Source organism: Electrona antarctica (assembly GCF_951216825.1).
Source record: "Electrona antarctica genome assembly, chromosome: 24".
Lineage (NCBI taxonomy): Eukaryota > Metazoa > Chordata > Actinopteri > Myctophiformes > Myctophidae > Electrona > Electrona antarctica.
This window is the reverse complement of record NC_136803.1, coordinates 8338195-8482373: the sequence shown is the minus strand read 5'-3', so window position 1 is coordinate 8482373 and position 144179 is coordinate 8338195. Positions and strand designations below refer to the sequence as shown.

Genomic DNA, 144179 nt, shown 5'->3' with positions numbered 1-144179 from the left:
TTACTCTGAGGTAACAGAACATCTCTGAGGTATCTAAAGAACTATTGTCCTTCCTTAGAGCATAATTATAGTATAACCACTTAACTCCAAAATGTTCATTTGTCAGGAAATTAGATTTTGAAAACAAAGCAATAACTGCCTCATCAGAGTTGGTCTTATATGTTGTCAATTACTTCCATGAGAGGGGGAGAGGTGGTGGAGTTAGCTGCTTTATAGCAGACAGTTTGAGAGGGGGAGAGGTGGTGGAGTTAGCTGCTTTATAGCAGACAGTTTGAGAGGGGGAGAGGTGGTGGAGTTAGCTGCTTTATAGCAGACAGTTTGAGAGGGGGAGAGGTGGTGGAGTTAGCTGCTTTATAGCAGACAGTTTGAGAGGGGGAGAGTTGGTGGAGTTAGCTGCTTTATAGCAGACAGTTTGAGAGGGGGAGAGGTGGTGGAGTTAGCTGCTTTATAGCAGACAGTTTGAGAGGGGAGAGGTGGTGGAGTTAGCTGCTTTATAGCAGACAGTTTGAGAGGGGGAGAGGTGGTGGAGTTAGCTGCTTTATAGCAGACAGTTTGAGAGGGGGAGAGGTGGTGGAGTTAGCTGCTTTATAGCAGACAGTTTGAGAGGGGGAGAGGTGGTGGAGTTAGCTGCTTTATAGCAGACAGTTTGAGAGGGGGAGAGGTGGTGGAGTTAGCTGCTTTAGCAGACAGTTTGAGAGGGGAGAGGTGGTGGAGTTAGCTGCTTTATAGCAGACAGTTTGAGAGGGGGAGAGGTGGTGGAGTTAGCTGCTTTATAGCAGACAGTTTGAGAGGGGGAGAGGTGGTGGAGTTAGCTGCTTTATAGCAGACAGTTTGAGAGGGGGAGAGGTGGTGGAGTTAGCTGCTTTATAGCAGACAGTTTGAGAGGGGGAGAGGTGGTGGAGTTAGCTGCTTTAGCAGACAGTTTGAGGGTCCAATGGAGTTAAGAGGTTTTGTCGAAAGCACGTTTTACTACTTTTCATTGGTTCAATATTGTTTTAACACACAGACATAACGGGTGTTCAATAGCACTGATTTATGTAACAAAAAATAACAAATATCAAAGACCTAAACAATGGAGTTAGGTGGTTTTATACAGAGCATAATGCTCTGGAAACATTGTTGTCTCATTCCTTTCTCATTTTGATTAAAGTAAAACTAAATCAATCTAGAGAAGTCTATGTTAACACACATACAGTTTAGAACTTATGACATGTTTTACAATAAAGAATGAGGTATGTTTAGCATTGATGAAGCTTGTGTTAGTGCCTAACGTACAGCTACACTTATTTTCTTCTCAAAGGCAACATGTAGAATCTTTTTTTTAAAATGTAATTTGATTGGATTTGATCAAAACAGGCCCTGACTACGATCCTGTTCATGGAGCCTGACAGCTTCCACTGGAGCCTCCTGACTTTATAGATAAAATATAATAGTCTGCATTTGATTTACTATACAATTATAGTGACTCCTTCTAAATGAATGGCTAACAGGCATGTAGGATTTAACAACGAATGGCTAACAGGCATGTAGGATTTAACAACGAATGGCTAACAGGCATGTAGGATTTAACAACGAATGGCTAACAGGCATGTAGGATTTAACAACGAATGGCTGACAGGCATGTAGGATTTAACAACGAATGGTAGGATTTAACAGCTGCAAAGATGTGCAAATTCTTTCTGATAAGATGCGATCAACTTGGTGTCCTCTCTCTCTCTGTCTTTCTGTCTCTCTCTTTCTCTCTCTCTGTCTCTCCCTCTCTCTGTCTCTCTATCTCTCGCTCTCTCTCTGTCTTTCTCTCTCTCTTTGTCTCTCTCTCTCTCCCCCTCTCTCTGTCTCTCTCTCTCTCTCTCTGTCTTTCTCTCTCTCTTTGTCTCTCTCTCTCTCTGTCTCTCTCTCTCCCTCTCTCTGTCTCTCTCCCTCTCTCTGTCTCTCTATGTCTCTCGACCAGGTGCGGTCCGACAGGGAGAAGTTCACAGTCTATCTGGATGTGAAGCATTTCTCTCCAGATGAGCTGAACGTGAAGATCACCGACGACTCAGTGGAGATCAGTGGCAAGCATGGAGAGAGACAGGTACCTGTCTCACACACACACACACACACACACACACAGCATGGAGAGAGACAGGTACCTGTCTCACTCTCTCTCACACACACACACACACACACAACATGGAGAGAGACAGGTACCTGTCTCACTCTCTCTCTCTCACACACATACACACACATCATGGAGAGAGACAGGTACCTGTCTCACACTCACACACACAGCATGGAGAGAGACAGGTACCTGTCTCACACTCACACACACAGCATGTAGAGAGACAGGTACCTGTCTCACACACACACACACACACACACACACACACACACACACACACACACAGCATGGAGAGAGACAGGTACCTGTCTCACACTCACACACACAGCATGGAGAGAGACAGGTACCTGTCTCACACACACACACACACACACACACACACACACACACAGCATGGAGAGAGACAGGTACCTGTCTCACACTCACACACACAGCATGGAGAGAGACAGGTACCTGTCTCACGCTCACATACACACACACACAGCATGGAGAGAGACAGGTACCTGTCTCACTCTCACATACACATACACACAGCATGGAGAGAGACAGGTACCTGTCTCACTCTCACGTACACACACAGCATGGAGAGAGACAGGTACCTGTCTCACTCTCACATACACATACACACGACGACATGATTCCATGTGTGGTGATTCTCTCGTCTCCCTATTCTAACTTTTTGGTGAATTTGTGTAAATTAACGAACGCTCTACTTGAGCTACAACTCGCTCTACTTGATCTACAACTCGCTCTACTTGATCTACAACTCGCTCTACTTGATCTACAACTCGCTCGACTTGATCTACAACTCGCTCTACTTGATCTACAACTCGCTCTACTTGATCTACAACTCGCTCTACTTGATCTACAACTCGCTCTACTTGATCTATAACTCGCTCTACTTGATCTACAACTCGCTCTACTTGATCTACAACTCGCTCTACTTGATCTACAACTCGCTCTACTTGATCTACAACTCGCTCTACTTGATCGTACTACAGTGTCACACCAGAGTAGCAGATCTACAACTCGCTCTACTTGATCGTACTACAGTGTCACACCAGAGTAGCAGATCTACAACTCGCTCTACTTGATCGTACTACAGTGTCACACCAGAGTAGCAGATCTACAACTCGCTCTACTCTACTACTTGTAGATCTGCTCCTTTATGTAACCACCGTTTAGGTCAATAAATAGACCTTCAGGCATTCTGATGTTTTCATACATATAAACATTATGTAAACATTCTGATGTTTTCATACATATAAACATTATGTAAACATTCTGATGTTTTCATACATATAAGCATTATGTAAACATTCTGGTGTTTTCATACATATAAACATTATGTAAACATTCTGATGTTTTCATACATATAAACATTATGTAAACATTCTGATGTTTTCATACATATAAACATTAAATGGTAAATGGTGCATTTATATAGCGCCTTTTATCCAAGGCGCTTTGTGATAATAGAACATATTCACATTAGAATCAGATGAACTCTATCTGTGCGTTGTGATAATAGAACATATTCACATTAGAATCAGATGAACTCTATCCGTGCGTTGTGATAATAGAACATATTCACATTAGAATCAGATGAACTCTATCTGTGCGTTGTGATAATAGAACATATTCACATTAGAATCAGATTAACTCTATCCGTGCGTTGTGATAATAGAACATATTCACATTAGAATCAGATGAACTATCCGTGCGTTGTGATAATAGAACATATTCACATTAGAATCAGATGAACTCTATCTGTGCGTTGTGATAATAGAACATATTCACATTAGAATCAGATGAACTCTATCTGTGCGTTGTGATAATAAAACATATTCACATTAGAATCAGATTAACTATCTGTGCGTTGTGATAATAGAACATATTCACATTAGAATCAGATGAACTCTATCCGTGCGTTGTGATAATAGAACATATTCACATTAGAATCAGATGAACTCTATCTGTGCGTTGTGATAATAAAACATATTCACATTAGAATCAGATTAAAGTTAAATAAGTCCTTGGCACCCATTGAGTTACTCAATGGGTGCCAAGGACTTATTTAACGCACAGATAGTTAACTATCTGTGCGTTGTGATAATAGAACATATTCACATTAGAATCAGATTAACTATCTGTGCGTTGTGATAATAGAACATATTCACATTAGAATCAGATTAACTCTATCTGTGCGTTGTGACTGAGCTGACATTAGTTCCACATTCCAGGTCAGAGATTGTTTTCCTGGAGCACTGACTGACTGACTGACTGACTGACTGACTGACTGACTGACTGACTGACCACAGATCAGTTCCCAATTACCAAATAGTTTTTTTGGGGAAAAAAATAGGATATATATAATTTATTGGGAGAAGCCAAGCAGGTACCTGTATAATATAATATGCAGGTCTTATCTCACATTAAGCACCACCACAGCCCAAATGGAACGATTCTCTATTGCATAAATGTTTTTATGTTATGCAGTCGCCATGAGTCTACACTAGAGAGTAGACTCATAGCGACTGCATATAGAGTGCTATTGTCTACATGTCTAAAATGAGTCTACACTAGAGAGTGCTATTGTCTACATGTCTAAAATGAGTCTACACTAGAGAGTGCTATTGTCTACATGTCTAAAATGAGTCTACACTAGAGAGTGCTATTGTCTACATGTCTAAATGAGTCTACACTAGAGAGTGCTATTGTCTACATGTCTAAAATGCTATCTAAGTTACATAAGTTGAGTCTTTGCACACGCCTGTAAGGTCGTCGAGGCTAGGGGAGGAGCTACGGGCTAGGGGAGGAGCTACGGGCTAGGGGAGGAGCTACGGTTTTCAGTGGTGGTGGAAAGTAACTAACTTAACTTTACTTAAGTACAATTTTGAGGTAGGCTATTTGTACTTTACTTGAGTATTTCCAATTTCCAGTACTTTTACTTCTACATCTCAGAGCCAAAATGTGTACTTTTACTTTTAGTACTTTAAGTCATCATCACCTTTATTTATACTCGGAAATACAGTTGAGGGCAAGCCCTCATTTTCCATGTAGCTTTGAGAGTCTGCAGTTCATCACCAACACCTCTCTCTCTCTCTGTGTCTGTCTCTGTCTCTCTCTCTCTCTCTCTCTCTCTGTCTCTCTCTCTCTCTCTCTCTCTGTCTCTGTCTCTCTCTCTCTCTCTCTCTCTGTCTCTGTCTCTGTCTCTCTCTCTGTCTCTGTCTCTCTCTCTCTCTCTCTCTCTCTCTGACTCTCTTTCTCTCTCTGTCTCTGTCTCTCTCTCTCTCTCTCTCTCTCTCTCTGTCTCTCTCTCTCTCTCTCTCTCTCTCTCTCTCTCTCTCTCTCTCCCCCATGTTCCGTGGGTGTAGGACGACCACGGCTACATCTCACGTGAGTTCCACCGCCGCTACCGCCTGCCGTCCAACGTGGACCAATCGGCCGTCACCGTCACGCTGTCCACCGACGGCCTGCTGACCCTGTGCGGCCCCAAGGTGACCACCGGGGGCAGTGGAGAGTCCTCTGGAGGCCGCGGGGACCGCAGCATCCCCGTGACGCGCGACAACAAGACCAACGCTGACTCTTCCTAAAGGGGGAGGGGCCAGGGTGGGGAGGGGCCACTGGGGGAGGGGCCAGGTTGGGGAGGGGCCGCTGGGGGAGGGGCCAAGGTGGGGGGAGGTGCTGGGGGAGGGGCCAGGGTGGGGGAGGAGAGGGCAGAGCCACAGAGTAAGACAGAGTTACGACATCGAGGGGTCAGAAAACGCTGTCCATGCAGCCTGGATGGAGAGGGACAAGCTGGAGTTGGAAATACATTGTTTTCAACGAGGGCGGCGAAAATATCAGCAATTTGTAGGCAATGTGTGCAACATGACGACTGTTTTAAAGTATTGTACAGTGACAACTAATGTCTCTGTAATGTTTGTTGTACTATTACTAAAAAACCCAATCTAAAATAAAGGGATTTAAGATCATTAAAGCTGGGCTGTTGCCTGAGTCCAGTGCATTTCTGCCTACTTCCGGTCCAGGACTTTGTCACTCTTCACCAATAGAAGTCTATGTAGGAGAGCCTCCATTGGACTGAAGCCAATAGAAGTCTATGTAGGAGAGCCTCCATTGGACTGAAGCCAATAGAATTATATGTAGAAGAGCCTCCATTGGACTGAAGCCAATATAAGTCTATGTAGGAGAGCCTTCATTGGACTGAAGCCAATATAAGTCTATGTAGAAGAGCCTCCATTGGACTGAAGCCCCATGAAGTGAACAGAATTGTCAGAACTCTGTCTTACTTTTCTGTGGCCAATGTGGAAGTCCCTCTCTGCCTCTCTGCCTCTCTGCGTCTCGCCTCCAACATCTGCGGACTAGACCTAAATATATTAGTCTATGGACTAGACCTAAATATATTAGTCTATGGACTAGACTGCCGTCTCGTGAGAGAGAGACCCGTCTCTCTGGCCTCCCCTCCCTCGCTGCTTCTCTCCTCCCCCCCCCCCCCCCCCTCTCTCTCTGTCCTCCTCTCCCCTAGAGGGCGCCAGTGTTCTCCTAGCTTCGTAGCTATAAGTCCTCTCTAGGCAGTTCTCGGCGCTTTATTACTTTTATTACTTTTAACGATTATTTACTTTTCTCGTTATAATTCTGAAGATGAAAGGATGGATAAGTGAGGGGGGGTGGGGGGGAGAGGACTGGGGCAGACATGTGACCCTAACCATTTAGATGCTTCACTTCCTGACTGAAACCCAAAGCGCATTATGGGTACACACCACTAGTACCATGAGAGTGACGACACTAGCGTTGACTCCCATTGTAACAATGGAATGAGGAAGTGCTCATTCTATCTCAATGGGATAGTTCCAATGTGTGGAACTATAGCCCATAGCACCCCCCTTTGTCTCAATGGAATAGTTCCAATGTTTGGAACTATAGCCCATAGGCACCCCGCTTTGTCTCAATGGAATAGTTCAATATTTGGAACTATAGCCCGTAGCACCCCGCTTTGTCTCAATGGGATAGTTCCAATGTTTGGAACTATAGCCCATAGCACCCCGCTCTGTCTCAATGGGATAGTTCCAATGTGTGGAACCCATAGCACCCCCCTCTGTCTCAATGGGATAGTTCCAATGTTTGGAACTATAGCACCCCCCTTTGTCTCAATGGGATAGTTCCAATGTGTGGAACTATAGCACTGCGCTTTGCAGCGAGATCAAAGCGTGTCGCCACTCTCTTCTTCTACGGCTCTGGTTACAACAGACAGGGCCGTTTCCTTTACTTAAGGTTTCAACACAATGACCCCTGTGACCTTTGACCCCTACAGAGGTCGCCGGGAGTCATGTTGGGGTGGTTTGTGTCTTCTTATGTCTCGACCCAGTTTCTTTGTCTATTTCTAAAGGGCGTTTCCAGACGGGCAGCGAGTAGTAATTCATCTTCCAACGAGAGGCCTGCGATTATTATTTCTGTACACGCGGAGAAGTCGAGGGACGACAACGCAGGCGTATTCGCGTGGCCGTAACGGTCCCGTGAGGTTGACGCGCCCGTTGCTCGTTTCGTGCACGTGCGCCCGCCGCGGCTGACTATAGACACGGATTCGGTCGAGCTTCTTTTTTTGTTTTCCGCAGCAGCGCGAGTCGAGTCGCGACCCTCGTAGAGCAGACAGACCTCTGACAAGTCCTTATAAGGGCGAGTCTCGTAGAGCAGACAGACCTCTGACAAGTCCTTATAAGGGCGAAAAGCTTCCATGATGTGACCAAATGACCTTCCCTGGCGATGAAGCCCCTCTGATGTTTCCATTACTGTGTCGACTCTTTGATTCTCTCTTGTCCTTGAATATCTTCTGTTCTGTAGCGTTAAGTTAGTTAGTGTTGGTTAGTTAGCGCTCTGTTCAACTGATCTCTACTAGACTACCTGACCAGTCTACTAAAAATACACAATAAATAAAGCTGTATAATTAACAAAGCAACCTCGTTCTGTCGTCACTTCATTCTCTAGTCTCTACTCACTCTCTGGGTTCACAATGAAAATAAAACATGTGACATCATCACTGCATTATCATTTATCACTGCCTGCTACAATTTACAATTTACAATGTAGGCATTTATCAGACGCTCTTAATCCAGAGCAATTTACATTAAGCAAGAACAAAAACATGGGAATACATCACATATGTAAAATGCATTTATCAAGAAACATGCGTAAGCTAAGAACGTAACTAGAACATATCTATATAATGACACTATACATATAAACTAAACATATTTACTATACTATGCTGTACATATATACTATGAAGTGCTATGACTACATACAATGCAATTATTGTGCTGTCTACATGACATGCTATAAGTCTGTTTCAAATGCTATCTAAGTCTAAAAAGTGCTGTCTAAGGGGGTAGGGGTTTTCAGACCACGGCAGAAGATCGGGAGTGATGCTGCAGTTCTGATTGCAACGGGAAGTGCATTCCACAGTTTTGGGGCCAGAAGGGAGAAGAGTTTGGGACCTGCTGCTGTGCGTGCGTGCGTGCATGTGTGAAGGTTCACTGAGCTAGACTTAAATGTTTCAAACCAACAGACCAAATCATGCACTCTTCTCTCAGTTGACTGACTTAGTGATCCGTTAGGGTCTCAGATCATTTCCCTACAGTGATCCGTTAGGGTCTCAGATCATTTCCCTACAGTGATCCGTTAGGGTCTCAGATCATTTCCCTACAGTGATCCTGTATCGTATGTCGGGAGTCTGCAACCTTTTTTAAACAAAGTGCCATGTTTGTATTTTCTACATCATACATGGGCAACTGGCGGCCCGGGGGCCACATGCGGCCCCCACCATCACTTAATGTGGCCCTCAGGTTAATATCAGAATAGTGATATAGTATTGATTTCAGCTGTTACAATTCCAAACATGCAAACATGACCCGCTTTTGTATGTCCAATGTGTTTGGATTTAGTTCATAACGTTAACATAACTATAACTAAATTAATTTGAAATTCAATAAAAAGGTTATTTTTCAGGATTTCGATAAAAAGAAATGGCCACATTTTTTTCAGGATTTCAATTCAAATATAGCAAAAATAGCCAAGATCAGCTATTTTTGCTACTCTACATAGTGAGTGTAGATAGGGTGAGAAGTTCATCTCCCTTAGAGATAGGGTGAGAAGTGCATCTCCCTTAGAGATAGGGTGAGAAGTTCATCTCCCTTAGAGATAGGGTGAGAAGTTCATCTCCCTTAGAGATAGGGTGAGAAGTTCAGTCACACGAGAGAGACTCGGAGTAGAGTCGCTGCTCCTTCGCCTGGTGATGTTGGAGGAAACACATCAACTCACTGGCCTTGGAACGTCTCGGGATCCCCCAGGAGGAAGTTACTACAGTTTGCTGTGGAGAGGGAAGTCTGGAGCTCTCTGGTGGAGCTGTTGCCCCCGTGACCCGACTACGGATAAGCAGTTGAAGATGGATGGATGGTGAAACGACTTGGGTCAGTAACGTCTCTTCAGTAAACATGGTTTATTAGAAGAGGTTACTACAGGTCAAAGGTGAAAGGTTACTTGAGTAAAAGTACAAAAGTATTGGTATCAAAATGTACTTAAAGTACCAAAAGTAGAAAGTACACTCAGTATTCAGAAAGTCCCATTTCACAAGTTTTCAAATGTTTAAAATATTTATAGGTGTTGTTGCATGTTGTTCCCACCAGAGGGCGCCCTACACTATATATATTGAGAAACTGCTTCCTGTTCTGTAAACTTCACTTCCTTCCAGGTCATTGATGGTTGCTGAGAGAACAAGCTGTTAACTAACTGGTATGAAAAAACACATTTCCATCATTCATAACAGCTAATGAGCCATTATATTATTATTACATCATTCATAACAGCTAATGAGCCATTATATTATTATTACATCATTCATAACAGCTAATGAGCCATTATATTATTATTACATCATTCATAACAGCTAATGAGCCATTATATTATTAGTATTGCATCATTCATAACAGCTAATGAGCCATTATATTATTATTATTACATAATTCATAACAGCTAATGAGCCATTATATTATTATTATTATCTTATATTGGAGTCCAGACTGTGACCATGAAGCAAAGAGAATTCAGTCAAGTTTAGTGTTGTTGTGAAACCACACTGGGCCCAAAGCCTGTTGCTAATGCCAACCATGTGTTGCTAATGCTAACCATGTCGTAACATCTTACTTTATTTGCTTGTTTGAGTCCAGGGGCCCGTTTCACGAAACTTGGATTAGAGATTAAACCGGGATTTAACAGATATCCTGTTTTAATATATCCTGGATCAGCGATTAACCGGTTTCATGAAAGATGGTTAATCTTGCCAGATTAAGTTTGCCAGTTTACCTGGATATGTTGAGGCTTGATTCAGTTTCATGAAAGCAATGCCACATTAGTTACCATGGAAACTAATGCTGTGGATTTAGCCTGCTCCGGACCAGGCTAACAGCAGGTTTAACCTAATGCTGTGGACTTAGCCTGCTCTGGACCAGGCTAACAGCAGGTTTAACCTAATGATGTGGACTTAGCCTGCTCTGGACCAGGCTAACAGCCAGGTTTATCCTGATGTCTTTACTGTTCATTAACCAGTCAATCTGATCACAAACCAATGATGTTTGCTACACTTATTCAATTATTATGGGTTTATGTTGCCTTGTTTTAATCAGTCTGCATTAAAGGACTAATTTAAGCACTATATACAAAATAAAAGAACCAAAATATATAGGCTGCACAACCTCATCATGACAGCTTGTGAGCTTGTAGATCAGCTGCTTTTGGTGAATGTTCCCACAGAATAGGATTGCTGTGGTGCAAGTGGTAAAGAAGAATTATTATATTATATTATATAAAAAAAATTGTATTAATTAGTGTTCCACTAGTGTGTTCCAATGCTTAATAATATAAATCCATAACTGTCTTTGTTGATGGGGGCGGGGCTGAATCATGACATTTGCCATTTTATTTATCTGATATGTTCACATCTCTCTCTCCTTTCTCTTGCTGTGCTGCCAGTTTTACAAGAGAAACAAGTGCAAAGAAAATAGCTGATCTACAAGCTCACAGCAACACATTGTGAGGTTGTACATCTGTTATTTAAAAACACATTGAGAATAAATCAAAATATTTTGAATATTTTTTAAACATTTTAATAAAAAAGGCACAATCTTTTCCGATAGATGTCTGTGGACAATCACATATTAATCTGGGGTTCCTTGACGTGAAGAAATGTGGGAACCACTGGTTTAAACAACATTAGGAAGCAAGCCCAAATTAGCAACTACTGTACACTTTAGAATCAAGCCCAAAAAACATCAACCAGCAACTATCAATGATTTATTTACAAGCTACTTTACAGAAAAAACAAGTCAAAGGTTGCTTATAATAAGCAGACATGGCAACACTGCCTGAAGGAAGCAAAGAAGGAGCACCAGTACCTTGGCTGGGAAAAAAGGTGGATATAATCGGAAACTGCTTCCTGTTCTGTAAACTGCACTTCCTTCCAGGTGATTTGATGCCTGGTGGCTGTCAGAACAAGCTGTGAACAACTAAGTGGTATGAAAAAAAGGCACAGACATGTCATTTATTGTTGATTGTTTCCATAATACATAAGAGCTGATGATCTCTTATTGGAGTCCAGACTGTGATCCTGAAGCAAAGATAATTCAGTCAAGTTTAATGTTGTGAATCCACACTAGGCCCAAAGCCTGTTGCTAATGCTAACCATGTCATAACATACTTCATTTGCTTGTTTGAGTCCAGATACAAAAACCACGCCAGAGAATATTGTCTTGGTGTTTTAATCATACTTTGGTGCAACACTGTAACATTGTAGTGATGTTTATGAAGAAGTTTGATGCTAACCAAGATGCTAACTACTTAAGCATTTACATACTTTGTTTTTGTGATTCTGCCTCTATTTTACTATCTTACATGCCTATGTTTTGAGATTTTGCCTTGTTTATTGCTTTATTGTTGATTGCTTGTTCTGTGTTCTGTTCAGCACCTTGTGACTTTGCTTTACAAATAAAATTTACTTACTTACTTAAGCTAGCTAGCCTTGGTTACTGAGGCAACAGCATGGCAAAACATTAAAGGGTCATTCTGCTTATTTTGTTGACATGAACAACACTTGTTTGAGTGTCTTAAAAGGATCCCTGGCTAATAAGACAAATATGCCTTAAAACATTATTCTTGCCCTGCTCTACAACTAAAATAAAAACACTTTCTTAAATAGAGAATCTTTCACTCAATAGGAACTGCTCCTATCGCAAGTTGATGATGTCATATGTCCATAATGGTCTAGTCCTATGGAATGTATGGAATGCATATGCTAATAAAAACAATGTAATACTTCCTAAGGTTAATATGAGCAAAGCAATATTTTATATACTTTTTATTAGCATGTGCATTCCATACATTCCATAGGCATATGACATCATTCCATATATACATATATATACATCTTATATATGACATCAACTTCCGACAGGAGTAGTTCCTATTGAGTGAAACATTTTCTTTTTATGAAAGTGTTTTTATTTTGTAATTTTAGTTATACTGTAGAGGGGCAAGTATAATGTTTTAAGGCATATTTGTCTTTAGCCAGGGATCCTTTTAAGACACTAATGGTGTGTTGTAGTCAGTGGTGTAAAGCAGGGGTATTTATTCAGTGGTCCTTCAGGGGGTTCCAGGTGGTCCCCGCCAAATGGACATTAAAGAAAATGAACCCTTGTGGGTCCATTTGGTTTCATTTCACACTCTCCTCTCCTGCATCAGTTAATTTATACTAAGTCTACACATTAGAGAATGTAGAAGAATTGTTATTTTGATCAACGTTTGCCTTACTCTCTGTATCTCTCCTGTGGTACCAACATTAATACATAATACTCTCTGTATCTCTCCTGTGGTACCAACATTAATACATAATACATAATACTCTCTGTATCTCTCCTGTGGTACCAACATTAATACATAATACAGCCTTACTCTCTGTATCTCTCCTGTGGTACCAACATTAATACATAATACAGCCTTACTCTCTGTATCTCTCCTGTGGTACCAACATTAATACATAATACTCTCTGTATCTCTCCTGTGGTACCAACATTAATACATAATACAGCCTTACTCTCTGTATCTCTCCTGTGGTACCAACATTAATACATAATACAGCATGGAATTGTGGACAAAATCTTATCCAACAATGACACCAGAAATATTCTACATTTTGGGAGAGGCTACATTTCATCAGATCCATTTGGGCTCAAATGTAGAATAAATAATGGGCCTTGAAACCACTGGTGCAAAGTAACTAAGTACATTTACGTACTGTAGGCCTACTTAAGTACAATAATGTTGAGGTATTTGTACTTTACTTGAGTATTTCCCATTTCCAATACTTACTCCACTAGAAGAGGCAAATATTGTACTTTTACTCCACTACATTTATTTAAAAACTTCTGTTAACTTTACCTCACTTCTTTTAGTATTTAGTTAATTATCTTAACTAAGATACGAGTTTGGTTGTTAAAAAAGGTTGGCATTGTTTAATAATAACTGATCTAAATAAGGACCTATAAATATTTTTCAGCCCTGTGTTCCCTCAATGTTCCCTACATATATATATGTTATCCAAAGCTCTATGTTCACTCAGTCCCTCAACCTGATAAGTGCAATAAGTGTAATAGTGTAATAACGAATAAGTGTAATAGTGTATTAAGTGTAATAGTGTAATAGTGTAATGGTGTAATAGTGTAATGGTGTAATAGTGTAAGTGCAATACATGTAATAGTGTTAATTGTGTAATAGTATAATAAGTGTAATAGTGTAATAAGTGCAATAGTGTAATAAGTGCAACAGTGTGATAGTGTAATAAGTGTAATAGTGTAATAAGTGTAATAGTGTAATAAGTGCAATAGTGTAATAGTGTAATAAGTGCAACAGTGTAATCGTGCAACAGTGTAATAGTGTAATAAGTGTAATAGTGTAATAAGTGTAATAAGTGTAATATAAGACATAAATATACGTTTTTCAGAAAGCTTAGGTCAGGATTTAGAGGGCTTTTTAGAATCGGCCTCAGTCCAAAATGGGTTAACATTGTTTTCATTTTTGTTTGTATTTGTATTTGTATTCTTTTTTTGGCGTGGCGCTAGTTTATTTAATTATGTTTCTCACTTCAGTCAGGGAAAGTTGATGGAGTGACAGTCATGAATCATGGCATAAATAGTACAGTACACAGTACATGTATACTGTACAATAAATGCATGTATAATTTAATATATGACACAAGATGTACGCGGTTATAGATTTACTCTCTCGATGTTGAATTCCGTTTCGCCGCATTCAAAGGTGTGTGTGTGTGTGTGTGTGTCTTGTCTTGTTTGTGTCCAGACTTCAAGGAGGCATTCGGTCTCTTTGGCAGAGCTGGTGAGAACCTGGTGGCCAATATCTGTAGTGCTCTGGGCACCTGGGCCAGAACCCCACCAACAAGGAGGTCACCACCATCCTGGGAAACCCAACCTCAGACGGTAAGAGGCCACACTCACACACACACACACACACACACACACACACACACACCCCTACGTACAAACTAAAACATGCTAATACATAAATACATCAAGTCGTCAAGAATCATACGTAAGCTAAGAACCTAACAGTGGAATATCTATATAATGAAACTATGCGTAAACATACACTATAGAGTGCTACAAAAGGAACAACTGTCAGTTAGAAACCTTGTATATTCTTTTTTTTATGTCATCTTTTGATGCTTATTTTATACTTTGTCGCAGTGGTCCCCAAAGTGGGGTCCGGGGACCCCCAGGGGGTACTTGTGGGAGTTCCAGCTAAATGATGATTTGGAACTAGGGTTAGGGTTAAGGGTTAGGGTTAGGGTTAAATTGTGACTGGGGGTGCTATGGAGGAGCTGGCTATAGAGTGTCGCAGTCCCGCCCCCTTTCATGACGACGCCAGGCCCAGGAAATGAATCACAATGCATTTTTCCCATAGACATTTCAAAAAGTATTTATTTAAAGACCTAACCCTAACCCAAATCATAACCCAAATCATACACAATATTTTGGACCAAACTGAGACAATACTACTACTACTATTTTTTTCAACCGGGCCACACAGCCACACAGCTCATTATTCTACTGTTGAAATGAATGGATTATAAATATAACTGTGTGCTTCGCTTTGTGTTTGACCTCAGTGGAAAACACCAGACCCTGCCTGAGGGTAATAATTTAACCATATATATATACTGTAAATTACCAAAGTCCTGAAGGTGCCATACAGCTGAGTTCTAACCACATAGCAGTGGACAGAGTCTACAGCTGGCATAATGTAATTGTGAACCACATAGCAGTGGACAGAGTCTATAGCTGGCATAATGTAGTTGTGAACCACATAGCAGTGGACAGAGTCTACAGCTGGCATAATGTAGTTGTGTCGAGGCCGGGCACAGGACTCCTCCAATAGTTATGGAATAATCACTAAGAAAATGAGCTATTGCAGACCTAGTTTTGCTCCAATGTTCTGTCCGTGTCACTGACAGAGTCACTGTGCCGTGTAGTACCAAGGTACCGCACCAAGTTGTCATACAGTGGAAGTTTTACTCATAGTGCTGGCGGCGCCACGGTCATCGACTTATCGTGTCATACAGTGGAAGTTCTACTCATAGTGCTGGCGGCAGCTGGAAGAAGGTGTCATACAGCTGAGTTCTACTCAAAGTTCTGGAGGTCCTGAAGGACTTCACGACATAGTGACTCTGTCAGTGACACGGGAGAGAACATTAAGCCAAACTATGGCTGCAATAGCTCATTTTCTTAGTGATTATTTCATAACTATTGGATTAGTCGACAGGGAGACCTAGACACAACTGCATTATGCCTAAGTCCACTGCTATGTTTTTTTTCACAATTACAGTATTCCAGCTAGGGATGTTAATTGTTATGTCTATGTACTAAATCTTTTGCTTTTATTTTATTTTTTCTGGGTTGCCTGATGCATCATGAGGACACCTCTACACCAGCAGTGGATCGAGAAGAGTACCTGAAGGGCTTTACCCAAATTATGTTTATTTACCCAAATTATGTACAGTGTCTCGCTGTTGCAAACATAGTGGATTTATACCAAAAAGCATGTTTTTGCAATAGGCGCCCCCCTAGGGATGGAATTTCTTAAACCACCATGTGAATGAAATTTGGGGTGGACTTTGAACGATATACGGACTATTCTGCCTGTGGTGTGTTTTAATCGGATAGGTCATACGGAATGCAGGGAAAGTTAATTTTTGATTCAAGGATTTAAAAAATCATGAAGGATACTACACTGATGGTAGATCTTGTGATATGCTAGCTTATCCCTGGAATAAAAGTTATGTGTTGAGATAAGCTATTCATACAAAAATGTAAAAACATGTCACCCAGGTATAAGGATACACTTTAAGTACTATTTAACTGTTTTTGCTGAACTGTAAATCTGTATAAAAAATACAAAAACCCTGTCTACTTGACTGTGACACACATATTTCTAACTTACTATGAAACTCACTTCCTATGAAACACACATATTTATAACTTACTATGAAACTCACTTTCTAAGAGAAACTTCCTATGAAACACCTTACTATGAAACTCACTTTCTATGAGAGAAACTCCTATGAAACATATTTCTAACTTACTATGAAAAAATATTAGTGTCTTTCTTCTCTCGTTTCTTCCTTCTCCAGTTTATCTCTACTCTAGTGTCTTCTCTCTAGTTTCTTTCTTCTCTCTAGTTTCTTCCTTCTCTCTCTAGTGTCTTCTCTAGTTTCTTTCTTCTCTCTCTAGTTTCTTCTCTCTCTAGTTTCTTCCTTCTCTCTCTAGTTTCTTCTCTCTCTAGTGTGTCTTCTCTCTAGTGTGTCTTCTCTCTAGTTTCTTCCTTCTCTCTCTAGTGTCTTCTCTCTCTAGTGTCTTCTCTCTAGTTTCTTCCTTCTCTCTCTAGTTTCTTCTTTCTCTAGTGTCTTCTCTCTCTAGTTTCTTTCTTCTCTCTCTAGTTTCTTCCTTCTCTATCTAGTTTCTTCTCTAGTTTCTTCTCTCTAGTTTCTTTCGTCTCACTTATTTTCTCTCTCTCGCCACACCCCTTCTCTCTCACACTTCCTTTCTCTAGCCACACCCCCTTCCTCTCTGCCACACCCCTTCCTCTCGCTCACTTCCTCTCTCTCGCCACACCCCTCTCTCTCTCGCCACACCCCCTTCCTCTCTCTCACTTCCTCTCTGTAGTCACACCCCTTCCTCTCTATCCTCTCTCACTTCCTCTCTCTCGCTCACTTCCTTTCTCTAGCCACACCCCCTTCCTCTCTCTCGCCACACCCCTTCCTCTCTCTCTCTCTCGCCACACACCCCTCTCCCCCTCTCTCTCCCCCTCTCTCCCTCTCTCTAGCCACACCCCCTTCCTCTCTCTCACTTCCTCTCTGTAGTCACACCCCTTCCTCTCTATCCTCTCTCACTTCCTCTCTCTCACCACTTCCTTTCTCTAGTCACACCACTTCCTGTCTCTAGCCACACCCCCTTCCTCTCTGCCACACCCCTTCCTCTCTCACTTCCTTTCTCTAGCCACACCCCCTTCCTCTCTCACCACACCCCTTCCTCTCTCTCTCTCTCTCTCGCCACACCCCTTTCTCTCTCTCTCGCCACACCCCTTTCTCTCTCTCTCTCTCTCTCGCCACACCCCCCTCTCTCTCTCGCCACACCCCTTTCTCTCTCTCTCTCGCCACACCCCCCTCTCTCTCTCGCCACACCCCCCTCTCTCTCTCTCGCCACACCCCCCCCCTCTCTCTCTCTCTCTCTCTCTCTCTCATTTCCTTTCTCTAGCCACACCCCCTTCCTCTCTCTCTCTCTCTCGCCACACCCCTTTCTCTCTCTCTCGCCACACCCCTTTCTCTCTCTCTCTCTCTCTCTCTCGCCACACCCCCCTCTCTCTCTCGCCACACCCCTTTCTCTCTCTCTCGCCACACCCCTTTCTCTCTCTCTCTCGCCACACCCCCCTCTCTCTCTCGCCACACCCCCCTCTCTCTCTCTCTCTCTCTCTCTCTCTCTCTCTCTCTCTCTCTCTCTCTCTCTCTCTCTCTCTCTCTCTCTCTCTCTCTCTCTCTCTCTCTCTCTCTCTCTCTCTCTCTCTCTCTCTCTCTCTCTCTCTCTCTCACTTCCTTTCTCTCTCACTTCCTTTCTCTAGCCACACCCCCTTCCTCTCTCTCTCTCTCTCGCCACACCCCTTTCTCTCTCTCTCGCCACACCCCTTTCTCTCTCTCTCTCGCCACACCCCCCTCTCTCTCTCGCCACACCCCCCTCTCTCTCTCTCGCCACACCCCCCCCCCTCTCTCTCTCTCTCTCTCATTTCCTTTCTCTAGCCACACCCCCTTCCTCTCTCTCACTTCCTCTCTGTAGTCACACCCCTTCCTCTCTATCCACACCCACTTCCTCTCTCTCACTTCCTCTCTCACTTCCTTTCTCTAGTCACACCACTTCCTGTCTCTAGCCACACCCCCTTCCTCTCTGCCACAACCCTTTCTCTCTCTCACTTCCTTTCTCTAGCCACACCCCTTCCTCTCTCTAGTCACACCCCCTTCCTCTCTCTCACTTCCTCTCTCTCATTTCCTTTCTCTAGCCACACCCCCTTCCTCTCTCTCATTTCCTTTCTCTAGCCACACCCCCTTCCTCTCTCTCACTTCCTCTCTGTAGTCACACCCCTTCCTCTCTATCCACACCCCCTTCCTCTCTCTCTCTCTCCTTGTATTAAGATTTCAGCCAGATCTGGATTTTATTTTCATAACCACCTCGTTTTATTGTCCTAGACCACCAGGGGGCAACACCGCCCACTCCCATACATGGTCCCGGGCCCATACATGGTCCATGACTTATCAACCGGTAGGAGAACTCGCAGCCAGCTCGCAGGTAGAGTCTTTCCGCATCGCTGGTAGGGTCTCTATCCATTGCGCCACCACAGCCTTCTCCTGACTGAGTGAGATTTCCGGGCGCTTATATCTTCTTCTTTCTTCAAAGTAAAGTTTCAGAGTAAAGAACAGAGCGGGATTCGAACCCACAACGTCTGGATCATGTGTTCAGCCATGTAACACACTGAGCTACCGGGCTCTCTGTGTTTTGTCATGGTTTCTCCTCTGTATTATCTGACTAACATCCATGATAACACTTAGAGGCACTAAAGACACATGTGATGGAACAGCAAACGCTGTTAAGATGCTCTGTATATGATCCCAAGGCCCCATTTGAAGTGACAACCAGAAGAACCTAAAACAGAAGCCAAACTATGAGGAATCTCAGAGAGCTGAATCAAAGTGAGCTCTGTGGCTCCCGTGTTAAGGCAATGTCTATGTGAGCCAGAGGTTGTGAGTTCAAACCCAGCTGAGCTCATTCTATTTTCACTCTGGAGCATGTTTCGGAGAAGAACACTGGAAAGAGATGGAAAGCTGAGGAGGAGCCGGAGCATGGTGGCTCTCTGGGTTAAACTGCTGTCTATGTGAGCCACAGGTTGTGGGTTCAAGTCCAGCTCATGTCCTTCTGCTCAACACATGTTTTAAAGAGTGACGTCCAGAAGAACACCCTACAACTGTGGAAGTTTACAGAGAACATGGTGGCTCTCACTGTTAAGACACTGTGTATATGATCCTCAGGTTGTGGGTTCAAATCCAGACAAGGCTCTTCTATCTGAATCATAGATGGGCGGTCTGTGGTATACCTATTATTCATTTGGGTGTCCTTGACATGAAGATGTTTGAGAATCATTGTGTTGATAAGAAGAGGCAGCTGAATGGGTAGAGAGGCTGCCTGGAAAGCAGAAGGTCCTGGGTTCGAATCCCGGTCCTGACAATGTGTCAAGGCCTTAACTACTCTTCTGTGGGAATCAAATAGATTAATGGAAGGATGCTTGTTTGCTTAAACATGTGTAGTAACTGGTACCAATAGACTTGTTTGCACTCATTTCCCCTAAATGAGTGCAATTTAGGCTAATCCTGCCATATATAAACATCTATTCCATACACTCGTGCAAAACCAATCATGCACCGTAACAAGAGAAGAAAATTATTTTAGCAGAAAGTTCAGTTATTAATATCATTAGTAATGACATCATTAGTCATTAATATTATAATGCCATCATTCCGACCCCACGAGGACAGGGGTTGAGAACCCCTGTCCTAACCCACTAACCCATTAAATGGATTTTAAGGGGTTTTTTTAGCTAACAAAAATAAAAAAAAATAACAAATTGAGACCCTGTCTGTCCCACATTGTGACTGACAGGCATCAGGGTTCAAATTGAGACCCTGTCTGTCCCACATTGTGACCGACAGGCATCAGTGTTCACATTGAGACCCTGTCTGTCCCACATTGTGACCGACAGGCATCAGGGTTCAAATTGAGACCCTGTCTGTCCCACATTGTGACCGACAGGCATCAGGGTTAATTCAAATTGAGACCCTGTCTGTCCCACATTGTGACTGACAGGCATCAGGGTTCAAATTGAGACCCTGTCTGTCCCACATTGTGACCGACAGGCATCAGGGTTCAAATTGAGACCCTGTCTGTCCCACATTGTGACTGACAGGCATCAGGGTTCAAATTGAGACCCTGTCTGTCCCACATTGTGACCGACAGGCATCAGGGTTCAAATTGAGACCCTGTCTGTCCCACATTGTGACCGACAGGCATCAGGGTTAATTCAAATTGAGACCCTGTCTGTCCCACATTGTGACTGACAGGCATCAGGGTTCAAATTGAGACCCTGTCTGTCCCACATTGTGACCGACAGGCATCAGGGTTCAAATTGAGACCCTGTCTGTCCCACATTGTGACTGACAGGCATCAGGGTTCAAATTGACACCCTGTCTGTCCCACATTGTGACTGACAGGCATCAGTGTTCATTGAGACCCTGTCTGTCCCACATTGTGACTGACAGGCATCAGGGTTCAAATGTCCTTATAGTTTAGTCCCCTAATAGTTGGCCTTCTGTTGTAAAGCTCTCTCATTGTCACTTTTTCTGAAAGATGTGTTTTTAAGCCTGTTAAAATAACATGAAAATGATTTCCCAAAAAAAAGTGAGACACCAGAGGAGTTTATAGTACCACAGACGAAAAACAGTCTTAAGTCCAAATTTCAGACTGACCCCTCCACGAAAAGGCCTCGTTGTCCTGAACCCTTATCTATCATTTATATATTATGGATCAATAGTGTGGACTTAGACTGTTATTCGTCTGTGGTAGATAGCCAATAGGCCTATATGGTCAAATATGACATCAAGGCATTTGACTCATTCAGGGCGGGAACCCTGTTTGGTGTTTTAAGCATCATGTTATACTTTAGCTATTGAAAAATAGCAGATCTACAAGCTCATAGCGCGGCACCGAGAGCTTGTACATCTGCTTTTTTTTTTTAAGTCGTGAAAATGTGTCACAAATCTTTGAATATATATTCTTTCAGAGTGAACGTTTTTAACTCAAATATTTGCTTCTGGAACAACATATTTTCAGATGGGGGTTGGCGGCCAATTACATATATTTTTGGGGGTCCTTGACATGAACATGTTTGAGAAAGACTGACATAAACATGAGGTTTTTCAGAAAACGGTCAGGATTTTAGAAGGCATTTGTAGAATCGACCTCAGGTCTAATAAATGGGTTAATAGCAACTCAAGAAGTAAATTGCTAACCCCGTACTTCAGTGTCGCTTGTGTGGGACAAGTGGAAAGGGGGTGGGGGGGGGGGGGGGCAAACTGTGGAATGCACAAGCGATACTTCTGTTCCTCAAATGAACAGTGTGGATCTGGTCACCCTAAAACACTTAAACCAAGAACAAATATTATTCTCAAATCTTCTATTATCTGTAGAGCTGTATTGACCATTTGCAGACCGCGGCCATGTTTCCATCAGAGTTTGGTGAAAATCACGGATAAGCGACAGGCTATAGTCCATGGTCTCGGACCGCATGCTATAGGGTGCCATTTCTTCACGATTTCGGAGGATTTGAAAAAAAGGTGAAAATCACGGAAAAGCGACAGGCTATAGTCCATGGTCTCGGACCGCATGCTATAGGGTACAATTTTTTCACGATTTCGGAGGATTTGAAAAAAAGGTGAAAATCACGGAAAAGCGACAGGCTATAGTCCATGGTCTCGGACCGCATGCTATAGGGTGCCATTTTTAACGATTTCGGAGGATTTGAAAAAAAGGTGAAAATCACGGAAAAGCGACAGGCTATAGTCCATGGTCTTGGAACGCATGCTATAGGGTGCCATTTTTAACGATTTCGGAGGATTTGAAAAAAAGGTGAAAATCACGGAAAAACGAAAGGCTATAGTCCATGGTCTTGGACCGCATGCTATAGGGTGACAATTGTTCACGATTTCAGAGGATTTAAAAAAAAAGGTGAAAATCACGGAAAAGCGACAGGCTATAGTCCATGGTCTTGGACCGCATGCTATAGTGTGCCTTTTTTCACGATTTCGGATGATTTGAAAGAAAGGTGAAAATCACGGATAAGCGACAGGCTATAGTCCATGGTCTCGGACCGCATGCTATAGGGTGCCATTTTTTACGATTTCGGAGGATTTGAAAAAAAGGTGAAAATCACGGAAAAACGAAAGGCTATAGTCCATGGTCTTGGACCGGATGCTATAGGGTGACAATTTTTCACGATTTCAGAGGATTTAAAAAAAAGGTGAAAATCACGGAAAAGCGACAGACTATATATAGTCCATGGTCTCGGACCACATGCTATAGTGTGCCTTTCTTCACGATTTCGGAGGATTTGAAAAAAAGGTGAGAATCACGGAAAATCGACAGGCTATAGTCCATGGTCTCGGATCACATGCTATAGGGTGCCAATTTTTCACGATTTCGGAGGATTCGAAAAAAAGATGAAAATCACGGAGAAGCGACAGGCTATAGTCCATGGTCTCGGACTGCATGCTATAGTGTGCCTTTTTTCACGATTTCTGAGGATTTGAAAAAAAGGTGAAAATCACGGAAAAGCGACAGACTATATATAGTCCATGGTCTCGGACCACATGCTATAGTGTGCCTTTTTTCACGATTTCGGAGGTTTGAAAAAAGGTGAAAATCAAGGAAAAGCGACAGGCTATAGTCCATGGTCTCGGACTGCATGCTATAGAGCGTCGCAGTCCCACCCCCTTTCATGACGACGCCAGGCCCAGGAAATGATTCCCAATGTATTTTTCCCATAGACATTTCAAAAGGTATTTATTTAAAGACGGTTACGCCGCGGACAAAGCCAACTCGAGTCGTGACAACTCATGACAACAAACACAATATTTTGGACCAAACAAATAATTACAAAGAAGAAAAACAACAAAAAAAGTGTTTTTTTCTTCTTTCTAATTATTTGTTCGGCCCATGATTTGTTGTCATGATTTGTCACGACAAGAGTTGGCTTTGTCCGCGGCGTAAACATCTTTATATAAATACTTTCTGAAATGTCCATGAGGAAAATGAACGGAGAATCATTTCCTGGGCCCTGGTAGGGGGCGGGACTGCGACGCTCTATAGGGTGCAATTTTTCATGATTCTGGAGGATTTGAATAAAAGGTGAAAATCACGGAAAAGCGACAGGCTATAGTCCATGGTCTCGGACCACATGCTATAGCATGCCAATTTTTCACCATTTCGGAGGATTTCAAAAAAAGGTGAAAATCACGGAAAAGTGCGGAAAAGCTATAGTCCATGGTCTCGGACCGTATTACGGACCACTCTTGGTCTAGGGGCAAACTTGGCCCATAATAGTTGGAAGGACGAAACTGATGTCACTTATGTAAAATTATTTAATAAATAGCTATTTACAGACTTGCTCATGACAGAATAAATAGATATATATGTAATGGCTCAGAATGAATGAAATATATATCTACAAAGGCTCAGAATATTGGGTATCAGGATATTTACAAAGGCTTTGCATATGTAAATATAGTTACTTACAAAAGACCAGAGTTCGGACATCTGACCCTAACAAGCATACAGGGACAAAAACTACAACTTACACCTACCAAACAGACGTCCTCTCTCACAGGCACAAACAAAGCAGAACAGAAACACAAACTAATGACAAGTGGCTTAACAGAGCATGGCATCGGCTGCAGGGAGAGCTGCGTTGCTACTCGAAGAGCTGTTGCCACAGACTGTGGTTATAAAGCCCACACTCCAGGAAGACAGCAAAGTCACGTGACCGCCTGGCCAATGGGGAGAGTCGGATGATCAGGCCTACGTCACACCCACAGGACAGTGGCCCACGACGGACATCTTCTGTGGAGGACAATTGCCAAACAGTAACATGTCCAAGGAAACTCATAATAAGCAGCCTATACTGATAAATATATATGGATACACTAGCATTAGCTCCATACATATTTATCACTACTAATCAAACATAATACCAAAAACAGCCAACGGCTGTTACAGACCGCATGCTATAGGATGCCATTTTTCACGATTACGGAGGATTTGAAAAAAAGGTGAAAATCACGGAAAAGTGACAGGCTATAGTCCATGGTCTCGGACCACATGCTTATAGGGTGCAGTAGAGGTATGTGTTTGGCCTCTGTCGGTAATTTAACTCGGAGTGTGTGCAAATGGAACCAAATGGATCCGTTGGTTCTATTTGTACACTCTCAGAGTTACATACCCATAAGGGTCCATTTGGTTCCTAACTATAATTTAGCTGGGGACCCCCTGGAACTCCCTCAAGGACCGCTGGGGGTCCCCGGACCCCACTTTGGGAACCCATGTGCTAGAGCACCCCTGTGGATGGTAGCGCCTGAGGGTGGGGTGTATTAAAGGCCGATATGCATGCAGGTTTTATTGTTACCATGTATGTTATGGGCAATGACATTTACGGACCCACCTTTGGGGTTTGATGTATCTTCTGCCTCTGCCTCCTCACTTCTGGTCGTGACCGCTCAAAGTATATATAGGGCTTAAGTGTTTAACACAATCAGCTCCGGGATTTCTTTCAAAACAGCTGCTTGGTAAGCACACTTTTGTATAACTAAAATGAGAGTAAATTAAATTAGTAAAGTGTGCTTACCAAGCAGCTAACAGAATGCATAAGAATCAATTATCACTCATGTTTGTACGTTAATATTACTTTAACCTCAAAAGGTAGAAAAGTGCTTATCAAGAAAGAAAATGCATAAAGAACGTATTATAGTGGTGCCTATTATCCTGTAGCGTCATTCAAAGTCAATCAAGTTATCTAAGAACAAAGACAATGAATATAAAGCTAAATAGGGCGATTGGTAAGGCAAAGGGCCTTGTTCAAATTGAACTATGCACAAAGATTTATAGATTGGTCGGGGTGTGAAGAAGCTCCCGCCAGCGTGCTGGTGAGGGAGGACTAGCGATGGAGCTCGTTATTTTTTATTCATAACTAGCACCTTATCGAACTGTCTTATCGAGCCCCTTTTGAGCTTTTTCTATTATTTTGTGGAAAGACATGACGCGACAAATTCTGAACAGAACCAATATCTTTACTGTAATAATTACGATAAACATATTTAACCAAAAACTATCACTTGCACTACTATTTACTACTAGGGGCTTCAAATACAGTACTTTTATTTAAATGTTTAGAATATACACACTTTGTAGTGTCCCTTTGTTGTTTAAGACAGCCTGTTTCGTATTGGCTTTGTTGTTGATGTATTGAATGTGGGTGATATATATTATTGATGTATTGAATGTGGGTTATAATATGTGTCTAACAAAAACAGACAATAGACACAGGAGTTAAAAGAAAAAGAAAAAAGATCATTTGTTATTTTTGCATTAGTTCATCAGAACAATTAATCCGCTATACCGAGACACATCCAACATTCCCTTGCATTGGTTCAAAACAATTAAACATCTTTACAGAGAGACGCATCCAACATTCCCTTGCATTGGTTCAAAACAATTAAACATATTTACAGAGACACGTCAAGCATTCCCTTGCATTGGTTTAAAACACAATTAAACAGCTTTATACGTACAAATACTTTAAGTACAAATATAGTTTTATAGTACAATTTTACTGCACAATTATATTCACCCACCTGTCAGAACACATGCATATATGCCTGATACACAATTCAATTCCATTTTATTAAACTGTCAAATCACAACAAGTTGTCTCAAGACACTTTACATGTAGAGCAAAGGACAGCCGCCAGAGCAAGCAATATTGCGACAGTGGTAACGGGAAAAAACTCCCTCCCTTAGGAAGAAACGTCAAGCAGAACCCAACTCTAGGGTAATAGTTATAGAATTTGATTGAAATATTGATTGAAATATTTATTAACAGTTTGCAGAATTACATTACACTTCAAGCACAAACTCAATACAACGACTGTAGAACAAAGAGGAGATCCGGGCACACTTAATGTTAAAAGGAGGAAACTTTATTGAACCGACATGTTTCAACCTATACGGTCTTCATCAGGGTCCTGAATTTCAATACAAAGACTGTGAGTGGACGACCCAATTAAGCATTACACTTGTTTACAAGAGGGTCCACCTTGTTCAATTCATGGATTCGTTGTTAAAATATAGGACTGTTAGTTTAAGGCAGTAATTAAAGAACCATTTTAGAAAACCTTAGTAGTTGTCAAATATAGTGCGCTGTCAGTTTAAGATAGCACAATGGATAAACCTTTCAGAGAACTTTGAATGGAACCAAATGAATCTGAATCTGCTATTTTTCAATAGCTAAAGTATAACATCATGCTTTAAAACACCAAAAGGGGTTCCCACCCAAAATGGGTTAAAATCCTTTAGTAACCTTTGCCAATCCTAGAAAAACCCTTGAACCCTGAACACAATCCAGGCAATGGATAAAACACCTTGGTAAAAGACCCTTAAAAACGAATTAGGAAGATGCAGGAATTCAGACCATGCCGAATTATAAAGTTTAGTGGAATTTATACAAATTGATTCTCAGTGAAAAGATGTTACAGATCCAGGCTTGACATAGCGTTATTCCATAGTTACAAAGTCCGTTCCTGAGTCCTGGATAAAGTTTCTATTCCGTGAATAACACAATTATAGCAAACATGGCGGAATGTTGTTGTTCTATCGTGATTGGCTGAGATTAATCCATGTTGCTGTCAGCTGACGATGACCCACGTGGAGGAGATGGTTGGCATCCCCTCGTTGGTTCAGCAGTGATGGTGGTGGTGGCAGCGTAGTGACGTCGTAGTCACAAGATGGGAAGTCTGATGTCTCATGCATGGAGACGCTGTGGTCATGGTGACCTGTAGATATGAACCCTGACTTCACCTACACTGACTGTGCTGCTTAGCTGGGTGATATGCACATACATACATCTGCACGTACATCTGACAAGCCCCTTTCATCAGGTATCATATGTGACTCTTCACTTTGCATCAGGTGTCATCTACTTGACTCGTCCCGACACCCACAAGCTCTGTGGCACTGAATCGTCCATAATCATAAGGTCTCCTATTGCCAGGTTCATCTTAATCTGAGTCCAATGTTGTGGCACTTGAAGCAGAGATCTCTTCCAAAACAGTCAACAAGATACTGCACTATTTCACCCTTCAGTGTGTATACAAGTCTTTTGTGAACAGTTCAAGTGGCATGACTGAGGTACTGACGCATTTCCATTGCTGACACACGACAAAGGCCAGGTCTGGGTTGGTATGGGTGTTCCATTGTGCAGCGAAGAAGCTTCTTTGGGGTCAAACAAGCCCCCTTGGCTCTGTGTCTCTCCATTTGAGGATGTTTGGCTGTAACTCCAATCCTTGTATTGGGAATTGAAGACCCCTGCATAGAAGGCAGGTGCTGGTACCAGTGGGAGTGAGTGAATTCACATCATCATATGTCTTCTGCAGATCAGTTTTCACCAACATGGAAAAAGGTGGTGTTAGGACGTGTTAGAAGGTCGTGGTTTTAGAAGGACGTGTTAGAAGGAGGTGGTGTTAGAAGGACGTGTTTAGAAAAGGTGGTATTAGAAGTTGTTATTAGAAGAAGTTGGTGGAAGCTGATCTGCAGATAATGTTTGGGTTATAGCCAAACATCATCAAATGGAGAGACACAGAGCCAATGGGCCTCTAGCACCAACACACTACTGTTGTTTGACCCAAAAGTGCCCCCAAGCCTCTTCTCTGCACACTGGAACACCCATACCAACCCAGCCCTGGCCTTTGCTTTGGGTCAGCAATGGAAATATGTCAGCACCTCAGTCATGCCACTTGAGCTGTTCACAAAAGAAGACTCATATACATGCTGAAAGCTTAAAAAGTGCAGTATCTTGTTGACTTGTTTTGTAAGAGATGAGAGTATTTCCTGAAAAGTAGTCTTGAACATCCAAGGTTTCCACCGACAGAAAACAAAATGGAGGTAAATGCAAGGTGCTTATAGAGAGGAGAGATGGTCTGTATGTACCTGTATGGGGACAAAGATCCCTTGCCATCTGCACAGAGTGGCCAGGGTGTGAGCTGATCCAACAGGGGGCGTTCTGTCCAGTCTCATAGCCAGGGAGGAGGCTCCGTCGTCGGGGATGGAGCACCAGGCCGACGCCCAGCACTGGGACACTGCCCTCTGCTGAAGGTCTGGTACACGCCCAGCACTGGGACGCTGCCCTCTGCTGAAGGTCTGGTACACGCCCAGCACTGGGACGCTGCCCTCTGGAAGGTCTGGTACACGCCCAGCACTGGGACGCTGCCCTCTGGAAGGTCTGGTACACGCCCAGCACTGGGATGCTGCCCTCTGCAAGAAACACACACACACCATCATCATGAATCCATTTTACAATCCATTTACCCCAGTAGTCAGGGAATATCGTCAGTATAGTGTCAAATCTGGGAATACATTTCTTACCAAGAACTTTCTTCACCAATGTGTTTGTAAAGGTGTCTACTAACATATCCCACATTGGTTTCTAGTCAACCACCCTAGGGGAAGTTTTGACAGCTGCTGAAAGTTGGTGTGCCATACAACCATTATAAGGCATAATGTTTTAAATTTCATTATGCTTGTCAAACTAGGGTGTTTTCATGATTCTAAATCCATTCCAAGCATTAGTTTTGCACTAAAAACACTCCTAAAAATGGTTGATGAGGTCAAAACATTTGGGTATATTTGGGCAAGTGGCTATGGCCAAACTAGGGGGTCTATGGTCAAACTAGGGGTTTTTCATGATTCTGAACCCATTCCAAGCATTCGTTTTGCATGAAAAACACTCCTTGTGCTAAATTCAGCCATAGCCACTTGCCCAAATGTGCACTGACCTCATCACATTTGTGATGACGGATATGGCCATTTTTGGCCCAAGGATTGTTTTTGGTGAAAAACTAATGCTTGGAATGGATTCAGAATCATGCTACTTAAAACATAATGAAATTTAGAACATTTTACGTTATAGGCTAATGGTTTCAGCAGCTGTCAGAAATTCCCCTAGGGTGGTTGAATAGAAACCAATGTGGGATATGTTAGTAGACACCTTTACAAACACATTGGTGAAGAAAATTCTTGGTAAGAAATGTATTCCCAGATTTTATTAATATCCCCCGACTACAGTGAAAGAGAGGAGAAACGGAGGCGAAGATTGAAGGAAGGTGAAATGAGAAAGGAATCCAAATAAACAATCTGACAACAAATACTGGATTGTTATAAAGCTACAAAGGTATGGTGAAGGTGCATCAACAGTAGTTAACGTGGCATCACAATCATTTTAACCACTTTATCCATTGATATGTTGGATGTTCAAAAGTAGCAGATGTACAAGCTCACAGCGCAGGAGTTTGTGCCACGCTTGCGAGTTTGTGCAATTGCAATTCTTTTCTGGATTGGTATTTTTTTGTTGCTGTAATAAATCTTCTCTTCTGGGCACCACTGGGGAGGCACACTTTGGTTAGACATAGCATTGGTTAGACATTGGTGCATTAAAACGACCGGATTAAGGTTGGTGAGGGGTGCGTTAACGCGACCGGATTAAGGTTGGTGAGGTGTGTTTGGGAGAGGGTTAAGGTTAGGTTTTGGTGTGCTGCCCCGTGGGAGGTTAGGGTTAGGGTGAGGGTTTGAGATAGGTTGTAGCAACTTGTAGGACTAATGACTGGTCAAGCACAACATATTTTCAGATGGGGGTCCGTGGCCAAATACGCATCAGTTGGAGAACCAGTCAATTAAATTACACCATGAAGTCATCTCGTCATCTCACCTGCGGCCGCGGCGCTCTCAGACTGCGTCTCCCATTCCACACCGACGGCAGAGTCCAGACCGTTGCTACGGGAAGCGGTCAGGAAGACCACGCCCCCTTCAGGAAGACCACGCTCCCTTCCGTGGCCACCACCTCTGTGTTAGTTCTGAACAGCAAATACACAGGTAGAGATATTAAACCTACAGTGTGTGTGCGTGCGCGTGCGTGCCTAAATAAATATATTTTTTTGTGGATGCGGTGTGTGGTGTGATGCTCAGCGCTGACCTGTTCAGCGTGGGTCCGATGCGGAACAGGCCGGACAGAGCCAGGTTCTCCAGGACGGTGATGTAGGTGTGCAGCCTCTCCCCCAAGACGGGCTCCTCCGCTGGGGCTGGACGGTGGAGCTGCTCCCCCCAGACGGGCTCCTCCGCTGGGGCTGGACGGTGGAGCTGCTCCCCCCAGACGGGCTCCTCCGCTGGGGCTGGACGGTGGAGCCGCTCCCCCCAGACGGGCTCCTCCGCTGGGGCTGGACGGTGGAGCCGCTCCCCCCAGACGGGCTCCTCCGCTGGGGCTGGACAGCAGCACCGTGAAGGTCTCGTTAGCTTCGGGCTCCGCGCCCAACACCGCCCAGATCTCCAAGGTCTGCCAAGGAAAAACAAACACTGACACTTACATTATTAAAATACAATATGATAATTGAGTCTGCCTTTATGAAATATGTGTCCCTTAGATCTGGTGCGACATGAATATGGTAAAAGTTTTTCCAAAATAGCATACAAATTTCACACAATTTCCAACTCTGAATTTGAACCGATTCGGTAGAATGGCCCATATACAGGAGACTTCAATTCCCAACACAAGGTTTGGGGTTACAGCCAAACATCATCAAATGGAGACACACAGCCAATGGGCCTCTAGCACCAACTCACTACTGTTGTTTGACCCAAAAGTGCCCCCAAGCTTCTTCTCTGCACGATGGAACACCCATACCAACCCAGACCTGGCCTTTGCCGTGGGTCAGCAATGGAAATATGTCAGCACAATCAGTCATGACACGTGAGCTGTTCACAAAAGAAGACTCCTATACATGCTGAAGGGTGAAAAAAATGACTTGTTTTGGAAGAGATGGGCAAGTACCTCTCTGATTCAAGAGCCACAAAAATGCACTTGGATTAAGAGGAAGATAAAATACAGTGTGGTGGTGTACTATGATATGGTAGCAGTCCTTGGCCGTGCTCTGGGAGAAGGCCGGGTCCACAGTCACACTCTTGATAGGCAGCTGGGGGTCCATAATACAAGTCCATGGAACTGCAGAGTGGGAGACAAAAAGAGACTCCGGGGAGAAGCTCCCCGGATGACGAGTTAGTTGCAGGTCTTACTGGACCGTGAGTCTGTACAGTGTTAATAACAATCGCACTGATGGGAAACGAACCCACACAACCAAGGGGGGAGAGGGGAGGAGAAAAGGGAGGATGAGGGGGGGGTGGGAGAGGGGGAGACGTAGCGTTCTCAACGGGTCCGAAAATTAAGGCCCAGCCCTACCCTACCCGGGTCGGCCCGAGGCTCGGCCTGACCCAAACAATTACCATAATGTTAGGCCACTAGATGGTTCAATATACAGAGAACAGTGTGAGAGAACAGACTTATCGCCGAAATAAAGGATTTATGCAACTCGTTGGCTGTTAATGTTCCATTTCCACCATTGTAATTCCAGGGGTGAGTAAACATCTCTGAAGTAGCAGCTCCCTTTATTTTAGTTTTAGAAGTGACGGTTATGTCTAAGTTATGGAACTTCTCCATCAAGGTTCAAGGTTCAAGGTGTTTATTGTCACACAGATGTACAGGTACAGCATTGTGAAAAACTTACGTTGGGTGATGCTCCACAATACACATAAGTAAAAAAGTAGTAAATAATTAAATAACGATACTAAGTATAAAAGTTTTAAAAGTTTAAAGAACTCAGGTCAGTATACAAGGCCGTAATACCATGGCATGTTCAGTGTTCATTCATTTAGGCTTGTTAAGCAGCCTTACAGCCTGGGGGAGGAAACTGTTCTTTAGTCTGCTTGTGTTGGCTTTGATACTTTGGTACCTCTTCCCCGAGGGCAGCAGCCTGAAAAAAACTGTATGGGGGTGTGTGGGGTCCTTAATGATCCTCAGGGACTTCCTGAGGCATCGCTGAGTGTACAGCTCCTCCATGCTGGGCAGCCGACACCCAGTGATGCGCTCGGCTGAGCGCACCACCCTTCTGAGGGCCTTGTGGTCCCCGTCTGTGCAGCTCCCATACCAGCTGGTGAAGCTGCTTGTCAGAAGGCTCTCAATCGTCCCTCGGTAGAAGTTCCTAATGATTGTAGGACTCAGGCCGAACTTTTTTAGGCGTCTGAGACCATATAAGCGTTGTTGCGCTTTTGCAACCACCACAGTTGTGTGTGCCTCCCATTTAAGTTTTTCGTGGATGTTCACCCCCAAGTACTTGAAGGTTTCCACCCTCTCCACCACAGCGCCGTTGATCGTGACAGGAGGATGTGGGTCCCTCCCCCGCCTGTAGTCCACGATGACCTCCTTGGTCTTGGAGACATTCATCAGGAGATGATTCTCCTCACACCACCGCTCTAGGTTGGTCACTTCCTCCCTGTACGCTGCCTCGTCGTCTCCGGTGATCAGCCCCACCACCACCGTGTCGTCAGCAAACTTCACGATGGTGTTTGTAGGGTGTGAGGCCACACAGTCATGTGTGTAGAGGGAGTACAGGAGTGGACTGAGAACACAGCCCTGTGGTGCTCCTGTACTGAGAGTCAATGGGGAGGAGGTGCAGTCGCCCACTCTCACCACCTGGGGGCGGCCCGTCAGAAAGTCCAGGATCCAGTCGCACAGAGCTGCGTGCAGACCCAGATCCTGGAGCTTAATGACGAGCCTAGATGGTATTATAGTGTTGAACGCCGAGCTGTAATCCACGAAGAGCAGTCTCACGTAGGTGTTCTTCCCCTCCAGGTGGGAGAGGGCAGTGTGGAGGACATGCGAAATGGCGTCCTCCGTACTCCTGTTGGCACGGTAAGCGAACTGCAAGGGGTCCAGGGTGGGGGGGAGCATAGGACATATTTGTGCCTTAACCAGTTCCTCAAGACACTTACTGGCTATGGGTGTGAGGGCTATGGGGCGCCAGTCATTAAGACTGGTCACTTTCTGCTGTTTGGGGATGGGAATGATGGTGCTGGACTTGAAGCAGGTGGGAACAGTTCTGAGGGAGAGAGACTCGTTGAATATCCCCGTAAACACCCCTGCCAGCTGGTGGGCACAGGCTTTCAGGACACGTCCCGGGATGCCGTCTGGACCGGCTGCCTTGCGTGGATTAATCCGACTGAAGGAGCGGCGGACGTCAGCCTCACTGATGGTAAAGGGACAGTCAGAGGGGGGTTGCGGGGGGGTCTGTTCTCCCACAGAGGTGGAGGTGAGGGAGGGGGCAGTCGTGTTGACAGAGGGTTCAAACCTGGCGTAGAATGAGTTAAGTTCATCTGGGAGGGTAGGTGTTATTTGTGGGGTTTGGTTTGTTTTCCCCCTATAATCACTTATAGCCTGGAGTCCACACCATAGGTGCCTCGGGTTGTTAGTAACGAGCTTGGACTCCATTTTCTGGCTATATTCCCTCTTTGCCAGTTTGATGGTTGCCCTGAGTGAATAGTTTGCCTTTTTATACTCCTCCTGAGAACCAGACCGATGAGCTATGAGCCGAGTATGGAGAGCTGTCCTTACTTCAGCATTCAGCCATGGTTTCTGGTTGGGCATGATTTTTATTTTCCTCATAGGGACAACATCCTCTGTGCACTTTCTGATGTAGCTGGTGACAGTGTCTGTGTAGTCGTTCAGATTTCCCGCAGCCTTGAACGCATCCCAGTCAGTGTTGTCAAAACAATCTTGAAGGATGCCTTCTGATTGGTCTGACCAACGATGTACCGTCCTATAGACCGGGGCTTCCCGTTTCAGCCTCTGCCTATAGGCGGGGAGGAGCAGGATGGAGCAGTGATCGGATTTGCCAAATGCCGGACGGGGGAGGGCTCTGTAACCATTGCGGAAGGGAGAGTAGCAGTGGTCCAGCGTGTTTGCACCTCGGGTTCCGAAGTGGATATGCTGCTGGAGTTTGGGCATAATCTTTTTAAGATTTGCCTGGTTGAAATCTCCAGCCACGACAAGCGCTGTATCTGGCTGATGTGTCTCCTGCCTGCTGATCGCGTCGTGGAGTTCCTCAAGCGCTGTGTTTGTGTTGGCGTGTGGCGGGATGTAAACAGCGGCGATGGTGACCGAAGTAAATTCCCTTGGGAGCCAAACAGGACGACACTGCAGCATGATGTACTCGAGGTCGCGGGTACAGGCTTTTCCAACTGTTACGATGTTGCCCTGGTCACACCAGGCCCGGTTGACCAAGAGACAAACACCTCCTCCCGTCTTCTTCCCGGAGAGAACCGGGTCTCGATCCGCCCGGTGGACAGAGAAGCCCGGGACATCAATGGCATGCTCCGGTACTTCAGCTGACAGCCAGGTTTCCGTAAGGCAAATTACATTACAGTTCTTGATGTCAGGCTGGAAGTATATCCGCGCGCGTAAGTCATGCAGTTTATTTTCCAAAGACTGCACGTTAGCCAGTAACATGCTGGGAAGTGGAGCACGGTGTGCACGCCGTCTCAACCGAACCAGGACGCCGGCTCTCCTGCCTCTTTTCCTCCGCTGTAGTTCGGGGAACAAGGCGATGGGATCCGCGTATCTCCTGCGGTGAGTGTGGCTCTCTACTTTGATGTTTAGTAGCATCTTCCTGCTGTAGGTGATTCTCGTCATTGTATAGCTGTCAGGTCCCCTAAACTACGTTAAACTGATGTTGTAAGATATCAGTTTGTAATAAGGGTCCTATCATCAAAACTAGATATTGATAAATATCAGTTTTGTCGCTAGTTTGCTAAGTTTGTGGAGCTCCCAACACGTCGCCCTCACCCTCCTCACGGCGCCACAGCACAGCAGATCTAACCAGTAGACATCATTCACCGTTGTGCAACATTCCTGAACAGAGATAGACTACATTATTTTTATCAACTGCCAATTTGGCTATAATTAGCCAAAATTGAGTAACGTAATGAGAGTACCACAATTTCAAAAGTAAGGGGTTACTTTCACTTACTTTTGGATTACTTTCATGCAAAACTATTTAATTAGATAAAACAAGTTTTATCATTGATAACCAGACAAGAATGTTTTTCAATAATGAAAAAACTACAGAAATAGTTAAATCAGTGGTTCTCAACGATACCACCTCAGAAAATATTTGGCTCTTAAGTAGACCTACCAACATTATGATTCATTTTAAAATACAGTCTTATTCAGGCACAGTTTGTACAAAAGGTAACTTTATTCCTAATCATTATAATAATAATTCCTAATCATTATAATAAAATATGTATACAGCCAAAAGCAATTGGTATAGGCCTATTGGAAAAACAAATGGTACTTTAACAAATACGTTCTCACATGGCAGACACACACACACACACACACACACACACACACACACACACACACACACACACACACACACACACACACACACACACACACACACACACACACACACACACACACACACACACACACACACACACACACACACACACACATTATAGCGCGATTGAGCTGACAAGTTTAACTTTGCAATGAGAGACCAACAGCTGTAATTAATCACAGACTGATTCAGTTTGCATTTAGAAATCAACTATTGTTGTAGGCTATGTCGTTTTGAAATGATCTTGATACGACCACCACACTGGTCAACACAGAAGCTGTTGAGAGCTGCATGTTAATGATATGATCCATAGAGTTATGGTTATGTCTGCATCATAGCGAGCAATGCATAGCCTACTGGAGTGCCATTTGAACGGAATGTATCATTTTCCACCCGTGACCCCGCAGCTACAGAGCGCTCCACACACACACCCCGCCTCCTGTTTTCCCCTATACAGTTCACTGACCAGAGTGTCCGCTGGCTATAGATCATCACGCGATATAATGGAATATAATATAATATATATAATATAGGGACTGGAGAGTTGGATTCTGACGTGGTGCTGCTGGGACCGCCGCTGCTTGTGTGCCCACTGTGCAGTGCATTATGGGTAGCGGCAGCGACACACACAGTGAACCCCTAATTGCTCCCGATGAGCAGGTTGGTGCCTTGCATGGTTTCCTCTGCCATCAGTGTATGAATGTGTGTGTGTGAATGTAATGCAAAATTACTGCCTAATCAAGCCTGTAATAAATTGATGAGGGGAGAATGTAATCAAGGGGAGAATGTAATCAAGCCTGTAATAAATTGATGAGGGGAGAATGTAATCAAGGGGAGAATGTAATCAAGCCTGTAATAAATTGATGAGGGGAGAATGTAATCAAGCCTGTAATAAATTGATGAGGGGAGAATGTAATCAAGGGGAGAATGTAATCAAGCCTGTAATAAATTGATGAGGGGAGAATGTAATCAAGCCTGTAATAAATTGATGAGGGGAGAATGTAATCAAGCCTGTAATAAATTGATGAAGGGAAGGGGAAGGGGAGAATGATGAGGGGAGAATGTAATCAAGCCTGTAATCCCCGTTACTGTAATCCAGTTAGTTAGTAAGACGCCATTTACCTTTTTTTTACTCCGATTACATAACAGCGTTACCTGTAATCCGTTGCTTCCCAACCCTGCACACCGCTCATGGTGTTTTCAACAGCTTACAGATCTGTTATTTTGGGCACATACCAATGAGGCGCGCCACGTGACGACTGCTACAATACTAAGCATTTTGGAAACCAAATGGCCTGTACAGTGGACTGTAACACAACTGTGATCATGTAGCTTACGTGTAGCGTTTACACATGTAGTTAGAATGCAATCAGTTGCAACTGCAATTTTGTATGTAGGCCTATTTAGAATGCAGTAACAGTTGCACCTGGAGGCAGACATCAAGACCATGAAGATGACCTGGAACCAGCTGGAGAGAACAGCTCAAGACAGAGATGCCTGGAGATCGCTTGTTGACGGCCGATGCCCCAGAAGGGGCAGTAGGCGTAAGTAAGTAAGTAACAGTTGCACCTTACATAAATGTTGTTGCATGGTGAATCATGATATTGACTGTTTCTCACCTTATAGTCTCCTTCACGGCGCATGATGATGCCTTGATCAAATGGGTTTAGTACGGTTCAAGGAATCCAGGAACCTGGAGAAAGGACCTCCTGTCAATACTTGCCTGATGCCAGGAAGAACAGTCATGTGAGAAATACTCGCCTGATTTCAGGAATTAAACTGTTACGTGATAAATACTCGCCTGATTTCAGGAAGAAAACTGTTACATGAGAAATACTCGCCTGATTTCAGGAAGAAAACTGTTACATGAGAAATACTTGCCTGATTTCAGGAACAACCGTTATGTGAGAAATACTTGCCTGATTTTAGGAAGAAAACTGTTACATGAGAAATACTTGCCTGATTTCAGGAACAACCGTTATGTGAGAAATACTTGCCTGATTTCAGGAAGAAAACTGTTACATGAGAAATACTTGCCTGATTTCAGGAACAACCATTATGTGAGAAATACTTGCTTGATTTCAGGAACAACCGTTATGTGAGAAATACTTGCCTGATTTCAGGAAGAAAACTGTTACATGAGAAATACTTGCCTGATTTCAGGAACAACCGTTATGTGAGAAATACTTGCCTGATTGCAGGAAGAAAACTGTTACATGAGAAATACTTGCCTGATTTCAGGAACAACCATTATGTGAGAAATACTTGCCTGATTTCAGGAACAACCGTTACATGAGAAATACTTGCCTGATTTCAGGAACAACCGTTATGTGAGAAATACTTGCCTGATTTCAGGAAGAAAACTGTTACATGAGAAATACTTGCCTGATTTCAGGAAGAAAACTGTTACATGAGAAATACTTGCCTGATTTCAGGAACAACCATTATGTGAGAAATACTTGCCTGATTTCAGGAACAACCGTTACATGAGAAATACTTGCCTGATTTCAGGAACAACCGTTATGTGAGAAATACTTGCCTGATTTCAGGAAGAAAACTGTTACATGAGAAATACTTGCCTGATTTCAGGAACAACCGTTATGTGAGAAATACTTGCCTGATTTCAGGAAGAAAACTGTTACATGAGAAATACTTGCCTGATTTCAGGAACAACCATTATGTGAGAAATACTTGCCTGATTTCAGGAACAACCGTTACATGAGAAATACTTGCCTGATTTCAGGAAGAAAACTGTTACATGAGAAATACTTGCCTGATTTCAGGAACAACCGTTATGTGAGAAATACTCGCCTGATTTCAGGAAGAAAACTGTTAAGTGAGAAATATTCGTTTGATTTCAGGAACAAAACTGTTACGTGAGAAATACTTGCTTGATTTTTAGCAAGAACCGTTACGTGATAAATACGTAATAGTTATTGGGGCGGCAGTGGCTCAGGGGTAGAGTTGCCAGTTGGGAACCGAAAGGTTCCCAGATCGGGCTCCCCCAGAGTTTGTGTCAAAGTGTCCTTGAGCAAGACTCTGAACCCCTAGTTGCTCCCGATGAGCAGGTTGGTGCCTTGCATGGTTTCCTCTGCCATCAGTGTATGAATGTGTGTGTGTGAATGGGTGAATGTAATGCAAAATTACAGCGCCTTGGATAAAGACTGTTAAATAAGATGTCGGTATTGATTTCACACTGGTCTTTGCTTATTTTGACATGATGGTACTAATTTTGTGGTGCTGTTCTTATTTTTAATATTACACTGCTTATGTATTATGCCTTTTGTAATCTTGGCATCATTGAAAATGACGGCTCTTTTTGAAAAGAAATAAACGTTAAAAATAAAAAATAAAAATAAAATAAAATAAAAGATGAAAGTATTCGCAGTTTGTACTTAAGTAAAAGTATCAGTACCAAATCGTATACATTGTCTGGTTCGGTGTTCAAGATTTACTTGAGTAAAAGTACAAAAGTATTGGCACCAAAATATACAGTTAAAGTACTGATTAGGCAGAAGGTCACGTTTAAGAAGTTTTCAAATGTATAAAACAAATGTATGTATATTTAAAAAAATCCTTTGAAGATAACAGATCTACAAACTCACAAGGTGACGCAAGGTACTTCTTCCACCACTGAATATAAAACATGATGCTGGGTGTTTGTGCACGGTTAGAGAGAGAGCAGGGGGTGCAGAGTTGTACTCAGTAGGTGCGTTTACATGGACACCTTTCTTCCAATCTGATTAAAATAAACCCGATTGAAGGTTTTGGATCAAGTGTTTACATGGGGCAAGTTCAATCCGATCAGGTGTTTACATGTGCCCACTTTTAATCAGATTAGCTACTGTTTGTATAATGAAATCAGACCCATGTAAGTGGTGATGTACTCAGGGGCGGCCTTAGAGACCGGGAGGCCCCGTTCATGACGTCATTTTTTCCCACTTTTTTTGTCAGTGTCTCAGCGCTGCTAGTGCAGTGAGTGCCCCGTTCATGACGTCATAATTTTAATAATTAATAATTATTATCAAAAAGAAAAAAAAATATTTTTTCCCCCCTCTTTTTTTGTCAGTGTCTCAGCGCTGCTAGTGCAGTGAGTGCACACAGGAGGCCCCGTTCATGACATACTGTACTGATACCGTATTTGTACTGTAGCCTACTACATTGTACTGTACTGTACTGATACCGTACTTGTACTGTAGCCTACTACATTGTACTGTACTGTACTCGTACTGTAATGCACTTGTACTGTAGTCGTACTGTACTTACTTGTACTATACTGTACTCATACTGTACTACATTGTACTGGGTGACAATGTTATCACACGTAAAGATGAAATTACCTACCTAGGTTCCATCCTGGAGGCTAATCTTTCCGGTGATAAAATGGCCACCAACGTAATCAAAAAGGTCAACCATAGAACAAGATTCCTTTACAGGATCTCCTCACTGGTCAACAAAAACACCTTGAAGACCTTAACAGGAGCCCTTGTACAGGGTTTCTTTGACTATGCATGCACCTCCTGGTACCACAGCACCTCAAAGGCCCTTAAAACCAGGCTCCAGACTTCCCAAAACAAACTGGTCAGGCTCCTACTTGACCTAGCCCCCCGAACCCACCTCACCCCTGCCCACTTCGACAGGCTGGAATGGCTTAGGGTCGACGACAGAGTACAGCATCTTGCAATGGGTCTGGTCCACAAGATTCGATACACCACCAAGATACCCATGTACCTGTCTAGATACTTCCTTAATGTTAACGAAGTCCACACCCACAACACCAGAGGGAGTGCAACGAACCATGTACAACCCAGATTCGGCACAAACAAGGGACTAAATTCTTTTCGCTCCTATGCCACCAAAATGTGGAACGCCCTACAAACTGTCATTAAGACATGCGAATCCCTTGACTCTTTCAAAACCGCTCTCAAAGGGCACCTACGGACGGCTGCAATTCGAAACTGGCCCCTGTAAAATCGGAATCCCTCAAACACGAACGCATGGACAACACAAGAGACGGTCGCGGCCACACAGCCAACTCAAGGTATGGCCACTGAGCCAACTTGGGGACCCAACGCAGCTCCTCCAAGGAAAACAAACAAATTAACGGAGCTGAACGTGAATCCCCCCCCACCGCCCACCCCTTTTTTTCCCCCTCACTGTATATGTTTCTTTTCCCTTTTTACCTCCTTTATGATGAATTCCTGTTCTGTCTATAGAAGTGTCTATTTGTACGTCTCTAAATGTTTTGATGATTTGAACATGGTGGACCCTATTGGAAACAAGTGTAATGCTTAATTGGGTCGTCCACTCACAGTTAACAGCCTTTGTATAGAGTTTGTGCTTGAAATGTACTGTAATTCTGCAAACTGTTAATAAATTCTTCAATCAATCAATCAATACTGTAGGGCATTCACTTCTAGTCATTTTTACTAGTTGACTAGTTGCCTAGTTTTCTAGTCGACTAGTTGATTAACTACCTATTATGTAAAAGTATAGTACAGTACAGTACAGTACAGTAGGCTACGAGTACACTCCACTAAAAAAATCTCAACTTCCCATCATGCACCTGTGCACGGTGTGAAGCTCGACAGCGCCACTTTGTCACCTGTTGGTACCCTAAACGGACGGACAGACATACATACAGACAGACAGACATAGGGACACACATTGCCGTTCCTTAAGTGGCTGCACCACTCAATAATACATTATTATTATTATACACACAGCTAACCCTATTATTATTAATAGGCCTATTATTACTATAAAATGGGTCACCACATGTGTTTTCCCACTTTTACCCATTCTTCCCTCCCGCCTTTACACACACTGAACTGTTTTTTTGGGGGGGGGGTTTAATCGGGAGGCCCCCGATGCTCGAGGCCCGTTTCAATTGAAACGATTGAAACATATATAAGGCCGCCACTGGATGTATTTGGATTTGTTTCGTTAATGAAGCAGCAGAGCAGTTTGACTTCAACTTTTCTGATGGGGGAAATGAGTGGAGAAGATGAGCATAAGAACAAAGGGATTGTAATGGTAGGCCTACCTAATACCTATAGGCTATAGAGCGTCGCAGTCCCGCCCCCTACCATGGCCCAGGAAATGAATCCCAATGCATTTTTCCCATAGACATTTCAAAAAGTATTTATTTAAAGACGGTTACGCCGCGGACAAAGCCAACTCGAGTCGTGACAACTCATGACAACACAAACAATATGGACCAAACAAATAATTACAAAGAAGAAAAACAACAAAAAAAGTGTTGTAACCTGCCGTTTTTTTCTTCTTTCTAATTATTTGTTCGGCCCAAAACATTGTGTTTGTTGTCATGATTTGTCACGACTCGAGTTGGCTTTGTCCGCGGCGTAAACGTCTTTAAATAAATACTTTCTGAAATGTCTATGAGGAAAATGAACGGAGAATCGTTTCCTGGGCCATGGTAGGGGGCGGGACTGCGACGCTCTATAGGCCTACTGTTACAACGCTGCTGTTTGTGTAGGCCTACAGGCTACAGCCCTACTTGTAGATGGGCTTGCCCACTTCCAACCCATGCCAGTTAGCCCACATGTAGACCATGTTGGAACTACATGGGCTTGCCCACTTCCAACCCATGCAAGTTAGCCCACATGTAGACCATGTTGGAACTACATGTTCCCAGTTCAAGCCCATTCCCACTTGTACCCATGTATCCCGCATTGAAACCACATGGGACCCAAGTGGACGTGCTGGCTGGGTTCCATCTCTCCTCTCTCATCTCTGTCGAGAATGCAACTAGCCTACTTGGACTGTGTCTGTTTAGCAATGGTAGGCTACTGAATGGTAGAGCCTTCAGACGTCGGAGTTGATTGATTTCCAGATTATTTTGTGGCTAGTAATTAATAACCCTTATGGTCTGAGTCGTCTCGTCTTTATACTATTTATTATTAATTCAGCTTTCACATTTTACCCTACCCTATAGTTGCAATGGAAAGAATATTATATAAAATATCTATATATACAATGAAAAATATTAAGAGTACATGGCATGCACGCCATTTAAAATGTCAAATAGGCTAATGTGGAATTTTACGCAGGTGGTTCCAAATGATGAATTGATTACATCACTAGCAAAAGACGTGAAACTAGGTCAAATCAATTACTGTAGCTGCAGCGGAGCTGTTCCAACTCTGACTTGAAGCAGCGGAGCTGGTCCGACTGACTTGAAGCACACTAAACTGACCAGCACGGCTTCAAGTTTAAACCATAATGGCATGTAGGCATATTGGATATCAACTTTCTTCAGCCAAACAGAAACAGATCTGCGATCACAGAGGCAGGGGGGGGGGGGGGGGGGGGGGGCAGCGCATGCAACTTCAGGTAGCATACGAGTGATTCTCATCATCCATTATCTCAGTGGCTGCAACACTTTTATTTATTTATACTTTTTATTTGCATGGGAGATTTTCGGCTATAGTGCCGTGTGTGTGTGTGTGTGTGTGTGTGTGTGTGCACATGCGCTTGCAGAGAGAGAGGGGGGAGAGGGAACGAGAGAGAGGTATACCGCCTCATCGCACTGCCAAAAACAAGGAGGTTAAGCAACAGAAATTGCCGACGATTTGATGTGCAGAAAGAACATATCAGATTCTAATCGGTTTAAGGTGTATACATGGAAGAAATGTCCTCTTGATCGGGTTTAAAAAAAGTCTAGACCACCCCTCTGCACCCGATTAGAATTTAAATCGGGTCGGACTTGATCGGGTTTATTTAGGTGTATACATGGATATTTTAAATCGGGTGTATTTAAAACCTTGTTTTAACCCGATTAGAACGTGACATGTAAACGTGCCTACTGTGATGTCTCTCGTCCATCCTGGGTCGTCAATCCTGCGCAGTGGGTCGTTGGTCTGTCTGTCTGCGCAGTGGGTCATTGGTCTGTCTGCGCAGTGGGTCGTTGCTATGTCTGTCTGCGTAGGAGTAGCGAAGACATTGAGCGAGGTCTATAAACTGTTCCCTAAACACGTACAAAATAAATAAACACGTACAAAATAAATACAAAAATGTTAAAAGATACTGATAACGGATTCACCTTGAACTCTTGTTGAATAATCATAATAACCTTTTTGATTGTCAAGTTAGAATTGATGAGGTGAAACGTTGGCATGTTTTCTAAAATAAATGACACATGGAAGAGTTACTGTCAATGAGGGCTAGGTGTACTACAATAGACAAAGTAAAAGATTGCAATTATGCAGATGTATTAAGTAATTATGTATGTAAGGAACCTGTTACGGTGAGTAGGGATGAGGACTCAAATGCAGGAGACACCACTGAGGCAGAACAATTAAACTTAGAAGGATTCATTAATCAAACTCAGGATCTTCCACAACTGGGCAAAAGGCAGATAAAACTCAGAATGCATAACAGGAACTCACCCAACAGGGAACTAACGAACCAACAAGAACAATGCAAACACAGGACTTAAATAGACCCAGGATAACAGGGCACAGGTGAACTCAACTGACAATCAACACTGGGATAGGCTGGGGGACTAACAGGACACAGGTGGAAACACTGACCAATTACAAGGTTAGACAAGGCAGGAAAACAGTAGGCTAACTAGGAAGACAGGAAACACTAAAAACAATACTACAAAATAAGACGAACAAAACCAAGGTAACAAACAGTGTAACCAAAACAAACAAACAGAACAGTCAGGAACAAATGACAAATCTTATCTTAAGTCCAAAAGCAAAATAAGGACAGTCCACGGTGCGAGGAGCGGACCGTGACAGAATCTCAATGTTCGAAAACATAGCCTAATGTTTATGTAGCAGGGATAATATATTATGGGAGATAATGACTACACCACCCTCACAGATAGGAGTGAGGGATCCTACAAACACATTAACCATATATTGTATTTATATTGGACAAGGTAAGTGAACAAAGGTAAGGTAACCCAAATTGGTTAAGTGTTCAGAATGAACAGAACCAGAGGCTGATGTACCAAAAAGGTTTATTCAACATCAAGTTTATTGAATCTTAAAAAGGAAGTTGTGTTAAAATACGAAGGGAAGGAGGGGTTATTATGATCATAAAAAATCACACCCATGTGAACTGAGTCGTGCAGTGACGTCACACACTAACCAAAGCAACCGTGCTCATCTGTACGTGGCCCCACGTACAGGTACACACATACAGATACAGACAAAGCTGGTTGTTGGAGTGGTTTGCACCACTCAAAAATGGGACTATAAGCCCACAAGTGGCAAATTGGTGATGAACGGTGAAGGCTAACTAATTGCACACAACAAATAAACAAATCAAATTAAGTATATGCCAATAAATATATAAATAAATATGCCATCCAAATTCACATAAAGTAAAAATATTGCGACCCTGGTTCGCAGATGACTATGAAAACCTGTAAAACCTGTCTGTCGTGCCGTCAGTCCCTGTACACTCAAGACACTGCCCCCGCTGCCACCCTTAGATCTCCATATATGGAGCTGACCTGTTCAGACATTCCATATGTTGATCTGACCTCATCAAACCCTGTACGCTCAAGACACACTCCATATATGGCCAGTACATAATTCATTCCATATGTTGATCTGACGCCCCATGCCAAAGCGCCAGCGCTCGCCCAGCAGTCTGCTGTCACCCAGGCGGATGCGTGCACGCAACCTCAGAAGCCCTCAGGGCGCCATACTGGTTAAAGGGAAACTTTTTGCAAAAAAATATATGTTTAATGACATTTAGAAGATTTAGAACACTTTCCTGGTGGTCTTTGTGTGTAATGTGTGGTTTTTAGATATTTTAGATTTTAGCAGTGAGCCCAGTGTGTTCATGTCAATCATGTCAATTAGTTTTTTTCTACTTAAAGGACCACTTCGCCACTTTTCAACCTATCTTCATATAATTGGTCCTCACTAATGATCAAGATAAAATAGCACAATTTGTTCCTACTCAGTCTGTGTCTCATTGGAGGGCTGTGGGCAGTTCAGACACCCGTCCACCAGTGACATCTTCGTTAATATATATATATATATATTCAGATTTTAATTATCTTGAGAACTATGTTTTCCATTTTTGCATTGCAACTTTACTCGAGTAAAAGTACAAAAGTATTGACATCAAAATTAACATCTGTTATATTGTTTTGTTTTGTTTTGTTATGTTATGTGTTTGTTGTCTGATACACTACAATGTGATAACCCAGGAAGGCTCTGGGAGATAAGAGTATAAAGTAGGCTAACAGCAGGCCTAGCCGCAATTTGCAACTCTAGATTTTTTTATAATGGGATGAATCTAGAGTTGCAATACCCTCCATTGACTCCCCACTCATCATTTTGCGTTTGCGATCTGCTTGTCTTAAACGACGTTAAACTCACCAACATTGCAGCTGTAGTCCAAGCTTGAATTATTCTCTTTCAATCTGCAAAGCTTGTTTTTCATAAAAATCCCCCGTAGACATGTTATGAGCTACTTTCTGTCAAGAAGAAGAAATGTTGGAGTTTGGAAGCGCTCGTTTGTATTAAGGGGTCGCGCTGCTGCCTCCTGCATTATGTGCAAATGCGAAACAGATGCATGCAGGGACGTTCAGTGACTTACGACGAGCGCTTCCAAACTCCAGCACTTAGAAAAATAATCACTTGCACAGAATTTCTTGACAGAAAGTAGCTCATAACATGTCTACGGGGGATTTTTATGAAAAACAAGCTTTGCAGATTGAAAGAGAATAATTCAAGCTTGGACTACAGCTGCAATGTTGGTGAGTTTAACGTCGTTTAAGACAAGCAGATCGCAAACGCAAAATGATGAGTGGGGAGTCAATGGAGGGTATTGCAACTCTAGATTCATCCCATTATAAAAAAAATCTAGAGTTGCAAATTGCGGCTACAGCAGGCCTAGCATTTTGAACATTATCAAAAATCCTCTTAAAACCCATCCTCCCTACCCTGTATTGATGGCAGTGTCCCAGCTCTGCAAAATACAACTCTATAAAAGGGAATATAGTATATGCCACCGATTCCAAACATATCCCCATATTGCCAAAATGATTGATGAAAGCATCAACATTATTTGCTCCAGGTTTTCTCTCTTCCAAACAAACACCGAACTCAGGCTTCTGGCAAACAGAAGGCCACAATCCTAGCCACCCCTTTTATGCACTCCCCTTAAAGGGGCAGCAGGTCTTAATGGGTTATGTATCATTTTAGATTTGAGCTAACAGTCCCTCACACCTTGTGACACGTCACACCACCATATGGCCATCAGTGAAGATCATGACACTGTCGTCATCAAACCCTGGATAACCATACATAGAGAAGACTGGATTATCACCTAGATCTGCATATATGGAGCCGGCCAGCAACTCTACATCTGACCTCAAACCCATTGATCTCCATATATGGAGCTGACCTGTTTTGACCTTGATCCATCCTTCCTCTTCGATGTCTCCCTTTTGACTGATACCTGTCCATTCAAACTCTAGACAGGCCTGCCCCAAAATGTTATGAATGACATTTTAAACATGAAGACAGTCTGTTGCGCGCTGGTGTCTAGTCGTGTGGTTCAAACGATTGTCGTGCTGCATTGGGGACCCCCTGGAACCCACCCAAGGACCCCAGGGGGTCCCCGGACCCCACTTTGAGAAGCACTGGTGCAAAACAATAATTTCCATGAATAAATCAATGAAAACGTTTAAGAAGTAGTGGAAATAGCAGCTCCACCAGACTTCCCTCTCCAGAGCAACATTAGTGACTTCCTCCTGGGAAGAAACATGTATGCCTGAATTACACTGTTTCATGCACGGTGCACATACCATAAACGGCCACTAGGGGGAGGCATGGTACAGTGTAACACAGTGGAATAGCTATACTGTGATCTCAGCAAAGTCTAACTCCACTGGTAAGCCTGCCTGGTAAGCAGAAGGTCCTGGGTTCGAATCCAGGTCCCAGCAGTGTGTCAAGGCCTTAACTGCTCTTCTGTGGGGAGCAAAGTGAAGCTGAAAATCTGTGACATTAAAGCGGCGCCACTGTATATAGTTTGGTGCATCAGTGGCCACTTTGGATACAAACCAAATGTCAGCCGACTTCATTACCCAAGAGTCTCTGCAATACATTCATGGAAGGAACATAGTGCTTCTATGAATACATCTAATTATTATTAGAAAGGCGGGGCATTATAATGGTACTTTTTATTCAGCAGTTTTATGCCCACGTGCCTCCCTGTAGTTATGATTTTATCTTCAGTGGTGGATGTAATGTACAGACTTTAATTATATTCTCATTCTGCTTTAGAACGCATTACACCTGTGGTGTGGCCACCAGGTGGCAGTGCAGTAGAGCAAATACCACCTGTGCAGCTGTGACCGGTGCCCAAAAGAGTCACGTTAAACTTGTGTACCATTTCAACAGAATTTACTACACCATGAGCAACACAAAAATCATATAGGCCTATTTATGAGTGCACTGTTCTAAAGTGTGGTTTGCAATAATTATTGTGAAACCCAAATGTAGCCCCCGGGCAAGACCGAGCCTGCAATAGCCTTGTGTTGGCACGGTAGGTTGTGCGTTGGTCAGGAGCCCCGGGTTCAATCCCTGCTTCTGCCTAATGCTACACAAAGAAAGTTGTTCTCTATACGTAAGACTACCAACTTAATTTATTTTCTTCTGGAGATAAAGAACTCCATTCAACACTCTAAACTTTACACATAGGCTACAGGACTGTTTTTAGACAGATCAGGTAAGAGCAATGTGTAAATTGAAACACCAGGAAAGGACTGAGACAGATACGTTTGTTAAAGGGGGTTACAAAGAGGTATAGCCTACATGTTTTATTAACTAAATACAGCGGGCACTCTAATTGGCCAAATATAAAATACAACTTCAATTGAAAAATACTATAGGCCTAAAGCCCTATATACTTCCTAAGAATACATCCTACATGAACTAAACTAAATCATAAAATGAAATCACTTAAAGGAGCATTCAGTGATTTGGGTGATTTGGAAAACCACCCAGTCCGCCCCGGTAACAAAATGTGCACATGCACGCTCTACAGTGGGGGGAAGTGCAACAGGCCAACAGCATGTGCACCAAGGCCCGCCCCCACTCGATCATGATTGGAGGAAGGCCCCTCTCATCCTGATTGGATGAAGGCTTTGCCACCCGCCACCAAAACTAGGGTTTTTTGACCCCAGGGGCTCACTGGGGACAGGGAGGAACTCCTTATATGGTCAGCACACTCTATAGTAGGGAGGATTATCCAGAAAAAAAGAAAAAACAAGTGATATTTGAATTAAGTCAAATCACTGAATATACCTGAAAATAACAACAAAAAAATCAATAACTTCTTTAAAATTATCTCTTATATGAAATGAAATGAAATGAAATGAAATGAAATTAAATGATTACTATATTTACCCAGGGTATCTGGGCTAAGCTCAATAACTTGTTTCCAGCCAGGCCCTGCTCATAGAACATTTCATCGTAGTGGTTCAATGCCTTGTTCAAGGGCACTTCAGCGGTGGTAATTTTAACGTGTCGGACTGCTGATTCGAACTGGCGACCTTCCGGTATCAAGACCGCTCGGCAATCCGTCCGGCCACCGCTGCCACTTATACACTTACATATCAAATGTGCAATATGCAATGAAGGGGAATAAAGCTCAGAGCTAGGGGGGTATCGGCCTGGTTTTGATTGATTTATTAACAGTTTGCAGAATTACAGTACATTTCAAGTACAACTCAATACAAAAACTGTATGTGGACGACACCATAAAGCATTTCACTTGTTTACAATAGGGCCCACCATTTTCAATTCATCAAAACATTTAGAGACGTACGAATATACACAACTATATAATCAAAAGGAAATCATCATAGGAGGTAAAAAGGGAAAAGAAACATCATTTAGAACCACCCCCCCGTTTCCCCTCACTGTATATTATACAGTGAGGGGAAACGGGGGGGTGGGGGGATTCAGATTTTACGGGGGCCAGTTTCGCATTGCAGCCGTCCGTAGGTGCCCTTTGAGAGCAGTTTTGAAATCAAGGGATTTGCATGTCTTAATGACTGTTGGTAGGGTGTTCCACATTTTGGTGGCATAGGAGCGAAATTAATTTAGTCCCTTGTTTGTGCCGAATCTGGGTTGCACATGGTTTGTTGAACTCCCTCTGGTGTTGTGGGTGAGGACTTCGTTGACATTAAGGAAGTATTTAGACAGGTACATGGGTATCTTGGTGGTGTAGCGAATCTTGTGGACCAGACCCATTGCAAGGTGCTGTACTCTGTCGTCAACCCTAAGCCATTCCAGCCTGTCAAAGTGGGCAGGGGTGAGGTGGGTTCGGGGAGTGAGGCCAAGTAGTAGCCTGGTACTTCTCTTCTCTTCTACAACAGCCACTGTGAACACACAAGTATAGGTGGTCTATAGACCAGTTCATCTGTTACGACAATGTCTAATTTAACAACGGATCTGGTAGAGAGGATGAATACCAAACGACTCGCCCCTTTACCAACTCGCCCCCCGCGATTGTTTTTAATTTAGTATTTCCCTCCCTCTCTGAAATCTGAAATTATCTTGTATACAGATTTATTTGATTGTATAGTAGTCGATCTCTATACTCTGTAAAATTTAGAAAGAACATGTCACAGAGACAATTATCACCAACATGAATTATGTTTGTTATTTACAGCTAGGTAGAGTAGTGGGGCGAGATGGAAAAGGGGCGACCGTACCTGTTATTTACAGCTAGGTAGAGTAGTGGGGCGAGGTGGAAAAGGGGCGACCGTACCTGTTATTTACAGCTAGGTAGAGTAGTGGGGCGAGGTGGAAAAGGGGCGACCGTACCTGTTATTTACAGCTAGGTAGAGTAGTGGGGCGAGGTGGAAAAGGGGCGACCGTACCTGTTATTTACAGCTATAGGTAGAGTAGTGGGGCGAGATGGAAAAGGGGCGACCGTACCTGTTATTTACAGCTAGGTAGAGTAGTGGGGCGAGGTGGAAAAGGGGCGACCGTACCTGTTATTTACAGCTAGGTAGAGTAGTGGGGCGAGATGGAAAAGGGGCGACCGTACCTGTTATTTACAGCTAGGTAGAGTAGTGGGGCGAGGTGGAAAAGGGGCGACCGTACCTGTTATTTACAGCTAGGTAGAGTAGTGGGGCGAGATGGAAAAGGGGCGACCGTACCTGTTATTTACAGCTAGGTAGAGTAGTGGGGCGAGATGGAAAAGGGGCGACCGTATCTGTTATTTACAGCTAGGTAGAGTAGTGGGGCGAGGTGGAAAAGGGGCGGCCGTACCTGTTATTTACAGCTAGGTAGAGTAGTGGGGGGAGGTGGAAAAGGGGCGACCGTACCTGTTATTTACAGCTAGGTAGAGTAGTGGGGCGAGGTGGAAAAGGGGCGACCGTACCTGTTATTTACAGCTAGGTAGAGTAGTGGGGCGAGGTGGAAAAGGGGCGACCGTACCTGTTATTTACAGCTAGGTAGAGTAGTGGGGCGAGGTGGAAAAGGGGCGGCCGTACCTGTTATTTACAGCTAGGTAGAGTAGTGGGGCGAGGTGGAAAAGGGGCGACCGTACCTAAAAAGAAAAAATGAGAGAAATCTGACGGAGACACTGAAGTCACACTCGGATCAGATTACACACACAACCCCTCCCTCCATTGAAAGTCACATGAGAGAGCCCTCCCCTCCCTGAAACAAAGATATTATAAGATAAACAAGAAGACTGCAGCCAGCTTGGTTATGAAGACGAAGCCATTATTTTGCCCCGAGATGCATGGGAGTCTCCAGCCTTTACGTGAGTGACAATACAGGGGCTGGGCTGCCTCGTGCTGTTTTCAGGAAGGGAGGGGGTGAGGCATTTCTTTCTTTTTTTTTTGCGATCACGTGATCGGAGTGTTGTGCTATCATCCGATGCTAGTTGATAAAGTGCCCGGGTGTGTAGAAGGACGATTGAAAGTAATCAATAAAAACATGCGGTAAACGTATAGAAATCCTCTTCCCGCACGAGACGTTTGAGATTTGAACCACGTAGAAATCCCTCTTCCCGCATCCACTGTGTTAAGGAAGTGATTGCACCACTTAAGACATTCTGCATTCATATCTCCGAGTTCTGCTTCCCAGAAATAAAACTACATCACTGGATACACTGTAAATACATACTGGATACACTGTAAATACATACTGGATACACTGTAAATACATACTGGATACACTGTAAATACATACTGGATACACTGTAAATACATGATCACAAATAGATTATAGGGCAGTGGTTCCCAAAGTGAGGTCTGGGGGTCAACATTCAGCCACAATGCCTCCCTCTGAGCTTGTAAATCAGCTATAGGTTCAGCCAACAGGTTCCACGTAGAGGGGAGAAAAGGAGAGGGGGCCTGCCACAGGGCCCTGAGGGACTCCGCAGGTCAACTAAGTATCATTGTGGTTTAATGGCAGTGAATTTCATGCTACAAATCATAGGCAGTTATTACTTAACACAAAGTGTTAAGGTTCTTTCAAACGGGGAGTGAGGAACGCGTGGACCAACCACAGCTCTGCTCCAGAGCCAAATGGACCCTAATAGGTCCATTTGTACACTAAGACTTAAATAAACATTGATTTTACAATATAAATTGGGGGTCCCAGAGATAGAAATGTCATTAAATGGGGGTCCGTAGACTAATGCATGTCAAACTGGGGGTCCGTAGACTAATGCATGTCAAACTGTGGGTCCGTAGACTAATGCATGTCAAACTGGGGGTCCTTAGACTAATGCATGTCAAACTGGGGGTCCGTAGACTAACGCATGTCAAACTGGGGGTCCGTAGACTAACGCATGTCAAACTGGGGGTCCGTAGACGAATGCATGTCAAACTGGGGGTCCGTAGACTAATGCATGTCAAACTGGGGGTCCGTAGACTAATGCATGTCAAACTGGGGGTCCGTAGACTAACGCATGTCAAACTGGGGGTCCGTAGACTAACGCATGTCAAACTGGGGGTCCGTAGACTAACGCATGTCAAACTGGGGGTCCGTAGACTAACGCATGTCAAACTGGGGGTCCGTAGACTAACGCATGTCAAACTGGGGGTCCGTAGACTAACGCATGACAAACTGGTGGTCCGTAGACTAACGCATGTCAAACTGGGGGTCCGTAGACTAACGCATGACAAACTGGGGGTCCTTAGACTAACGCATGTCAAACTGGGGGTCCGTAGACTAACGCATGTCAAACTGGGGGTCCTTAGACTAATGCATGTCAAACTGGGGGTCTGTAGACTAATGCATGTCAAACTGGGGGTCCGTAGACTAATGCATGTCAAACTGGGGGTCCGTAGACTAATGCATGTCAAACTGGGGGTCCGTAGACTAATGCATGTCAAACTGGGGGTCCGTAGACTAATGCATGTCAAACTGGGGGTCCGTAGACTAACGCATGTCAAACTGGGGGTCCGTAGACTAATGCATGTCAAACTGGGGGTCCTTGAAATTAAACGGGTTGAGCCGTAAAAACCTTCTCTTATGGGGGTCCCTGGCATGTCTTTATGGGGGTCCCTGGCATGTCTTTATGGGGGTCCCTGGCATGTCTTTTCAAATGGGGGTCCCTGGCATGTCTTTTCAAATGGGGGTCCCTGGCATGTCTTTATGGGGGTCCCTGGCATGTCTTTTCAAATGGGGGTCCCTGGCATGTCTTTTCAAATGGGGGTCCCTGGCATGTCTTTTCAAATGGGGGTCCGCGGGCTGATTAGTGTCAATTTGACATGAAAAAGACTGTGAACCACTGGCCTACTGTCCTTCTCATCATCAGCACAAGCCTGCATGTCATCATTTGACACAGTAGGCAGCCAGTGCCATCTAGTGGCCAAAACTCTCATTCGTTTATGCACAAGCAATGCAAATTCAAAAGCCCAGCCACACTCAGCAAATAACCATAGGGTTGATTTTATTATCACAATGTTTGCGTGTGTAATACTTATATTATCACAATGTGTGCGTGTGTAATAATTATATTATCACAATGTGTGTGTGTGTAATAATTATATTATCACAATGTGTGCGTGTGTAATAATTACACCGTCTAAGATCCTTCGGTGCTAGTAGACGGATTCGTCTTTTGTTTTTCACTTCTGTTATTATGAGTGTTCTTCAGTACTGTAGTACCACCTGGTATGGATGTTTGTCTGCAGCCCTAAAGTCACAAATGCTGCAACAACTGAACATTTGTTCAAAGATTGTTGGACAACTTCAGAAACTTTATACATCCACGTATGATAACAGCATCCTAAGGTTAGCAAGGAATATCACCTCTAATACTAAGCATGTGTTGTATGGAGAATATAGGTTGCTACCTTCAGGAAGGAGATATGGTGTACCAGCATACAATAAGGTCAGACTAAAGAGGTCCTCAGTTGACCTTGAGGCTTAATCAGGAGTCGTAGTAGCCACAGGATAATCTAAGCGGTGGATATTGCTCTTGTCTTCATGTCTTTATGTATGTAAATTGTCTTGTTCTTTGTGTTATGTCAAATGTGTGTACGTATATGTGTTCTGCATACTTGGCTGCTGTGTCGCAAGACAAATTTCAGTGTGAACTGACAATAAAGTACTATATCATATCATATCATTAATGCATGCGGTTTCATCCGAGCTATCACAATAAGAGTCTACTCCGCTCACACAACGCCATTAATGGATAGCTTCATTGGATTTAATACACTTTAATACAATGCAAGCATTCATGACAAAAACAAAAGCACAACTCTATTCATATAACAGGAATGTGTGATTCATTTGTATAGTTTTAAGGCAGTGAGTGGAAGTGGTGAAGTTTCATGCTTTACGATAATAGTCATTTTTTACAAACATGGTTCTTTCTATGAAATCAACCCCTTGAAGCCCAGCACGTCCCTATTCTGGGGGTCAACATTCAGCCACAATGCCTCACTCTGAGCTTGTAGATCAGCTATAGGTTCAGCGAACAGGTTCCGCGTAGAGGGGAGAAAAGGAGAGGGGGCCTGCCACAGGGCCCTGAGGGACTCCGCAGGTCAACTATCATTGTGGTTTAATGGCAGTGAATTTCATGCTACAAATCATAGGCAGTTATTACTTAACACAAAGTGTTAAGGTTCTTTCAAACGGGGAGCGAGGAACGCATGGACCAACCACAGCTCTGCTCCAGAGCGGCACCACAACGCGTGGACCAACCACAGCTCTGCTCCAGAGCGGCACCACAACACGTGGACCAACCACAGCTCTGCTCCAGAGCGGCACCACAACGCGTGGACCAACCACAGCTATGCTCCAGAGCGGCGCCGCAACGCAAGCGTAGAAAAAAAGAAAAAGAAAAGCCAAACAGAATCCGTGCAGGTCTGGTGAGTTCGTCGCGGGCATGTCCACGAAACGAGCACGCACTGCGCTTGGCGTCGTTGACTTCTCCGCTCGCACAGGAAAAACGCAGGTATAGGCGCCTTAAATCAGTGGTTAAATCAGTGGCTCCCTCAAGCACGGTCTGTAACTCTGAGAGTGTGCACACGAAAACGAGCACGTGCGCGACAATTTGCACGGGACCGCGCTCACGTAAATACGCCTGCGTTGTCGCATTGAAAATGAACTATAGATGCATTTTATCGCTACCCGTTTGCAAGGCCCTTAATGCTGCTATGTATGATTATGGAACAGCTTTCATTATAGTCTAGTAGCCAGCCCATAGAGCCCCATTGTGAACCCGGACATGTTGAGTTCACCAACGTTTTATGTTTAGTATGGGTCCCCAGCATGTAGAAACTGCCGGATGCTAACTTGCATATGTTGAGCAATTTTCATAATTGGCATAATATGTGACCATACCAATTACAACCTATAGAAGGCAAAATATTCAAAATTTCATCATGCTTTATGTAGCATGTGATGTGTCAAACTAGGGGGTTTTCATGATGCTGAATCCATTCCAAGCATTAGTTTTGCAAAAAAACACTCATTGGGCTAAAAGCGGCCAATGCCGTCATCACAAATTGATATTGTCAGCACATTTGGGGGTGGGCATGGCCGTTTTAAGCCCAATGAGTGTTTTTTTTAACACCCATGTGAGGGTAGGTACCCTCACATGTTCTCCCCGTGTCCCCTATAGGGTAGGTACCCTCACATGTTCTCCCCGTGTCCCCTAGATTAAATTTGATAATTGACACTGGGTGAAAGGATGGGTTGCAAAATCTCTTAAAATAAAAAGACATACACACACTACTGTGATCTTTGCTATTGAGTGTTTTCAGTAACCAGGGTTACACATTCACAGCTTCATTTGTATAGTGTTCCAGTTTCACATCCAATGTCGAAGTTGTCGAAATTGGTATCCCAACCTGAAAATGTATTTTCTGTTTACTAAACAGCAGAGATGGCAACACGAGTTAAAATAGTCCTACTCGAGTCGCCACAAATGGGACTCTAGACTCTAGAGTCTAGGGTCTAGACTCTAGACTCTAGACTCGTACTCAGACTCGCCCCTCAAAGACTCCAGACTCGACTCGGACTCGAGATCAATGACTCTAAATGACTCGACGAGTATCGACGAGTATCGACGAGTCATTACCGCATTACACATATATTAATGAAAAAAAAGTCAATCCCATCCCTTTGCTTTTCCGTCCCGCAGCGCAACTGGTGCGTCGACACGCCATGAAACGCCAGTGTCGACAGCAGTGTCTGTTTTGTTTTTACCGAGACTCGAGACTCGACTCGGTCTCGAGCTCCGAGACTCATCTATGTTAACCCATTTAGACCTGAGTTCTATTCTCCAAATGTCTTCTAAATCCTGACAGTTTTCTGAAAAAAACCCATGTTTCTATGTCAGTGGTGCTCAACCTTTTTCATGTCAAGGACCGCCAGAATTATCTGTATTTGGCTGCCGACCCACATCTGAAAATATGTTGTGCCAGGGACCCCTCTCCAGAACCAGCGCGGCACTGAGTGCCGCGCTACGAGCTTGTAGATCTGCTATTTTTCAATAGCTAAAGTATAACATAATGCTTTAAAACACCAAAACGGATTCACGCCCCAAAATGGGTTAAAGAACATGGAGAGACAGAGGGTGGGAGCATCTTTGACACGCTGCACGCACGCACGCACGCACGCACGCACGCACGCACGCACGCACGCACGCACGCACACACACACACACACACACACACACACACACACACACACACACACACACACACACACACACACACACACACACACACACACACACACACACACACACACACACACACACACACACACACACACACACGCAAATCTCATGGATCTGACGCTATACATGTCGGTCTGGTCTCTACAGAAGTACGCCACCAACGTGGGCTCCCAGGGCTCCCAGCTGTCTCGCGGTCAGAAGCAGCGCATCGCCATCGCCAGGGCCATCATCCGTGACCCCAAGATCCTGCTCCTGGACGAGGCCACGTCCGCCCTGGACACGGAGAGCGAGAAGGTGAGCGCCCTGTCCTCGTGTGTAGCCTGGCTTCCAGACTGACCCGCTGTCCCAGACAGTGTTGCTTTCGTCGACTAAAACTAAGACGAAAAATGTCCGTCGACTACCTTTTTTCACTGACGAAAACTAAATGGAAACTAAGTGAAAAGCGAACTAATAACTATACTACCCATCTGCAGATCTACTCACACATGTAGCCAACTGTGAATTTAACTATGTTTTGGATAAGAGTGTTTGTGTGCAGTGTTTGTTTGCTTTAAAGACTAAAGCAGAGATGGAGATTTCGTCAACAAAAACTAAGACGAAAAATGTCCGTCGACTACCTTTTTTCACTGACGGAAACTAAATTAAAACTAAGCTATGATGACTAAGACTAAATATACTGACAATTTCGTCAACAAATAAAAACTAGACTAAAATGTTAGGAAGGGACTAGTGGACAAGAGATCCAGTATGAGTCATTTTTCACTTGGTTGCATGCTGAAAATAGCCGATCTACAAGCTCACAACGCGTCGCAGCGCGACGCGTTGTGAGCTTGTAGATCGGCTATTTTCAGCAAGTGTAAAAAACAGTCATTACTCATTACGACGGAATCAAGGCCCGCCAAAATACATTTTAGTCGACTAAATCAACCGTAGATTTAGTCGACTAAAATATTATGATATTTAGTCGACTAAAACTAGACTAACACTAAAACATTCCAGGTGACTAAAATGTGACTGGAACTAAATGAAAGCTATTGAAAAGACTATGACTAAAACTAAAATCAAAATTTTGCTGCCAAAAACTACACTGGTCCCGGCTGTCCGTCATAACAGCCTGGCTTCCAGACTGATCCGCTGTCCGTCATAACAGCATGGCTTCCAGATTGATCCGCTGTCCGTCATAACAGCCTGGCTTCCAGACTGATTCGCTGCGTTCCGTGGATTTGTTTTGTCACTTAATTCGCTACTCAGTCTGGGCCTATCAGGGACCTACCTCCAAGGTAGGCGGGACATGTATGCGGTAGAAATCGACCCGGTGGCTTCTGATTCGTCTGTGCAGCTACTGCTGTTGCCCTATCAGCATCTCTTGTTACTGATACTGTATGTGGACATTAATAGATGGTTGAATTGTGTGTGTGCGTGCGTCTGTGTGTGCATCTGTGTGTGGGCGGGAACCCCTTTTGGTGTTTTAAACATTATGTTATAATTTAGCTATTGAAAAATAGCAGATCTACAAGCTCATAGCGCGCCACCGAGTGGCGCGCTACGAGCTTGTAGGTCTGCTATTTTTGAATAGCTAAATTATAACATAATGTTATAAGCTCCCAGGGCTCCCAGGGCTCCCATGTTATAAGCTCCCAGCTCCCAGGGCTCCCAGCTGTCTCGCGGTCAGAAGCAGCGCATCGCCATCGCCAGGGCCATCATCCGTGACCCCAAGATCCTGCTCCTGGACGAGGCCACGTCCGCCCTGGACACGGAGAGCGAGAAGGTGAGCGCCCTGTCCTCGTGTGTAGCCTGGCTTCCAGACTGACCCGCTGTCCCAGACAGTGTTGCTTTCGTCGACTAAAACTAAGACGAAAAATGTCCGTCGACTACCTTTTTTCACTGACGAAAACTAAATGGAAACTAAGTGAAAAGCGAACTAATAACTATACTACCCATCTGCAGATCTACTCACACATGTAGCCAACTGTGAATTTAACTATGTTTTGGATAAGAGTGTTTGTGTGCAGTGTTTGTTTGCTTTAAAGACTAAAGCAGAGATGGAGATTTCGTCAACAAAAACTAAGACGAAAAATGTCCGTCGACTACCTTTTTTCACTGACGGAAACTAAATTAAAACTAAGCTATGATGACTAAGACTAAATATACTGACAATTTCGTCAACAAATAAAAACTAGACTAAAATGTTAGGAAGGGACTAGTGGACAAGAGATCCAGTATGAGTCATTTTTCACTTGGTTGCATGCTGAAAATAGCCGATCTACAAGCTCACAACGCGTCGCAGCGCGACGCGTTGTGAGCTTGTAGATCGGCTATTTTCAGCAAGTGTAAAAAACAGTCATTACGACGGAATCAAGGCCCGCCAAAATACATTTTAGTCGACTAAATCAACCGTAGATTTAGTCGACTAAAATATTATGATATTTAGTCGACTAAAACTAGACTAACACTAAAACATTCCAGGTGACTAAAATGTGACTGGAACTAAATGAAAGCTATTGAAAAGACTATGACTAAAACTAAAATCAAAATTTTGCTGCCAAAAACTACACTGGTCCCGGCTGTCCGTCATAACAGCCTGGCTTCCAGACTGATCCGCTGTCCGTCATAACAGCATGGCTTCCAGATTGATCCGCTGTCCGTCATAACAGCCTGGCTTCCAGACTGATTCGCTGCGTTCCGTGGATTTGTTTTGTCACTTAATTCGCTACTCAGTCTGGGCCTATCAGGGACCTACCTCCAAGGTAGGCGGGACATGTATGCGGTAGAAATCGACCCGGTGGCTTCTGATTCGTCTGTGCAGCTACTGCTGTTGCCCTATCAGCATCTCTTGTTACTGATACTGTATGTGGACATTAATAGATGGTTGAATTGTGTGTGTGCGTGCGTCTGTGTGTGCATCTGTGTGTGGGCGGGAACCCCTTTTGGTGTTTTAAACATTATGTTATAATTTAGCTATTGAAAAATAGCAGATCTACAAGCTCATAGCGCGCCACCGAGTGGCGCGCTACGAGCTTGTAGGTCTGCTATTTTTGAAAAATCGTGAAAATATTTATTTCAGAAAACTGGAGGTTTTAGAAGATTTTTTTTAAATTTCAAGGTCAGGCCTAAATGGGTTATTAGATGATTAAATTGTGTGTGTGTGTGTGTGTGTGTGTGTGTGTGTGTGTGTGTGTGTTGCAGACAGTGCAGGACGCCCTGGACAAGGCGCGTGAGGGCCGGACGTGCATCTTCATCGCGCACCGCCTGTCCACCGTCCAGAACTCTGACATCATCGCCGTGATGTCACGAGGCCTGCTGGTGGAGAAGGGGTCACATGACCACCTCATGGGCCTCAAGGGGGCGTACTACAAGCTGGTGACCACCGGGGCGCCCATTAGCTAACGGCTAAATGCTAAACCACCGCCCATTAGCTAACGGCTAAACCACCGGGGTGGCCATTAGCTAACAGCTAAATGCTAAACCACCGCCCATTAGCTAACAGCTAAATGCTAAACCACCGCCCATTAGCTAACGGCTAAATGCTAAACCACCGCCCATTAGCTAACAGCTAAATGCTAAACCACCGCCCATTAGCTAACAGCTAAATGCTAAACCACCTCCCATTAGCTAACGGATAAATGCTAAACCACCTCCCATTAGCTAACGACTAAATGCTAAACCACCGCCCATTAGCTAACGGATAAATGCTAAACCACCGCCCATTAGCTAACAGCTAAATGTGTGCCGTGATTTCTTTGACAGTACACAGTACCCCTTGGTGTGGTTCCCTTCCCTTGGTGTGGTTCCCTTCCCTTGGTGTGGTTCCCTTCCCTTGGTGTGGTTCCCTTTCCTTGGTGTGGTTCCCTTCCCTTGGTGTGGTTCCCTTCCCTTGGTGTGGTTCCCTTCCCTTGGTCTGGTTCCCTTCCCTTTGTATTTAGGGTTTCTTCCTGGAGGCTGAAACCTGGACCTGAAAAACAGTGATATCACAATTTCATATACATTTGGCATCAAAATGTACTTGAAGTGCCAAAAGTCAAAGTACTCGTTGTGCAGAATGTCTCATTTCAAGTTTTCAAATGTATAAAAAAATATTGTAATACAGATCTACAAGCTCACTGTGAGCTTGTGGATCGGCTATTTTCAAATGTCCAAAATGTATATACTGTAGCGCTGAAGTGGTTAATGTAAGTCTTGTAATGATGATCGAAATATACAACGTAACTAGTAACTAAAGTATAAATGTAGTGGAGTAAAAGTTTATTATTTGATATATGAATCTGAGATGTAATGGAGTAGAATAAAAACATATTGGAAATTGGAAATACTCGAGTAAAGAACAGAACCTCACAGTTGTACTTAACAGGTTGAATCTAATCTAATATCTAATATGAGTCTAATATCCTATAGACTGCCTAGGTATAGAGTTACCTTTGAACACTGAGTTGGTTAAAGTTACCTTTGAACAGCCACTGAGTTGGTTAAAGTTACCTTTGAACAGCCACTGAGTTGGTTAAAGTTACCTTTGAACAGCCACTGCACCGACCGCTGAGTTGGTTAAAGTTACCTTTGAACAGCCGCTGAGTTGGTTAAAGTTACCTTTGAACAGCCACTGAGTTGGTTAAAGTTACCTTTGAACAGCCACTGAGTTGGTTAAAGTTACCTTTGAACAGCCTCTGAGTTGGTTAAAGTTACCTTTGAACAGCCACTGAGTTGGTTAAAGTTACCTTTGAACAGCCACTGAGTTGGTTAAAGTTACCTTTGAACAGCCACTGAGTTGGTTAAAGTTACCTTTGAACAGCCACTGAGTTGGCTAAAGTTACCTTTGAACAGCCTCTGAGTTGGTTAAAGTTACCTTTGAGCAGCCTCTGAGTTGGTTAAAGTTACCTTTGAACAGCCACTGAGTTGGTTAAAGTTACCTTTGACCAGCCACTGAGTTGGTTAAAGTTACCTTTGAGCAGCCACTGAGTTGGTTAAAGTTACCTTTGAACAGCCACTGAGTTGGTTAAAGTTACCTTTGAGCAGCCACTGAGTTGGTTAAAGTTACCTTTGAACAGCCACTGAGTTGGTTAAAGTTACCTTTGAACAGCCTCTGAGTTGGTTAAAGTTACCTTTGAACAGCCTCTGAGTTGGTTAAAGTTACCTTTGAGCAGCCTCTGAGTTGGTTAAAGTTACCTTTGAACAGCCACTGAGTTGGTTAAAGTTACCTTTGACCAGCCACTGAGTTGGTTAAAGTTACCTTTGAACAGCCACTGAGTTGGTTAAAGTTACCTTTGAGCAGCCACTGAGTTGGTTAAAGTTACCTTTGAACAGCCACTGAGTTGGTTAAAGTTACCTTTGAGCAGCCTCTGAGTTGGTTAAAGTTACCTTTGAACAGCCTCTGAGTTGGTTAAAGTTACCTTTGAACAGCCACTGAGTTGGTTAAAGTTACCTTTGAACAGCCACTGAGTTGGTTAAAGTTACCTTTGAACAGCCACTGCACTTGCTTGTCATGAAAATCCACTTTAAAACGGTGTAATCACTTAGGGGGTGATCACAACAACAGACCGGGCAGCGCACGGCTTGTTCCTCTGGCAAATTCGCCATTGTAAACAATGGGACTCAATTTCCCAGAACCGACTGACCTTTTTGCGATGACGTCATCAAAACGCGTCTCATATCCCATTCTGCCCGGTGGATTGCCCGAATGACTTAAAACTGATTAAAAACGTGGATTAAACTATGAAAACATAACGCGGGCAACTCGTGAATCGCAGGGAAAGTGTTAAATGCCAGATGTTTATTTATGGTCATAAAATACACTAGAACACGAGTTCACCTCAAACACTTTATAGGGTTCTAATTCTGAACACGTACATGTTTGACTTCAGTCTGTCTGTCTGTCTGTCTGTCTTTCTGTCTGTCTGTCTGTATGTCCACTTCCGGGTCACCAGTGAAATGCATGTTGGGACGGACACAGATTAATACTGGGACACACTTTTCCGCGTAACAGACCCACAGTCCACACGGGAAAAACAACTCGGACCCTGATACTACTAGCTACTCTTGCGTCAGTCGACAGAACTTCTTCTTTGGGGAAGCATCGCGGCCAACGCGGGGGTTGCGTGGCACACAGGCACCTGAAAGCCAGCTCTGACAGTTGGACGGGGGCATGTTAACGTGAACACACATTACCCACACTGAACATCATTTGCTGTTCATATATTCAGAACGGGTAAGGACTAGTACCTATAAACACATGAACGTGTTTGGTGTTTGAAAGGTGTCACCAGCGATTTATAATCTATAAGTTTATAATCTAACACTGATTAATGTCATTTATTTGTATGTGTAATGACGAGCCAACAGTATCCATATATGTATAGGCTAGCAGATGTTTGATGAAAATAAACTTGAACCATTGTTGTACTGTAAAAAGGTCTCTTTTCCCTTCATCTTTATCCTTTTTAGTATCATTGCATTAGTTTACTATGATTAGATTAATACAATAAACACTAACACTTTATTTAGAACACACCCAAATCAAATCATAATTTATGGCATATATTGTGTGTTTGACGTTGTTCAATCAATTATTCAATCAAAGCAAACGGAATGAACGATATTAGTTTGCCTTTGATTGATTGATTGATTGAAATATTTATTAACAGTTTGCAGAATTACAGTACATTTCAAGCACAACTCAATACAAAGACTGTTAACTGTGAGTGGACGACCCAATTAAGCATTACACTTGTTTACAAGAGGGTCCACCATGTTCAATTCATCAAAACATTTAGAGACGTACAAATAGACACTTCTATATAGTCAAAGAACAGAACAGGAATTCATCATAGAGGTAAAAAGGGAAAAGAAACACATACAGTGAGGGGTGGGGAATTCAGATTTTACGGGGGCCAGTTTCGAATTGCAGCCGTCCGTAGGTGCCCTTTGAGAGCGTTTCTTCTACGTTCTAAGTTACAAGGCACTTGCCATCCTTGTATTTTTTATTTATTCAGCACAGTATAAAAAATCACACAGTGAACATATAAATATAAGAAGGGTAAGGGCTTCTTTCCATTGGAAAGAAGAAAAACAAAGAAAAAAAAGAAAAACTTTGTTCGGCCCAAAAGATTGTTTGTTGTCATGATTTCTCACAACTCGAGTTGGCTTTGTACGAGGCTTAAAAGGTCTTTAATTAAATAAATACTTTCTGAAAAGTCTATGAGGAAAGTGAACGGGGAATAATTTCCTGGGGGCGGGACTCAGGGCCCAGGAAATGAATCCGAACAAATAATTAGAAGAAAAAAAAACTTTTTGTTGTTTTCTTCTTTGTAATTATTTGTTTGGTCCAAAATATTGTGTTTGTTGTCATGAGTTGTCACGACTCGAGTTGGCCTTGTCCGGGGGGTAACCGTCTTTAAATAAATACTTTTTGAAATGTCTATGAGGAAAAATGCATTGGGAATCATTTCCTGGGCCTGGCGTTGTCATGAAAGGGGGCGGGACTGCGACGCTCTATTGCATCAGTGTTCAAATGCTCTAATTAACTGTAACTATTAGGGCCTAATAGTTACAGTAGTCCCCTAATAGTAATAGTTAGTCCCCTAATAGTAATAGTTAGTCCCCTAATAGTTGGCCTTCTGTTGTAAAGCTCTTTAAGCATAGCATAAAAAATAAGCATGATTTTAAAACAAAATGTGAGACACCAGAGGAGTGTATAAATGATAGCCAATAGGCCTATGGTCGAATATGACATCAAGGCATTTAATAGCAACCCAGTACTCCGGTATGGCTTGTGTGGGACAAGTGGGACGGGGTCCCCCCCTCCCACTTGTCCCACACAAGCCATACTTCTGTCCCTCAAATGAACAGTTTGGATCTGGTCACCCTAGGTGCGACGCGTTTTGAGCTTGTAGATTGGCTATTTTTGCTATGACAGTAATAGGCAACGTGGCCCTCTGGAGTGAGTGTGGAACTATAGTGGCCCTCTGGAGTGAGTGTGGAACTATAGTGGCCCTCTGGAGTGAGTGTGGAACTATAGTGGCCCTCTGGAGTGAGTGTGGAACTATAGTGGCCCTCTGGAGTGAGTGTGGAACTATAGTGGCCCTCTGGATTGAGTGTGGAACTATAGTGGCCCTCTGGATTGAGTGTGGAACTATAGTGGCCCTCTGGAGTGAGTGTGGAAATATAGTGGCCCTCTGGAGTGAGTGTGGAACTATAGTGGCCCTCTGGAGTGAGTGTGGAAATATAGTGGCCCTCTGGAGTGAGTGTGGAACTATAGTGGCCCTCTGGAGTGAGTGTGGAACTATAGTGGCCCTCTGGAGTTAGTGTGGAACTATAGTGGCCCTCTGGAGTGAGTGTGGAACTATAGTGGCCCTCTGGAGTGAGTGTGGAACTATAGTGGCCCTCTGGAGTTAGTGTGGAACTATAGTGGCCCTCTGGAGTGAGTGTGGAACTATAGTGGCCCTCTGGAGTGAGTGTGGAACTATAGTGGCTCTCTCCTTCGTCAAAGTTGCCCACCCCTGTGTATAGACCATGCATTGGCTGCATGGTTTGATTGATTGATTGATTGAAAATTGTATTAACAGTTTTCAGAATTACAGTACATTTCAAGCACAACTCAATAGAGCACCGAAGTCTGACGTCACTTTCAGTAGAGGGCACCAACACACAGGTTTATAGTTTTTTTATTTGTATTGAAATCTCCATAGGGCGATTTTATGTCGCTTCATATAAGAACTGTGTTTGAAAAATAAACCGACCACCCCGGCGTTTCTGTCAGGGGAGTGGCTGTGCGTCGTTAATGATGTCCATTCATATTTGATACAGCCAGTTTCTAGAGAAAATGGAATTAATGTGACCGCAAAAGCCTTGAAACTACATATGAATGCAATGTCGCTGAGCATACGTCACGCCCAGCTGTCAACATATTGCGTTCCTGAGATTCCTCGTTGACGTAAGCTCAGCTGGTGGTGACTCGACTCGTACTAACCACGATACATTATATAAAATAAACGTAATTAACGTTCAGTTTCTGTTGTGCGACGGGCTGCGGGCAGAAGCAGCCTACCCGGAAATGTAGTCTCTGGGTTGTTTGGCTCGTTTCTAACGCTTATTTTGTTACTCTTTGGGTATATTTGTACATTTCCACCTTCAGTCGATGCTTCATATCCATATGAGTGAAAAGGCCGGGATGATCGGTTTATTTTTCAAACAATTTACAATTTACAATTTAGGCATTTAGCAGACAAAAGCATCACATATATAAAAAGTAGTTATCATGAATCATAAACTAAGAACGTAACAGTGGAGTATCTATGTTAACTATACATACTATACTATATAATATATTATACATGTGTACTATAAAGTGCTATGACTACATAAAGTGCAATTCTAGAGCTGTCTATGTAACAAGCTATAGGTCTGTTTAAAATACTATCTAAGTCTACATAATGTGCTATCTAAGGGGCTAGGCTAGGGCAAGTGCTACGGGCCATGGTGGAGTCTGAAGAGGTTGGTTTTCAGACTACGGCGGAAGCACAGTTCTTATATGAGGCGACATAAAATCGCCCTATGGAGATTTCAATACAAATAAAAAACCTATAACCTGTGTGTTGGTGCCCTCTACTGAAAGTGACGTCAGGACTTCGGTGCTCTATACAAAGACTGTTATACTGTGAGTGGACGACCCAATAAAGCATTACACTTGTTTACAAGAGGGTCCACCTTGTTCAATTCATCAAAACATTTAGAGACGTACAAATAGACACTACTATATATATCCAAAGAACAGAACAGGAATTCATCATAAAGGAGGTAAAAAGGGAAAAGAAACATATGGGGAAAAAGGGAGGAAGGGGTGGGCGTTGGGGTGGGGGGAATTCAAATTCTACGGGGTCCAGCTTTGAATTGCAGCCGTCCGTAGGTGCCCTTTGAGAGCGGTTTTGAAGGAGTCAAGGGATTTGCATGTCTTAATGACTGTTGGTAGGGCGTTCCACATTTTGGTGGCATAGGAGCGAAAATAATTTAGTCCCTTGTTTGAGCCGAATCTGGGTTGCACATGTATGGTTTGTTGCACTCCCTCTGGTGTTGTGGGAGTGGACTTCGTTGACATTAATGAAGTATTTAGGCAGGTACATGGGTATCTTAATGAAGTATTTAGACAGGTACATGGTATCTTAATGAAGTATTTAGACAGGTACATGGGTATCTTAGTGAAGTATTTAGACAGGTACATGGGTATCTTAGTGAAGTATTTAGATAGGTACATGGGTAGCTTAGTGAAGTATTTAGACAGGTACATGGGTATCTTAGTGAAGCATTTAGACAGGTACATGGGTATCTTGGTGAAGTATTTAGACAGGTACATGGGTATCTTAATGAAGTATTTAGACAGGTACATGGGTATCTTAATGAAGTATTTAGACAGGTACATGGGTATCTTAATGAAGTATTTAGATGGGTATCTTGGTGAAGCATTTAGACAGGTACATGGGTATCTTAATGAATATTTAGACAGGTACATGGGTATCTTAATGAAGTATTTAGACAGGTACATGGGTATCTTGGTGAAGCATTTAGACAGGTACATGGGTAGCTTAATGAAGTATTTAGACAGGTACATGGGTATCATTGGTGGTGTATCGAATCTTGTGGACCAGACCCATTGCAAGATGCAATGGGTGAAGGTGGATGGTGGGAGGGACTGCAGGGACCCTGTATGGGTTGCATGGTGGCACTGGGAGGTACTGCGGGGTCCCTGCAAAGTGTTAGGCCCTCATTTATCAACCGTGCGTACGCCAAAATATGGGTGTACGCTGAAATTACCGCAATTTTCGGCATTTACGATTTGCGCCAAAGCATGAATTTGAACTTGAGCCAGGACAAAAATCACATCTGGTCGGGAGCTGTCGTACGCTTTGTCCTCACCTGTTTTTCTGTCGTAGAACAGCGGAGCAGCATTGGCTGAACTGCTGACACGCTGTCACAGGCATCTAAACATATGTTTTCACTCCTAAAATGTTAATATAAAACTGTATGTATACATGTAAAAAAAGAAAAAGCCACTGAGATATAAACTAATCAGAAAACTGTCATGATTTAGAAGAACTTTTTTTAAATGTCGACGTCAGGCCTGAATGGGTTGAAGTGTAACATAAAGGGGTTCCCGTCCTGAATGGGTTAATAGGACGTCTGCAGTTCAAAGAAACAGACGCTGAAGAGGAAGTAACAACTAATCTGACCTGCTCTCCAAACCAGCTGGTCCGCATGCCACCCTGTGTGTGTGTGTGTGTGTGTGTGTGTGTGTGTGTGTGTGTGTGTGTGTGTGGGTGGGTGTGTAGTGGAAATAGCAGATCTACAGAGTGTACAAATGGAACCAAATGGACCCATTAGGGTCCATTTGATTCCATTTGTACACTCTCTGAGTTACAGACCCATAAGGGTCCATTTGGTTCCATTTGTACACTCTCAGAGTTACAGACCCATAAGGGTCCATTTGGTTCCATTTGTACACTCTCAGAGTTACAGACCCATAAGGGTCCATTTGGTTCCATTTGTACACTCAGAGTTACAGACCCATAAGGGTCCATTTGGTTCCATTTGTACACTCTCAGAGTTACAGACCCATAAGGGTCCATTTGGTTCCATTTGTACACTCTCAGAGTTACAGACCCATAAGGGTCCATTTGGTTCCATTTGTACACTCTCAGAGTTACAGACCCATAAGGGTCCATTTGGTTCCATTTGTACGCTCTCTGAGTTACAGACCCATAAGGGTCCATTTAGTTACAAACTATCATTTAGCTGGGGGGACCCCTAGGGGTCCCCGGACCCCACTTTGAGAACCACTGCTTTAAACAATATAGGCTTAGGCTATATCAGCTCTTCTGTGCACATAACATGCGCACATTGTAGGCGTGCACGTGCGTGCGTGCGAGTGCACGTGCGTGCGTGCATGTGACGTCATGATAATTAATAAACTTAACAAGAGCTAAGTCTGATGCAAAGACCGAACTGGTTCATGCAGACTAATTGTCTCCACCAGGCCGAAGGCATGGGGAGAGAGTATGTTTTGCACTCCGTCCGTCCGTCCGTCCGTGTGTCCGTCCGTCCGTGTGTCCATCCGTCCGTCCGGCCGAAGGCATGGGGAGAGAGTATGTTTTGCACTCCGTCCGTCCGTCCGTGTGTCCGTCCGTCCGTCCGTCCGTCTGTGAACAGCTAATCTCCGGCACCGTTAACCCGGTCGATGCCAACTGGATGCCAACGATGAACCTCTGCCCCAAAATTTCCAGAACGGCCTGTTATAGCGCCACCAGGATGCCGCTTTGTGCAAAACAAGTTTTTGGACAGTACACCTACAGATTTTGTCCAAACATCACGCAAATTGGTACACAGTCTCTCTAGAGCCATTCAACGAAACGGGTCTTTCAGATTTCTCAGACTCCATCCTGATTGGCTAAGATTGGCTTCCAAAGTTTGCAAGAGTGCTCAGTTTCAAACAAAATGCTGCAAATCATGAACACATCGTGTGATTTCCGTGAAATTGTGCACGCACATTCCCACTAGGCCTAGGAATAAATGCCACATGAACATTTTCAACCCAGCCTCATGGTGGCGCTATAACTGGCCGAAAAGTGTTTTTACCTCTAACTGCACGGATCTGTGGATAACTTTGTATGCCAACTCCCTAGAGGCCAAGGAAAAACCTTTGCCTAGAATTTTTCACATCTGCTCTTTATAGCGCCACCAGGAGGCCGACATATGTAAAACACATTTTCTAATATTACTCCTTCAGATTTTATCCAAATTTCACGCAAATCGGTACACATGCTCTCCATAGTCATGTGATCAAGACGGGTTTGTTTGATTTCTCATAATCCACCCTCATTGGCTACGATTGGCTTCTAAACCGTTCAGGAGTAGCCCGCTTTGTACCCGTTTTGTACAAATCGCCACAACTACTCAACGCAGCGTCCGATTGTGGTGAAACTGTGCATGCATATTCCCACTAGGCTTTGGAAGAAATGCCACTTGACCGTTTTAAAATCAGCCTCATGGTGGCGCTACAACAGGCCAAGCCGCGACACACACACACACACACACACACACACACACACACACACACACACACACACACACACACACACACACACACACACACACACACACACACACACACACACACACACACACACACACACACACACACACACACACACACTCCTATCCTCCTGGTGGAGACCTGTGCCCAGAAGGGCACTTTTTCTAGTTTAATTTACATTCGTACACATACCTTCTCTACCAGGCCGAAGGCATGGGGAGAGAGTATGTTTTGAACTCCGTCCGTCCGTCCGTGTGTCCGTCAGTCCGTCTGTGAACAGCTAATCTCTGGCACCGTTGGCTTGATCGCAGCCATACTCTGCACACACACTCCCTGGATGCCAGAGCTGAACCTCTGCTCCTAAGTTTTCACATTGGCCTGTTATAGCGCCACCAGGAGGTCGCTTTGTGCAAAACAAATGTTTTGACAGTACACCTACAGATTTTGTCCAAACATTACGCAAATTGGTACCCAGTTTCTCTAGAGCCATTCAACGAAACTGGTCTTTCAGATTTTTCAGACTCCATCCTGATTGGCTACGATTGGCTTCCAAAGTTCGCAGGAGTGCTCCGTTTCAAACAAAATGCTATAGTGTGCCTTTTTTTCACAATTTCGGAGGATTTGAAAAAAGGTGAAAATCACGGAAAAGCGACAGGCTATAGTCCATGGTCTCGGACCGCATGCTATAGGGTGCCATTTTTCACGATTTCGGAGGATTTGAAAAAAGGTGAAAATCACGGAAAAACGAAAGGCTATAGTCCATGGTCTTGGACCGCATGCTATAGGGTGACAATTGTTCACGATTTCAGAGGATTTAAAAAAAAGGTGAAAATCACGGAAAAGCGACAGGCTATAGTCCATGGTCTTGGACCGCATGCTATAGTGTGCCTTTTTTCACGATTTCGGATGATTTGAAAGAAAGGTGAAAATCACGGATAAGCGACAGGCTATAGTCCATGGTCTCGGACCGCATGCTATAGGGTGCAATTTTTTCACGATTTCGGAGGATTTGAAAAAAGGTGAAAATCACGGAAAAGCGACAGACTATATATAGTCCATGGTCTCGGACTGCATGCTATAGAGCGTCGCAGTCCCACCCCCTTTCATGACGACGCCAGGCCCAGGAAATGATTCCCAATGTATTTTTCCCATAGACATTTCAAAAGGTATTTATTTAAAGACGGTTACGCCGCGGACAAAGCCAACTCGAGTCGTGACAACTCATGACAACAAACACAATATTTTGGACCAAACAAATAATTACAAAGAAGAAAAACAACACAAAAAGTGTTGTAACCTGCCGTTTTTTTCTTCTTTCTAATTATTCTAAAAGCGACAGGCTATAGTCCATGGTCTCGGACCACATGCTATAGCATGCCAATTTTTCACCATTTCGGAGGATTTGAAAAAAAGGTGAAAATCACGGAAAAGCGACAGGCTATAGTCCATGGTCTCGGACCGTATTACGGACCACTCTTGGTCTAGGGGCAAACTTGGCCCATAATAGTTGGAAGGACGAAACTGAACTGTAAAATTATTTAATAAATAGCTATTTACAGACTTGCTCATGACAGAATAAATAGATATATATGTAATGGCTCAGAATGAATGAAATATATATCTACAAAGGCTCAGAATATTGGGTATCAGAATATTTACAAAGGTAAATATGTAAATATAGTTACTTACAAAAGACCAGAGTTCGGACATCTGACCCTAACAAGCATACAGGGACAAAAACTACAACTTACACCTACCAAACAGACGTCCTCTCTCACAGGCACAAACAAAGCAGAACAGAAACACAAACTAATGACAAGTGGCTTAACAGAGCATGGCATCGGCTGCAGGGAGAGCTGCGTTGCTACTCGAAGAGCTGTTGCCACAGACTGTGGTTATAAAGCCCACACTCCAGGAAGACAGCAAAGTCACGTGACCGCCTGGCCAATGGGGAGAATCGGATGATCAGGCCTACATCACACCCACAGGACAGTGGCCCACGACGGACATCTTCTGTGGAGGACAATTGCCAAACAGTAACATGTCCAAGGAAACTCATAATAAGCAGCCTATACTGATAAATATATATGGATACACTAGCATTAGCTCCATACATATTTATCACTACTAATCAAACATAATACCAAAAACAGCCAACGGCTGTTACAGACCGCATGCTATAGGATGCCATTTTTCATGATTACGGAGGATTTGAAAAAAAGGTGAAAATCACGGAAAAGTGACAGGCTATAGTCCATGGTCTCGGACCACATGCTTATAGGGTGCAGTAGAGGTATGTGTTTGGCCTCTGTCGGTAACCCGCGGTGCCGCGGGTTATGGCTCTGGCCGGCGCTAAGAGTGTTAATTAATTTAACTCAGAGTGTGCAAATGGAACCAAATGGACCCGTTGGTTCTATTTGTACACTCTCAGAGTTACATACCCATAAGGGTCCAATTGGTTCCTAACTATAATTTAGCTGGGGACCCCCTGGAACTCCCTCAAGGACCGCTGGGGGTCCCCGGACCCCACTTTGGGAACCCATGTGCTAGAGCACCCCTGTGGATGGTAGCGCCTGAGGGTGGGGTGTATTAAAGGCCGATATGCATGCAGGTTTTATTGTTACCATGTATGTTATGGACACCGGGCCCACCTTTGGGGTTTGATCACGGCGAGATAACTGAGATGTAACAACAGAACCTAGTGGACCCGAAAGAGGGGAAATGTTTCGATCAATTTGCACCTCGTCAGAGTGACAGATATGTACAGTAGGGGACCCATCAGAGTGACAGATATGTACAGTACGGGACCCGTCAGAGTGACAGATATGTACAGTAGTAGGACCCGTCAGAGTGACAGATATGTACAGTAGTAGACCCATCAGAGTGACAGATATGTACAGTAGTAGACCCGTCAGAGTGACAGATATGTACAGTACGGGACCCGTCAGAGTGACAGATATGTACAGTAGTAGGACCCGTCAGAGTGACAGATATGTACAGTAGTAGACCCGTCAGAGTGACAGATATGTACAGTAGTAGACCCGTCAGAGTGACAGATATGTACAGTAGTAGACCCGTCAGAGTGACAGATATGTACAGTATGGGACCCGTCAGAGTGACAGATATGTACAGTAGTAGGACCCGTCAGAGTGACAGATATGTACAGTAGTAGACCCGTCAGAGTGACAGATATGTACAGTACGGGACCCGTCAGAGTGACAGATATGTACAGTAGGGGACCCATCAGAGTGACAGATATGTACAGTACGGGACCCGTCAGAGTGACAGATATGTACAGTAGTAGACCCGTCAGAGTGACAGATATGTACAGTAGTAGACCCGTCAGAGTGACAGATATGTACAGTATGGGACCCGTCAGAGTGACAGATATGTACAGTAGTAGACCCGTCAGAGTGACAGATATGTACAGTAGTAGGACCCGTCAGAGTGACAGATATGTACAGTAGTAGACCCGTCAGAGTGACAGATATGTACAGTATGGGACCCGTCAGAGTGACAGATATGTACAGTAGTAGGACCCGTCAGAGTGACAGATATGTACAGTATGGGACCCGTCCGAGTGACAGATATGTACAGTACGGGACCCGTCAGAGTGACAGATATGTACAGTATGGGACCCGTCAGAGTGACAGATATGTACAGTACGGGACCCGTCAGAGTGACAGATATGTACAGTAGTACAGGGGTTCTCAACGTTTTTGGCCGGGGACCCCCGGAAATGCTTTGGCAATGTCTCGGGACCCCCGCCCCGCCCCCTCCCGACCCCCAATATAAATTGACTGCTACAATAACCTTAAACCATTTTGGGAGGGAACCCCTTTTGGTGTTTTAAGCATTGTTATAATTTAGCTATTGAAAAATAGCAGATCTACAAGCTCATAGCGCGCCACCGAGTGGCGCGCTACGAGCTTGTAGGTCTGCTATTTTTGAAAAATCGTGAAAATTAAAAAAAATTACATCTTTTTTTTTTTTTTTGGAAAATAATTTGGGGACCCCCTAAAATAATTTGGCGACCCCCCGAGGGGTCGCGACCCACGGGTTGAGAACCCCTGCAGTAGTAGACCCGGTGACAGATATGTACAGTACGGGACCCGTCAGAGTGACAGATATGTACAGTACGGGACCCGTCAGAGTGACAGATATGTACAGTACGGGACCCGTCAGAGTGACAGATATGTACAGTAGGGGACCCATCAGAGTGACAGATATGTACAGTACGGGACCCGTCAGAGTGACAGATATGTACAGTAGTAGACCCGTCAGAGTGACAGATATGTACAGTAGTAGGACCCGTCAGAGTGACAGATATGTACAGTAGTAGGACCCGTCAGAGTGACAGATATGTACAGTAGTAGACCCGTCAGAGTGACAGATATGTACAGTAGTAGACCCGTCAGAGTGACAGATATGTACAGTAGTAGGACCCGTCAGAGTGACAGATATGTACAGTAGTAGACCCGTCAGAGTGACAGATATGTACAGTAGTAGGACCCGTCAGAGTGACAGATATGTACAGTATGGGACCCGTCAGAGTGACAGATATGTACAGTATGGGACCCGTCAGAGTGACAGATATGTACAGTAGTAGACCCGTCAGAGTGACAGATATGTACAGTAGTAGACCCGTCAGAGTGACAGATATGTACAGTATGGGACCCGTCAGAGTGACAGATATGTACAGTACGGGACCCGTCAGAGTGACAGATATGTACAGTACGGGACCCGTCAGAGTGACAGATATGTACAGTACGGGACCCGTCAGAGTGACAGATATGTACAGTAGACCCGTCAGAGTGACAGATATGTACAGTAGTAGACCCATCAGAGTGACAGATATGTACAGTAGTAGACCCGTCAGAGTGACAGATATGTACAGTAGTAGACCCGTCAGAGTGACAGATATGTACAGTACGGGACCCGTCAGAGTGACAGATATGTACAGTACGGGACCCGTCAGAGTGACAGATATGTACAGTACGGGACCCGTCAGAGTGACAGATATGTACAGTACGGGACCCGTCAGAGTGACAGATATGTACAGTAGTAGACCCGTCAGAGTGACAGATATGTACAGTAGTAGACCCGTCAGAGTGACAGATATGTACAGTATGGGACCCGTCAGAGTGACAGATATGTACAGTACGGGACCCGTCAGAGTGACAGATATGTACAGTAGTAGACCCGTCAGAGTGACAGATATGTACAGTAGTAGGACCCGTCAGAGTGACAGATATGTACAGTAGTAGGACCCGTCAGAGTGACAGATATGTACAGTACGGGACCCGTCAGAGTGACAGATATGTACAGTAGTAGACCCGTCAGAGTGACATATGTACAGTACGGGACCCGTCAGAGTGACAGATATGTACAGTACGGGACCCATCAGAGTGACAGATATGTACAGTAGTAGACCCGTCAGAGTGACATATGTACAGTACGGGACCCATCAGAGTGACAGATATGTACAGTAGGGGACCCGTCAGAGTGACAGATATGTACAGTAGTAGACCCGTCAGAGTGACAGATATGTACAGTACGGGACCCATCAGAGTGACAGATATGTACAGTAGTAGACCCGTCAGAGTGACAGATATGTACAGTAGTAGACCCGTCAGAGTGACAGATATGTACAGTATGGGACCCGTCAGAGTGACAGATATGTACAGTACGGGACCCGTCAGAGTGACAGATATGTACAGTACGGGACCCGTCAGAGTGACAGATATGTACAGTAGTAGACCCGTCAGAGTGACAGATATGTACAGTAGACCCGTCAGAGTGACAGATATGTACAGTAGTAGACCCGTCAGAGTGACAGATATGTACAGTAGACCCGTCAGAGTGACAGATATGTACAGTAGTAGACCCATCAGAGTGACAGATATGTACAGTACGGGACCCGTCAGAGTGACAGATATGTACAGTACGGGACCCGTCAGAGTGACAGATATGTACAGTACGGGACCCGTCAGAGTGACAGATATGTACAGTAGTAGACCCGTCAGAGTGACAGATATGTACAGTAGTAGACCCGTCAGAGTGACAGATATGTACAGTACGGGACCCGTCAGAGTGACAGATATGTACAGTAGTAGACCCGTCAGAGTGACAGATATGTACAGTAGTAGGACCCGTCAGAGTGACAGATATGTACAGTACGGGACCCGTCAGAGTGACAGATATGTACAGTAGTAGACCCGTCAGAGTGACATATGTACAGTACGGGACCCGTCAGAGTGACAGATATGTACAGTACGGGACCCATCAGAGTGACAGATATGTACAGTAGTAGACCCGTCAGAGTGACATATGTACAGTACGGGACCCATCAGAGTGACAGATATGTACAGTAGGGGACCCGTCAGAGTGACAGATATGTACAGTAGTAGACCCGTCAGAGTGACAGATATGTACAGTACGGGACCCATCAGAGTGACAGATATGTACAGTAGTAGACCCGTCAGAGTGACAGATATGTACAGTAGTAGACCCGTCAGAGTGACAGATATGTACAGTATGGGACCCGTCAGAGTGACAGATATGTACAGTACGGGACCCGTCAGAGTGACAGATATGTACAGTACGGGACCCGTCAGAGTGACAGATATGTACAGTAGTAGACCCGTCAGAGTTACAGATATGTACAGTAGTAGACCCGTCAGAGTGACAGATATGTACAGTAGTAGACCCGTCAGAGTGACAGATATGTACAGTATGGGACCCGTCCGAGTGACAGATATGTACAGTACGGGACCCGTCACAGTGACAGATATGTACAGTACGGGACCCGTCAGAGTGACAGATATGTACAGTAGTAGACCCGTCAGAGTGACAGATATGTACAGTACGGGACCCGTCAGAGTGACAGATATGTACAGTAGTAGACCCGTCAGAGTGACAGATATGTACAGTAGTACAGGGGTTCTCAAACGTTTTTGGCCGGGGACCCCCGGAAATGCTTTGGCAATGCCTCGGGACCCCCGCCCCGCCCCCTCCCGACCCCCAATATAAATTGACTGCTACAATAACCTTAAACCATTTTGGGCGGGAACCCCTTTTGGTGTTTTAAGCATTGTTATAATTTAGCTATTGAAAAATAGCAGATCTACAAGCTCATAGCGCGCCACCGAGTGACGCACTACGAGCTTGTAGGTCTGCTATTTTTGAAAAATCGTGAAAAAAAAAAATGTAAATCTTTTTTTTTTTTTTTTTTTAATAATTTGGGGACCCCCTAAAATAATTTGGCGACCCCCCGAGGGGTCACGACCCACGGGTTGAGAACCCCTGCAGTAGTAGACCCGGTGACAGATATGTACAGTACGGGACCCGTCAGAGTGACAGATATGTACAGTACGGGACAGTTTGGAGTGGTTGTGAACTCCCACTGTAACATTTCACTGCCAAGCTACACCAGGCTTTTCTATTTTTTTTAAAACGCACGCGCGGCCCGCGCGTTTAGGGTAAACGCGCGAGAAAAGCCTGGTGTAGCTTGGCCGTCACTTCACAACAATTAAGCACAATAAATGAAAACTTATACACTGTATATACCGATACATGAAATAATATATTCCCTATATTTTATCCAGTTATGTTGTGCAATTCTGTGTGTTACAAATCCTTGAAATGACCAAACTACGAAGAAAAATAAGTTTGTTTAACTTGTCCTTCATTACAGCAGTGGTTCCCAAAGTGGGGTCCGGGGACCCCCAGGGAGGGGTCCTTGAGGGGGTTCCAGGGGGTCCAGTTTGGAACCAAATGGACCCTTATGGGTCTGTAACTCTGAGTGTACAAATGGAACCAAATTAGTTAAATTAACATTGATTTTACAATATAAATTGGGGGTCCCAGAGATAGAAATGCCATTAAATGGGGGGTCCATAGACTAACGCATGTCAAACTGGGGGGTCCTTGAAATTAAACGGGTTGAGAATCACTACTAGAGCCGTACAAATATTCTCTTATGGGGGTCCCTGGCATGTCTTTTCCAAATGGGGGTCCGCGAGGCTAATTAGTGTCAATTTGGGGGTCCTTGACATGAAAAAGTTTGGAAACCACTGCATTACAGGATCATTCACAGGAACACAATCACCACGACAACCACTGGTTCATCTGTGAGCTTTTACTGTGCATGAGGTTCACGTTAATGTCAATGAAGGTTCATTTTACTGTGCATGAGGTTCACGTTAATGTCAATAAAGGTTCATTTTACTGTGCATGAGGTTCACGTTAATGTCAATAAAGGTTCATTTTACTGTGCATGAGGTTCACGTTAATGTCAATAAAGGTTCTATCTAACAACAGTCAGCCTTGGTTGATGATGTCACACACACTGCAAAAACATATTTACAATTTTACAGTAAGTACAGTACCACCGGTACCTGGTAGTGGTACCAGTACCACAGGTACCGGTACCAGGTACCAGTACCACCGGTACCAGTTACCAGTACCACCGGTACCAGTACCACCGGTACCTGGTACCAGTGCCACTGGTACCTGGTAGTGGTACCAGTACCACCGGTACCAGTGCCACCGGTACCAGGTCTAGTTGTGGCCGGTTTAGCCTATGTTGAAGAATGGGCCGTGTTAATGATTAGCGCAACTTTCGTTCAACTTTCAACTTTGACCCCTCTATCACATGGAACTATTTTTTATGATTTTTTTATGATATGGACACAAAAAACATAGTTCCGTGTGAGGGGTAAAAAATGAACGAAAGTTGCACTAATAGGTCAACAATACAAATGACGTTAGTATTATGGATTAATTTACTTTTAATGTGTGGCCCCCAGTGCCCCCCACAAAATGACCGGAACTACTTAATATTGACCAAAACCAGAGCAGAACTCCCACCACGGGACTCGGGAATCAATTAATACAGTTGCAACCACTTATTATTGGCAAGTATTTTATACAGCTTAAATTAAAAAAAATCGGAACTATCGCTTCGACAGTACAGTGAGATGACTACAGTTCTACGGTGGATCGACGTTTTCTACAGTCACATTAACGAGCGTCATTACGGTCAGCTCTTCACACAATGTCCAAATGTAACAGAAACATGTCGTACGGTGTCATTTTAACAGAAACATGTCATATGGTGTCATTTTAACAGAAACATGTCATATGGTGTCATTTTAACAGAAAGAAAACTACAATAATAATTAACAATGAACATAGATATGGCAGCAACATTATAGCCTAATTGTTAGAGCACACACAGACACAGACACAGACACGCACACACAGACACGCACACACACACACACACACACACACACACACACACACACACACACACACACACACACACACACACACACACACACACACACACACACACACACACACACACACACACACACACACACACACACACACACACACACACACACACACACACACACACACTCGTGTCCAGAATGTCAACATGGCAGGGGTGGGGGGGGGAAAACAATATCTAACAAATAAAATAAAATAAAAATGGCTGAATCACAATGGCTATCTGGTCCAGTGTATTTAGAGTTTAATTTAAACTAAATCTTTAGCGTGTGTCCAATACTAATACTACTACTGACTATTATGTTAAAATACTGCTGCCATCAATGTGACTATTATGATCAAAGTGCAACTAGTTTTTCTTCTTCAGTGTTTTTACATGTTCAATGATGTCAAGGATAAAGCAGCAAACATAAACTTGAGGTAAAAATAAAAAAAATAAAAATAGATTTCTGTAATGTAGTGTCTAATTTCAGCTCGCCATCGTTGCTTATTGAAAACCAAACAAGCTACCGGTCGACATGCGTTGCACTGTACGATGATATCCACAGCGCGTTGGGAGCTTCTAGGTTTGGCTGTTTTCAGCACGCAATGCTGGGGTCCGGGGACCCCCTGGGGTCCTTGAGGGAGTTCCAGGGGATCCCCCAGCTAAATGATAGTTTGGAACCAAATGGAACCTTCTGGGTCTGTAACTCTTGAGAGTGTACAAATGGATCCAAATGGACCCTAACGGATCCATTTGTACACTCTGAGTTAAATTAACATTTTTACAAATAAATTGGGGTCCCAGAGATAGAAAGAAATGCCATTAAATGGGGGGTCCGTAGACTAACGCATGTCAAACTGGGGGCCCCTGGCATATCTCTTCAAATGGGGGGTCCGCGGGGCTAATTAGTGTCGATTTGGGGGTCCTTGACATGGAACAGTTTGGGAACCAGTGCATTACACAGTACGGGTTCATGTGGGTCGACTTCCTATTCCAATCTGCCGATCAGTCTCGTTTGATACGTTAAGTGATAATAATGAACTGTACTGTACTGTACTGTACTGTACACACAGTACAGTTGGGCACAGAATCACGCGTGGCAGGTAAACTAGACATACTGACACACTCAAATAGCAGGATATTTTTGACCAAAAATACCTCGATATTGTATTGTTGTGACGATATCGATTTTCTTTTTTAGCTTTTTCAGAAACGGTCTAAAAATAGCCAATTTACAAGCTCTCGGTGTGCTGCATTGTGATGCATTGTGATGCTTGTAGATCGGCTATTTTTGAAAAGCTCAAGTGATTAAAACCAACAAGGAATACCAAACCACTCGCCCCTTTACCAACTCGCCCCCGCGAGTTAATTTAGTATTTCCCTCCCTCTCTGAAATCTGAAATTATCTTGTATACAGATTTATTTGATCGTGTAGTAGTCGATCTCTATACTCTGTAAAATTTAGAAAGAACAACATGTCACAGAGTCGGTGACTGCTTCATTAAGTTAATTTAGGACCTTCTAGCAGTTAATTTCGTTTTATTAAACACATTTCTTCCATGTTTTCTAATGGCATCATTATGCTAGTATGCCCGTGGATATACAGAGTGAAGTTAACAATGATAATACCTTTTATATAATCACCAACATGAATTATGTTTGTTATTTACAGCTAGGTAGAGTAGTGGGGCGAGATGGAAAAGGGGCGACCGTACCTGTTATTTACAGCTAGGTAGAGTAGTGGGGCGAGATGGAAAAGGGGCGACCGTACCTGTTATTTACAGCTAGGTAGAGTAGTGGGGCGAGGTGGAAAAGGGGCGACCGTACCTGTTATTTACAGCTAGGTAGAGTAGTGGGGCGAGGTGGAAAAGGGACGACCGTACCTGTTATTTATAGCTAGGTAGAGTAGTGGGGCGAGGTGGAAAAGGGGTGACCGTACCTGTTATTTACAGCTAGGTAGAGTAGTGGGGCGAGGTGGAAAAGGGACGACCGTACCTGTTATTTATAGCTAGGTAGAGTAGTGGGGCGAGGTGGAAAAGGGGCGACCGTACCTGTTATTTACAGCTAGGTAGAGTAGTGGGGCGAGATGGAAAAGGTGGCGAGCGTACCTGTTACCCCAACAAGAGACATGAATGCATTAATATGATGATATAACATTATACAAAAACCCAGGCGTTATATGGTCTCATTTCACTACATTGTACCAAACAAGAAGACTCACCATAAAAAATGAAAAACAAGTAAAAAACATTATGTCAGATAATCAGAAGCCTCACATCTCCATATATTAAAACATTATGGCCCTCATTTATCAACCGTGCGTACGCCAAAATATGGGTGTACGCCGAAATTACCGCAATTTTCGACATTTACCATTTGCGCCAACGTTTGATTTTGAACTTGAGCCAAGACAAAAACCACGTCTGGTCGGGAGCTGTCGTACGCTTTGTCCTCACCTGTTTTTCTGTCGTAGAACAGCGGAGCAGCATTGTTTGACCAGCTGAGAGGCTGTCACAGGCATCTAAACATATGTATTCACTCCTAAAATGTTTATATAAAACTGTATAGGTATATATGGGCTAAATACATATAAGATGTGTCTTTGTGTCATATGAAATTAGTAGGAGATTTCCAACTTTACAAGTAATTAAAATCGCGCAATTAAAAACAATGTTGCAAGTTAGATGCTTAAGCCATTTAAACAGTGTTTTGCATGAGCGCATACATGCGAGGATTTGGGCTGTCTGTGCTGAAATATTTCCATGACGGGACGGTGGAGAGTAGGCTAGTGCAGCTGCGGAGAGTCCCAACGTGGGTAGCCTACTGTAGCCTAATCTACAGCAGGCCGATGTCTTTCTGGAGTTACGGTATGTGCATTGTGCAATCTCCTCCTCGTTTAATAAACCTGACGCGTCGCTCGAATGCCAAATGTCGAATACCAGCGCAAGTGGGAACCGCATCGGAGATAGGTAGGCTACCCAGCCAGCCCACCACCACCAGTGCCCAGCCACTGCAGCGACTGCGAGGCAATCTAAATAGACTGTCGAGTGTCGAACGTGCGGTGCATGGTCAGTTGGTCACGGCCACGGAGGCACGGACGGACCACAGTGATAGAGAGAGACAGACAGACAGGACAGGAGGAGCACCTATGCAAAACAGCAGCGTGTGTGCGCGCCTATTTGTTATTTAATTCATGGTTCACAGGTTCAGGTTTTCGTTCACTAATATATCTTGTTGTATATTCAATTAAAAAGACTTTAATAATTTAATATACAACTAACAACACACAGTGACAGTTGACAGTTTGCGATATGTGCGTGTGTGCGTGCGGGGGGGGGTGAGGCGGAGAGCAAGGGAAGCGAAGCGAAGCGAGAGGAGAAACAGAAGTTGCGTGTGCGTGCGTGCGTCTGTGTGTGTGTATGAAACTTTTTTTTTCCTGTAACCATGGTTTCCAGGTCGTATTGCAGTTGTTCATGTCGCAAAAACGAGGGCGAGGCTTGATTTCATAGGGCGTGCCAGATAGATTTCAGCCGTCACATTTATAAACGTCCGAACGAAATTAAGGAAGAAACAGCTGTCTGCGATCACTTTGTAAATGCCGACCCGACGTGGGTGTACTACGAATCCTACACTCGAATTTGGGGCAGATTTTACACTCGATTGATAAATGAGGGCCTCAGTCAGATAATCATCTCCATATATTCATGTTTTCTTTTTGTAAATTAATTTCCTACGTTATCATATTACAGCGTTACACAAAGTGGTCACGTGTGTCTGTGGCTTTTATAAATATTGAACTAAATGAAAAGTATTAACATTAAGAGAATTAATAAATAATAATAACTATACATTCAATCCACTGGAACTTACTTACTTTTTTTTACTCCCAGTTTTCAGAAAATTATCAGTTTTGGACATACAAGTTTTCTAGCGACAGCAACGATACGGTATGTGAGATGATGAATAACTGAGCGGGCGTCACAATGCGTGTCGCAATGCCACGCAATGTGACGTCACTGGGGCGAGCTCACAATGCGTCGCAATGTGACGTCACTGGGGCGAGCTCACAATGCGTCGCAATGTGACGTCACTGGGGCGAGCTCACAATGCGTCGCAATGTGACGTCACTGGGGCGAGCTCACAATGCGTCGCAATGTGACGTCACTGGGGCGAGCTCACAATGCGTCGCAATGTGACGTCACTGGGGCGAGCTCACAATGCGTCGCAATGTGAGCTCGTAGATAGATGGGCGAGGATTACATCGTTGGCTATACGGGCCGTGGAGTAAACCTTGTTTTGACCAGAAATGCCATCTGGGACTGAAGGGAATTGGAGACATGGTCAAACAGATAGCAGACAGAGTGGGCGAGGGTCAAACAGATAGAGTGGGCGAGGGTCAAACAGACAGAGTGGCCGCGGGTCAAACAGATAGCAGACAGAGTGGCCGCGGGTCAAACAGATAGCAGACAGAGTGGCCGCGGGTCAAACAGACAGAGTGGCCGCGGGTCAAACGGTCAGGACGGATAGGGTGAGGAAAGTGGTTCTAGTAGGAGGACAGTCAGGACGGATAGGGTGAGGACAGTGGTTCTAGGAGGAGGACAGTCAGGACGGATAGGGTGAGGACAGTGGTTCTAGGAGGACAGTCAGGACGGATAGGGTGAGGACAGTGGTTCTAGTAGGAGGACAGTCAGGACGGATAGGGTGAGGACAGTGGTTCTAGGAGGACGACAGTCAGGACGGATAGGGTGAGGACAGTGGTTCTAGGAGGAGGACGGATAGGGTGAGGACAGTGGTTCTAGTAGGAGGACAGTCAGGACGGATAGGGTGAGGACAGTGGTTCTAGGAGGACGACGGATAGGGTGAGGACAGTGGTTCTAGTCAACAGAGTTGTTTTTGGCAGCAAATTTAGATTTTAGTTCTAGTCGTTAGTGATCTTGAATAGTCTAGTTTCAGTCAACTAAATATAAGATTTTAGTCGATTTACAGTTGATTTAGTCGATTAAAATGTATTTTGGCGGGCCATGATGCCGTCGTAATGACTGATTTTACATTTTTCACACAAAATAGCTGATCTACAAGCTCACAACGCCTCGCAGCGCGGCCGTTGTGAGCTTATAGATCTGCTATTTTCAGCATGCAACCTAGTGTAAAATGACTTACTGACATTTTAGTCTAGTTTTTATTTGTTGACGAAATGGTCAATACATTTAGTCTTAGTTTTAGTCATCATAGCTTAGTTTTCATTTAGTTTCCATTTGGTTTTCGTCAGTGAAAAAAGGTAGTCGACGAACCTTTTTCGTCCGAGTTTTAGTCGACGAAAACAACACTGTTAGTCAGGACGGTTAGGGCGAGGACAGTGTGGTTCTCAAACCTTTTCATGTCCTCCAAGGACCCCTGGGGGTCCCCCGACCTCCAAGGACCTCCAAGGACCCCTGGGGGTCCCCCGACCTCCACATGAACGTACTTGGCTACGTACGGCCCCCCGAGGAAACGGGGGGGGGGGGGTCCCTGCTTTGAGAGCCACTGTGGGGGGGGGGGGGGGGGGGTACAGTAACTATACAGCATATCACTGGTTACAGTACAGTAGTGTTGCACTATTTACACGGTCCCAAAGGTCAGGGGTCATTCATCTAGTTAAACATGGTGGATTCTGGGTCAAAGGTCAGTTGAACATGGTGGATTCTGGGTCAAAGGTCAGTTGAACATGATGGATTCTGGGTCAAAGGTCAGTTGAACATGATGGATTCTGGGTCAAAGGTCAGTTGAACATGATGGATTCTGGGTCAAAGGTCAGTTGAACATGATGGATTCTGGGTCAAAGGTCAGTTGAACATGATGGATTCTGGGTCCTGGTTCATCATCTGAGCCATGTGACGCAGCACGTCCTTCTTGGTGATAATGCCTAGGAGACGACTGGAGAGGAGAGGAGAGGAGAGGAGAGGAGAGGAGAGGGGGAGAGTATTCAGTATTTTGTATGTAGTAGATTGCTACAGTACATGTAACATGTACTGTACTGATTAATTGAACAAGGTGGACCCTCTTGTAAACCAGTGTAATGCTTTATGGTGTCGTCCACTCAACAGTCTTTGTGTTGAGTTGTGCTTGAAATGTACTGTAATTCTGCAAACTGTTAATAAATACTTAATCAATCAATCAAAAAAACATGTTTTGCCGTATTGTGTGAAGCTGCCCTTGTGCTGCTTGCTACCTTTTGCACCTTAAATCTAAACATCATGTAAATACTATGCTATGATTGATTGATTGATTGATTGAAAAGGGTACAGGCTTTAGTTTAGACATACTATTGGTCAGACTGTCATTAGACAGACAACCTACTTCACACCCTATTGGTCAGACTGTCATTAGACCCACAACCTACCTCACACCCTATTGGTCAGACTGTCATTAGACCCACAACCTACCTCACACCCTATTGGTCAGACTGTCATTAGACCCACAACCTACCTCACACCCTATTGGTCAGACTGTCATTAGACCCACAACCTACCTCACACCCTATTGGTCAGACTGTCATTAGACCCACAACCTACCTCACACCCTATTGGTCAGACTGTCATTAGACCCACAACCTACCTCACACCCTATTGGTCAGACTGTCATTAGACCCACAGCCTACCTCACACCCTATTGGTCCGACTGTCATTAGACCCACAACCTACCTCACACCCTATTGGTCAGACTGTCATTAGACCCACAACCTACCTCACACCCTATTGGTCAGACTGTCATTAGACAGACAACCTACTTCACACCCTATTGGTCAGACTGTCATTAGACCCACAACCTACCTCACACCCTATTGGTCAGACTGTCATTAGACCCACAACCTACCTCACACCCTATTGGTCAGACTGTCATTAGACCCACAACCTACCTCACACCCTATTGGTCAGACTGTCATTAGACCCACAACCTACCTCACACCCTATTGGTCAGACTGTCATTAGACCCACAGCCTACCTCACACCCTATTGGTCAGACTGTCATTAGACCCACAACCTACCTCACACCCTATTGGTCAGACTGTCATTAGACCCACAACCTACCTCACACCCTATTGGTCAGACTGTCATTAGACCCACACCTACCTCACACCCTATTGGTCCGACTGTCATTAGACCCACAACCTACCTCACACCCTATTGGTCAGACTGTCATTAGACCCACAACCTACCTCACACCCTATTGGTCAGACTGTCATTAGACCACAACCTACCTCACACCCTATTGGTCAGGCTGTCATTAGACCCACAACCTACCTCACACCCTATTGGTCAGACAGGGCTACTCTACCTCCAACCCTAACCACAGACACATTAAATACTGGTTCATTTTTGGAACCAGAACCTTCAAAATCTCTTCCAAATCCGTCAACAAGGCCTGGTGTTTGGTGGAGGGGAGGGGGGGGCTCCTCCTCACTCACCCGCTCCGGGTGACCAGACACTGTCGGAGGCCCAGCTTCCTGAAGATGTCGACCACCGTCTCCATGGGGGTGTGGTCGGTCACGGTGAAGGGGCTGAGGTTCAGGATGCGACGCAGCTTCAGGGGCTGAGGGTCCGAGGCGGGCAGCGCCGGGCCGTCCTCCGTGAAATACACCACGGAGCTGCTGACCACGCCCTCCTGCTTCTGACGGGCGTTCTCTGCAGAGGAGGAGGAGGAGAACCGTGTCAGGTGGGTTTGGACCAAACATGTTTTTTTAACCCATTTTGGGGGCGGGAACCCCCTTTTGGTGTTTTAAAGCATTATGTTATACTTTAGCTGTTGAAAAATAGCAGATCTTCAAGCTCGTAGATCTGCTATTTTTTGAAAAATCGTGAAAATGTGGCCCAAATGTTTGAATATATTGTTTCACAGCAAAACGTTTTTAACTCAAATCTTTGCTTCCGGGGAGTCCCTGGAACTACATGTTTTCAGATGAGGGTCGGCGGCCGATTACATATAATTTTGGGGGTCCTTGACATGAAAATGTTTGAGAACGACTGACATAGAAACATGAGGTTTTTCAGAAAACTGTCAGGATTTAGAAGGCATTTGTAGAATCGAACTTATTGTAGGTCTAAATGGGTTAAGGTAGACCACACCGTAGCCGCAATTTGCAACTCTAGATTTTGTTTATAATGGGATGAATCTAGAGTTGCAATACCCTCCATTGACTCCCCACTCATCCAATTTGCGTTTGCGATCTGCTTGTATTAAACAACGTTAAACTCACCAACATTGCAGCTCTAGGCCAAGCTTGAATTATCCTCTTTCAATCTGCCGAGCTTTTGTGTCATAAAAATCCACCGTGGAAATTTATGAGAAGGTTATGAGATACTTTCTGTCAAGACATTCTCTGCAGGTGATTTCTTTCCTAAGTGCTGGAGTTTGGAAGCACTCGTTTTTATTAACGGGTCGCGCTGTTGCCTCCTGCATTATGTGCAAATGCGGAACAGATGGCACGCAGGGCCGTTCAGTGACTTACGACGAGCGCTTCCAAACTCCAAAACTTAGAAAAAGAATCACCTGCACAGAATGTCTTGACAGAAAGTATCTCATAACCTTCTCATAAATTTCTACGGTGGATTTTTATGACACAAAAACTCGGCAGATTGAAAGAGTTTAACGTTGTTTAATACAAGCAGATCACAAACGCAATGTGGATGAATGGGGAGTCAATGGAGGGTAACGAACGAAGAACGAAGAAAAAAAGGGCAGGTTACAACACTTTTATTGTTGTTTTTCTTTGTTTCTAATTATTTGTACGGCCCCAAACATTGTGACATGTTTGTTGTCATGAGTTGTCACGACTCCAGTTGGCTTCGTACGACGCTTAAAAGGTCTTTAAATAAATACTTTTCGAAATGTCTATGAGGGAAAAATGCATTGGGAATTATTTCCTGGGCCTGGCGTCGTCATGAAAGGGGGCGGGACTGCGACGCTCTATAGCACTTTTATCCAAGGTGCTTTGATTGTGCATTACCCATTCACACACCGATGGCGGAGGAAACCATGCAAGGCACCAACCTGCACATCAGGAGCAACCAATAGGGTGAGGTCTTACTGATAGCCAATAGGGTGAGGTCTTACTGATAGCCAATAGGGTGAGGTCTTACTGATAGCCAATAGGGTGAGGTCTTACTGATAGCCAGGGTGAGGTCCCTGCGCTGCACGAAGCCGATGAGCCTCTCAGACTCGCGGGACACGACGACGGGGAAGCCGTTGTAGTCCGTGTCCTTGATGAGCGTCTCCACGTCCTCCACCGTGGTGCCGTCCTACAGGACACAGGGTGTTACTACATCCTCTAGGGGGTGCTGTCCTCCTACAGGACACAGGGTGTTACTACATCCTCTAGGGGGTGCCGTCCTACAGGACACAGGGTGTTACTACATCCTCTAGGTGGTGCTGTCCTCCTACAGGACACAGGGTGTTACTACATCCTCTAGGTGGTGCTGTCCTCCTACAGGACACAGGGTGTTACTACATCCTCTAGGTGGTGCTGTCCTCCTACAGGACACAGGGTGTTACTACATCCTCTAGGTGGTGCTGTCCTCCTACAGGACACAGGGTGTTACTAATAATAATAAAAATCACACCCGTGTGAACTGAGTGGTGTAAGGTTTTATATAGCATGATCAGCTGTGGTCTGACGTAATGTCTGACGTAATGAAATAAGGTAAGGTATTATGTAGCCTGATCAGCTCTGATCTGACGTAATGAAATCACACCCGGATGTGATTTCACAACTGGCTTTTTCTGTGCAGAGAAAATGACCACGGTTGCTACGGTCATCCAGTTCACCCGGGTGTGATTTAATTACGTCAGAAATTATTTTGAACATAGCAACCATGGTCATTTTTTTATGCACACAAAAGCCAGTTGTAGGAGTGGTTTACACCACTCAATAATAATGGATTTTATTTATAACGCACTTTACATTCCATGGAATCTCAAAGTGCTACAGCAAAATAAAAGCAGAAGAAACAACACACCATTAAAAACATCTAATAAAACAGGAACATTTAAAACATAAGGAACATTTAAAACATAAGGAACATTTAAAACATAAGGGCAAGGCTATAAGAATGCTTTGGTAAAAAGGAACGTTTTTAGTCCTCTCTTAAAAGTGTCAACCGACTGTGGGGCTCTCAGGTGGGCGGGGAGAGCGTTCCACAGTTCGGGGGCGACCGAGCAGAAGGCCCAGTCGCCCATGGTGCGTAGGTTTGTCTTTATGGGTTTGAGGAGGTTGGTGTTTGAGGAGCGGAGGGAGCGGGTAGAGGATTGAACTGTGACAAGTTCCTTGAGGTAGGGGGGGGGGGGGCATTGCCGTGGATGCACTGGTGGGTTAGCAGGGAAATCTTATATTCAGTCCGGAATGAGATGGGGAGCCATCTCACAGGGGGTCCTCTAGGGGACTAGGAGGACAGCACCCCAATCCTCTAGGGGGTGCTGTCCTCCTACAGGACACAGGGTGTTACTACATCATCTAGGGGGTGCTGTCCTACAGGACACAGGGTGTTACTACATCCTCTAGGTGGTGCTGTCCTCCTACAGGACACAGGGTGTTACTACATCCTCTAGGGGGTGCCGTCCTACAGGAGGACACAGTTATTACAATTTTTTTTTTTAGAGTGTAAAATCAGTCATTACGACGGCATCAAGGCCTGCCAAAATACATTTCAGTCGACTAAATCAACTGTAGATTTAGTCGACATGGGGACAGAGCGGAGCATACGGTAGCCGAGAGGCGTACTGAAATCTTATGGCATTCAGTCGACTAAAACTAGACTAACACCAAGACAAGACATTCCGGGTGACTAAAACTAGACTAACACCAAGACAAGACATTCAGTCGACTAAAACTAGACTAACACCAAGACAAGACATCCAGTCGACTAAAACTAGACTAACACCAAGACAAGACATTCAGTCGACTAAAACTAGACTAACACCAATACAAGACATTCCGGGTGACTAAAACTAGACTAACACCAAGACAAGACATGCAATCGACTAAAACTAGACTAACACCAAGACAAGACATTCAGTCGACTAAAACTAGACTAACACCAAGACATTCCGGGTGACTAAAACTAGACTAACACCAAGACATTCCGGGTGACTAAAATGTGACTAAAACTGAAGGAAAACTACATTCGACAGACTAAAACGTCCTAAAACTAAAAATCAATTAATTTTCCTGCGACAAAAAACAACGCCGTCTCCTCCTCACCTGCGTGAGCACGGCGAGCGGCGGCTCGCTGCGCCGCGGCCTCATGACGTCCGTGGCCAGCGTGCGGTGCGTGAACTCGTCCCGTACGTCCAGGTAGGGGTAGCCGTTCAGCTGGATGTGAGACTCGTAGATCCCCTCCTTCCCGAAGGCGTCGGCCACCCACTTACTGGTGACCGCGGCCGCCATCAGAGGGACGATGTACTCCAGGCCGCCCGTCAGCTCGAACATGATGACCACCAGGGACACCGTCATGCGCGTCACGCCCCCTGAAGGTGGGGGGTTAAAACAACATGATGAGCCCCTGGTGGTGGGAGGTTAAAACAACATGATGAGCCCCTGGTGGTGGGAGGTTAAAACAACATGATGACCCCCTGGTGGTGGGAGGTTAAAACAACATGATGACCACGCCCCCTGGTGTACGAGCTTGTAGATCTGCTATTTTTTGAACAGCTAAAGCATAACCTAATGCTTAAAACACCAAAAGGGGGTTCCCGCCCAGAATGGGCTAAACAACACTCACCCAGACAGGCGGCGGCCCCCACCATGGCGTAGAGTCCGGGGGTGACGCAGTCGGCTCCGGGGCGGCACCAGTTCTTGAAGATGATCCAGTCGTGGTGGTGGTACGCCATCTGCTCCACGGCGATGCCCATGATGCGCCCGGCGATGGCTCCCACCGCCATGCTGGGAATGAACAGGCCCGCCGGGATCTGGTGGAGGGGGGGGGGCACATGGTGGAGGAACCAAAACGATGGTTTTCAACACTCTTCACATCAACGTCCATTATTTATTTGGGCATTTGAGCTACGGAAACACCATGTGATGACAATTAGTCTCTCAAACCCTAAACTAGAATATTTTTGTTATCGTTGGATATGTCTATACCGAGCAATCTTCGTTTATATGGTCATGAAGTGTGGGTCATGACCCAAAGAATAAGGTTGCGGATACAAACGGCCGAAATGTGTCTGGCATCTCCCTTAGAGATAGGGTGAGAACTGAGAAGTTCACCTCCCTTAGAGATAGGGTGAGAAGTTCATCTCCCTTAGAGATAGGGTGAGAAGTTCACCTCCCTTAGAGATAGGGTGAGAAGTTCACCTCCCTTAGAGATAGGGTGAGAAGTTTACCTCCCTTAGAGATAGGGTGAGAAGTTCACCTCCCTTAGAGATAGGGTGAGAAGTTCACCTCCCTTAGAGATAGGGTGAGAAGTTTACCTCCCTTAGAGATAGGGTGAGAAGTTCACCTCTAAGGTGAGAAGTTCACCTCCCTTAGAGATAGGGTGAGAAGTTCATCTCCCTTAGAGATAGGGTGAGAAGTTCATCTCCCTTAGAGATAGGGTGAGAAGTTCATCTCCCTTAGAGATAGGGTGAGAAGTTCAGTCACGCGTCAGAGACTCCGAGTAGAGTCGCTGCTTCTTTGCCTGAAAAGGAGCCAGCTTAGGTAGTTCGGGGCATCTGGTTAGGATGCCTCTCGAGCGTCTCCCTAGGGAGGTCCTCGAGGCACGTCCCACTGGGAGGAGACCCCCAGGGCAGACCAAGGATAAGTTGGAGGATTTATATCGCCAATATCTGCCAGGACCGCCCAGGAGGAAGTCACTATTGCTGCTCTGGAGAGGGAAGACTGGAGCTCTCTGGTGGAGCTGTAGCCCCCACGACTCGACTACGGATAAGCGGTTGAAGATGGATGGATATGAATTGATGTTGGTACCATTAGGAGATATAACGGGCAAATGTTGATCAACATGAGCATTATTTTACCTGCTCTAATTGTGTAGACTTCTTGTAAATTAAGTAAGGCAAATGTTTAACAATGGAATGAAACCAAATGGACCCATTTGGTTTCATTTTACACTATCAAGAGTTAAAGATCTATAAGGGTCCATTTGGTTACTAACGGGTGGTTGATCCACTGTCAGTGGACCAACACCATAGCAGATAACACGGCCTAAATCATCACTGTGTTTTGTCAAGTCCAGAGTCTCAACACAACCGTCTATTATGATATTTTACAGCACTGTGTGCCTCCGTACATTGACAAGCTTTATGTTGATGCTGATCTTCCTTTTCCAGCAGCACTTGGCACCTGCCCACAGAGCCAAAACTACACCTGCCCACATAGCCAAAACTACACCTGCCCACAGAGCCAGAACTACACCTGCCCACAGAGCCAGAACTACACCTGCCCACAGAGCCAAAACTACACCTGCCCACAGAGCCAGAACTACACCTGCCCACAGAGCCAAAACTACACCTGCCCACAGAGCCAGAACTACACCTGCCCACAGAGCCAAAACTACACCTGCCCACAGAGCCAAAACTACACCTGCCCACAGAGCCAGAACTACACCTGCCCACAGAGCCAAAACTACACCTGCCCACAGAGCCAGAACTACACCTGCCCACAGAGCCAAAACTACACCTGCCCACAGAGCCAAAACTAAACCTGCCCACATAGCCAAAACTACACCTGCCCACAGAGCCAAAACTATACCTGCCCACATAGCCAAAACTACACCTGCCCACAGAGCCAAAACTATACCTGCCCACATAGCCAAAACTACACCTGCCCACAGAGCCAAAACTATACCTGCCCACAGAGCCAGAACAACACCTGCCCACAGAGCCAAAACTACACCTGCCCACAGAGCCAAAACTACACCTGCCAACAGAGCCAGAACTACACCTGCCCACAGAGCCAAAACTACACCTGCCCACAGAGCCAAAACTACACCTGCCCACAGAGCCAAAACTACACCTGCCAGTGATGATTTAGGCCATGTTATCTGCTATGGTGTTGATCCACTGACAGTGAAAACCTAACACTGGTTTCAACACAGCCATCTTTTTAGAGTACATTGTGCTTCAGTATGTTGACAAGCTTCATGGAGATGCTAATTTTCCTTTCCAGCTTGATTTGGCACCTGCCCACAGAGCCAAAACTGCTAGTATATAACTGGTGTACTGACCATGGTATTACTGTGTTAAAACTACTAGTAACTGGTGTACTGACCATGGTATTACTGTGCTTAACTGACCAGCCAACTGGCCTGACCTGAACCCCACATAATCTAGGTTGTATTGTCAAGAGGAAGGTGTGAGACATGAGACTGAACAATTCAAATTAATTTATGGCTGTTATCAAAGCAAACCTGGGCTTCCATAACACCTCAGCAGTGCCACAGTCTGATCACCTCCATGCCACGCCCCATTGGCTGATCACCTCCATGCCACGCCCCATTGGCTGATCACCTCCATGCCACGCCCCATTTATGAAATAATGTGTTCAAAAGTAGCCCAGACCAAGTATTAACTGCATACATTAATATACTTTTTAGATGGTCGACATTTCTCGTTTAAAAAATATATATTTTTTTAGTGGTCTAAAAACTATACCTGCCCACATAGCCAAAACTACACCTGCCCACAGAGCCAAAACTATACCTGCCCACAGAGCCAGAACAACACCTGCCCACAGAGCCAAAACTACACCTGCCCACAGAGCCAAAACTACACCTGCCAACAGAGCCAGAACTACACCTGCCCACAGAGCCAAAACTACACCTGCCCACAGAGCCAAAACTACACCTGCCCACAGAGCCAAAACTACACCTGCCAGTGATGATTTAGGCCATGTTATCTGCTATGGTGTTGATCCACTGACAGTGAAAACCTAACACTGGTTTCAACACAGCCATCTTTTTAGAGTACATTGTGCTTCAGTATGTTGACAAGCTTCATGGAGATGCTAATTTTCCTTTCCAGCTTGATTTGGCACCTGCCCACAGAGCCAAAACTGCTAGTATATAACTGGTGTACTGACCATGGTATTACTGTGTTAAAACTACTAGTAACTGGTGTACTGACCATGGTATTACTGTGTTAAAACTACTAGTAACTGGTGTACTGACCATGGCATTACTGTGTTAAAACTACTAGTAACTGGTGTACTGACCATGGTATTACTGTGTTAAAACTACTAGTAACTGGTGTACTGACCATGGTATTACTGTGTTAAAACTACTAGTAACTGGTGTACTGACCATGGTATTACTGTGTTAAAACTACTAGTAACTGGTGTACTGACCATGGTATTACTGTGTTAAAACTACTAGTAACTGGTGTACTGACCATGGTATTACTGTGTTAAAACTACTAGTAACTGGTGTACTGACCATGGTATTACCGTGTTAAAACTACTAGTAACTGGTGTACTGACCATGGTATTACTGTGCTTAACTGACCAGCCAACTGGCCTGACCTGAACCCCACATAATCTAGGTTGTATTGTCAAGAGGAAGGTGTGAGACATGAGACTGAACAATTCAAATTAATTTATGGCTGTTATCAAAGCAAACCTGGGCTTCCATAACACCTCAACAGTGCCACAGTCTGATCACCTCCATGCCACGCCCCATTAGCTGATCACCTCCATGCCACGCCCCATTGGCTGATCACCTCCATGCCACGCCCCATTGGCTGATCACCTCCATGCCACGCCCCATTTATGAAATAATGTGTTCAAAAGTAGCCCAGACCAAGTATTAACTGCATACATTAATATACTTTTTAGATGGTCGACATTTCTCGTTTAAAAAAAATATATTTTTTTAGTGGTCTCGTAAAATGTGGTCTCGTAAAATATTCAAATTCATTGAGATGATGATGATGATTTCATTTTCATGAGCTGTATTCTGTAGCTCATCAAGATTAAAACAAAAAAAGGTTTTAAATACTTACACTATGCACAATGAATTGAGAATAATGAAATGGAAGTTTCACTTTTTGAATTATATTACAGAAGAAAATTAACTTTTACAAAATATTCTAATTCATTGAGATGGAGCTGTAGAAACAGGGTTTTCAGAAAACTGTCAGGATTTAGAAGCCTTTTTTTTCTTTTTTTAAATCGGCTTCAGGTCCAAAATGCGTTTAACCCATTTTGGGCAGGAACCCCTTTTGGTGTTTTAAACATTATGTTATAATTTAGCTATTGAAAAATAGCAGATCTACAAGCTCATACGAGCTTGTAGGTCTGCTATTTTTGAAAAATAGTGAAAACATTTATTTCAGAAAACTGGAGGATTTAAATGTTGAGGTCAGGCCTAAATGGGGTTTAGGAGACGGTATACCTTCATGCCGAACGTGAAGATGGTGATGACGATCTTGAAGACCAGCGCCAGCGCCAGCTGCCAGAGGGCGCTGTAGACCCCGGGGCCCGCGGGCCTGTCGGGTATGTCGTCCACGGGCCGCGACATGTTGGGGTTGTTGACGTAGTCGCACAGCTGCGAGGACTCCAGGGCGCCGCAGTCGTTGAACAGCTCCGAGATCAGCTCCGACGTGCTGCGCCGCGTGTACGGGTTGGGGAACGCCACCAGAGCCGTGATGGCTGTCACCGCGATGACCTCCAGAACCGGGTACCTGGAGGAGGGAACAGGGTTTAGTGTACGGGTTGGGGTTCACCTCCAGAACCGGGTACCTGGTGGAGGGAACAGGGTTTAGTGTACGGGTTCACCTCCAGAACCAGGTACCTGGTGGACGGAACAGGGTTTAGTGTACGGGTTCACCTCCAGAACCAGGTACCTGGTGGAGGAACAGGGTTTAGTGTACGGGTTGGGTTCACCTCCAGAACCAGGTACCTGGTGGAGGAACAGGGTTTAGTGTACGGGTTGGGTTCACCTCCAGAACCAGGTACCTGGTGGAGGGAACAGGGTTTAGTGTACGGGTTGGGTTCACCTCCAGAACCAGGTACCTGGTGGAGGGAACAGGGTTTAGTGTACGGGTTGGGGTTCACCTCCAGAACCAGGTACCTGGTGGAGGAACAGGGTTTAGTGTACGGGTTGGGTTCACCTCCAGAACCAGGTACCTGGTGGAGGGAACAGGGTTTAGTGTACGGGTTGGGGTTCACCTCCAGAACCGGGTACCTGGTGGAGGGAACAGGGTTTAGTGTACGGGTTGGGGTTCACCTCCAGAACCGGGTACCTGGTGGAGGGAACAGGGTTTAGTGTACGGGTTCACCTCCAGAACCAGGTACCTGGTGGACGGAACAGGGTTTAGTGTACGGGTTCACCTCCAGAACCAGGTACCTGGTGGAGGAACAGGGTTTAGTGTACGGGTTGGGTTCACCTCCAGAACCAGGTACCTGGTGGAGGAACAGGGTTTAGTGTACGGGTTGGGTTCACCTCCAGAACCAGGTACCTGGTGGAGGGAACAGGGTTTAGTGTACGGGTTGGGTTCACCTCCAGAACCAGGTACCTAGTGGAGGAACAGGGTTTAGTGTACGGGTTGGGTTCACCTCCAGAACCAGGTACCTGGTGGAGGGAACAGGGTTTAGTGTACGGGTTGGGGTTCACCTCCAGAACCAGGTACCTGGTGGAGGAACAGGGTTTAGTGTACGGGTTGGGTTCACCTCCAGAACCAGGTACCTGATGGAGGGAACAGGGTTTAGTTGTAGTAATTTACAGGCATTTAGCAGACGCTCTTAATCCAGAGCGATTTATATTAAGCAAGAACAAAAATCATGGCAATACATCACATACATAAAACATAGTTTATCATGAAACATGCGTAAGCTAAGAACGTAACTAAGAAATGAAACTATACATATAAACTCATCATCATAGGCATCCGTCCGTCAGTGTTGACGATGGGTTGCGCCTGAGTGGTCATGTTTTTGTTGCAGCGGCGGCTGTGGCTGGACAGCCCTGCTCCGGAGTGGCAGTCTTTAGCGCAGTTGGCGCAGACAAAACGAGAGGGGACTGGCACAGGAGTGGGGGCTGCTTCACGCAGTTGCTATATGCTATACATATGTACTATGAAGTGCTATGACTACATGCAATGCAATTCTAGTGCCGTCTACATAGCATGCTATAAATCTGCATCAACTGCTATCTAAGTCTACATAAAGTGCTATCTAAGGGGCTCGGGGAGGGGCTACGGCATAGAGTATATATATAATAGAGACTGAACTGGCGCGAAGCTCCGCCCCCCCAGCTATTCATGTCAGTGGAAGTTGCTCAGTGGTGTTTTGAAGCACCCGGAAGACTGCCGGAAGTCCCTCCCCGGACCTCAACTTTGAGGTCCTGGGTGACGTAGGGCAACCGAGCGCTCAATGTTAAAGCCCAGCTGCACGGGGTTTCCCGGTCATGAATCCACGGGTCCGCCTGTAGTCCCTCCTCCTACCACTAGGACCTAGAGCTTCAACGTTGAATAGCCTCACTGGCCCCTTGGGCTACGGGCCATGATGGAGTCTGAAGAGGTGGGTTTTCCGTCTAGGTACCTTACCTGCCCAGCTGGGTGGTCTTGCGCCGGCGGCACCAGGCGATGTTGGCTCGGATGAAGAGTGTCCCCCACAGCCCGCCGAACACGCCCAACAGGATGAACGGAACCAGCTCCGCCATGTACCTGTTGTAATTGGAGGGAACCAGGTATCTGTTTTTATTGGACAGAACCAGGTATCTGTTTTAATTGGACAGAACCATGAACCTGTTTTTATTGGACAGAACCAGGTATCTGTTTTTATTGGACAGAACCAGGTATCTGTTTTTATTGGACAGAACCAGGTACCTGTTTTAATTGGACAGAACCAGGTACCTGTTTTTATTGGACAGAACCAGGTATCTGTTTTTATTGGACAGAACCATGAACCTGTTTTATTGGACAGAACCAGGTATCTGTTTTTATTGGACAGAACCAGGTATCTGTTTTTATTGGACAGAACCAGGTACCTGTTTTTATTGGACAGAACCAGGTACCTGTTTTAATTGGACAGAACCAGGTATCTGTTTTAATTGGACAGAACCAGGTATCTGTTTTTATTGGACAGAACCATGAACCTGTTTTTATTGGACAGAACCAGGTACCTGTTTTAATTGGACAGAACCATGAACCTGTTTTTATTGGACAGAACCAGGTATCTGTTTTAATTGGACAGAACCATGAACCTGTTTTTATTGGACAGAACCAGGTATCTGTTTTAATTGGACAGAACCAGGTACCTGTTTTTATTGGACAGAACCAGGTACCTGTTTTAATTGGACAGAACCAGGTACCTGTTTTAATTGGACAGAACCAGGTACCTATTTTTATTGGACAGAACCATGAACCTGTTTTTATTGGACAGAACCAGGTACCTGTTTTTATTGGACAGAACCAGGTACCTGTTTTAATTGGACAGAACCAGGTACCTGTTTTAATTGGACAGAACCAGGTACCTGTTTTAATTGGACAGAACCAGGTACCTGTTTTATTGGACAGAACCAGTTACCTGTTTTTATTGGACAGAAGCATTTATTATTCAACCTGTTCTGCTGTAGTGTTACTAGGCATGTATCGATATATCGTATAATGATATATATCGATATTATATCCCGACGATATGTATCGATTTATTAAAAAATAATATCGATTTTCAAAAAGAAAGCTGTGTGAGCTGTAATCATATTCACGTGCTTTTGGAGAGAAATGAGACAGACTCCATGCAGTCACTTTCAGTAGTAGAGGCCTGCAGAGGGGAGCTGTATGTGTCTGTCACACAGGTGATGCTCATTAATACATCAAGGAAGGCAATTATGTTTCTGCACTGTCAAATAGGTCTACATCTATCCTAAGATGTTGCTGTACTGTCAAATAGGTCTACATCTATCCTAAGATGTTGCTGTACTGTCAAATAGGTCTATATCTATCCTAAGATGTTTCTACTGTCAAATAGGTCTACATCTATCCTAAGATGTTTCTGCACTGTCAAATAGGTCTACATCTATCCTAAGATGTTGCTGTACTGTCAAATAGGTCTACATCTATCCTAAGCTGTTTCTACACTGTCAAATAGGTCTACATCTATCCTAAGATGTTTCTACACTGTCAAATAGGTCTACATCTATCCTAAGATGTTTCTGTACTGTCAAATAGGTCTACATCTACCCTAAGATGTTTCTACACTGTCAAATAGGTCTACATCTATCCTAAGATGTTTCTGCACTGTCAAATAGGTCTACATCTATCCTAAGATGTTTCTGTACAGTCAAATAGGTCTACATCTATCCTAAGATGTTTCTGCACTGTCAAATAGGTCTACATCTATCCTAAGATGTTTCTGCTGTCAAATAGGTCTACATCTATTCTAAGATGTTTCTGCACTGTCAAATAGGTCTACATCTATCCTAAGATGTTTCTGCTGTCAAATAGGTCTACATCTATTCTAAGATGTTTCTACACTGTCAAATAGGTCTACATCTATCCTAAGATGTTTCTGTACTGTCAAATAGGTCTACATCTATCCTAAGATGTTTCTGCACTGTCAAATAGGTCTACATCTATCCTAAGATGTTTCTGCTGTCAAATAGGTCTACATCTATCCTAAGATTTTTCTGCACTGTCAAATAGGTCTACATCTATCCTAAGATGTTTCTGCACTGTCAAATAGGTCTACATCTATTCTAAGATGTTTCTACACTGTCAAATAGGTCTACATCTATCCTAAGATGTTTCTGTACTGTCAAATAGGTCTACATCTATCCTAAGATGTTTCTGCACTGTCAAATAGGTCTACATCTATCCTAAGATGTTTCTACACTGTCAAATAGGTCTACATCTATCCTAAGATTTTTCTGCACTGTCAAATAGGTCTACATCGATCCTAAGATGTTTCTGCACTGTCAAATAGGTCTACATCTATCCTAAGATGTCTCTGCACTGTCAAATAGGTCTACATCTATCCTAAGATGTTTCTACACTGTCAAATAGGTCTACATCTATCCTAAGATGCCATCAAAGAAAAGAAGAAATGTTAACTCGAGCTAGGTTTAAACATGAAAGCATGTTTACAGTTGTTGCACAGAAATTAAGTAATTTGACATGAAAAGTAATGCTACTTTTGCAATGTAGTTAAATAAAAATTGTGAAAAAAGCTTGTGGGGGAAGATAAATCATTAAAGAAAACTGACACTAATCAGCCCCGCGGACCCCCATTAGAAAAGATATACCAGGGACCCCCATGAGAGAAGATTTCTACGGCTCTAGCAGTGATTCTCAACCTGTTTAATTTCAAGGACTCTGTTTGACATGCATTAGTCCAAGGACCCCCAGTTTGACATGCATTAGTCTACGGACCCCCAGTTTGACATGCATTATCTACACAGACTAGGGCTTTCACTTCTAGTCATGTTTACTAGTGGACTAGTTGTTTAACTAGCTTACCTACTATGTAAAAAAAACAAAAACAAAAACATTATATATATATATATATATATTTTTTTTTTAAATAATCTTTGTACGGGGTGCATACGTAGTTTAGACTAGTCATTGGTTAGACATGGGTTAAGGTTAGGTTTAGGTGTGCTGCCCCGTGGGAGGTTAGGGTTAGGGTGAGGGTTTGAGATAGGTTGTAGGACTAATGACTGGTTGTCATTTAAAAACTTTGACTATAACTATAATCCATCTGATCTTGGGGCCTTCACACCACACTGGAGTCATAACACGAGTTGCTTAAAGGACCACTTCACCACTTTTCAACTTCTCTTCCTATAATTGGTCCTCACTAATGTTCATGATAAAATACCACAATTTTGTTCTACTCAGTCTGTGTCTCATAGGAGGGCTGTGGGCAGTTCAGAAACCCGTCCACCAGTGACATCATCAATGGTGAATCCATGCTAATAGAAACTGCAGGCTTTCTTTTCCTGAAAAGTTGCAATGCGATAATGGAAGCCATCGGTCTCACGATAATACAAATCTTAATATATTTTAAAACAAATCTTGTTTAAAAAAAATCTGCCTAACGATGATGTCACTGGTGGACGGGTGTCTGAACTGCCCACAGCCCTCCTATGAGTCACAGACTGAGTAGAAAAAAATGGTTGTGTTTTATCATGAACATTAGTGAGGACCAATTATATGAAGAGATGTTGAAAAGTGGTGAAGTGGTCCTTTAAAGCCCTACTACGGACCCCCATTTAACCCATTTTTGGGCGGGAACCCCTTTTGGTGTTAGCATTATGTTATGCTTTAGCTATTGAAAAATAGCAGATCTACAAGATCTCACTCGGTGGCGCGCTACGAGCTTGTAGGTCTGCTATTTTTGAAAAATCGAAGAACGACTGACATAGAAACATAGCTTTTTCTGAAAACTGCCAGGATGTAGAAGACATTTTTAGAATCTGATCTCAGGTCAAAATGGGTTAATGGCATTTCTATCTCTGGGACCTCCAAGTTATATTGTTAACATAACTCTGAGATGGTACAAATGGAACCAAATGGACCCGTCAGTATTCTCACCAGGGGGTGTGGTACAGTAGTATTAGTATAGTATCAGTATCAGTATTAGTATAGTATAAGCATTAGTATAGTATCAGTATCAGTATCAGTATTAGTATTAGTATCAGTATCAGTATCAGTATTAGTATAGTATAGTATAGTATCAGTATCAGTATTAATATAGTATAGTATTAGTATAGTATCAGTATCAGTATTAATATAGTATAGTATTAGTATAGTATTAGTATTAGTATAGTATAGTATAGTATAGTATTAGTGTCGTATTACCAAGGCGTGTGGTACAGTAGTATTAGTATTAGTATTAGTATCAGTATTAGTATCGTATTAGTATCAGTATCAGTATTAGTATAGTATTACCAGGGCGTGTGGTACTCCACGTAGAACAGCACCAGACGGCTGTTCCCGAACGGGTTGATGGAGCGCAGGGTGAAGGCCGCCACCAGGGCGGCGAAGAAGGACCGCCACAACGTCTTCAGAGGGAAGTAGTAGCTCACCTGAGGAGGGGGGGGAGGAGGAGAGGGGGAGGAGGAGGAGAGGGGGAGGAGGAGGAGGAGAGGAGGGGGGAGGAGGGAGGAGGGGGGAGGAGAGGAGGGGGGAGGGGGAGGAGAGGAGGAGGAAAAGACAGGGTTTGTTAAGAGGAAGGACAACTACTAAGTAAGTAGTCCCACTGTTGACGGCTCTACACACAGGTGTGGCCCTCAGGTGTGGCCCTCAGGTTAATATCGGAATTGAATTACTTCAGTCTAAATTAGTAGCTTAATGAATAGTATAAAATTGACCTTTTTTATGTCTGATGTATGTGTATTTAGTTCATAAAGTTACCATAACTATAATTAAAGGCATTTGAAATTAAATTAAATTTTAACTTTTCAGGATTCCAATTAAAAAAAATATCAAAAGAAATATTCAGGATTTCAATTCAAATATAGCAAAACAAAAAAAAGCTGAGCTTGTAGATCTGCTATTTTTGCTATGAAAGTAGCAAAAATATATAGTTCCACACTCACTTCCACAGTGGAACTATAGCGGCCCTCTGGAGTGAGTGTGGAACTATAGCGGCCCTCTGGAGTGAGTGTGGAACTATAGCGGCCCTCTGGAGTGAGTGTGGAACTATAGTGGCCCTCTGGAGTGAGTGTGAACTATAGTGGCCCTCTGGAGTGAGTGTGGAACTATAGCGGCCCTCTGGAGTGAGTGTGGAACTATAGTGGCCCTCTGGAGTGAGTGTGGAACTATAGTGGCCCTCTGGAGTGAGTGTGGAACTATAGTGGCCCTCTGGAGTGAGTGTGGAACTATAGTGGCCCTCTGGAGTGAGTGTGGAACTATAGTGGCCCTCTGGAGTGAGTGTGGAACTATAGTGGCCCTCTGGAGTGAGTGTGGAACCTGGTATGTGAAGAGTCTGCCTGTGCTATGAACTCATTTTGGAAGGCTGCACGATGGCAGCCCCTCAGTCAAATCTGGTGACATCGTTATTTGAGCAGGTCACAACGGAGGGATGAGACGAGAAAAATTGGAAATGATTTCTGGAAGAGATGCCATTAGATAGAAGACAATACAATGTCCATCGAAGATAACATTCTGTTGAACGATACTTTGACAAACCACAACAGAAAGATGGAAGGAAGTGAAGTGTCAACCAGGGGAATGTCCATTTTCACAAAGCCAGTGGGTTAAGTTAATTTAGGCCTGAGATCAGATTCTAAAAATGTCTTCTACATCCTGACAGTTTTCTGAAAAAGATATGTTTCTATGTCAGTCGTTCTTCAAAAATAGCAGACCTACAAGCTCGTAGCGCGCCGAGCTACGAGCTTGTAGATCTGCTATTTTACAATAGCTAAAGCATAACATAATGCTAACACCAAAAGGGGTTCCCGCCCAGAATGGGTTAATTTAATTTAGCGTCAAAGCATTTTGCAGGACAAACTGAATCTGTAGGTGAAGGATGCATGTGTTCCATTCAGTGTTGTTTTCGTCGACTAAAACGAAGACGAAAAATGTTCGTCGACTACCTTATTTCACTGAGGAAAACCAAATGGAAACTAAATGAAAACTAAGCTATGACTAAAACTGAGACTACATGTATTGACAATTGCGTCAACAGATGAAAACTAGATGTTAGGAAGGGACTAGTGGACAAGAGATCCACTATAAGTCATTTTACACTTGGTTGCATGCTGAAAATAGCAGATCTACAAGCTCACAACGCGTCAGCAGTCATTACGACGGCATCAAGGCCCGCCAAAATACATTTTAGTTGACTAAATCAACTGTAGATTTAGTCGACTAAAACTAGACACTAACACTAAAACATTCCAGGTGACTAAAATGTGACTAAAACTAAAATCAAAACGTGCTGCCAAAAACAACCATCCATTCAACTAAGAACTCAGGCTGTTTTCTCTTCATGTGATAAACAGTCAGAGATCACCACCTTGTGGCCTCTTTGAGAATTGCAACCAGCAGCTACCAACCTGACTTGTGCCAACTCTCACACAAATACAAGCCATTCATTGCACTACAGATTATAGAGTTGAGAACAGTTTTGTATTCTTAAAATATGTGACCGCTTCTGACCAAGGCTAAGTCATTGACATTTTTTCAGATTCAAATTGGCATATTGGTTGTTCAGTTTGACCCACCAGCTTTGGAGATATGGCTTATAGAGTAATGTCTAACAGCGAGTTGAGAAAACAGGCTTGAAAGGTTCACTTCTGTGGTCTCTAACATTACACCTAGCTACATGTTTAAGCATTTATTTCATATTTACATGTCTTGTGGACTCTAACATTACACCTAGCTACATGTTTAAGCATTTATTTCATATTTACATGTCTTGTGGACTCTAACATTACACCTATAGCTACATGTTTAAGCATTTATTTCATATTTACATGTCTTGTGGACTCTAACATTACACCTAGCTACATGTTTAATAATTTATTTCATATTTACATGTCTTCTGTGGTCTCTAACATTACACCTAGCTACATGTTTAAGCATTTATTTCATATTTACATGTCTTCTGTGGACTCTAACATTACACCTATAGCTACATGTTTAAGCATTTATTTCATATGTACATGTCTTCTGTGGACTCTAACATTACACCTAGCTACATGTTTAAGCATTTATTTCATATTTACATGTCTTCTGTGGACTCTAACATTACACCTAGCTACATGTTTAAGCATTTATTTCATATGTACATGTCTTCTGTGGACTCTAACATTACACCTAGCTACATGTTTAAGCATTTATTTCATATTTACATGTTTTCTGTGTTCTCTCTAACATTACACCTAGCTACATGTTTAAGCATTTATTTCATATTTACATGTCTTGTGGACTCTAACATTACACCTAGCTACATGTTTAAGCATTTATTTCATATTTACATGTCTTGTGGACTCTAACATTACACCTAGCTACATGTTTAAGCATTTATTTCATATTTACATGTCTTCTGTGGACTCTAACATTATACCTAGCTACATGTTTAAGCATTTATTTCATATTTAAATGTCTTGTGGACTCTAACATTACACCTAGCTACATGTTTAAGCATTTATTTCATATTTACATGTCTTGTGGACTCTAACATTACACCTAGCTACATGTTTAAGCATTTATTTCATATTTACATGTCTTCTGTGGACTCTAACATTACACCTAGCTACATGTTTAAGCATTTATTTCATATGTACATGTCTTCTGTGGACTCTAACATTACACCTAGCTACATGTTTAAGCATTTATTTCATATTTACATGTCTTCTGTGGACTCTAACATTACACCTAGCTACATGTTTAAGCATTTATTTCATATGTACATGTCTTCTGTGGACTCTAACATTACACCTAGCTACATGTTTAAGCATTTATTTCATATTTACATGTTTTCTGTGTTCTCTCTAACATTACACCTAGCTACATGTTTAAGCATTTATTTCATATTTACATGTCTTGTGGACTCTAACATTACACCTAGCTACATGTTTAAGCATTTATTTCATATTTACATGTCTTGTGGACTCTAACATTACACCTAGCTACATGTTTAAGCATTTATTTCATATTTACATGTCTTCTGTGGACTCTAACATTATACCTAGCTACATGTTTAAGCATTTATTTCATATTTAAATGTCTTGTGGACTCTAACATTACACCTAGCTACATGTTTAAGCATTTATTTCATATTTACATGTCTTGTGGACTCTAACATTACACCTAGCTACATGTTTAAGCATTTATTTCATATTTACATGTCTTCTGTGGACTCTAACATTACACCTAGCTACATGTTTAAGCATTTATTTCATATTTACATGTCTTCTGTGGACTCTAACATTACACCTAGCTACATGTTTAAGCATTTATTCCATATTTACATGTCTTCTGTGGTCTCTAACATTACACCTAGCTACATGTTTAAGCATTTATTTCATATTTACATGTCTTCTGTGGACTCTAACATTACACCTAGCTACATGTTTAAGCATTTATTTCATATTTACATGTCTTCTGTGGACTCTAACATTACACCTAGCTACATGTTTAAGCATTTATTTCATATCTACATGTCTTCTGTGGTCTCTAACATTACACCTAGCTACATGTTTAAGCATTTATTTCATATTTACAATACATGTCTTATGTGGACTCTAACATTACACCTAGCTGCATGTTTAAGCATTTATTTCATAACTACATGTCAATTTCAGCTTTATTTCAGACATGCTCTAGTATGTGAAGAGTCTGCCTGTGCTATCAACTCATTTTGGATTAAAAAATAAAGAAAGAAATCAGTGTTTCTGTGCCGCGCTATGAACTTGTAGGTCTGCTATTTTTTTGAAAAATCGTGAAAATCTGCCTCAAATCATTGAATATATATATTCTTTCAGAGTGAAAGTTTTTAACTCAAATCTTTGCTTCTGGGAGGGTTCCTGGAACAACATATTTTCAGATGGGGGGGGTCGGCGACCAAATACAGATAATTCTAGGGGTCCTTGACATGAAATATTGAGCACCACTGAACATGAACATGAGGTATTTCAGAAAACTGTTAGGATTTAGAAGCCATTTTTTAGAATCGGTCTCAGGTCTAAATGGGTTAAACATTATAGCAGTCCTTCCCCAGAAGTCCAGTAGGACTAATAAGGACCACCAGAGTGAAGTCCAGAGTAAAGGTGGCCTTACACTAGCCGATAATCGGGCATTTTTGGGTGCCCGACCGCTCAAAGCGCGATCGGCCTGATCAACATCAAGAATGTTTGATATTTGCTCTGCCCCGCTCCGATTATCCTGTAGTGTGGTGCTATCAGATTATCCTGTAGTGTGTGGTGCTATCAGATTACCCTGTAGTGTGTGGTGCTATCAGATTATCCTGTAGTGTATGTGGTGCTATCCGATTATCCTGTAGTGTGTGGTGCTATCAGATTATCCTGTAGTGTGTGGTGCTATCAGATTACCCTGTAGTGTGTGGTGCTATCAGATTATCCTGTAGTGTATGTGGTGCTATCCGATTATCCTGTAGTGTGTGGTGCTATCAGATTATCCTGTAGTGTGTGGTGCTATCAGATTATCCTGTAGTGTGTGGTGCTATCCGATTATCCTGTAGTGTGTGGTGCTATCAGATTATCCTGTAGTGTGTGGTGCTATCAGATTATCCTGTAGTGTGCGGTGCTATCAGATTATCCTGTAGTGTGTGGTGCTATCAGATTACCCTGTAGTGTGTGGTGCTATCAGATTATCCTGTAGTGTGTGGTGCTATCCGATTATCCTGTAGTGTGTGGTGCTATCAGATTATCCTGTAGTGTGTGGTGCTATCAGATTATCCTGTAGTGTGCGGTGCTATCCGATTATCCTGTAGTGTGCGGTGCTATCAGATTATCCTGTAGTGTGCGGTGCTATCAGATTATCCTGTAGTGTGCGGTGCTATCAGATTATCCTGTAGTGTGTGGTGCTATCAGATTACCCTGTAGTGTGTGGTGCTATCAGATTATCCTGTAGTGTGTGGTGCTATCAGATTATCCTGTAGTGTGTGGTGCTATCAGATTATCCTGTAGTGTGTGGTGCTATCAGATTATCCTGTAGTGTGTGGTGCTATCAGATTATCCTGTAGTGTGTGGTGCTATCAGATTATCCTGTAGTGGTGCTATCAGATTATCCTGTAGTGTGTGGTGCTATCCGATTATCCTGTAGTGTGTGGTGCTATCAGATCATCCTGTAGTGTGTGGTGCTATCAGATTATCCTGTAGTGTGTGGTGCTATCAGATTACCCTGTAGTGTGTGGTGCTATCAGATTACCCTGTAGTGTGTGGTGCTATCAGATTACCCTGTAGTGTGTGGTGCTATCAGATTATCCTGTAGTGTGTGGTGCTATCAGATTATCCTGTAGTGTGTGGTGCTATCAGATTATCCTGTAGTGTGTGGTGCTATCAGATCATCCTGTAGTGTGTGGTGCTATCAGATTATCCTGTAGTGTGTGGTGCTATCAGATTATCCTGTAGTGTGTGGTGCTATCAGATTATCCTGTAGCGTGTGGTGCTATCAGATTATCCTGTAGCGTGTGGTGCTATCAGATTATCCTGTAGTGTGTGGTGCTATCCGATTATCCTGTAGTGTGTGGTGATATCAGATTATCCTGTAGTGTGTGGTGCTATCAGATTATCCTGTAGCGTGTGGTGATATCAGATTATCCTGTAGTGTGTGGTGCTATCCGATTATCCTGTAGCGTGTGGTGATATCAGATTATCCTGTAGTGTGTGGTGCTATCCGATTATCCTGTAGCGTGTGGTGATATCAGATTATCCTGTAGTGTGCGGTGCTATCCGATTATCCTGTAGTGTGCGGTGCTATCAGATTATCCTGTAGTGTGCGGTGCTATCAGATTATCCTGTAGTGTGCGGTGCTATCAGATTATCCTGTAGTGTGTGGTGCTATCAGATTACCCTGTAGTGTGTGGTGCTATCAGATTATCCTGTAGTGTGTGGTGCTATCAGATTATCCTGTAGTGTGTGGTGCTATCAGATTATCCTGTAGTGTGTGGTGCTATCAGATTATCCTGTAGTGTGTGGTGCTATCAGATTATCCTGTAGTGTGTGGTGCTATCAGATTATCCTGTAGTGGTGCTATCAGATTATCCTGTAGTGTGTGGTGCTATCCGATTATCCTGTAGTGTGTGGTGCTATCAGATCATCCTGTAGTGTGTGGTGCTATCAGATTATCCTGTAGTGTGTGGTGCTATCAGATTACCCTGTAGTGTGTGGTGCTATCAGATTACCCTGTAGTGTGTGGTGCTATCAGATTATCCTGTAGTGTGTGGTGCTATCAGATTATCCTGTAGTGTGTGGTGCTATCAGATTATCCTGTAGTGTGTGGTGCTATCAGATCATCCTGTAGTGTGTGGTGCTATCAGATTATCCTGTAGTGTGTGGTGCTATCAGATTATCCTGTAGTGTGTGGTGCTATCAGATTATCCTGTAGTGTGTGGTGCTATCAGATTATCCTGTAGCGTGTGGTGCTATCAGATTATCCTGTAGTGTGTGGTGCTATCCGATTATCCTGTAGTGTGTGGTGATATCAGATTATCCTGTAGTGTGTGGTGCTATCAGATTATCCTGTAGCGTGTGGTGATATCAGATTATCCTGTAGTGTGTGGTGCTATCCGATTATCCTGTAGCGTGTGGTGATATCAGATTATCCTGTAGTGTGTGGTGCTATCCGATTATCCTGTAGTGTGTGGTGCTATCAGATTATCCTGTAGTGTGTGGTGCTATCAGATTATCCTGTAGTGTATGTGGTGCTATCAGATTATCCTGTAGTGTATGTGGTGCTATCAGATTATCCTGTAGTGTGTGTTGCTATCAGATTATCCTGTAGTGTGTGGTGCTATCCGATTATCCTGTAGTGTGTGGCGCTATCAGATTATCCTGTAGTGTGTGGTGCTATCAGATTATCCTGTAGTGTGTGGTGCTATCAGATTATCCTGTAGTGTGCGGTGCTATCATATTATCCTGTAGTGTGTGGTGCTATCAGATTATCCTGTAGTGTGTGGTGCTATCAGATTATCCTGTAGTGTGTGGTGCTATCCGATTATCCTGTAGTGTGTGGTGCTATCAGATTATCCTGTAGTGTGTGGTGCTATCAGATTATCCTGTAGTGTGTGGTGCTATCAGATTATCCTGTAGTGTGTGGTGCTATCAGATTATCCTGTAGTGTGTGGTGCTATCAGATTATCCTGTAGTGTGTGGTGCTATCAGATTATCCTGTAGTGTGTGGTGCTATCCGATTATCCTGTAGTGTGTGGTGCTATCAGATTTCAGATTGAAAAAAATCGGCTAGTGTAAAGGTGGCCTTACACTAGCCGATAATCAGGCATTTTTGACGCTCGGGGGGTGCCCGACTCAATCGATCTGCTCAAAGCGCGATCGGCCCGATCAACATCAAGAATGTTTGATATTGGCTCTGCCCTGCTCCGATTATCCTGTAGTGTGTGGTGCTGTGAAAAAAATCGGCTAGTGTAAGGCCACCTTAAAGGTGGCCTTACACTAGCCGATTTTTTTCAATCTGAAATCTGATAGCACCACACACTACAGGATAATTGGAGCGGGGCAGAGCAAATATCAAACATTCTTGATGTTGATCGGGCCGATCCCGATCGCACTTTGAGCGGTATGATATTGATTCATTATTTATTATGATATTGAATAATGTGAATTGTGGAGAACACTAAATTAACTTGTGTGCGAGTTGCACATGTGCAAGTTGCAACGGTAACTTAGTTGCAACTCCAAGATTCTAGAACTAGCGAACAAATGTAGAATATTTTTGAAACATTGTAAGAACACTAATGTGGTACGGGGGTCCCTGGGACAACATGTCTTCAGATTTAGAAACCAAAAAATATACAAGAAATATAAGCCCAAAGCCACTTACTAACACAGCCACATTTTCTGAAAAACCTCATGTTTCTATATCAGTGGTTCTCAATAATTCATCCCAGAAATATTTGAAAATATGTTGTTCCAGGGACCCCCCAGAAGCAAAGATTTTGAGTTAAAAACGTTGGCTCTGAAATAATATATATTCAAAGATTTGAGACACATTTTAACGATTTTTCAAAAATAGCAGACCTACAAGCTCGTAGCGCGGCACCTATGAGCTTGTAGATCTGCTATTTTTCAATAGCTAAAGTATAACCTAATGCTTAACCCATTTTGGACAGGAACCCCTTTTGGTGTTTTAAGCATTATGTTGTACTTTAGCTGTTGAAAAATAGCAGATCTAAAAGCTCATAGCACGGCACTCGTAGATCTGCTATTTTTGAAAAATGGTGAAAATGTGCCTGAAATCTTTGAATATATATTCTTTCACAGTGAACGTTTTTTTTTTTTTTTTTACTAATATTTCTTTATCCCACGATTTTGTAACCCATTTTTCACCCCTGTGTCAATTATCTAATGTGCCTACCAGGGCCCATGCCCCGCCCCCTACCAGGGCCCAGCCCCGCCCCCTACCAGGGCCCAGCCCCGCCCCTTACCAGGGCAGGTTACAACACTTGTTTTTCTTCTTTGTTTGGTCCAAAATAGTGTTTCTTGTCATGATTTGTCATGACTCCAGTTGGCTTTGTACGACGCTTAAAAGGTCTTTAAATAAATACTTTTTGAAATGTCTATGGGAAAAACGCATTGGGAATTATTTCCTGGGCCTGGCCTCTATTGAACCCACCTCTTCCAGACTGAAGAGATCTCCTCCAATAGGATGCTTTATATTGAACCCACCTCTTCCAGACTGCAGAGATCTCCTCCAATAGGATGCTTTAATTTGAACCCACCTCTTCCAGACTGCAGAGATCTCCTCCAATAGGAGGCTTTATATTGAACCCACCTCTTCCAGACTGAAGAGATCTCCAATAGGATGCTTTAATTTGAACCCACCTCTTCCAGACTGCAGAGAACTCCTCCAATAGGATGCTTTATATTGAACCCACCTCTTCCAGACTGCAGAGATCTCCTCCAATAGGATGCTTTAATTTGAACCCACCTCTTCCAGACTGAAGAGAACTCCTCCAATAGGAGCTCCGAACGCCACCGACACCCCGGCGGCCGCTGCTGCTGATAGGACCTGGTCAGAGACACATACAGCGTTTTAACATTTGTAGTAGCTAAATGTAGCCAAAACACTCTAGAGCCGATCGACAACAACGGGAGGTATGATTAAATCTAGCGCGACTAGCGACGGGACCGCGGTGGGCCGTCTGACACAGGATCTTTGCTTAGAATTGGACGGAATGATTTAGATCAAGAGTTATTCACGTTTTAAGATTTTCGCTCTCGACGGCTAAACAGGGGGGGGGGGGGGGACATTTTCGATGACGCTACCAGCCTGTGGAGCAATGCGATCCGTTTTCATATCAATAAACTACGTCTTTTGGATCGAACTTCGTCCTGGGCGTCGGGCGTTACTAATTGAAAGGACGAAGAACTTGGTCCTGGGCGCTCAGGGTGTTAATGTGGCTGCTGCTGATTGGACATACACCGTTCATGTTTGGTTACAAAACTCGCCCGTACATTTGTATTAATAATGTGCATTCCTCCATCTTCCATCACAACAATTTTACACATTTGCATAAAACATAGTCAACTTATGTTGACTACTGTTCTTCACTGAGGAAAACTAAATTCGAAACTAAGCTATGATGACTAAATCTAAGACTAAATATATTGACAATTTCGTCAACAAATAAAACCTAGACTAAAATGTTAGGGAGGGAAGGGAGAGATCCAGTAGACTAGAATTAAAAGACAAGTCATTTTACGGTTGGTTGCATGTTGAAAATAGCAGATCTACAAACACGTTGTGAGCTTGTAGATCTGCTCTTTTCAGCATGCGACTAAATCAACTGTAGATTTAAAAAATCACACCCGTGTGAACTGAGTGGTGCAAGGTCTTATATAGCCTGATCAGCTGTGGTCTGACGTAATGTCAGTGACCATAGTAACCATGCTCATTTATTTGGTACGAACAAACACGGGTACAAAGCCAGTTGTTGGAGTGGTTTGCACCACTAAAAATCACACCCGTGTGAACTGAGTGGTGTAAGGTTTTATATAGCATGATCAGCTGTGGTCTGACGTAATGTCTGACGTCCGATGTGAGGTATTATATAAGGTAAGGTATTATATAGCCTGATCAGCTCTGATCTGACGTAATGAAATCACACCCGGATGTGATTTCACAACTGGCTTTTTTTGTGCAGAAAAAATGACCATGGTTGCTACGGTCATCCAGTTCACCCGGGTGTGATTTAATTACGTCAGAAATTATTTTGAACATAGCAACCATGCTCATTTTTTTCTGCACACAAAAGCCAGTTGTAGGAGTGGTTTACACCACTCAAAAAAAAACTATACTAACACTAAATCATTTCAGATGAATAAAATGGGACTAAAACTGAATTACAATCTCTTCAAAAGACTGACACTAGTCCAAAAGATCACCCATCATACACTCTCTGAATTGACCAGTAAAGGTGTTATTTGGACCAATGAGAAGCAGTCTCTATCTGATGTAAAGGTGTTATTTGGACCAATGAGAAGCAGTGTCTCTGATGTAAAGGTGTTATTTGGACCAATGAGAATCAGTGTCTCTCTGATGTAAAGGTGTTATTTGGACCAATGAGAAGCAGTCTCTCTCTGATGTAAAGGTGTTATTTGGACCAATGAGAAGCAGTGTCTCTCTGATGTAAAGGTGTTATTTGGACCAATGAGAAGCAGTCTCTCTCTGATGTAAAGGTGTTATTTGGACCAATGAGAAGCAGTGTCTCTGATGTAAAGGTGTTATTTGGACCAATGAGAAGCAGTGTCTCTGATGTAAAGGTGTTATTTGGACCAATGAGAAGCAGTGTCTCTGATGTAAAGGTGTTATTTGGACCAATGAGAAGCAGTCTCTCTCTGATGTAAAGGTGGTATTTGGACCAATGAGAAGCAGTGTATCTGATGTAAAGGTGTTATTTGGACCAATGAGAAGCAGTCTCTCTCTAATGTAAAGGTGTTATTTGGACCAATGAGAAGCAGTGTATCTGATGTAAAGGTGTTATTTGGACCAATGAGAAGCAGCGTCTCTCTGATGTAAAGGTGTTATTTGGACCAATGAGAAGCAGTGTCTCTCTGATGTAAAGGTGTTATTTGGACCAATGAGAAGCAGTGTCTCTCTGATGTAAAGGTGTTATTTGGACCAATGAGAAGCAGTGTCTGATGAAAAGGTGTTATTTGGACCAATGAGAAGCAGTGTCTCTGATGTAAAGGTGTTATTTGGACCAATGAGAAGCAGTGTCTCTGATGTAAAGGTGTTATTTGGACCAATGAGAAGCAGTGTCTCTCTGATGTAAAGGTGTTATTTGGACCAATGAGAAGCAGTGTCTCTGATGTAAAGGTGTTATTTGGACCAATGAGAAGCAGTGTCTCTGATGTAAAGGTGTTATTTGGACCAATGAGAAGCATTGTCTCTGATGTAAAGGTGTTATTTGGACCAATGAGAAGCAGTCTCTCTCTGATGTAAAGGTGGTATTTGGACCAATGAGAAGCAGTGTATCTGATGTAAAGGTGTTATTTGGACCAATGAGAAGCAGTCTCTCTCTGATGTAAAGGTGTTATTTGGACCAATGAGAAGCAGTGTATCTGATGTAAAGGTGTTATTTGGACCAATGAGAAGCAGCGTCTCTCTGATGTAAAGGTGTTATTTGGACCAATGAGAAGCAGTGTCTCTCTGATGTAAAGGTGTTATTTGGACCAATGAGAAGCAGTGTCTCTCTGATGTAAAGGTGTTATTTGGACCAATGAGAAGCAGTGTCTGATGAAAAGGTGTTATTTGGACCAATGAGAAGCAGTGTCTCTGATGTAAAGGTGTTATTTGGACCAATGAGAAGCAGTGTCTCTGATGTAAAGGTGTTATTTGGACCAATGAGAAGCAGTGTCTCTCTGATGTAAAGGTGTTATTTGGACCAATGAGAAGCAGTGTCTCTAATGTAAAGGTGTTATTTGGACCAATGAGAAGCAGTGTCTCTGATGTAAAGGTGTTATTTGGACCAATGAGAAGCAGTGTCTCTGATGTAAAGGTGTTATTTGGAACAATGAGAAGCAGTGTCTCTGATGTAAAGGTGTTATTTGGAACAATGAGAAGCAGTGTCTCTCTGATGTAAAGGTGTTATTTGGACCAATGAGAAGCAGTGTCTCTGATGTAAAGGTGTTATTTGGACCAATGAGAAGCAGTGTCTCTCTCTGATGTAAAGGTGTTATTTGGACCAATGAGAAGCATTGTCTCTGATGTAAAGGTGTTATTTGGACCAATGAGAAGCAGTCTCTCTCTGATGTAAAGGTGGTATTTGGACCAATGAGAAGCAGTGTATCTGATGTAAAGGTGATGTAAAGGTGTTATTTGGACCAATGAGAAGCAGTCTCTCTCTGATGTAAAGGTGTTATTTGGACCAATGAGAAGCAGTGTATCTGATGTAAAGGTGTTATTTGGACCAATGAGAAGCAGCGTCTCTCTGATGTAAAGGTGTTATTTGGACCAATGAGAAGCAGTGTCTCTCTGATGTAAAGGTGTTATTTGGACCAATGAGAAGCAGTGTCTCTCTGATGTAAAGGTGTTATTTGGACCAATGAGAAGCAGTGTCTGATGAAAAGGTGTTATTTGGACCAATGAGAAGCAGTGTCTCTGATGTAAAGGTGTTATTTGGACCAATGAGAAGCAGTGTCTCTGATGTAAAGGTGTTATTTGGACCAATGAGAAGCAGTGTCTCTCTGATGTAAAGGTGTTATTTGGACCAATGAGAAGCAGTGTCTCTAATGTAAAGGTGTTATTTGGACCAATGAGAAGCAGTGTCTCTGATGTAAAGGTGTTATTTGGACCAATGAGAAGCATTGTCTCTGATGTAAAGGTGTTATTTGGACCAATGAGAAGCAGCGTCTCTCTGATGTAAAGGTGTTATTTGGACCAATGAGAAGCAGCGTATCTCTGATGTAAAGGTGTTATTTGGACCAATGAGAAGCAGTGTCTCTGATGTAAAGGTGTTATTTGGACCAATGAGAAGCAGTGTCTCTGATGTAAAGGTGTTATTTGGACCAATGAGAAGCAGTGTCTCTGATGTAAAGGTGTTATTTGGACCAATGAGAAGCAGTGTCTCTGATGTAAAGGTGTTATTTGGACCAATGAGAAGCAGTCTCTCTCTGATGTAAAGGTGGTATTTGGACCAATGAGAAGCAGTGTATCTGATGTAAAGGTGTTATTTGGACCAATGAGAAGCAGTCTCTCTCTAATGTAAAGGTGTTATTTGGACCAATGAGAAGCAGTGTATCTGATGTAAAGGTGTTATTTGGACCAATGAGAAGCAGCGTCTCTCTGATGTAAAGGTGTTATTTGGACCAATGAGAAGCAGTGTCTCTGATGTAAAGGTGTTATTTGGACCAATGAGAAGCAGTGTCTCTCTGATGTAAAGGTGTTATTTGGACCAATGAGAAGCAGTGTCTCTGATGTAAAGGTGTTATTTGGACCAATGAGAAGCAGTGTCTCTGATGTAAAGGTGTTATTTGGACCAATGAGAAGCATTGTCTCTGATGTAAAGGTGTTATTTGGACCAATGAGAAGCAGTCTCTCTCTGATGTAAAGGTGGTATTTGGACCAATGAGAAGCAGTGTATCTGATGTAAAGGTGTTATTTGGACCAATGAGAAGCAGTCTCTCTCTGATGTAAAGGTGTTATTTGGACCAATGAGAAGCAGTGTATCTGATGTAAAGGTGTTATTTGGACCAATGAGAAGCAGCGTCTCTCTGATGTAAAGGTGTTATTTGGACCAATGAGAAGCAGTGTCTCTCTGATGTAAAGGTGTTATTTGGACCAATGAGAAGCAGTGTCTCTCTGATGTAAAGGTGTTATTTGGACCAATGAGAAGCAGTGTCTGATGAAAAGGTGTTATTTGGACCAATGAGAAGCAGTGTCTCTGATGTAAAGGTGTTATTTGGACCAATGAGAAGCAGTGTCTCTGATGTAAAGGTGTTATTTGGACCAATGAGAAGCAGTGTCTCTCTGATGTAAAGGTGTTATTTGGACCAATGAGAAGCAGTGTCTCTAATGTAAAGGTGTTATTTGGACCAATGAGAAGCAGTGTCTCTGATGTAAAGGTGTTATTTGGACCAATGAGAAGCATTGTCTCTGATGTAAAGGTGTTATTTGGACTAATGAGAAGCAGCGTCTCTCTGATGTAAAGGTGTTATTTGGACCAATGAGAAGCAGCGTATCTCTGATGTAAAGGTGTTATTTGGACCAATGAGAAGCAGTGTCTCTGATGTAAAGGTGTTATTTGGACCAATGAGAAGCAGTGTCTCTGATGTAAAGGTGTTATTTGGACCAATGAGAAGCAGTGTCTCTGATGTAAAGGTGTTATTTGGACCAATGAGAAGCAGTGTCTCTGATGTAAAGGTGTTATTTGGACCAATGAGAAGCAGTCTCTCTCTGATGTAAAGGTGGTATTTGGACCAATGAGAAGCAGTGTATCTGATGTAAAGGTGTTATTTGGACCAATGAGAAGCAGTCTCTCTCTAATGTAAAGGTGTTATTTGGACCAATGAGAAGCAGTGTATCTGATGTAAAGGTGTTATTTGGACCAATGAGAAGCAGCGTCTCTCTGATGTAAAGGTGTTATTTGGACCAATGAGAAGCAGTGTCTCTCTGATGTAAAGGTGTTATTTGGACCAATGAGAAGCAGTGTCTCTCTGATGTAAAGGTGTTATTTGGACCAATGAGAAGCAGTGTCTGATGAAAAGGTGTTATTTGGACCAATGAGAAGCAGTGTCTCTGATGTAAAGGTGTTATTTGGACCAATGAGAAGCAGTGTCTCTCTGATGTAAAGGTGTTATTTGGACCAATGAGAAGCAGTGTCTCTGATGTAAAGGTGTTATTTGGACCAATGAGAAGCAGTGTCTCTGATGTAAAGGTGTTATTTGGACCAATGAGAAGCATTGTCTCTGATGTAAAGGTGTTATTTGGACCAATGAGAAGCAGTCTCTCTCTGATGTAAAGGTGGTATTTGGACCAATGAGAAGCAGTGTATCTGATGTAAAGGTGTTATTTGGACCAATGAGAAGCAGTCTCTCTCTGATGTAAAGGTGTTATTTGGACCAATGAGAAGCAGTGTATCTGATGTAAAGGTGTTATTTGGACCAATGAGAAGCAGCGTCTCTCTGATGTAAAGGTGTTATTTGGACCAATGAGAAGCAGTGTCTCTCTGATGTAAAGGTGTTATTTGGACCAATGAGAAGCAGTGTCTCTGATGTAAAGGTGTTATTTGGACCAATGAGAAGCAGTGTCTGATGAAAAGGTGTTATTTGGACCAATGAGAAGCAGTGTCTCTGATGTAAAGGTGTTATTTGGACCAATGAGAAGCAGTGTCTCTGATGTAAAGGTGTTATTTGGACCAATGAGAAGCAGTGTCTCTCTGATGTAAAGGTGTTATTTGGACCAATGAGAAGCAGTGTCTCTGATGTAAAGGTGTTATTTGGACCAATGAGAAGCATTGTCTCTGATGTAAAGGTGTTATTTGGACCAATGAGAAGCAGCGTCTCTCTGATGTAAAGGTGTTATTTGGACCAATGAGAAGCAGCGTATCTCTGATGTAAAGGTGTTATTTGGACCAATGAGAAGCAGTGTCTCTGATGTAAAGGTGTTATTTGGACCAATGAGAAGCAGTGTCTCTGATGTAAAGGTGTTATTTGGACCAATGAGAAGCAGTGGCTCTGATGTAAAGGTGTTATTTGGACCAATGAGAAGCAGTGTCTCTCTGATGTAAAGGTGTTATTTGGACCAATGAGAAGCAGTGTCTCTCTCTGATGTAAAGGTGTTATTTGGACCAATGAGAAGCAGTGTCTCTGATGTAAAGGTGTTATTTGGACCAATGAGAAGCAGCGTCTCTCTGATGTAAAGGTGTTATTTGGACCAATGAGAAGCAGTGTCTCTGATGTAAAGGTGTTATTTGGACCAATGAGAAGCAGCGTCTCTCTGATGTAAAGGTGTTATTTGGACCAATGAGAAGCAGCGTCTCTTGGTGTAAAGGTGTTATTTGGACCAATGAGAAGCAGTGTCTCTGATGTAAAGGTGTTAATTGGACCAATGAGAAGCAGTGTCTCTCTGATGTAAAGGTGTCATTTGGACCAATGAGAAGCAGTGTCTCTGATGTAAAGGTGTTATTTGGACCAATGAGAAGCAGTGTCTCTGATGTAAAGGTGTTATTTGGACCAATGAGAAGCAGTGTCTCTGATGTAAAGGTGTTATTTGGACCAATGAGAAGCAGTGTCTCTGATGTAAAGGTGTTATTTGGACCAATGAGAAGCAGTGTCTCTCTGATGTAAAGGTGTTATTTGGACCAATGAGAAGTAGTGTCTCTGATGTAAAGGTGTTATTTGGACCAATGAGAAGCAGTGTCTCTGATGTAAAGGTGTTATTTGGACCAATGAGAAGCAGTCTCTCTCTGATGTAAAGGTGTTATTTGGACCAATGAGAAGCAGTGTCTCTGATGTAAAGGTGTTATTTGGACCAATGAGAAGCAGTCTCTCTCTGATGTAAAGGTGTTATTTGGACCAATGAGAAGCAGTGTCTCTGATGTAAAGGTGTTATTTGGACCAATGAGAAGCAGTGTCTCTGATGTAAAGGTGTTATTTGGACCAATGAGAAGCAGTGTCTCTGATGTAAAGGTGTTATTTGGACCAATGAGAAGCAGTGTCTCTGATGTAAAGGTGTTATTTGGACCAATGAGAAGCAGTGTCTCTGATGTAAAGGTGTTATTTGGACCAATGAGAAGCAGTGTCTCTGATGTAAAGGTGTTATTTGGACCAATGAGAAGCAGTGTCTCTGATGTAAATGTGTTATTTGGACCAATGAGAAGCAGTCTCTCTCTGATGTAAAGGTGTTATTTGGACCAATGAGAAGCAGTGTCTCTGATGTAAAGGTGTTATTTGGACCAATGAGAAGCAGTGTATCTGATGTAAAGGTGTTATTTGGACCAATGAGAAGCAGTGTCGCTGATGTAAAGGTGTTATTTGGACCAATGAGAAGCAGTGTCTCTGATGTAAAGGTGTTATTTGGACCAATGAGAAGCAGTGTCTCTCTGATGTAAAGGTGTTATTTGGACCAATGAGAAGCAGTGTCTCTGATGTAAAGGTGTTATTTGGACCAATGAGAAGCAGTGTCTCTGATGTAAAGGTGTTATTTGGACCAATGAGAAGCAGTGTCTCTGATGTAAAGGTGTTATTTGGACCAATGAGAAGCAGTGTCTCTGATGTAAAGGTGTTATTTGGACCAATGAGAAGCAGTGTCTCTCTGATGTAAAGGTGTTATTTGGACCAATGAGAAGCAGTGTCTCTCTCTGATGTAAAGGTGTTATTTGGACCAATGAGAAGCAGTGTCTCTGATGTAAAGGTGTTATTTGGACCAATGAGAAGCAGTCTCTCTCTGATGTAAAGGTGTTATTTGGACCAATGAGAAGCAGTGTCTCTGATGTAAAGGTGTTATTTGGACCAATGAGAAGCAGCGTCTCTCTGATGTAAAGGTGTTATTTGGACCAATGAGAAGCAGCGTCTCTCTGATGTAAAGGTGTTATTTGGACCAATGAGAAGCAGTGTCTCTGATGTAAAGGTGTTAATTGGACCAATGAGAAGCAGTGTCTCTCTGATGTAAAGGTGTCATTTGGACCAATGAGAAGCAGTGTCTCTGATGTAAAGGTGTTATTTGGACCAATGAGAAGCAGTGTCTCTGATGTAAAGGTGTTATTTGGACCAATGAGAAGCAGTGTCTCTGATGTAAAGGTGTTATTTGGACCAATGAGAAGCAGTGTCTGATGTAAAGGTGTTATTTGGACCAATGAGAAGCAGTGTCTCTCTGATGTAAAGGTGTTATTTGGACCAATGAGAAGCAGTGTCTCTGATGTAAAGGTGTTATTTGGACCAATGAGAAGCAGTGTCTCTGATGTAAAGGTGTTATTTGGACCAATGAGAAGCAGTGTCTCTCTGATGTAAAGGTGTTATTTGGACCAATGAGAAGCAGTGTCTCTGATGTAAAGGTGTTATTTGGACCAATGAGAAGCAGTGTCTCTGATGTAAAGGTGTTATTTGGACCAATGAGAAGCAGTGTCTCTGATGTAAAGATGTTATTTGGACCAATGAGAAGCAGTGTCTCTGATGTAAAGGTGTTATTTGGACCAATGAGAAGCAGTCTCTCTCTGATGTAAAGGTGTTATTTGGACCAATGAGAAGCAGTGTCTCTCTGATGTAAAGGTGTTATTTGGACCAATGAGAAGCAGTGTCTCTGATGTAAAGATGTTATTTGGACCAATGAGAAGCAGTGTCTCTGATGTAGGTGTTATTTGGACCAATGAGAAGCAGTGTCTCTGATGTAAAGGTGTTATTTGGACCAATGAGAAGCAGTGTCTCTGATGTAAAGGTGTTATTTGGACCAATGAGAAGCAGTGTCTCTGATGTAAAGGTGTTATTTGGACCAATGAGAAGCAGTGTCTCTGATGTAAAGGTGTTATTTGGACCAATGAGAAGCAGTGTCTCTGATGTAAAGGTGTTATTTGGACCAATGAGAAGCAGCGTCTCTCTGATGTAAAGGTGTTATTTGGACCAATGAGAAGCAGTGTCTCTGATGTAAAGGTGTTATTTGGACCAATGAGAAGCAGTGTCTCTCTGATGTAAAGGTGTTATTTGGACCAATGAGAAGCAGTGTCTCTGATGTGAAGGTGTTGTTTGGACCAATGAGAAGCAGTGTCTCTGATGTAAAGGTGTTATTTGGACCAATGCGAAGCAGTGTCTCTGATGTAAAGGTGTTATTTGGACCAATGAGAAGCAGTGTCTCTCTGATGTAAAGGTGTTATTTGGACCAATGAGAAGCAGTGTATCTGATGTAAAGGTGTTATTTGGACCAATGAGAAGCAGTGTCTCTGATGTAAAGGTGTTTTTTGGACCAATGAGAAGCAGTGTCTCTGATGTAAAGGTGTTATTTGGACCAATGAGAAGCAGTGTCTCTCTGATGTAAAGGTGTTATTTGGACCAATGAGAAGCAGTGTCTCTCTGATGTAAAGGTGTTATTTGGACCAATGAGAAGCAGTGTCTCTCTGATGTAAAGGTGTTATTTGGACCAATGAGAAGCAGTGTCTCTCTGATGTAAAGGTGTTATTTGGACCAATGAGAAGCAGTGTCTCTCTGATGTAAAGGTGTTATTTGGACCAATGAGAAGCAGTGTCTCTGATGTAAAGGTGTTATTTGGACCAATGAGAAGCAGTGTCTCTGATGTAAAGGTGTTATTTGGACCAATGAGAAGCAGTGTCTCTCTGATGTAAAGGTGTTATTTGGACCAATGAGAAGCAGCGTCTCTCTGATGTAAAGGTGTTATTTGGACCAATGAGAAGCAGTATCTCTGATGTAAAGGTGTTATTTGGACCAATGAGAAGCAGTGTCTCTCTGATGTAAAGGTGTTATTTGGACCAATGAGAAGCAGTGTCTCTGATGTAAAGGTGTTATTTGGACCAATGAGAAGCAGTGTCTCTCTGATGTAAAGGTGTTATTTGGACCAATGAGAAGCAGTGTCTCTCTGATGTAAAGGTGTTATTTGGACCAATGAGAAGCAGTGTCTCTGATGTAAAGGTGTTATTTGGACCAATGAGAAGCAGTGTCTCTCTGATGTAAAGGTGTTATTTGGACCAATGAGAAGCAGTGTCTCTCTGATGTAAATGTGTTATTTGGACCAATGAGAAGCAGTGTCTCTCTGATGTAAAGGTGTTATTTGGACCAATGAGAAGCAGTGTCTCTGATGTAAAGGTGTTATTTGGACCAATGAGAAGCAGTGTCTCTCTGATGTAAAGGTGTTATTTGGACCAATGAGAAGCAGTGTCTCTGATGTAAAGGTGTTATTTGGACCAATGAGAAGCAGTGTCTCTTTCTGATGTAAATGTGTTATTTGGACCAATGAGAAGCAGTGTCTCTCTGATGTAAATGTGTTATTTGGACCAATGAGAAGCAGTTTCTCTCTGATGTAAAGGTGTTATTTGGACCAATGAGAAGCAGTGTCTCTGATGTAAATGTGTTATTTGGACCACTGAGAAGCAGTGTCTCTGATGTAAAGGTGTTATTTGGACCAATGAGAAGCAGTGTCTCTGATGTAAAGGTGTTATTTGGACCAATGAGAAGCAGTGTCTCTGATGTAAAGGTGTTATTTGGACCAATGAGAAGCAGTGTCTCTCTGATGTAAAGGTGTTATTTGGACCAATGAGAAGCAGTGTCTCTGATGTAAAGGTGTTATTTGGACCAATGAGAAGCAGTGTCTCTCTGATGTAAAGGTGTTATTTGGACCAATGAGAAGCAGCGTCTCTCTGATGTAAAGGTGTTATTTGGACCAATGAGAAGCAGTGTCTCTGATGTAAAGGTGTTATTTGGACCAATGAGAAGCAGTGTCTCTCTGATGTAAAGGTGTTATTTGGACCAATGAGAAGCAGCGTCTCTCTGATGTAAAGGTGTTATTTGGACCAATGAGAAGCAGTGTCTCTGATGTAAAGGTGTTATTTGGACAAATGAGAAGCAGTGTCTCTCTGATGTAAAGGTGTTATTTGGACCAATGAGAAGCAGCGTCTCTCTGATGTAAAGGTGTTATTTGGACCAATGAGAAGCAGTGTCTCTGATGTAAAGGTGTTATTTGGACCAATGAGAAGCAGTGTCTCTCTGATGTAAAGGTGTTATTTGGACCAATGAGAAGCAGTGTCTCTGATGTAAAGGTGTTATTTGGACCAATGAGAAGCAGTGTCTCTCTGATGTAAAGGTGTTATTTGGACCAATGAGAAGTAGTGTCTCTCTGATGTAAAGGTGTTATTTGGACCAATGAGAAGCAGTGTCTCTGATGTAAAGGTGTTATTTGGACCAATGAGAAGCAGTGTCTCTCTCTGATGTAAAGGTGTTATTTGGACCAATGAGAAGCAGTGTCTCTCTGATGTAAATGTGTTATTTGGACCAATGAGAAGCAGTGTCTCTCTGATGTAAAGGTGTTATTTGGACCAATGAGAAGCAGTGTCTCTGATGTAAAGGTGTTATTTGGACCACTGAGAAGCAGTGTCTCTGATGTAAAGGTGTTATTTGGACCAATGAGAAGCAGTGTCTCTGATGTAAAGGTGTTATTTGGACCAATGAGAAGCAGTGTCTCTGATGTAAAGGTGTTATTTGGACCAATTTGAAGCAGTGTCTCTCTGATGTAAAGGTGTTATTTGGACCAATGAGAAGCAGTGTCTCTGATGTAAAGGTGTTATTTGGACCAATGAGAAGCAGTGTCTCTCTGATGTAAAGGTGTTATTTGGACCAATGAGAAGCAGCGTCTCTCTGATGTAAAGGTGTTATTTGGACCAATGAGAAGCAGTGTCTCTGATGTAAAGGTGTTATTTGGACCAATGAGAAGCAGTGTCTCTCTGATGTAAAGGTGTTATTTGGACCAATGAGAAGCAGCGTCTCTCTGATGTAAAGGTGTTATTTGGACCATTGAGAAGCAGTGTCTCTGATGTAAAGGTGTTATTTGGACCAATGAGAAGCAGTGTCTCTCTGATGTAAAGGTGTTATTTGGACCAATGAGAAGCAGCGTCTCTCTGATGTAAAGGTGTTATTTGGACCAATGAGAAGCAGTGTCTCTCTGATGTAAAGGTGTTATTTGGACCAATGAGAAGCAGTGTCTCTGATGTAAAGGTGTTATTTGGACCAATGAGAAGCAGTGTCTCTCTGATGTAAAGATGTTATTTGGACCAATGAGAAGCAGTGTCTCTGATGTAAAGGTGTTATTTGGACCAATGAGAAGCAGTGTCTCTCTGATGTAAAGGTGTTATTTGGACCAATGAGAAGCAGCGTCTCTCTGATGTAAAGGTGTTATTTGGACCAATGAGAAGCAGCGTCTCTCTGATGTAAAGGTGTTATTTGGACCAATGAGAAGCAGTGTCTCTCTGATGTAAAGGTGTTATTTGGACCAATGAGAAGCAGTGTCTCTGATGTAAAGGTGTTATTTGGACCAATGAGAAGCAGTGTCTCTCTGATGTAAAGGTGTTATTTGGACCAATGAGAAGCAGTGTCTCTCTGATGTATAGGTGTTATTTGGACCAATGAGAAGCAGTGTCTCTCTGATGTAAAGGTGTTATTTGGACCAATGAGAAGCAGTGTCTCTGATGTAAAGGTGTTATTTGGACCAATGAGAAGCAGTGTCTCTCTGATGTAAAGGTGTTATTTGGACCACTGAGAAGCAGTGTCTCTGATGTAAAGGTGTTATTTGGACCAATGAGAAGCAGTGTCTCTGATGTAAAGGTGTTATTTGGACCAATGAGAAGCAGTGTCTCTCTGATGTAAAGGTGTTATTTGGACCAATGAGAAGCAGTGTCTCTCTGATGTATAGGTGTTATTTGGACCAATGAGAAGCAGTGTCTCTCTGATGTAAAGGTGTTATTTGGACCAATGAGAAGCAGTGTCTCTGATGTAAAGGTGTTATTTGGACCAATGAGAAGCAGTGTCTCTCTGATGTAAAGGTGTTATTTGGACCACTGAGAAGCAGTGTCTCTGATGTAAAGGTGTTATTTGGACCAATGAGAAGCAGTGTCTCTGATGTAAAGGTGTTATTTGGACCAATGAGAAGCAGTGTCTCTCTGATGTAAAGGTGTTATTTGGACCAATGAGAAGCAGTGTCTCTGATGTAAAGGTGTTATTTGGACCAATGAGAAGCAGTGTCTCTGATGTAAAGGTGTTATTTGGACCAATGAGAAGCAGTGTCTCTGATGTAAAGGTGTTATTTGGACCAATGAGAAGCAGTGTCTCTGATGTAAAGGTGTTATTTGGACCAATGAGAAGCAGTGTCTCTCTGATGTAAAGGTGTTATTTGGACGAATGAGAAGCAGTGTCTCTCTGATGTAAAGGTGTTATTTGGACCAATGAGAAGCAGTGTCTCTCTGATGTAAAGGTGTTATTTGGACCAATGAGAAGCAGTGTCTCTGATGTACCCAGTGTTACTACTACCTTTTGTCACTGACTTTTTTGTCACTGACGAAACAGAATTGAGCTATGATGACCAAAACTAAGACTAAATATATTGACAATTCCACTAATAAAAACTAGACTAAAATGTTAGGAAGGGACTAGTGGACAAGAGATCAAGTCATTTTACACTAGGTTGCAAGCTGAAAATAGCAGATCTACAAGCTCGAGCTTGTAGATCTGCTATTTTCAGCAAGTGTAACGGCATTACGACGTGAATACATCATTACGACGGCATCAAGGCCCGCCAAAGTTAATTTAGTCAACTGTAGATTTAGTCGACTAAAATCGCATGACAATTAGTCGACTAAAACTAGACTAAACACTAAAAACATTCCAGGTGACTAAAATGTGACTAAATTAAAGTTCCATTCCAAAGACTACGACTAAAAGTCGTAGTCTCTCTCTCATTAGCAGGCAACAGTGCAGCACTATCTCTCTCTCTCTGTTTCTGGCACAACAGCACCCCTACTGGTACTCATGAGTCACACATGAGTCACACACAAACATAGTCACACACAAACATAGGTTAACACGGACATTGCTGTTCCTTGGAGTGGTTGCACCACTCAAAAACAGAGATGTGCTGTACTGTACCCACCTCTCTCTGTACTGTACTGTACTGTACTGTACTGTACTGTACTGTACTGTACTGTTTCTGTACTGTACCGCACCGCACCGCACCGCACCGCACCGCACCGCACCGCACCGTACCGTACCGCACCGTACCGTACTGTACCCACCTCTCTCCTCTTCCCTTCGTTCTTGCTGTACTTGGAGAACAGGCTACAGAACAGGTTCCCACAGCAGCAGGCCACGTGGACCAGAGGCCCCTCCTTCCCCAGGCTGAGCCCAGACGACACCGCCAGGACCAGAGTGACCGTCTTGATGAGCAGGGTCCACTTCCCCAGGTAGCCCCGGATGATGAACCCAGAGAGGATGGTCTTGATCTGTGTGGCAGAACATAGAGCAATAATACGTCTTGATCTGTGTGGCAGAACATAGAGCAATAATACGTCTTGATCTGTGTGGCAGAACATAGAGCAATAATACGTCTCGGTTAATGACAGTCAGGTTCAACTGACTGGCTGGCTGGCTGGCTGGCTGGCTGGCTGGCTGGCTGGCTGGCTGGCTGGCTGGCTGGCTGGCTGGCTGGCTGGCTGGCTGGCTGGCTGGCTGGCTGGCTGGCTGGCTGGCTGGCTGGCTGGCTGGCTGGCTGGCTGGCTGGCTGGCTGGCTGGCTGGCTGGCTGGCTGGCTGGCTGGCTGGCTGGCTGGCTGGCTGGCTGGCTGGCTGGCTGGCTGGCTGGCTGGCTGGCTGGCTGGCTGGCTGGCTGGCTGGCTGGCTGGCTGGCTGGCTGGCTGGCTGGCTGGCTGGCTGGCTGGCTGGCTGGCTGGCTGGCTGGCTGGCTGGCTGGCTGGCTGGCTGGCTGGCTGGCTGGCTGGCTGGCTGGCTGGCTGGCTGGCTGGCTGGCTGGCTGGCTGGCTGGCTGGCTGGCTGGCTGGCTGGCTGGCTGGCTGGCTGGCTGGCTGGCTGGCTGGCTGGCTGGCTGGCTGGCTGGCTGGCTGGCTGGCTGGCTGGCTGGCTGGCTGGCTGGCTGGCTGGCTGGCTGGCTGGCTGGCTGGCTGGCTGGCTGGCTGGCTGGCTGGCTGGCTGGCTGGCTGGCTGGCTGGCTGGCTGGCTGGCTGGCTGGCTGGCTGGCTGGCTGGCTGGCTGGCTGGCTGGCTGGCTGGCTGGCTGGCTGGCTGGCTGGCTGGCTGGCTGGCTGGCTGGCTGGCTGGCTGGCTGGCTGGCTGACTGACTGACTGGCTGGCTGGCTGGCTGGCTGGCTGGCTGGCTGGCTGGCTGGCTGGCTGGCTGGCTGGCTGGCTGACTGACTGACTGACTGACTGACTGGCTGGCTGGCTGGCTGACTGACTGACTGACTGACTGACTGACTGACTGACTGACTGACTGACTGAAAATTGTATTCACAGTTTGTAGAAATGGGAACATTTCAAACGAAAGCACTTAAGGACCACTTCACCGCTTTTCAACCTATCTTCATAGAATTGGTCATAATTGGTAATAATCATGATCATGATAAAATACCACCATTTGTTTCTACTCAGTCTGTGTCTCATAGGAGGGCTGTGGGCAGTTCAGAAACCAGTCTGTGTCTCATAGGAGGGCTGTGGGCAGTTCAGAAACCAGTCTGTGTCTCATAGGAGGGCTGTGGGCAGTTCAGAAAAAACTCTGTGTCTCATAGGAGGGCTGTGGGCAGTTCAGAAACCAGCCTGTGTCTCATAGGAGGGCTGTGGGCAGTTCAGAAACCAGTATGTGTCTCATAGGAGGGCTGTGGGCAGTTCAGAAACCAGTCTGTGTCTCATAGGAGGGTTGTGGGCAGTTCAGAAACCACTATGTGTCTCATAAGAGGGCTGTGGGCAGTTCAGAAACCAGTCTGTGTCTCATAGGAGGGCTGTGGGCAGTTCAGAAACCAGTCCAATCAGATCCCAGACTGCTCACCTCAGGGATCCCAGACTGCTCACCTCAGGGATCCCAGACTGCTCACCTCAGGGATCCCAGACTGCTCACCTCAGGGATCCCAGACTGCTCACCTCAGGGATCCCAAACTGCTCACCTCAGGGATCCCAGACTGCTCACCTCAGGGATCCCAGACTGCTCACCTCAGGGATCCCAGACTGCTCACCTCAGGGATCCCAGACTGCTCACCTCAGGGATCCCAGACTGCTCACCTCAGGGATCCCAGACTGCTCACCTCAGGGATCCCGGAGCCACAGGCGTACGGAGCGAACACTCTCACTAAGGACACGGCCAGGAAGGAGAACAGCAGAGCCCACAGGATGTACAGGAAGTAGTTGAGGAGGTACGACCCGGCTCCCTGGAGGAGGAAGATACAGAATACAGAATAATGTGGTTATGGTTATGGTAAATGGTAAATGGTGCATTTATATAGCGCCTTTATCCAAGGCGCTTTACATAGATTGTGCATTACATTCACCCATTCACACACACATTCATACACCGATTGCGGCGGAAGCCATGCAAGGTACCAACCAGCACATCGGGAGCAATTTGGGGTTCAGTGTCTTGCCCAAGGACACTTTGACATGTAGACAGGAGGAGCCGGGATTCGAACCGCGGACCCATGGATCATTGGACGACCTGCTCTACCTCCTGAGCCACAGCCGTTATGGTTATGGTTAAGGTAAGGAACGTGAGGGTTAAGGTAAGGAACGTGAGGGTTAAGGGAGGGTTAAGGTAAGGAACGTGAGGGTTAAGGTAAGGAACGTGAGGGTTAAGGTAAGGAACGTGAGGGGTTAAGGTAAGGAACGTGAGGGTTAAGGTAAGGAACGTGAGGGTTAAGGTAAGGAACGTGAGGATTAAGGTAAGGAACGTGAGGGGTTAAGGTAAGGAACATGAGGGTTAAGGTAAGGAACGTGAGGGGTTAAGGTAAGGAACGTGAGGGTTAAGGTAAGGAACGTGAGGGTTAAGGTAAGGAACGTGAGGGGTTAAGGTAAGGAACGTGAGGGTTAAGGTAAGGAACGTGAGGGTTAAGGTAAGGAACGTGAGGGTTAAGGTAAGGAACGTGAGGGTTAAGGTAAGGAACATGAGGGTTAAGGTAAGGAACGTGAGGGTTAAGGTAAGGAACGTGAGGGTTAAGGTAAGGAACGTGAGGGGTTAAGGTAAGGAACGTGAGGGTTAAGGTAAGGAACGTGAGGGTTAAGGTAAGGAACGTGAGGGTTAAGGTAAGGAACGTGAGGGTTAAGGTAAGGAACGTGAGGGGTTAAGGTAAGGAACGTGAGGGTTAAGGTAAGGAACGTGAGGGTTAAGGTAAGGAACGTGAGGGTTAAGGTAAGGAACGTGAGGGTTAAGGTAAGGAACGTGAGGGTTAAGGTAAGGAACGTGAGGGGTTAAGGTAAGGAACGTGAGGGTTAAGGTAAGGAACGTGAGGGGTTAAGGTAAGGAACGTGAGGGTTAAGGTAAGGAACGTGAGGGTTAAGGTAAGGAACGTGAGGGTTAAGGTAAGGAACGTGAGGGTTAAGGTAAGGAACGTGAGGGGTTAAGGTAAGGAACGTGAGGGTTAAGGTAAGGAACGTGAGGGTTAAGGTAAGGAACGTGAGGGTTAAGGTAAGGAACGTGAGGGTTAAGGTAAGGAACGTGAGGGTTAAGGTAAGGAACGTTTTACTTTAAAACGGCCACTTCACCCCTCATGCAGCCAGAGCTTATTTTAATGATGTTTAGGACACAAGAAACACTTTCCTAGGGTTTTTATGCGTGTGCGTGTGCGTGTGTGAGCGTGTGCGTGTGCGTGTGTGTGTGCGTGTGCGTGTGTGTGTTTCTAGATATTTCAGTCATGACGCCATGTTCATCATGACTGAAACGTGATGTCACTTCCTTCCTGGACTACACGTTGTCTCGGTAAGACAGCCCACATGGGCTGTCTTACCGAGACACAAGTGCAGCAAAGCATTATGGGCATTGTAGGCATTCAGCTATCCAGTCAAACCCTAGTAGTCAAACACACAGACTACATTATATTTCTGGCACATTTCAAATTGTTCTACTAAAGAACAAAGATTTGAGTTAAAAACGTTCGCCCTGAAAGAATATATATATTCAAAGATTTACGCCACTTTTTCAAGACTTTTCAAAAACAGCAGATCTACAAGCTCGTAGCGCGGCACTCGGTGCCGCGCTACGAGCTTGTAGATCTGCTGTTTTTCAACAGCTAAAGTATAACATAATGCTATAAACACCAAAAGGGGTTCCCGCTCCAGAATGGCTTAAACTCACAAACATGTGGGTACAGAATGCTGCTGACTGTGTTGCTTTTTGCTTTTCTGCACACTCAGCATTGCCGTTCTGAACTTGAGTGATAATTTAGTGGTTAATTGTAGGTTTTGAACAAACCACCACTTAGTTACGACCACGTTTATCCAGCCTGCTCCTCTGACTCAGCACCTCCACTGTGGAGGTGGTTCGTAGCAGCCAGCTGAGTCATCACGGTACATTTCACTTTCTCAGGTGAGCTAAGCCCATTTAGGCCTGACGTTGAAATTTAAAAAAAAATGTCTTCTAAATCCTGACAGTTTTCTGAACTACCTCATGTTTCTGTATCAGTGGTGCTCAATATTTCAGGTCAAGGACCCCCGAAAATGATATGTAATTGGGCCACCGACCCCCATCTGAAAATATGTTATTCCAGGAACCCCTCAGAAGCAAAGATTTGAGTTAAAAACTTTCGCCCTGAAAGAATATATATTCACAGACATGTCAGCCTGTCACAGACATGCCAGCCTGTCACAGACATGTCAGTCTGTCACAGACATGCCAGCCTGTCACAGACATGCCAGTCTGTCACAGACATGTCAGCCTGTCAGACATGCCAGTCTGTCACAGACATGTCAGTCTGTCAGACATGTCAGTCTGTCACAGACATGTCAGTCTGTCAGACATGTCAGTCTGTCACAGACATGTCAGTCTGTCAGACATGTCAGTCTGTCACAGACATGTCAGTCTGTCACAGACATGTCAGTCTGTCACAGACATGCCAGTCTGTCACAGACATGTCAGCCTGTCAGACATGTCAGTCTGTCACAGACATGTCAGTCTGTCACAGACATGTCAGTCTGTCACAGACATGTCAGCCTGTCAGACATGTCAGTCTGTCACAGACATGTCAGTCTGTCACAGACATGTCAGCCTGTCACAGACATGCCAGTCTGTCACAGACATGCCAGCCTGTCACAGACATGTCAGTCTGTCACAGACATGTCAGTCTGTCACAGACATGTCAGCCTGTCACAGACATGTCAGTCTGTCACAGACATGCTTTTTCTACTGTTGCACAACTTGTCAGCTGCCCCAAAGAGCACGGCAAAGATGGCGTGAAACTTTGAAAGAAAGAAAAAGAAAAAGATAAATGATCAACTCGGAGATAAACCAACACTCAAGGCTTTCTAAGGTCTGGAGTACAGCCAGAATCTTTCTAGCAATCCAGACGTTTCACACAAACCACAACCACATGCACCCCATGCTTGCTCTGTGATAGCATGTCATGTCACAACGGTTCAAAGTTTTACCATGGTCACAACGGTTCAAAGTGTTGCCACAAACCATTCAAGCATTTTATAGAAAATGTGAGGAATGTACAGCATCAATATGACTATATGACCCCCCATTAATTTCAATGGAAGTTGCTCAGTGGCGTTTTGAAGCACCCGGAAGTATAATTATAACTCAATGGATCGAGTGAGCGGAAGTTTAGCCTAGCCTTTAGCCCCCGGACCTCAAATTTGAGGTCCGGGGCTCGACGCACGTGACGTCATGAACGTCCGTCCACCTCCATGAGAGTGCTGCAGTTCCACTTTGTGCCAGTAGGTAGTGGCAGCGTCAACGTTGGATGGCCTTACTGGGGGCGTGGTAGAGCCTCCTCTAGAGGCTCCAACCGGCACCACTCTAGTATCTAACATTTGGGAAACGAACAACCCTTTGCCACGGACACATTAAGTCTGTGTGCAGACATATTGATGACATATGATCCAAAGTGCGGTTCTGACCTCAGCGTGTCCGGTCATCAGCTCGGCCCAGGTCTGCCACTGAGGACACTTGTCTCTGTTGTCGAAGGTGGTCTCGTTGGACGTCCAGCAGCACTGCTCGTGGCTGTAGTAGAACGCTGACAGACACACGCCCTCTTTCAGGTCCGTCATCCAGTCCACCGCCAGGTCAATCACTCCAGCCAGCGTGCCTGGAAACAGAGGCACGCACGCACGCACGCAGGCACGCACATATTAGAGCCCCGACTAATGCCAATCCCGATTTTGGAGAGACCTACAGCACCAAACATGCAAAATAAATGACATGAAAATAATGTATATCCCACTAGAGGTTAACCTCGCTGTGTGTGTGTGTGTGTGTGTGTGTGTGTGTGTGTGTGTGTGTGTGTGTGTGTGTGTGTGTGTGTGTGTGTGTTAGGCATGTGGAAAATAATCGTTACGTATCGTAACATCGATACAGACGTGCGCGATGCGAGTGCATCGGTTCATTCACTGTGTATCGGATACAATTGACGGGTGAAATCTCGATGCATCGTTCGCGGAGTGCTTGCATCGGTAAAATCCATGGTTGCACAACTTGAACCGTTTTCATGTTGTATTTCACCCTATTCTGTGTTTCCGAGGCGCGTTGAACGCACCATCAGAAAAGGAAGAAAAAAAAGGTCTGCACGCTGCAGCGCACACACAGTCAGTGAACAGAAGCTGCCGTACGACGGTGCAGAGTAGACACGTTGAGACAACAAACAGACTAAAGAGCACCCGCGACTAACAGAAGTGAGCCCCACGGGTTAAACAAGAGAAGCACCACCTTTAGCTTCGTAAAATCGCTGTCCAAGCTTTGTCCGTGCGTTGATCAGTTGTTGACTTTTCCCTGTAGCACTGCGTGCTGGTAATGATCCACAGCTGTTCTTGCTGATTCTCCGACGCAAATGCGAATCTGCGTCGCGATCATCAATTTGTAATTAAAGAAAGCTTCTGCAGTCTGCACACACGTGTATACAACAACAACAACGCCACAGCTGGGTGTACTGCTTGTGTTTAAAGTCGTTTTCAACCGTTTCACAACTTTCCACTGTCCAGCTTCCCCCTGCTGTTCTCTGGGATAGAAGCCTCATTTATATTCTTGCAGCACGACGGTGTCGCACGCCTACAATTGCAGATCCACAAGCTCACAGCGTGGCGTGGATGCGACGCGTTGTGAGCTTGTAGATCTGCATCTGCTATGTATTTAAAACGTTAATAATACATGCAGGCCAGGGTCTTCCATGTTTTTCAGGTCAAGCCAAGGACCCCTTAGCTGAGAGTGAGAGAGAGATAAAGCAGGGACCCCCCCACTATACATAGGCTATTATATTATAAAACTGTGTTGCAGATTAAACTAGACATATAGACTTGTTTGACAGCACTGCCCGTGTGACCTGTAAATTAAGGTTTTGTTTATTTGTTTCTTTTATTATTATTTTATTTATGTTAACATTAATTGATGAACGATAGGCTATTACATTTTAATCTCTTAAACCCTCTATACTCAAAACCTCAAATTGACCTTTATGGTATATAGTATATAATAATGAATTATATACTATAGCCTATGATTAGTAATCTAACACAATAACCAGCAGAGAGCAGACCCTCTGTTTACTGACAGAATTCTATAAGTTGGGTTGTTTGAGATGCAGAGCTATAATACTAACCTACAGTAAAACAATAAATTGCTTTAATTGAATTGAATTTTTACATGTTTTGGGAAATTAACAGAGCTTTAATATAAATCCTTTATATTGTGTTGAATCGCCATCAAATTGCATCGTATCGCACTGGCAGTGCATCGAGATGCGTATCTAATCGTGAGATGAGACGAGATTCAGATGCCTAGTGTGTGTGTGTGCATGCATGTGTGCGTGCGTGTGTGCGTACCCACCTGACAGGAGTCCAATCAGCAGCATAACGACCCATCCTGACCAGGCGTCCAAAAGGCTCTTGATGAACTCCCAGATGCTCTCCTTGCTCTTACTGGTGATCTGATGGACACGCACGCACGCGCACACACACATGCACACACGCACACGCACACGCACACACACACACAGTGGTTTTACAATATAAATTGGGGTACCAGAGATATAATTTCCATTAAATCGGGGGGTCCGTAGCATAATGCGTGTGAATTTGGGGGTCCATGAAATGAATATGTTTCGGAATCACTGCTAGAGCTGTAAAAATATGCATACGCATATGTTTTCAAATGGGGGTCCGTGGCCTAATGAATGTTGATTTTGGGGTCCTTGACACGAAAAAGTTTGGGAACCACTGGTGTAATAAATGCAGACCTTGCGGTGGCGGTCCGTGTCTCGGGACTTCTCCCTCAGCCAATCGATGGTGTGGAAGTCCTCGTAGGTTCCCACGTCCGGGAAGGGCTCGTCCAGGAAGTCCATCAGGTTGCCCGTCCCGTTGGTCTCCTCTGTGGGCGTGGCGCTGCCGCTCACCCCTGGTAAAACACAACGAGAGAGAATTCATTCGTTGGTCTCCTCTGTGGGCGTGGCCTGTGGGCGTGGCATGTGGGCGTGGCATGTGGGCGTGGCACTGACGCTCACACCTGGTAAACATAACACAATAATTACCACAATTAAAGGGGAAAACCACTCATTTTCAACATTGTCATTAATATACCTTAGAGTTGTTGTGTGGAAATAATAAAAGCCCCCCCCCCCCCCCTTCTGTGTAGCCTAGAACTGGAGGTCTAGAACCTGAGGTCATGTGATCAGTGACATCACCGAGTGGACTCTTTGGCTTGCAGAGTACATCTTCGTGATGTCACTCGCTGATTGATCACATGACCACAGGTCACGTGGAAAAAAGGGGGGGGGAACGGGGGGAGGGGGACTTTAACTATTGTTTTGTACAAACTGGTCCAGTTTCAGATTGCAGCCGTCTCTTTGATTGATTGAAATATTGATATTTTGCAGAATTACAGTACATTTCAAGCACAACAAACTCAATACAAAGACTGTTAACTGTGAGTGGACGACCCAATAAAGCATTACACTGGTTTACAAGAGGGTCCACCTTGTTCAATTCATCAAAACAGGGAAAAGAAACATATACAGTGAGGGGAAAAACAAAGGGGGGGGGCATTGTGACTCGCTTGTAGATCAACTGGTCTAGTTTTGGCAAAGAGATTTGTTTTGTTTTGTTGTTGACTGAAAAAAGCTGTTCACTAGAGGGTCTACAGGTTAACCACTATAAAATAAAATAAAAGACAATTCTCTCTCTCTCTCTCTCTCTCTCTCTCTCAACCGGGCTAATTGTTGTGATGCTATATTAATTAACTACATATGATGGGGGGGGGGGCACCACCTGGAACCCCCTCAAGGACCCATGTGGGTCCCTGGACCCTACTTTGAGAACCAGTGGCCTACCGTAGGCCTTTATGAAATACACAGCTGGTCAGACAAGCCCGGGTCTCTTAGTTACAACTACAGATGTCCCGATAGGCCGATACTGTATCGGTATCGGAAAAGTATCGGATCGGCCCTTGTCAGTCATATCGGGTCATATCGGTATCAGTGAATATGCCAGTCTAACCAGCGATCCCACACAGGCGTAAGGAAGGGGTTGACACTATGCCAGTCTAACCAGCGATCCCACACAGGGGTAAGGAAGGGGTTGACACTATGCCAGTCTAACCAGCGATCCCACACAGGGGTAAGGAAGGGGTTGACACTATGCCAGTCTAACCAGCGATCCCACACAGGCGTAAGGAAGGGGTTGACACTATGCCAGTCTAACCAGCGATCCCACACAGGCGTAAGGAAGGGGTTGACACTATGCCAGTCTAACCAGCGATCCCACACAGGGGTAAGGAAGAGGTTGACACTATGCCAGTCTAACCAGCGATCCCACACAGGCGTAAGGAAGGGGTTGACACTATGCCAGTCTAACCAGCGATCCCACACAGGCGTAAGGAAGGGGTTGACACTATGCCAGTCTAACCAGCGATCCCACACAGGGGTAAGGAAGGGGTTGACACTATGCCAGTCTAACCAGCGATCCCACACAGGGGTAAGGAAGGGGTTGACACTATGCCAGTCTAACCAGCGATCCCACACAGGCGTAAGGAAGGGGTTGACACTATGCCAGTCTAACCAGCGATCCCACACAGGCGTAAGGAAGGGGTCGACACTATGCCAGTCTAACGAGCGATCCCACACAGGGGTAAGGAAGAGTTTGACACTATGCCAGTCTAACCAGCGATCCCACACAGGGGTAAGGAAGAGGTTGACACTATGCCAGTCTAACCAGCGATCCCACACAGGGGTAAGGAAGAGGTTGACACTATGCCAGTCTAACGAGCGATCCCACACAGGGGTAAGGAAGAGGTTGACACTATGCCAGTCTAATGAGCGATCCCACACAGGCGTAAGGAAGAGGTTGACACTATGCCAGTCTAACCAGCGATCCCACACAGGCGTAAGGAAGGGGTTGACACTATGCCAGTCTAACCAGCGATCCCACACAGGCGTAAGGAAGGGGTTGACACTATGCCAGTCTAACCAGCGATCCCACACAGGCGTAAGGAAGAGGTTGACACTATGCCAGTCTAACCAGCGATCCCACACAGGCGTAAGGAAGGGGTCGACACTATGCCAGTCTAACGAGCGATCCCACACAGGCGTAAGGAAGAGGTTGACACTATGCCAGTCTAACCAGCGATCCCACACAGGCGTAAGGAAGGGGTCGACACTATGCCAGTCTAACGAGCGATCCCACACAGGCGTAAGGAAGAGGTTGACACTATGCCAGTCTAACCAGCGATCCCACACAGGGGTAAGGGGTCGACACTATGCTAGGGATGCCGACGATTAATCGATTTTCCGATTAATCGTCGGAGTCTCCGAAATCATAATATTTCATAATCGTTTTTGTTTTTTTTAATAGCCAAAATATAGGCTAATAAGTAAGGCTGCATGATATATCGAACATGTACCTTCATCAGAGTGGAGAATATAAGTATAAATCAAGTTGAGCAAAGCCACTCTTCTCTGCCCCTTTCTCTAACAGACACAGTTAACGATCGCTTGTTAAGTGCCTGCCAGACAGACAATCAGATGAAATGAAGGCAGTTGTAGAGTAGAGTGTAGACTAGTGAACTGAACGTTTTCTGTTTATATCAAGTACTTCATACCAGCCCCTTATGAAACTACTTCTCCCCAAATCCAAATGGATTTCATTTTCCATCCTGAATGACAGTAACTAGCATATAATGAGAACTGAGAAGATCTCCACAAAGGTTTACTCATAAAAACTGATTATAAAACTGTAACCATCAAAGCATGCACTCAACATATAATGGTTATGTGACCATGGCTTGTGCATAATATAAAATATTGAAAGTTTTATCTGATATTGATTAAAAAAATAAAATAAAAAGTTTTTTTTTCTGACGGATCGGTGGACATCCCTCCTGGGGATGGGATCGGTGGACATCCCTCTAGTCCCCAGTTGAACCAACCTCTCCTGGGTCGTTTCCACTAAGTACTGCAGCCACACCTCCCCATGACATCATTAGATTACACACTATTACACTGGTTCCCAAAGTGGGGTGTGAGGACCCCCAGGGGTCCTTGGGGGAGTTCCAGGGGGTCCCCAGCTAAATGATAGTCAAGGTTCCATTTGTACACTCTCAGAGTTACGGTATCATTGATTTTACAATATAAATTATTGGGGGTCCCAGAGATAGAAATGCCATTAAATGGGGGGTCCGTAGACTAATGTCAAACTGGGGGTCCTTGAAAATAAACGTGTTGAGAATCACTGCTAGAGCCGTAAAAATATTCTCTCATGGGGGTCCCTGGCATATCTCTTCAAATGGGGGTCCGCAGGGCTAATTAGTGTCAATTTGGGGTCCTTGTAATCCACTTCAAGACTTAAAGACTCCGAGTTAATAATGCACACTAAATTGTAATTCATATTTAGTAATTGTAAGTTTAAGTCAACAGAGTTAAAGCTATTCTCAAACTATTCCTCGTGTAGCTATAGGGACCCCCTGCAAGAGGTAATTTAACTGATTATAGTCACACAACCACCCATTCATTACTTATAAACCCACTTATACAACAGGCCCTTATTGCAACCCATGCATATTTCACACCTTAAAGGACCACTTCACCACTTTTCAACATCTCTTCATATAATTGGTCCTCACTAATGTTCATGATAAAACACCACCATTTTTTCCCTACTCTCTGTGTCTCATAGGAGGGCTTTGGGCAGTTCGGACACCCGTCCACCAGTGACATCATCATTAGGCAGATTTGTTTTAAAATATATTTAGATTTGTATTATCGTGAGAACGATGGCTTCAACGTTTGCATTGCAACTTTTCAGGAAAAGAAAGCCTGCCGTTTCTATTAGCTTGGATTCACCATCGATGATGTCACTGGTGGACGGGTTTCTGAACTGCCCACAGCCTTCCTATGAGACACAGACTGAGTAGGAAAAAATGGTGGTATTTTATCATGATCATTAGTTAGGACCAATTATAGGAAGAAAAGTTGAAAAGTGGTGAAGTGGTCCTTTAAAGATAAATAACAAAAGTCATAATAAACATTATGTCAGTGTGAGAGACAACCAGCCAGCCTGTAGCCATACAACATGTTGTCATTATAACGACAATGCAAAAACTAAGACATATTAATTAATGGCTTAATCAATTAATCGTTATATATAAAATATACCAATAAAGCGCCATCATGTATTGTATGTTTTACACGTGCACAACAATGCATGTCATTTTATATTACACTGGTTCCCAAAGAGGGGTCCGGGGACCCCCAGGGGTCCATGAGGCAGTTCCAGCTAATCTTATCCCAGCTAAATGATAGTTTAAGAACCAAATGGACCCTTATGAGTCTGTAACTCTGAGAGTGTACAAACGGAACCAAATGGACCCTTATGGGTCTGTAACTCTGAGAGTGTACAAACGGAACCAAATGGACCCTTATGGGTCTGTAACTCTGAGAGTGTACAAATGGAACCAAATGGACCCTTATGGGTCTGTAACTCTGAGAGTGTACAAATGGAACCAAACGAACAGGTCCATTTGGTTCCATTTGTACACTCTCAGTTAAATTAACATTGATTTTACAATAATATATAAATCGGGGGGTCCCAGAGATAGAAATGCCATTAAATGGTGGTCCGTAGACTAATGCATGTCAAACTGGGGGTCCTTGAAATTTAACAGGTTGAGAATCACTGCTAGAGCCGTAAATACATTCTCTCATGGGGGTCCCTGGTATTATCTCTTCAAATGGGGGTCCGCGGGGCTAAATAGTGTCATTTTGGGGGTCCCCGAGATATACATGCCATTAAATGGGGGGTCCATAGACTAACGCATGTCAAACTGGGGGGTCCTTGAAATTAAACGGTTGAGAATCACTGCTAAAACCTTTCTCTCATGGGGGTCCCTGGCATTATCTCTTCTAACGGGGGTCCGCGGGGGTTAATGAGTGTCATTTTGGGGGTCCTCGACGTGAAAAGGTTTGCTATAAAAAGCCTCCATCATGTTTAAATCATAATGTTTTATTTACCTTCGCCCTGTTCCTCCATCATGTCTCCAGACATCCACTACGTCACGGACTGACTACAATAACTAACAACAATGTATGAATATAATATATATATATTTTATGATATTATGTATTTAATCTCCGCCGCGACGACCTGCCATTTTAACCTCATGTTTGTTTGTTTTTAAATATAAATATAATAAATATATAAATAAATAAATGGAGGAAGGAGCGTTCCCTGGTCCTCCCACAATGCACTCTGTTCGTTGTTTGGGATGGTGACGTCATTGACGTGCTCGTGCACGTCGTGGGAAGCGCGGTGCGGTGCGGAGGGCAGTGACGCAGTGACGTCACGCGGTCGCCAAAAAAGTGGGACAAAATCACCAAGAGTGGGGTCCAGCTAAATGATAGTCTTGAAACCAAATGGACCCTTATGGGTCTGTAACTCTGAGTGTACAAATGGAACCTATAGGCTAATGGACCCTAACGGGTCCATTATTTATTAGTTAAATTAACAGTGATTTTACAATATAAATCGGGGGTCCCAAAGATATAAATGCCATTAAATGGGGGGTCCGTATAGCCTAAATCCATGTCAAACTGGGGGTCCTTGAAATGAAATGGGTTGAGAATCACTGGGTAAAAATCTTCTCTATGGGGGTCCCTGGCATATCTCTTCAAATGGGGGTCCCTGGCATATCAAATGGGGGTCCCTGGCATATGAAATGGGGGTCCGCGGGCTAATTAGTGCCAATTTGGGGGTCCTTGACATGAGAAAGTTTGGGAACCATGGGGTAAAAAGTACACACATTTATGTAGGCCTACTTGAGTAAAAGTATCAATGCAGAATAAATAGCTTACATAATTCAAAATGTACTCGAGTAAAAGTACAACAGTATTGGTACCAAAATGTATTACCAAAAATAGTTCAAGTACTCATGGTGCAGAATGTCCCGTTTCAAAATCTTTTGAAAATAGCAGATCTACAAGCTCACATGATCACATCGCATTTCAAATGCCCAAAATATATATAATGTAGAGGTGAAGTGGTTAATGTATATATTTTGTAATAATAACACAAATCTACAAAGTAACTAATAGTAAAACTAAAGTTTTCAATTAAATGTGGTGAAATAAAAGTACAATATTTGCCTCTGAGACGTAGTAGAAGTCAACGCAGGGACGTGCACACATAGACAGCAAAGGGGGCTTCAGCACCTGCCCTTTTACCCGTCTGTAAGTAGAACTGTAAGTATTAATGATTTTTTTCAGACCTCCAGTTCTAGGAAACACAGAGACCCCTTTCCCACCGGTTGGTTCCCAATGGGAACCGGTTCAGTTATTTCCCACCGGTTGGTTCCCAATGGGAACCGGTTCAGTTCTTTCCACCGGTTGGTTCCCAATGGGAACCGGTTCAGTTCTTTCCCACCGGTTGGTTCCCAATGGGAACCGGTTCAGTTCTTTCCCACCGGTTGGTTCCCAGTGGGAACCGGTTCAGTTCTTTCCACCGGTTGGTTCCCAATGGGAACCGGTTCAGTTCTTTCCCACCGGTTGGTTCCCAATGGGAACCGGTTCAGTTCTTTCCACCGGTTGGTTCCCAATGGGAACCGGTTCAGTTCTTTCCCACCGGTTGGTTCCCAATGGGAACCGGTTCAGTTCTTTCCCACCGGTTGGTTCCCAATGGGAACCGGTTCAGTTCTTTCCCACCGGTTGGTTCCCAATGGGAACCGGTTCAGTTCTTTCCCACCGGTTGGTTCCCAATAGGAACCGGTTCAGTTCTTTCCCACCGGTTGGTTCCCAATGGGAACCGGTTCAGTTATTTTCCACCGGTTGGTTCCCAATGGGAACCGGTTCAGTTATTTTTGGTTCTTATAGTCCATGAGCCAGAGCTCCAAGATTGGTGGGAAAAACTAGACCTATATTAAATTGTTTATAGGATCAATACAAGTAAATTATTAACATGATAAGTGATAACCCTTCCACAGTAGTAGCTTTTTCATTATTTTGCACATTTTCCTACATAATGCCTCATTTGCATATTTAAATTTGTAATACAATAAATCATTGTCTTCTTGTAAGTATTCAATTGGGGAAGTTTCATGGTGATAACAATCTAATATAGGTATGGTTTTGATCCACTCAATTCATAATTGAGTACCACAGACGAAAAACAGTCTAAGTCCAATTTTCAGACTGACCCCTCCACGAAAAGGCCTTGTTGTCCTGAACCCTTATCTATCATTTATATATTATGGATCAATAGTGTGGACTTAGACTGTTATTCGTCTGTGGTACTCAATAATGTTCCAATTTTGAAGCTCTGGCTCATGGGTGGAAAAGGGGCCAGAATGGGGGGACCTTTTTTATTATTTCCACATAACAGCTCTAAGGTATATTAATGACATAGTAAAATGTTGAAAATGAGTGGAATGCCCCTTTAAGTACAGCCTACAGTACTTGTGGAACTTTCCACCACTGCACAAAATCACAGTTTTGTCCGAAATCATAAATCAGTGAGATTATATTTTATGATGCTATGGAAACTAAATGGCCGCAAATGACTGATGGGGGGGAAATAACGAGCGTGTAGGCATCAATCAAACATAGATCTTTTAATAGGCGTCGATCATGTGTGAATCTATTTAAATTACTGTCTGTGTGTCATCCAAATCATCTTATGAGGGGGTTTTAAATTACTGTCTGTGTGTCATCCAAATCATCTTCCAAGGAAAATGGGGCCATATTGTGGTTCTTAAGAAACACAACATGCCAATAAATCTTGGTACAATCTCATTGCACTGTGCTCTGCTCAGACTATTTAAGGCCTGACTCACCCTTCGCATCTAGCATACAACATTGATGCATGCTAGATGTATGAAAGGGTTTGACTTTGTTTACATCTTGCCCTAATGCATTTCCAATGGAAGTCACATGGTTTGACACAACATTTGTGTTGTATGGCTTTCGGCTGTGTTTCGACTGCCTCCCACCCCCTCATACAACACAAATGTTGTGTCAAACCATGTGACTCCCATTGGAAATGCATTGTGAGCTTGCATCAGTCAATAATTCTCATGCATCAGCCATACATCAATCTGGTGAGCTCACACCTTTAATGCACTGCATTGCTGTTGTTGTGTAGTGTCATGGCCGCCCCAATGCATTTCCAATGGAGGTCACATGGTTTGACACAACATTGTGTTGTGTGAGGGGGAGGGGCGCAGTCGAAACACAGCTGAAAGCCATACAACAGACCATGTGACCTCCATTGGAAATGCATTGGGGGCGGCCATGACACTCACAACAGCAATGCAGTGCATTAAAGGTGTGAGTGCACCCTAAGGCTGAGCTCACACCTGTAATGCAATTCTCGTGCTCGTTGGATCAATGCTGTGTAGTATCATGGCCGCCCAATGCATTTCCAATGGAGGTCACATGGTTTGACACAACATTGTGTTGTGTGAGGGGGAGGGGCGCATTCGACTGCGCCCCTCCCCCTCATACAACACAATGTTGCATTAACCGTGTGAGTGCACCCTAAGGCTGAGCTCACACCTTTAATGCAATTCTCGTGCTCGTTGGATCAATGCTGTGTAGTATCATGGCCGCCCAATGCATTTCCAATGGAGGTCACATGGTTTGACACAACATTGTGTTGTATGAGGGGGAGGGGCGCAGTCGAATGCGCCCCTCCCCCTCATACAACACAATGTTGTGTCAAACCATGTGACCTCCATTGGAAATGCATTGGGCGGCCATGACACTACACAACATTCATCCAACAAGCGCATTACAGGTGTGAGCTCGGTGTGGTGGAAGAAGTACTCAATTGTTTTACTTAAGTAAAAGTACCAATACTGCAATTTAGAACCACTACGTTACAAGTAAAAGTACGGAATTGAAAATGTACTTGAGTAAAAGTACAAAGGTATCGGCATCAAAATGTACTTAAAGTACTAAAAGTAAAAGTAGGCTACTCGGTGCAGAATGTCCCATTTCACAAGTGGTGTTGCGACCAAGGGGCCAGTGAGGCTATTCAACGTTGAAGGTCTGGATCCTAGTGGTAGGAG

At 43.9% G+C, this 144179-nt stretch overlaps 4 protein-coding genes and 1 long non-coding RNA gene across 8 annotated transcripts in view; 3 read left to right on the top strand and 2 right to left on the bottom strand.

Annotated features, from left to right (window-relative positions):
* The window catches only part of cryaa (crystallin, alpha A), a gene marked incomplete at both ends in the record, with an annotated part of 6579 nt that extends 882 nt beyond the window's left edge, over nucleotides 1–5697 (top strand). The window contains 2 exons of the mRNA XM_079494996.1: nucleotides 1952–2074; nucleotides 5479–5697. Of these exons, the coding sequence (XP_079351122.1) occupies nucleotides 1952–2074; nucleotides 5479–5697 (342 nt within the window). The remainder of the gene's footprint in view (nucleotides 1–1951; nucleotides 2075–5478) is intronic.
* A 4094-nt stretch (nucleotides 5698–9791) lies between these two features.
* On the top strand, nucleotides 9792–16625 carry LOC306917293. Its single transcript, XR_013789139.1, has 3 exons — nucleotides 9792–9889; nucleotides 14504–14640; nucleotides 16155–16625. It is a non-coding gene; the product is annotated as an uncharacterized lncRNA (long non-coding RNA).
* Nucleotides 16626–28731: 12106 nt separating this feature from the next.
* Nucleotides 28732–43830, bottom strand: LOC306916905 (uncharacterized protein). Of its 4 annotated transcripts, none has more exons than XR_013789046.1 (5): nucleotides 43691–43809; nucleotides 31527–31627; nucleotides 30605–30981; nucleotides 30341–30485; nucleotides 28732–28849 (listed from the first exon to the last, which is right to left on the bottom strand). XR_013789046.1 is itself a non-coding variant. In XM_079494999.1 (4 exons), the coding sequence occupies exons 1-4, from the start codon at nucleotides 43707–43709 to the stop codon at nucleotides 30480–30482; spliced, it is 483 nt and encodes a 160-aa protein (XP_079351125.1). In that variant the 5' UTR covers nucleotides 43710–43809; the 3' UTR covers nucleotides 30353–30479. The 4 variants fall into 4 exon arrangements, 1 of the variants encoding a protein (XP_079351125.1); XR_013789045.1 differs by having other exon boundaries at nucleotides 28804–28890; nucleotides 31527–31665; nucleotides 43691–43830; XR_013789047.1 differs by having other exon boundaries at nucleotides 28804–28890.
* Nucleotides 43831–57140: 13310 nt separating this feature from the next.
* On the top strand, nucleotides 57141–61413 carry LOC306917117 (bile salt export pump-like; the record flags this gene model as incomplete). The annotated part of the gene is made up of 3 exons (XM_079495250.1): nucleotides 57141–57326; nucleotides 58681–58800; nucleotides 60219–61413. 3 exons carry the CDS (start codon nucleotides 57141–57143, stop codon nucleotides 60417–60419), a joined length of 507 nt encoding a protein of 168 aa, XP_079351376.1. The 3' UTR covers nucleotides 60420–61413.
* Nucleotides 61414–82739: 21326 nt separating this feature from the next.
* Nucleotides 82740–140337, bottom strand: clcn4 (chloride channel, voltage-sensitive 4). Its single transcript, XM_079495161.1, has 15 exons — nucleotides 140131–140337; nucleotides 134869–135026; nucleotides 134460–134559; nucleotides 132542–132729; nucleotides 128737–128859; nucleotides 126723–126929; nucleotides 111929–112009; nucleotides 102242–102378; nucleotides 97895–98014; nucleotides 95743–96031; nucleotides 91138–91324; nucleotides 90618–90883; nucleotides 88527–88659; nucleotides 86829–87045; nucleotides 82740–85297 (listed from the first exon to the last, which is right to left on the bottom strand). Exons 1-15 carry the CDS (start codon nucleotides 140162–140164, stop codon nucleotides 85207–85209), a joined length of 2331 nt encoding a protein of 776 aa, XP_079351287.1. The 5' UTR covers nucleotides 140165–140337; the 3' UTR covers nucleotides 82740–85206.
* Between the last annotated feature and the right edge of the window lie 3842 nt (nucleotides 140338–144179).

Excerpts from the sequence above, each read along its gene's own strand:
- clcn4 (XM_079495161.1), bottom strand. The coding sequence starts at position 140,164 with ATGTCTGGAGACATGATGGAGGAACAGGGCGAAG. Across the intron at positions 128,860-132,541 it reads TGATGACCGGACACGCTGAG|GGAGCCGGGTCGTACCTCCT; the intron begins GTCAGAACCGCA and ends TTCCTCCTCCAG. Across the intron at positions 90,884-91,137 it reads GGGGGCCGCCGCCTGTCTGG|GGGGCGTGACGCGCATGACG; the intron begins GTGAGTGTTGTT and ends CCCCACCTTCAG.
- LOC306916905 (XM_079494999.1), bottom strand. Across the intron at positions 30,962-31,526 it reads AGGACTGCTACCATATCATA|ACCTTGGAGATCTGGGCGGT; the intron begins GTACACCACCAC and ends TTTCCTTGGCAG.